The sequence below is a fragment of the Myotis nattereri genome (assembly GCF_964212035.1).
Source record: "Myotis nattereri genome assembly, chromosome: 14".
Lineage (NCBI taxonomy): Eukaryota > Metazoa > Chordata > Mammalia > Chiroptera > Vespertilionidae > Myotis > Myotis nattereri.
In genome coordinates, this window is record NC_138089.1 from 37,661,367 (window position 1) to 37,793,491 (window position 132,125).

A 132,125-nucleotide genomic window follows, 5' to 3' on the forward strand; every position below is an offset into this window, starting at 1 on the left:
GCTCCAGTGAAAATTTGCAAGGACGGAACGACACCATTGGCGGCTAGAGATGGATGCAAAGATCAGATGTCTGAGGGCTTGTATGCCCTACGAATGCTTTTGAGTTTGTCCTATTGGATTCAGGAAGCTACGGATGTTTGGAAACAACGCAGAAGGGCATTCGAGGTAGAGGCACTGCAATAGACAGGGCGGTGTGCTCCTCAGATCTGTGCCCCCCTCAATGAAGGACTTATTGACCCAGCTGCCAGGAGCACTGTTGATAGACAGCCTTCAGCTGGGCCCATTCAGCTGGAGAGCTGCCTTACCCAAGAACAAGTCTTCCCAGGGCAGCCCACTTCCAACAGCCAGGAGGCAGGGGATGCAGACCCAGCCATCTTGGCCCATCCAGGGCCACTTTAACAAGCCCTTTTCGTTCCAAAGCTCCCTGTGGGGTTGGCCAAAGCTGTCTTTAGGGTTGTCCTGCGACACAATTCAACTTTTCTTTCAGTCCACTCCTGCTTCCTCCCAGACCGAAGGCCAGACCGAAGGCCTAACCACCACCCAGGAGACAGAGGGGTTAGCAGGGGGAGGGAAGCATCTGAGACAGATAGTACAGTCAAGCTCGTTTACAATCAGACAGGAAATTCCTTTCTTCTGTCTCAGCGCATCCTCCTCCTTCTCCTCTAGTGACAGCTCATGTTTTGGAACCACCGGAGTAGAGCAAAAGGAGCCCTAGAGTTGAGATCAAAAGGAGTTCAAGTCCAGTTTCTCTAATGCTCTGGGTCAAGCCACTTCACTTCTCTGAGAACTGGAAGAGCAATGGGAAAAACTGGGAAGAACAAGGCCATCATCCAAGATTTAGGGGGAGTAGGCAAATACATAAGACAAGGTGGGACAGTGCTTTATGAGCTGTGTTACAGGGGTGGGGGTGAATGCTATCTAAGAACAACAGGTAACAGTTTCTGCCCCTTGGTCAGACTGTCTGTGTGCCTGAGGATTTTTTAAGTCAACTTTCTGCCCGGGTCAGAGTTGAAAGGTTATACCGCCACCTCGTCTTTGCCTTTGTGTCCCCCACTCCTGGCCAAGGGAAGGGCAGGGTGGGTGGGAAAAAGAAGTGGAAAATAGATCACCGCTGAAATCATATACTGTCCTCAGGATAGATGAGCTTGGCCCCTATATGCCCAAGCAGCTGAGGTTATTCCTAAAAACAATATGCATACACACACCCACATGATAAGCAGCTCTGCCCATGGTGGAACATCTGCCATTTCATTCCCAGCATGAAAACACTTTAGCCAAAATTTGCTGCAATGTAGTGTGTTAAGGAAGAAAAACAAATAATATTCCAAGCATTAGAAAAAAACCTGGATTATATCACAATAATTACCTTCGGGAGAAAAGATTATAAGTGAGCGTTAGTTCTTCCATGTGCATTTCCACAAATTAATTTAAATTACAAACTTGCTGCCATGAATACATAGTTATTCTTTCTTGATCAAAGTAGCTATCATAAGATAAAATGAAAATTTTAATATTTCTTTGATTTTCTATAAATCTGCCTTCCCATCCTATCTGCAGTGTCCCTGGGCTTGAGAGGAGGAATAAAAAGAATCCTAGAAATAACTTTCATTATTCAACAGAAACTTTCCAGAGAGCAAACTCTACTCTGGGTCCCTGGGGGTAACCACCAGCTGCTTGAAATCTGTTAGAGACTGAATGTTTGTGTCCCACAAAATTCATAACTGGAAGCCCTAACCCCCAATGTAAATGAATTTGGAGATATGACCTTTAGGTTGTAATTAAGGTTAAATGAGGTCATAAGGATGGGGCCCTAATCCTATAGGATTAGTGTCTTTATAAGAAGAGACACCAGAGAACCCTCTCTGTGCTCACTCTCTCTCTCCCTCTCTATCTCCCTTCCTCCCTCCTCTTTCTCTCTCATTCTCACTCTCCCTTCCTTTCTTTTTTTCTCTCTCCACAGAGGAAAGGTTATATGAAGACATAACAAGAAGACAACTGTGTGTAAGCCAGGAAGAGAGTTCTCACCAGAAAGCAAGTCAGCTGGCACCTTGATCTTGGTTTCTCAGTCTCCAGAGCTGTGAGAAATAAATATCTGCTGTTTAAGCCCCCCAGCCTGTGGCATTTTGTTATGGCAACCCAAGCAGACTAATACATGATCCTCCAGAGGCCCCGTGCCAGGTACCTCAGTACCCAGCATCTCTAGAATTCCATGCAGTGCCTAGTTCTGCCCTGAAGCTGGGCCCAAGTTCAGAGGCCTGGAGAATTGAGCTATGAGCCATATTGAAAAATGTTTCATTCAGGGTGAACCTAGACCCTTCATATTTGCATTGACAATGCCAGTCTTAATTGTTAAGTCACCAAGTTTAAAAGGGCAAGAGTCATTGTAATTAATAACAAAGGATCAGTCCCATGGCAAAGTCACTTCTGTTTCCTCTCCAACAAGTGCTATGTCACAAAGAAAACACATACACCACTGAAATAGAACAGAGAACCCAGAAATCGACCTAAGCCATTATGCTCAATTAATATTTGACAAAGGAGGCACAAGCATACAATGGAATCAAGACTATCTCTTCAATAAATGGTGTTGGGAAAATTGGACAGATACATACAAAAAAATGAAACTAGACCACCAACTAATACCATACTCAAAATGGATAAAGGACTTAAACATAAGACAGGAAGCCATAAAAATCTTAGAAGAATCAATAGGCAGCAAATTATCAGACACATGTCATAGCAATATCTTTACCAATACAGCTCCTAGGGTAATGGAAACCAAGGAGAAAATAAACAAATTGGACTACATCAAAATAAAAGCTTCTGCACAGCTAAAGAAACCATCAACAAAACAACAAGAAAGTCCACTGCGTGAAAGAACATATTTGCCAATGTTATATCCAATAAGGGCCGAATCTCCAAAACTTATAGGGAACTCATACATCTTAACAAAAGAAAGATAAACAATCCAATCAAAAAATGGGCAAAGGACCTAAATAAACACTTTTTAAATGAGAACATACAGAAGGCCGAGAGAGATATGAAAACATGCTCAAAGTCACTAACCATCCGAGAGATGCAAATCAAAACAACAATGAGATACCATCTCACACCTGTCAGAATGGCTATCATCAACAAATTAACAAATGACAAGTGCTGGCGAGTATGTGGAGAAAAAGGAACCCTCATGCACTGCTGGTTGGAATGCAGACTGGTGCAGCCACTGTGGGAAGCAGTATGGAGTTTCCTCAAAAAATTAAAAATGGAACTCCCATTTGACCCAGGGATCCCACTTTTAGAAATATATCCCAAGAAATTAGAAACACCAATCAGAAAGAACATATGCACCCCTATGTTCATAGCAGCACAATTTACCATAGCTAAGATTTAGAAACAGCCTAAGTGCTCATCAGCAGAAGAGTGGATTAAAAAACTGTGGTACATCTATATGATGGAATACTATGCTGCTATAAAAAAGAAGGAACTTTTATCATTTGCAACAGCATAAATGGACCTATAGAGCATTATGCTAAGTGCAATAGCCAGTCGGAGGAAGATAAATATCACATGATCTCACTCATTTGTGGAATATAATGAACAACATAAACTGATGAATAAAAATAGATGTAGAGACAAAGAAGCATTGAATAGACTATAAAATTTCAGAGGGAAGGCAGGGGGCTGGGGCAGGGGGGCAGAGGTAAGAGATCAACCAAAGGACTTGTATGCATGCATATAAGCATAACTAAAGGACACAGACACTAGGGGAGTGAGGGCATGTGCTGGGGGGCGGGGAAGGGGGTGTGTGGCTGGGGAGAGGTCAATGGGGGAAAAAGGAGACATATGTAATACTATATGTAATATTTTAAACAATAAAGAATTTAAAAAATAAATACAAATAAAATGTACTACAAAGCTAAAAAAAAAAAAAAGAAAGAAAGAATAGCACAGATTGCAGTGAGCAGGCATCACACGTCGTGTCACACCAAATGATTTCATCGAGATTGCCTTTATTTTCACACTAGTCGGGATGAAATTTCACATTAGGTGTGTTTTTCCAAACCTCTGCTTTGACTAATACTTCCAGGTTTTCACGTGGTAAAAAAGAAATCAAGTTTCAACTCACTTCCAAATTAGTTTTTACTGACTGCATACATTGATTTCTCTTTTGCTGCATAGCCAAAAAAAATTAATGTTATGCCAAGTTCAGATTTCTTTACCATTCAGTTCTACATCATTTAAATAACTTTCAGGAACGTTTCAGCTACTTTTTGTAACTACTAGCATGCAGTCCTCCTCAAATCGCAAATCATTTTTCCCAAGTCCTCCGCTGGCAGGAAAAAGTTCAGTGGGTTAATAATGGACCTGAGATTGCAGAGAGGGCTTCGTCACTTAGGAGCTGCAGCACTGGCTCAGGAAGGCAATCTCGATTTCATCCGCGATTAAAACAGAGGCAACAGTGATGAGGCTCTGCCTGAGTCTACAGCGGTGTCGGGACACACCAAACCTCACATTCTTCCTGGGTTTCGAACCGGTTGGCGTTGCCCCCACAGCCGCCATACCAGAACTGCTGGCAAGCCCGCTTGTCCTTGTTATAGTACCATTTCAGGATGTAATCCTGGCACTCGCCTTCCACTGGATCCATCAAACAGGGACCTGCCACAAAACAAATGCAGGGGGTTAAATTTCCTGTATGAGCATGACAGGAAGGGAGCGATGGTTTGGTGTCACAGGCCTGAAAATGAATCCTAGCCTCACGATCTACTGGCTGTGTAGCCTTGAGCAAGGAACAATCTTTCTGAGCCTCAATTTCCTAGACCATATAAACAATATTTTTTTAAATAAAAACTTCTTCACAAGTTTTGTTGTAAGGTGTCACATAACATATGTGAAAGGTGTAATACAATTTCAGCTATTATTTTGCACAGTACCTAACACATGTCAGATACATCCGACAATGCATAAATGAGTGAGTGGATGAATGAATAAATAAATCTTTCTGAAACTGAGAATTTCTTACTTGTTTATTATACTTATTTCCCTCTTTATTCAAACCATCTCAACTGCTTCCCACTCTCAAAGCCTTCTAATAGCCTAAGCAAATACAGTTTATTTATTATTTATTGTATCTTGACACTTACCCAAGAAGCTAATATTAAAAGAAAAACATGATGTTCCTGGAAAATGAAGAAACCGTTGGGAATCAACAAGTGACAACCGAGCAAAATCTGGGATACAGTGGATTCTAAATCAGACATTAATTTTTCCAAGTATTTTCGTTTCAGGTTAGCTCCACAGCACAGAATAGTGGTATCCTCCAGTTTCCCTGGGCCTTCCAATGGCTCTTGAATAAGGGAGATATCTTGCTTCAGAAAGCAAGAGTTAAAATTTGTGGTCTGTTCCTGGGAAGCTGCCTACGCACCCCCATTAGTGTAATCAGCACGGACTAGTTCTCTTGAAGGAGTGACCAGATGCGCGGGACCCAAGGGGATGAGATGCACTCTTAGTGGGGGTAACGAATGATCCTGCGCCTTGAACAGGCACATTGGAATTGGCCAGCTGCATGGCTCTGACTTGGGGCGGAAGGACGGGGGAGAAAACAAGCAGCGAGGGCCCAGAAGGAGCCAGAACAAATGCTTCTCCAAAAATATTATCGGAGTCAACAGAAAAACAGTCCAGTGGTGAACTTTTGACTGTACTCTCTGGGTCCAACAGATAGATTTAGGGCTCCGCAGTTAGCGGACACTAATTTCTACCATTACAAACTGATTCCGAACTGACAGGCCAAGGACTTGTTTAAATAGATCCTTACTTTTCCCTGGATGGGTGGCTCAGTTCATTAGAATGTCAAGCCATACACCAGGTCTCAGGTTCGATTCCTGGTTAGGGCACACAACTAGGTTGTGGGTTTGATCCCAGTCGGAGGGCACATGGGAGGTAACCGATCGATGTTTCTCTTCTCTCTCTCTCTCTCTCTCTCTCTCTCTCTCTCTCTCTCTCTCTCAGTAAATAAATAAATAAATAAATAAATAAATAAATAAATAAATAAATCTATCATTACTTTTCCTAGTGACACTTTGTGGCTTTTGGCTTTAGAAGCCCCACCCTTGCATTTACTGGCTAGACAACCAGGGGCTGCTTCTCCTAGATGATTTCTCTAGAGCAGCGCTCTACAATGACCCTCTACAATGAGGGGAATATTCTATGTCTGCACTAATACAGTACTCACTGCTTGTGTGGCTATTGGGTATTTGAAATATGGCTGTTGCATCCAAGGAACTGAATTTTCAGTTTCATTTAATTTCAAATAATTCTCTATTTAAATAGCTCACATAGCTAGTCATTGGTCAGCACAGCTATAGGAAAGTCAGTCCTCAATGCTTTAAACTACTTATCCCCAAGGTATTCTGTGCAACCTAAGGGAGCCTCAGAGTCTTAAGTTTTCTTTCATCAGTATACTATGGCATTGGGGGGCAAACAAGTTTTCTCCGGAGCAATTATTGCTATGCCCCAATTTTACATTTGCATTGTTTTTACCAAGTGTGTTAACTTTTGCCTTTCTTAGAAGAATTCTGCAGCAGCGATCAGTTTTACTCAAACAAGTCCATGAATCCAGGAATGAAGAAAAGGGGAAGAGAAAGGAGGGCACTGGATAGGTGTGAGGAACAGCTACGATGACACTGCAATACGCCCGGGCTGGTTCTCTCTACTGATACATATGTCTCATGATGTAGCCCTTCTTGGAGGAGAAAGTCAAAAAATAGATCTGTGTGCTTTGGAGATAGCACTGAAACTGAAAATTATACCGAGATCAGCCTGGCTTCTATGACAATTCTTTACAAGTGCGTGCAATGAAAGGTTGCAGGTACCATGGAAGAATTTAGCTTAAGATACAGGTGCACAAAGGAGGCCATGGAAATTTAAGACTACATGCGGGCCAGAAAGGACTCTAAGTAGTAGTGAAACTTGACCTGAGTATTAAAAGATGACTACATGTAACTCAGGCAGATACTGTGAAGAGGCCGCAAATGGACAGATGAGCATGAGCAAAGGCATGGAGACCCTGACTAAAGAACAGAGGATCGGGGCTACTGCAAATAGTGCAAAAAGTATATGTAGGGAAGTGGCAACCAGTAGGCCTCAGAGGACAATGCAAGATCTAAGACACAGAGGCCTGTGTGCCTTATCCAGGCATCTGAACACTATCTTATAAACCAGGGGAACGTCCAGCCCATGAAATCATTTGGTCTGGCCCTGCCCAGGCATTAGGGGTGAGATAATTAAATGTTTCACCGAATATAGCAGGCTGATACTTAAGTTGCTATGTTTGTGTGACCCATGAGTGATGTTATAAATATCCAAATGGCCCTTGGCAGAAAAAAGGTTCCCCACCCCCATAATATAAACCATTGGGAAATAAAGAAGACAAAAGACAGGATCAGATTTCCATTTTAGAAAACTTAATTTGGTGTTCAGACTGGAATAGGAAGGAGGACAAACTGGAAGAAATGAGACTCGTTAGACAGCATTGCAATTACACTCAAGAAATTAAAAGGGAAGATTGTGGGAAAGGGAATGGGTCTGAGAGATGCGGAGGAGGAAGTCACACGAAGATGTGGTCACCAGTTGGAGGCAGGAGGAGAGGAGAGGAGAAAATTAGTGATGTTTGGGTTTTAGCTTTCCATTTCTGGGTCAATGGAGGTTCATTCCAAAATAAGAATAAAGGTAAAAAAAGGTTTGAATAGGAAAGATGAGTCCCATTTGTTGAATTGAGTTTGTCTGAAATGACTGTGGGCATGTGCAATGGTGCCATCTGGAGGGCAGTTGGTTAACTAAGCTGGTCTGCAGCTCAGGAGAGAGTCAAAGATGGAAGGTATGGATTTGAAGTCATCAGATCAGTACAGAGGGGCGAGTGGAAGTCCTGGTGGGAAAGCTTGTCCCTGTAGGACGCATAGAGTCCTTGGAAGATTGAGAAAGGACCTGGGGGAAGGCATTGCAGGTTTACCATCAAATTCGTGACGCCCAAGCTTCAGGGCCCCTCATTTGCATCAAATATTCACTTTTGAATTAAATTTTAATAATTTTATATGCTTTTCTTAAAGAGGGCCCCTAAATTGTATAAATTTCAGGTTCCATGAAACCTGGTTCTCTCTGTGGGGCTACAGCTGGAAAGAGGAGCCCAGATGGACTTGTCAGAAGTAGAACAAGAGGAGAATATCTCTGGGGCCAAGAGAGGAGAGTGTTTGAAGAAGAAGGTTACAGCCAGCCATGGCCCCATCCCAAAGAGCCCAAGTCAAGAGCCCTTTGGGTTTTCTGTCAGTGGGAACAGCTGATGACAAGGGACAGCTCTTCTCTCTGACTGAAGGGCAGGAAAACACGGGAAGTTGCACCTGGCACTTTTCTTTCTTTTGAAAGCAAAAATATATGGGCATCAGATAGAGAAAGAGACATGCGGGAAGGAACTGGGAGAGGTGGTGAAGGTTCAGAGTAGCCTTGGAATGCAATGAGAGAGGGACTGGCCACAGCCAAGTTACAGAATGGGTAAGAAATTTGGGGGACCCTCAGGCCTTAGTTTTTGTCTGTGAATAGAATTGGATTGGATGACCTGTCTGCTGTCCTCCATCTCTTTCACCTTGACTTTGTAGGAAAGGCCCCCTTGGAGCAGTGGTTCGCACTCGTGGTTGCTCAGTGGAAGTGCTAGGCAGGACCCCCGCCCAGCGATTCAGGTTGAATTGATCTGGGGTGCGGTCTAGGCTTTAAGAATTTTTAGAGATTCCTATTTTACAGCCAAGACCAAAAATAACTGCCTTAGTGAAGTACCTGACAATATTGCATACTGAAAACAGAATGATCAACGGGATAATTTTTCACCTAAGGAGGTAAAATGTGTTGCTGGGAGTGACCACTCCTCTGTCCATTGGTTTTGTTACTTCCTTTGAACATCTGTTTACTTTGGAACCTAAGCGGTAGGACATATCAGCATCTTAATACCTACCTTGGCTTGCAGGCTTGTTATGTGGCAAACACATAAATCAATAAGTTTTATTCCTCAAAACAACCCTGTGGGATAGGTATTCACACAATCCCCACTTTACAGATCATAAAACTGAGCCACAGAGATGTGGCCACTTAGCTAGCAGCACCAGAGAGAGACCCATCTAGGCACATTCAAAACCTGGGCCATTATCTCATTTAATCTAGACTGACCACGCCACTCACTAGAAATTCTTCCAGCCATCTTTTCCCCTACATTTTAAAAACTTGAGAGTCAAATCCTCCCAAATCTCTTTCTAATGTGTCACTGTTTTGCTCACTTTGTTGAGCCCATGTAAGAGGTCACATGGTATCTGCATTGTTACCTGCTCTAATCCTAAATCGTCGCTAGTTGTTTTAGATGAACCCAAAGGTTCCTGAAACTTGGTTGGCACCTATGTGGCCACTCATAGATGAAGGAGGGTTCTATAAGCCAATGCATTTTCCTTCAAGGTCAGGAGCAAGTTTGCTGCTTCTGCAATAGATCATGGCTTCTTCACAATGACATACAGACATGTCATAGGGTGTGCTCCCATCAACCCCCCTGAAATAGCTTCTGTTCAGCTCCCCATTTACACTCAAGTGAAAGTTAGTCCTGGTATATGTTCTTAAACTAATTTCTTTAGCTGCATACATGAATTTGTGTATTTGGAAGGAAAGTATATAAAAGCCAAAATTTGCAAGCTAACACACACAGTACACAGGATTTTTTTTTTTTTAAGATAAAGATTTTTAAAAGTAAACCCAACCTAAGGAGTAAGGAATAGTTTGTTTGTTTGTTTTACCAGAAGTAGCGTCTGAATTTACTTCTCTTCCATTTTTCTTTTGTTTTGCAGACATTTCTTGTTCTTGTTCTTCAGTGGCATAGCCATTCTTTTCATAATTTTCAAGTGCTTCTTGCTGAGTTACAGATGTCATCGTTGCTGTTCTGTTCTCCTCCAGAAAAAAATCTGTTGCTTCAAGGGCTTCCAAATCATCAGCAAAGCCAGATATGCCACGCTGGCGCTCGGGCAGCCTACATACAAACAACCCATGTCAAACCGTGCAACCAGACCATGAGAACGGAGACGTTCATGTTCCAATTGATACTGCTGCGCTCAATAAAGCTTTGGGTTTGAGCATTTCCTAATGACTTTGTTATCACATTAGCTACCTTCTTAGGTTTGCAGAGGCATTTGGACAAAAGTAGCAACAATATGTTTAGCATTATTAACTTTACCTCTGGGACAATTAGAAGATGGGGATGGGGTGGAATGGAAAATTTTAATTTTTGCTTTTATACACTTATGTGTTCTTTCAATGTTTTATATTGGTCCTGTATTACTCTTAAGGAAAGAAAAGACACACCATACCAGGGTTGTCAAACACAGGAGCATCCTCGCTCCAGTAGCTTGGGTCAGGTCAAGGACTGACACTGCCTGTGACCTTTCTCTAGGGAGTTGTCTCCTGCAAGGGACAGAGCTATGGGACAACCTCAGCTCTAATCCTCAGCCTACCTCTTAATAAGTGACTGCCTCCGAGTGTCCCCTCGGCTGGGGCCCCCACATTCTTCAATGAGCTCTGGGGGTGGGTACTGGTTTGTTCCACCTAAAAATAAAATTTCAAAATAAAGTCAAGTCAAATAAAGCATAAAATAATATAAAACTTGAAAATAAACTAAACATAAAGTAAAATAAAGCATAAAAACAAAAATATTATCCATTAACACAAAAACTTAAAAGACAAAATAAAAATCAAATAAAGTATAAAGTATAGTCAAATATACAATAAAGCAAAATAAAAAGCAAAACAAAATAAAAATTAAATGAAACAAACATAAAAACAAAAATCTATTGACATAAAATAAAAAAGATGTAAAATAAATTCAAGCAAAGAATAACACAAATACAAAAATAAAATTTAAAGAAATGAAAACATAAAATGCACACTGTCATATGAACAATGTAAAATCACAACATAAAAGAAACCTAACATAATAAAACATAACATAATAAAAAAAATCAAAACATATAGTGCAACCTGACATAATGAAACATAAAAAATAAAAAAATGAAATTAAAACCGACTAGAAAAGTGATTCATTCAGCCTTCGTCTCCCTCAAAGAATCACTAAGCCATCAGCCATATATTGCAAATCTCTCTTCCATCTCCTACAATAATAAGAAATCAGAAATTCAGAGTGCTTCACTGACCTTTCTGGGGTTACACAGCTCCCTACTGGCAAAAGTAGGACTAGAACCTAGTCATTGATCTTTGTACCTCTCCAACTGAAGAGACACAAATGCTGTGTCAGCACTTCTAAGCTGTCCATCAGACTCCCTTTGATTCCTTCACTGAGGGACAGATGTCCCTCAAGGCTCCCAGCAGGAGATCACACTCTCTTATAAACTGAGAAATTCCTGTCTCCCAGCAAGAAGGCCTCACAGGACACATCGAGGCCCCCTGTACATGACCTGATTGAGATTAGCAGTGGTGGACAGAGCCCAAGACAAACTCCTGGAAATGTCACCAGATCAATACCCACCCCCAAATCCCAACCATCTCCATTATCATGCTAGGAATACAGCTTGGGTACTGGCTGCCCATGAGTTTGGTTCAACTAGTTTGGTTCTGATTGGAGGTGAGGACACTAAGACAGGAGATGGGGAGGAATTCCTGCCCAGGTGCACTGTCAGTGTGCCCCTCAACCTTCCCTGTTGGCTCCATCCACCCAACCGGAGCAAGTCCCAGAAAAATAAATGTCATATACTCTTGTTACTCAAAGCGTGGTCCACGGCCTACCAGCATCAGCATCATTTGGGAGCTTGTTAAAAATGCAGAATCCCAGCCCCAGCTCAGACCTACTGAATCAGAATCTACATTTGACAAGATTCCCCAGGAGATGCACGTGCATGTGAAAATCTGAGAAGCACTATTATGCACCACTGGATTCTGGGAAATAGTAATAGCAACAACTATGCCTTATAATTGTACAGCACTGGTGCTTTCGAACCTCCTCCATGCACATATTTGAATGCAGGCTTCACAGATCAGAAAGAGACTGTAATTTTCATTTTGGTAAACGAGAAAATCGAGAGGTGGGGGGGACACTTGAGGCCTCCCAACCACCAGCTGAGAGGTTCCAGGCAAAAAAAAAAAAAAACCAACATTAGGCTGGGCACCGTGTCAGGGCAATGGCAGCTCAGGGTTTTCAGGAAGTGGGGTGCTCCTCTAGGGTCTCCTCAGAGGTTGTGAGGCTGCATGCGCCTCAACAAGGCTGAAGGCTCAGTGGGCACCTGCTTGCCCAATGCCAGGCTGTGCAAGTAGTCCTCCCCACCCCAGCCCACCCAGGCATCCCCTGTGCTCAGAGATTGCTCACTTTGTAATAGGTTCAGGAAGGCCCATGTGAAGCGCCTGGCGTAGGCCACCTCTGGCTCTGAGATCCCCCGCAGGCGCAGCAGGTGCTGCTCAGAGGGGGCGCTGGCCACTCCAGCCAGCTCAGCCAGCTCCCGGGTTCCCACGCCAGGACCCACGGCCAGCACAAACAGAGTGATGCCCTTGCACTTGGCCTCCAGGGACAGAGTCCTCAGCTTCTCCCGGTCCCAGCTGCTAGTCTCACTGGCCACGATGGCGAAGAGAACCTGTGCCCTCCTGGGCAGCGGGGCTGCCAGGAGCACCTTCTCTAGTGTCCACTCTAGGGCATGGCCCAGGGCCGGGGCTCCCTGCAGGGGGTGGCCCATGGCCTCCCAGATGAGCCTCTGCATCTGTGCCCGGTGGCCAGAGGAGGTCAGGGGGAAAGCCTCCAGTACAGGGGGCTGTCCTGCTCCCGGCCGGAAGCCTGGAGTCGTGTGCGTCACCAGAGCCACGCGAGCCCCGTGGAGGGACACGTCTGGCTGCGCAGCCACCTCCAGGTTGTCGAGAGTGGTGTCCACTAGACGCAACGCAGCTTGGTATACATCGGCACTGACGCCGTGGGAGCTGTCCACCACGAAGGCCACGTCCACGTCCACCGCCAGGGGTTCGGGGGTGCCCGGCCTGCACTCTGGGGCTGGTCGGCACTTGTCTGGAAAGGAAGGGCAGGAGAGGCCAGAGTTACCATGCATCCCTTTCCTTTCCATGCAAACACACTTCCAGACTCTTGGTAAGAACAGGTGCTGCTAAATGCTATTTGTGTTGACAAGAGCCACAGATGGGCGCTGTACCTAAATTCCCATTTTTCAGAAGAATTGAGACAATGACTCCACATTTAATATTTTTAACTACTGGGCCATATGGCTTCTTCATTTTTAGGTTCATAGACATCTTCCTGGTTCAGTCCAGGTCCTACCTCTGACCTTGGGCAAATTACTCAGCCTTCCTACTGCCTCAGTTTCCGCATCTGTCAGATAGGGACAGTGATAATAATAATAGTACCTACCTTGTGAGGTTTAAATTTTTTAAATGATTCAATATACACGTAACTGCTCAGAACAATGCCTGATACAGGAAAAACTCAAGTTCAATAAATACCAGCTAAGTCTACACTTCTACAGGAGAGGAAACTGAAGTCCAGAGAGACAATATGTCAAATGAGATGATGGATGTGAAAGCAGTTTATCAGCTGTTACATACTCTGCCGATGGCAATGACTGCATTTGACTTGACCAAGCTCTCAGGACCACATCTCTCATGGCAGTGTTACATCTTAATGTGGATCAAGAAGAGGAAACAATTAAATCCCCTTCTGATTTCAGCGATAGGACTCTAGCCCTGGGTGACGTGGGGATGGATGAGAACCCTCCACACATAGGCGTGCATGGGTTTCAGCACAAAATTTTCTCTGGCACAGGCTAGTGTGACATGTGGGATAGAGTGATGGAGGCTGAAGATAGAGACATTGAATGACCTGCCAATATCCCACTGGTGGTCAATGGCAAATCCAGGCCTAAACCCAGGATTCTTGACTCTTAGTTCCATGGTCTGCCCTTCACACTAAGGTGCCACTAAAGAAGGAACACAGGCCAGCCATCTACAGGAACCTGGCAGGACAGGTGAGTAAGCAGAGCAGGCCAGGAGTAAGACAATAGGGAGGGGAAGGAGAGATGAGGCATTAGCAGGCACTTGCCCCATTTAAAGTGGATAGGCAGCCCTGACCGGTTTGGCTCAGTGGATAGAGCGTCAGCCTGTGGACTCAAGGGTCCCAGGTTCGATTCCGGTCAAAGGCATGTACCTTGGTTGTGGGCACATCCCCAATGGGGTGTGTGCAGGAGGCAGCTGATCAATGTTTCTCTCTCATCGATTTTTCTAACTATCCCGCTCCCTTCCTCTCTGTAAAACATTAATAAAATATATTTTAAAAAAAATAAAGTGGATAGGCACAACTCAGCTCTGGCTGACTGTGGCCACATGGGAACCCAACATCTGTGACTCTCCAGACTATTCTGACTTCCTAAGAAAAACTGTTAATCCAGAATTACCAGGAAATTCCCAGATTCTAAAATTCTGCACATACCAAGAAAATAGACATCTGCAGAACAGATCTGGCCTGTGGCCACCAACTAATTCATCCTATTCTCTGCACATCAGTCCGATCAGAAATGCTGCCATGCTTACCATAGCAGAGGACGCAGCGGGCCAAGCGCTCCACGTCCTGCTGGCTCTTAGTCTCCCAGATGAATAGGTGAAATCTGTTGGTTCCATCCATCTAATCCGAACACACACACAAGTTTGTCATTTACTGAATTAAGTTTAGGCCATGTTTTTTTCCAATTCAGATGAGAAAAATATTAATATGGTATTTTTAAAATAATATAATTATAATTTAAATAATGTATTTATACATTTTTAAATAATATTATATATATGAATATATATTAATATAGGCATATATAGACATTATATTCATATATATATATTGGCATTACCTATTACAATTATTAATAGTCATTTAATTCTCTGGTTCTAACCTGGAGGTTGGACTGTCATTGTTGTGGATACAAGAGCTGTGGGGTCTTCAGGCTCCTGATGTGTATAACCTCAATTAGTGTAATGTTGTGTTGGAATGAGGGTCAGGGAGTTGAGGGTTTGATCATTTATAAATTCCATAAATCTTTAGTGATTGTCCACAGTCTGCAGGATGCAGTGTGGTGAGAGCTATAAACACGAACAGCACCTCCTTTTAAGGAGGTGGTTATGTAAGTCATATACCATTAGATTGGAAAGAGGCAGTTACCTAAGCAAGGCCTTTCCAGAGTATTCCTGGTATTCAGAGTTGAGACATATCAAAGCCAGAAGGCAGGAATGAGGAGGAATCAGGGAAGGTTTTGCAGGGATGGCAAATCTGTTTATCTCCTTCACTTAACCTTTCCAGTTAGGATTAGTCAATAACTGATATCGAGGTTTCAAAGTAAAATATTAAATAATAGCAACAATAAATCCAGCAAGGTCCATGTGACAAGTGGTTAGATAATTAGCAAACCCACTCCCTCTTCTTCCTAGGGCCACAGCTCCACTACATTTCCCACCCTCCCCTGCAGTTCAGTGGGACCATAGGATCGGGGTCTAACCAATGGCATGTAGGTGAAAGTGACGTATGCCATTTCTAGTGCATGCACTATCCCCCACTGCTCCCGTGGGCCTCATGTAGAAGATCCAGAAGAAGGCTTTGAGGCCAATGGGTATGATGAGGGCCTCTGATAAGGGCCTCTGATGAGGAGCCCAGGTCCTAAAATGGCTGAAGCAACACCCCCCAACCGCCCCTCACACATATCCAGAGTCCTGCGTGCACTTGTGCTAGATGGCAAAAATAATACTTGATCGTATTAAGCCACTGAGCCTTAGGCATGAATCGTTTCACAGTCAACCTGCCCTAATACGGACTTTTTGCAGAATTTTCACCTCATGATGAAATTAAAAATGCTTTCAGATTGTTTCTCTCAGGAATTGAGGTGTGGTTTGTAAAGAGGTGGCTATCTAGGCCTAGTCATGTCCAATCTCTGTCTACTGTCTGTCAAATCATATAGGAGAGGGCCCCACTGAAGGTCAGTTTCTCCTCCTTCATCCTTGTGGCCCAGACCAAGCAAGCTCGAGACCCTTGTCTGGTAGCAAGGTGCCAGGCATATGAAGATGTCGTGCTGACCCTCAGAAAGTCAGATAGGCAAGGCTGGCTTTGAAAAAGAACTTTCTGTAGCATATGCTCCACACAGCTCTTTACACTTTCTGTTTAGGGCTACAGCATATCCCAAACATTCGAGTGCAACCCTTGTGGGGAAAGAAATACAAAGAGTTGAACTTTTGTTTATGCTAATGTAACGCAAAAAAAGAAAGAAAACCCAAACATGGGAACTTTCCTAAGTCTCCTAAAAGGAAGGCGAGATGCATCCTCTCTTGTTCTTCACATGACAAAGGCAACCTAAATTATGCTTTTTCCTGACTTAGAAATTCAAACCAGCCAAGACTAATTAAACAGCTACTACATAAAAGTGTTAACAAGCCATATGAAGATTTAAAAAAAAAAAAAATGACACACAGCCATGCCTTCAGAGAGCTTAAGTGGAAAGATCGACAAACCATTTTCAAGAAAAGGGTCCAATAATATGTTTTAGGAACACAGAAAGGGGAGACTAATTTCAAGGGAAAAGGATAGAGAGACCCTGATGAACATAACAGCATCTGGCACTTCTGAAAGAATGAGTAGGATACTGACCAGGCAAAGAAGCAGGGAAAAGCATTATAGTATGGAGGAACAGCATATACAACGGTCCAGAGATAGGCAGGTTATCTATAGGATTCTTCTCAAGGCTCCCACGTCCCAGAGGTTAGAAAACACCCACCTCCAATGCACAGCCACACAGCACATCTGAAAGCACATCTGCCAGATGGAGGGGGCTAACATGAAGTCTGAGTGCAGAGTTGCCAACATTCAACATTCATTCAGATCTGCTCCACCAAACCAAATGGAACTAATTAATCACCAGAGGTTAGAGAAAACAGTGTAGGCACGCATATCACACATGGCTGGCTTTCCTGGAAATCACATGAGGCAATTTGGAAGGCTTCTGAAATCAGGATCCCCGGCAGGGCTCCAAGAGATATGAGAAGACTAGATAACCCTAGGAACATCGATTTTTACCCCAAGAGTTCTGGGGAAATGCTAAGTTAGGATACGTTATCTTCAAATCACAGGAAACACGGGTGAAGTGTGTTCAAAAAATGTAGAATTTATGTGAATTTTAAGGTAGTATGAAGAACTTCAAAACAAGTTCAAATAGTTCCCAAGTGTGTACAAAGGAGTGATTCATAAAAAAAAGTTTATGTGGCACAAATGGATTTTGTGTCCTGAACCCGGGTCCTAGTCTGTGATCTACTGGAATTGGCTATGTGACCTTGGACAAGCCTCTGCCCTCAGTTTCCTCAGCAAGAGATTTAGGATAGGACTCGGTGCTGCTACGTTTTCCTCCTGTTCCAACAATTACTGTTTCCTGTACGTGTCTCAAGTTCACGACACTGTGTTACCTTACACTCTTGAGCAGCTAAGAGAATGCACTTGTGCATCTGTTTTTCTGTTTGTTGGAAAATGACCAAATTCAAATGAATTGGAATAGTTTAAAAGCTTGCATCTTTGTGAAAACTTTCCTGTCCGGCCGGCGTGTTTCAGTGGTTGAGCATCGACCTATGAACCAGGAGGCCACGGTTTGATTCCCGTCAGGGCACATGCTGGGTTGTGGACTCCATCTCCAGTGTGGGGCCTGCAGGAGGCAGCCTATCAATGATTCTCTCTCATCATTGATGTTTCTATCTCTCCCTCTCCCTCTCCCTTCCTCTCTGAAATCAATAAAAGTATATTTTTTAAAAAAACACAAAACTTTTCTTAGGAAGAATAGTTTTATGATCATGTTTAAATTTTTCCTGTTCCTGTAAAAATAAAATTGTGGGAACAAGTATTCAAAAACACAATGGAAGTCCATAGGGAAACTATGATTCAGTATAGATTCATTTGTATTTAGTTGTTATTCATTAACATTTAATTACTTGGGCTTTGAACTTGCCAGCATGGTCCTCGTCACTGATAAGGAAGTAGACAAGATAATTCCTGAGAAACTTCAGAGAGACAGTGTTAGGAGGGAATCCCAGAGTGAGGAGAGAAAACAGTCTCTAAATGTCTTCTGCAAACTCCCATCAGCACCAGAAAAGGAAATCTCAAAACTTAAGTACCTCAAATACAAACCAACTGATCTGCTCAAGGTTCAAAGCTTTACTAAAGTTTGAATCAGCACCTTTGGTAATTCTCTCAACCAACTTTATTCCTGAACAACAGGCCCAGTGCATCAATTCATGCACCGGTGGGATCCCTCGGCCTGGCCTGCAGGGATCGGGCTGAAGCCAGCTCTCCAACACCCCCTGAGGGGACCCTGATTGTGAGAGGGCACAGGCCAGGCCAAGGGACCCCACCAGTGCATGATCAGGGCTGGGAAGGGACCACAGGAGGGCTCCAGAGTATGTCCAGCCCCTCTAGCCCAGTCCCGATCAGGGCCAATAGGACCATCTTGCCCAGTCCTGATCAGCCAGACCCCAGCAGCAAACTAACTTACTGGAGCATCTGTCCCCTGGTGGTCAGTGCACATCATAGCGACTGGCTGAACGGTCGAATGGTCGGACACTTAGCATATTAGGCTTTTATTATATAGAATATCCAGTTGTGCTCTATAGGGGCAAGTTGTATGCTAAAGACAGGAGTATAAGGGGTTTGAGAAGATGAAGCACATGGATTTACATTAGCACCCTCTTTTATTTTAATAAACAGAAAGACATTTCCTGAAAGGATATAGGCAACCCTCGAACCTGAGCCCTCACCATTAAAAAACTCTCCATAGGCCCTGAGTTAGAGAGAACCACAGGGTCTCAGCTGTTGTATTCAGCTGCCAGAGGCCATGGGACAATGTTCATTCCTGGGAGTGAGTAAGGCGGTACTTTTGGCTTAGACAGAAAGGAGGAGAGGGATAGAAAGAAAGTGCTGGGGAGGAGAATTTGGCAGAGGAAGAGCTAACTGGACCCTAAGGAGGGAGAGTTAGAAAAAAATCTGGCATCCAGTTGAGGTAAGGGCTCAGGGAACAAGGAGGGAAAACTGAAAAAATGAGGGAAGGACACAGAAGAGAACAGTCATGTAACCTGAGACTGACCCTGGAGCTTCAGTCCAGTTTGGGCTCCTGACACTTGGCATGGTCCCACCAAGACTGCCATGAGGTCTTCCTGGACTCCCCAGCAAATATTAGGGGTCAGCATTGGATTGAGGTTGCTGGATAGCAGGGTGGGACCAGGGAACCAGACACATGGGAAAGCCAATGCCAGGACTATGTAGTTTAGAACAAGTCATTTCACCTCTGACCTTCCCTTACCTCCTCTGGAAATGTAGACTAGCATTATTAACTTGTAGGATGATTGAGATCATACCAACATTCCTCAAAATTTAACATTTATGCAAACCATCTGGGGATCTTAGTAAAAACACCGACGGGGCCTATTTGATTAGATTGGGGGTAGAGCTTGAGATTTGGCATTTCTCACACACCTGGGTGATGCTAGTGTGGCTGGTCCCAGGATGACATTTTGAGTGGTGAGGGGTTAAGATGGCAAGACATGAAAAGCATGTAGCATGGCAGTTGGAACTCCACAGGCACTCACCAAATAAAAGCTATCCAATTTAACAGTTCCTGGGCCAAGGTGCCCTCTTCAGGACCTTGAGAAGATGGTAATAATAACGGCTCACACTGAGTATGCACATAGAACGTGTCAGATGTCCCCGTAGTACTATCCTATCTAATAAAGAGCTAATATGCTAAATAGACCAAACAGCAGAATGACTGTCTGGACAAAGCCGAGGCTGTGAGGGCTGAGGTAGCCAGGGCTGTGAGGGCTAAGCCCCTTGCACGAATTTTGTGCATCGGGCCTCTAGTCTCTTACAATTCCCACAACAAACCTGTGAGCTTATCCCTATTTTATGGGTGAATAAATTGAGGTTCCAGTGCTAAGTAATATGTCCAAACAACTTCGGAGACAAAGCCCTAGTTTGAAGCTTCATTGCCTAATTTGCTCCTCAGTTGCTGATCCTGGCTTTAGGGGAGTAACAATCCAACAGAAAACAGCAGTCCCCAAGGCCTCAGCAAGGACCTGTCTGGACAACCCAGTATTTTCTTTAAAAAAAAAAAAAGAAAGAAAAGAAAAGAAAAAGAAAAAAATATGTATATATATCAACTTTTATGAATTCTGAAATTATACCAACATTTTTAAAAACCCCAGATTCTCTTTGGCCTTCATAGGGGAAAGCAAAAGTAGGTTTGCAGTTGTAATACAAATAAATAATACAATAACTAATAAATAATAATACAAGAATAAACTCTGTTGCCCTGAACACTGTGGCTCAGGTGATTGAGCATCATCAATGTGCACTGAAAGGCTGCTGGTTTGATTCCCCGTCTGGGCACAGGCCTGGGTTGGGAGCTCGATCCCTAGTAGGGCAGCAGTCGACAACCTTTTGGACCTCACGGACCACCAGTTGGTGACCACTGCAGTAGGGGATATGTAGGAGGCAACCAATTGATATGATGCTTTCATGTCAATTTTCTCTCTCTTGCTCTCACTCTCCCTTTCTCTCTAAAATCAATTTTTTTAAAAATATTTTTAAAAAAAAAGAATGATTGTGTGTACTCACAACTTAGATAAATCTACTTTTGCCCACCCCTGCATTTTCATCTTCTAAAGCTCATTTTACTTTTTATCTTCATGATAGTCAGAAATCCAAATCCATTCCTTAGGGTTTGTTTTTTTAAGAACAATACACAAATAGAAATAGGGCCAGTTCATAGATCTATCTCATAGTATTGCTGTAAAGATAAAATAAATTAATGCATGGAAAGAACTTTGAACGTCTAAACTCTCTTCCTATTTTTGACTTCTTAATTAAAACCTCATTGCTAATGGGAATTCCAAACCTTGAGCAAGTTAACGTCTCTTAGTTTCATCATCTAGAACATGAGCCCATATTAATAGTTATCTCACTGGGATTAAGTGAATCAATAAGTGGGAAGATCTTAGAACTGAGCCTGGCTCAATAAACATGAGCTATTTTCTTAGGTATTGTTTCAAGGGAACATATGCTATATTTTTTATACAGAAAAATTAAATTTGAAATCTGGCACACAAATTGCATTTTTCCTGTAATCCCCTGGTTTTTAACTTTTAAAAAATTGGGTGAATGAAGTCATGTTTTGAGACCCTTGGACACTTCTTGACAATGGGATTAGGCTAAATAGTCCAAATGCTGTAATACTGTTTTATCCAGGGCTGAGAGGACTCAATGGATGGTTTAAAGAATCTTTTCAATATACCCACAGCCTCCAAGCATGTTTAAATGCACTGAGACGTTAGGGCATCTGTTTATATAATTGTTTCAAATTGAATAACCATCATTTTGCCAGAAGCATCTGGGTGTTGTTCTCAAAAATAAAATAATATGGAGGTGAAAGACAAAGTCTCCACAGATAGTCAAGGAAAGCCCTAGGCAGATCATTCAGAAGAAAAGTCACAGGAAATTCACACTCTCCTAACTGGACTCCCCTACAAATAGAGCCCAGGATAGGGGAGGTTAATGTTGCAATATGCCCAGTTGTAAAGAAATGAAGATTTTTCTAAAAGGCCCTGAAAGGCGGTTCTCATTTTCACAGTTTATCTCCTTGCTAATATAACCAGAAATGAGGTCATTTATTACATTTGAGTTGGCAAGCACCATTTAACATCCTTTCTAAATTGTTAAATTTAAGGAACAGAGTGGTGTCCCAGCATCCTGGGGCAAGAATATGTCCAAGAAATGGAGAGGAGAGCAGATAGAAGTGACAGGAATGAGGCCCATGAATATGTAAGCAGGCAAGTTCTTCTCACAAGCCACTATATCCTGTTACTCGGAACCTAAAGCAACAAAGAGGGCAAGAACCTCTTGGGGAAGGATCATCTCTACATCAGATCCAAGTACTGTCTGCTCTCAGACAGCAGCACTGATGAGCATTTGAGGGATGTAACTTTACCCTACATATCACTCTCCAATCATTAGGGAAATGCCTTCCAGAAAATAGTTACACCTGGCAAGAAGCCTAGATAATGTCTAGTTGTGACCCTCTCCATTTTAGAGCTGAGCAAAATGAAACTCAGAAAGTTGAAGTGACTTTTCCAAAGTCACCTCATTATTGATGAAAGAGTCAAAGACAAAACCTACATCTCTAATGTAAACCATTATTTGTTTATACTCTGCCTTTATCACTCCTTTCAGGAGGTCATTGAGAGTTGCCTCCATCCCCACTAACCCATCCCTGTCCAGACATCCTGCTAGGCCAGCGGTTCTCAACCTGTGGGTCTCGACCCCTTTGGCGGTCGAATGACCCTTTCACAGGGGTCACCTAAGACCATCCTGCGTATCAGATATTTACATTACCATTCATAACAGTAGCAACATTACAGTTATGAAGTGGCAACGAAAATAATTTTATGGTTGGGCCACAACATGAGGAACTGTATTTAAAGGGCCAGAAGGTTGAGAACCACTGTGCTAGGCAAAAAGGACGTATCCTGAACAAGGAATGCACCCTCTGCATTTTAACTTTGTTTCTCAAAGCCCAAAATATTTGTCCATCCTTTCCATCAGTTTTCAAGCTGTCACAATTTTATCTATTGATTCTCAGAAGTATATTCACAGCTGTGTCAACAAAATCTCTCACCTACTGCTGCTATTGCACACTCAACCTCCAAAGAAAATGAAGTAGTCTAGCCCAGCCAAACTCATTAGCTATTAGGTCGAATGATATGACATTTCCATTTTTTCCAGTCAAAAACAATTGAATATTGGCAATGTCACATGGCTCAACCTGACACTCATAAGCCTCCGGGAGGCTCTTAAGTAGAGAATAGCAACTTAGATCCAAGACGGTGAGTGGAGTAGGTGGATGTTACACTCAGTTCCTCCCAGGACCAAACTGGAATTACAATTAAAATATAGAGCAATCAACCTGAATAACCAACTGACGACTAGCTGAAAATAAGTCTTATAAGCAAGGATTTACAGAAGAAGCCACAGTGAGACTGGTAGGAAGGGTATGTGAAAGGGCTGCCCGTCCTCCCCCACCCCCACCCCCCCACCCCCAGCCAGCAGCTGAGATTTCAGAGGGCTATAAAAACTGTGAAGGTTTGCCCTGAGAAGTGTAAGGTCTCATCCCCAAGTTAGACTCCCCAGCCAATAGCACATATATGGGGGTGTAAACATATAAAAACCCAACCAGCTCTTCACTTAAAATCGGTCCACATTATCTGCTTTCCTCTATGGATACGTATTTTCTAGACCCAAGTGAGAAAAGAAAATTATATCCTGTGGACCCCCACAAAACAACTTACAACCGTGGTTTAACGTAAGCTCTGAAGGCAGACATCAGTCTGCCACCAACCAGATACTTGACTTTCAATGACAGACTTAACGTCTCCAAGCCTCAGTTTTCTGAAAAGGAGATATACCATAAACCTAACGTACAGAGTTTGGGGAATAATTAAATAATTTATGAGGGACATAGCACGAAGTATGTGCTCAAGAATGGCCAGCCAGCACTAAAAGCAGAGTCCATAATGAATACACCCTCCATGCATGCACATCAATTTCTGGGAAATTCTTCCCTTGAACAGCTCTCACTCCTCCTGTGGTCCTTGATGGAGAGGTAAGGACCATGTACTAACTGACCCAGTTCCCCTGCCCCCCAAGGGGTTCCCCCACATACCACCAGGGCATCCGGAAGGTTGTGCTCCGCTGTGAAGGTGATGACTGCAGGGGTGATGTCGAGCGCACCGAGCTCCAGGGTGGCCGTGCTGACGGACTCCGCGTCAGAGGCCCAGCCCGCCTGGAAGAACACAGCCACTTTCCTCGTGAGAAGGCCCGAGCGCACACGTTTGAATCCATGCCTTGCCACAAACCTCATGGCGGCCCCAAGGTTCCTGCTGCCCGATGACCTTTCCCGGCGGATTTTCCTGACTGCCTGGAGGAGGGCGGGCTTCCCCCTGTAGTCCGAGAAGCGAATCAGGTAATCTATTTTGTCGTTGTATGAAACGATGGCCACTCGCGCACCCTTTGGGCAGTTACTCTCACTTATTTCCATCTTCATCAACAGAGATAATAAAATGTCTCTCATCCGCTCAAAATCCAAGTCGGAGATGTCATTTGACATGTCCAAGGCAAAGACCACTTCGGTCGGGAACACTGGGCACTTGGAAACACCTTGACACATGGAAACACGGATTTAAGATTTTCTGCAATGCCTCTAACAAGTGAAGATTTGAGTGAATAAGAAAAAAAAATATTATTTACCTGCTGAACACGCTGGAAGGGAAATTATTTTGGAGAGAAAAGAGGACATTGTCAGTTCACATGAGTAGTGGTATGTTTTCCATGTGAGTGCTTCTGCCTAGTGGTTAGACCATGGGCCCCGCAGGCTGAAGGGTCTCGGGTTCGATTCTGGTCAAGGTCATGTAGCTCAGGTTAAATGCTTGATCCCCAGCCCTGGTCGGGTGTGTGCAGGAGACAACCAATCAATTGGTCTCTTTCACATCGATGTTTCTCTCTCTTTGTCTTTCCTCCTCCCTCTCTTCCCCTCTCTCTAAAGATCAATGGAAAAAAATATCCTCAGGTGAAGATTAAAAACAACAACAAAAGAACAAAGCTTCTCTTTGCCTGCTTTGTGATAAGAAACACCAAGATGCAGTCGTGCAGGAGTGCAATCACCACTGCATTTCATGGGCTACCATACCATACAGTGGCATCATACTGAGATGATACGCATTTTGACCATTTCATTTCTAAGGCCACACTGAGGAAGATTAGTTATCCAAGTGGGGACTGAGCTAAATATATTTATTTATAGGAGCCTTTCATGATGGACAATGGTGCCTCCCAACCTCAGTCAAATCCACAGTGACTTATGTCCCCAATCCATGATTCATCCTCTTTTCACACCACTGGCTCCTTTTGAGCCTTTTTCAAACAACTTACGGCAGTTTTCTCGTATGACATCGACGAGTTCACAAGGCTGTTAGAAAGATGGAGAGAGAGAAAAAAGGAAAAAGCATTTAATTTGAAGTATATTCCTCCTCACCCTGGTGACTTAGAAATGTCATGTGGATATCATCAGTCCCTATCTGAAGCTTTTTAAGCTGCCACAGAAAACATGAAAATTGTTACAGCAATTAAAACCATCTAGCAGGTATATTTCTGGATCCCGTGGGTATTTTAAAGCACTTATAAAATATCTTACATACAGATAATGCCTATATTATTAGAGAGAGATAGATAAGAGGAATTCCTTTTTCTTTTTTTATCTGCCTCACAAAGCAAAGGACTCAAATCTGATTTTGAAAAAGTATAAACCCAGGAATCTCAGCACAGAAGGCAGGGAAATGCCTTCAATTTTTGGATCTCTATATTAGCAAATCCTGGCACACTTCTTTAGAATGACTGCCAAGACAGGTACTCTAACACCTCCCCTAGAATTGTGCTTCATTCCTTTGATCCCCTCCCCTCTGTCCTGTTCTTCCTCAGCCCCTTCACTTCCTGCTCCTCAGCTGTCCCCACTTCCTCCCTCCGCCCACCAATAGTATGTTTGGACTTGGAACATAAAAAAAAAATCATAACTTTTGAGATTGTTTCCAGGTGTTCCATGAGACACAAAGCCCAAGGCTGTGCTGTATGTTGGCTTATAAATACTTTATAAGCAATTTTTGAACTTCACAAAAAGGCATATTGCGTAGGGGCGTGGCCTCAGTCTTTCCTTTCATGACAACGGGTATTACTCAAAAACATCCAGATCCCCTCCAGGATTCAAAATATTATTCTACTCTTTTTATTTGATTTGGTAAAGTCTATAAACTTAAAGTACCAACAGAATTCATAAGAGGCAAAACTAAAGAATCTTTATAGATTTCTGTTTTGTCAAAGTGGAAAGCTCTGTGTTCTGAAAAGAATGCAGTTTAGAATTAAAATATTCACTTACCATCACTGCCAAGCCTCTGGGGCCCTTGATGCCCTGGAAAGAACAGAAACAGATTTAAGATGCAAAATTCTGAGGCCCAGTACATTTTTATCCTGAGTTGGCAAGAGGTTCTTATAAAGTTCACCAGGGTGAACTTCTGCCCTTCTTGGACCACTTCTGCCCTTCACTCCTGGCCCTGAAGTTCTGTCTGACCCCTTAAAAAAGGTCAGGGTGCCTAGGAGGTATATCCCAGATCTTGGAGTCAGGGAGACCCAGGTACATGATACATAACTTTTAGAAGATCAAGTCATTTTGAGACAAAGCCACAGTTTAGGATATAATTCAGAAAAAAAAAAAGGCCATTCAAGATTTCAGGGTCATTCATAACAGTTCTAAAGTAGAACCCAGTCCTCCCCTACCCTTTCTCCTCCAGCCACCCACCACCACCTTGCCTTTGCCTAAGAACTTAACAAATCTTCCCTGCACCCTTCAGAATGAGAGCTGCCTTATTTAGACTCTAAAGGGAGTAATAATGTGTGACCTTGAGCAGGTCACTGTAATCTCAACCTTTGTATTCATAGTCTCATCTGCATAATGGGCATGGGTGATCCTTCTAAGATATTTTTTAAAATATATTTTTATTGATTTCAGAGAGGAAGGGAGAGGGAAAGAGAGAAACATCAATGATGAGAGAGGATCATCAATCAGCTGCCTTCTGCACACCCCCTACTGGGGATCGAGCCAGCAACCCAAGCATGTACCCTTGACCAGAATCAAACCTAGGACCTTCCAGTCCATAGTCCAATGCTCTATCCACTGAGCCAAACCAGCTAGGGCTAAGATTTTTTTATTCTGTGACTTTGTTGTACCTTCACAGTAGTGAAACCACTAGGTTCAACCCATGGCTGACTCACTCTAGGATGAGCCATGGGGCAAAATGACAATAGCCCCAAGTCTTTCCTTTCATACCAAATGGCCTTCCATGGAATTAGAAAAATATTTGTGGGCTTGCAACATTGTCAGTTCAGTTAAGAGTACATAAATGTCTCTTATGTTAGGATTTCCTTCTAGTTTTGGCATAAATGTTGTTGCTCATCTTATTGACACTGATAAACTCATTCTCCAGTGAGTATTATTATGGGTTTATGTATTATGACAGATTCATACATCTCCAGTCACTCTAATATCTTCCCCATCTTCCAAGTGAAACATTTATGTTGAATCAATATACTCTGTAAGGACTTGAAGCAAATGTAAAGCAAATTTGGCCCATTCCCTAATAGATGCTCTTGTGTGTCCCAAATGTTCATTTCTTTTTAGAGATGCCTCTTAGCAAATCTTTATTCATTTTTACACAAGGTTGACAAGAAGAGAAAGAGAAGAGTCCATGTTACCCGTGGTCCTGGAGGGCCTTGGTCACCTGGAGTTCCAACAAATCCTGGAAAGCCAGCATTACCCTAAAAATGATCAACCACAGGAATAAGCTTCCCACCTTGAATATAACTCTTATTACAGTCATCACTTTGAGATATCAAGTTGTCATTATACCGAAGGTACAATGAGTCTACTATAGACCCATTAGTTTATGCACTGTGATCAGTAGAGTGAGACACAGAAACCAGAAAGAGAAGGGATCTCTATGGGAACCATCTAAATCCACCCCCTCATCCCCCCCCCCCCACACACACACACACATACCTAATTCCAATCAACATGTATACATATTTCCAAGCAGCCTTAAAGAATGTCGTATTCAGTTGAGCCTCCAGATCACATAATTAAAAGATGCATCAAGTATGCATTGAAGGTGTGGCATCAAGAGAAAGAAAAAGCTCTTCTACCCCCTTCTGGTCTTCAATGTATGAGAAAAGGTGTATGCTAATCATGGATTCGCTGCTTATTTTACAGGTATTTGAACTGACATAGCATTACTTGCATGTAATTGATGTTTTATCTTTTCAGATTAGAAATCAGAGAGTTAGGTTTAGCTGAGCAGGGCAATATTAGCCAGTAGCAAGCCAAGTTAAACATAGATCAAATTTTTCTTTATGTCCTTGCCAGTGTATAAAAATACCAATTATTGAGTTCCTAAAAATATATACATCCTCTTTCCTCTTTTCTTCCACTGAACACTGATCCATGTCCTCTTCCCACATCAGACATTGCTCTCTAATGTCTACCAGCTAAACACAACCAAGGTCTTAGGTATCCACAGGGGTACTCTTTCCAAAAAGAGCTGCTAGTGATTGGGGCTCTTCAAGCTTGAATCTTCAGTCCCTGAAGGAATAGATTTTTAATGGTAGACTCTATAAAGCACAGTGAAAATACAACTCAAAGTCCACCAAGATGGCAGCCACATTCGTGAGAGTGTAGTTCTAAAAAAGCTAAGAGAAGGCTAAGGTTTGGAAGAATCTCAAAGAAACAGCAACATTTTCTCTGCAGCTAAAACAATACCATTCCCAAAGGATATCTAGACGTGCCTCCAAACTTATTTTTTAAAGGTTGATATTGCATAACTGAAACGCCAACTTGGATTTTTCTGTTATGGTTGGGGAGCTGCATTTGCATTCAGAAGGTAAACAAGAGTGGGATCCAGGGGGGAGTGAGCCCAAGGAGGGTGTGCAATGTGCCTGCTTGAGGATGACCTGGGTTTCCTTCTAAGAAGCCCAATAAACCAATGGAAATATGCTCCTCTGAGTAGAGTGTCATGATATAGGCCTTTCTAGATCTTGGGAAATTCCTTTGATTCTTACCCTCTTCCCTCTGATTCCCTTTGCCCCCTTCTCTCCTCGATGGCCTGGGTCACCATCTTCTCCCTTGATAGAATCAAAAGAAAAACCTTGAGTGTAAATAAAAATAAGCACAAACAAATGGCACATGCTGCATACCAGCTGCCAGGCCCGGGAAGCTATCTTCTTACTTGTGTGCCAGGATAGCCAGGAAATCCAGGTTCACCCTAGGGTCCGAAATGAGAAACGGTCTTGTTTAAAGTCATGTTGCTATATCTTTCTTTGGCATTCTTTGGGGGGGGGGGGGAGGGGAGAAATAATAACTTTTTGAGGGAAAAGACCCAAACAGGAACCAGAAAAAACAACTATATCAAACATTATCTTGAGCTAATCTCAAGTGGCCATGTTTTATTCCTACAATTCATTGTGAAACGACTCGCACATGATTTTTACAAATCCCTCACCTTCCTTGATACATGTGTAATAAAACTGCCTTCTTAAGCATTTTAACCTATCAGTTTAAGTAACCAGAGGCCCCATCCCGTGGAAAACGAGGGAAGGAGCATCAGATTGGCTGCTGGGAAGCAGATCCTCATTGTCAGATCAAAGGCACACCACAAAGCAATTATTCATTCAACAAACATTTATTTAGCACTTACTGTGTGCCAGGCACTTCCTTACGCACTGGGAATTCAGCATTGAACAGAACAAACACCACTGCTATCATGGAACTTACCCACAAGTGAGGAAGAGAGGTATAATACATCAGGAAGAGATAAATGCTATTCCAGAAAGGCGATTAAGGGACAAAGAATGACATGGGTAAATGGGGGGAACAGGGATACTATTTTATATAAGGTGGTCAGACAAAGCCTTTCAGTAAAGATGGCATTAGGGCAAATACCAGCATAAATTGAGGAAGCAAGCCAAGCAAATATCTGGGAGAAGAGCATTTCAGGCAGAGGGAAGAACATTTAAAAAAAAAACCACAACAACAACCCTGACACAAGCCCAGCCAGTGTGGCTCAGTGATTGAGCATCAGCCCATGAACCAAGAGGTCCCTGGTTTGATTTCTGGTCAGGGCACATGCCCGGGTTCTGGCCTCAATCCCCAGTAAGGGGCGTGTAAGAGGCAGCCAATGGATATCTTTCTCTCATGGATGTTTCTCTCTATATATCCTTCTCCCTTCCTCTCTCTCTAAGAATCAATAAAAAAACGTATTTTTTAAAAACCCTGAGGTAAGAGTGTGCCATGCTTGAGGAACACTGAAGCAGGATGGGTTTGGGGTGAGGGATCAGGAGGAAATGAGGTCAGAGAGTTCACAGAGGGGCTAGATTGTGTAGTTTTGTAGGGAACAGTGGGATTAACTCTGAATGATATCAGGAGCCACAGCTTGACTTTAAGTAACGGAGTGGCATGATCTGACTATGTGTTTTAAAGGAGGCTCTGGCTGTTGCATGAAGAACTAACTAGGTGAGGCAAGGGTGGGAGCAGAGAGGCCAGTTAGGCGCCTACTGCAGTAATCCAGGTGGGAAATCATGCTGGCTTGGCCCAGAGGGTGGCAGTGGTTGGGATGCAAAGTGATGAAATGCTGGATGTATTTTGAAAGTAGACTCACCATTATTTGTTGATGGTTTAATGGTAGGGGGTTAGAGAAAGACACTTAGTAAAGATACTGCAAGTGTCTGTCTTGAGTAACTAGCAGGACAGAGTCTCCCCTCCTGAGACAGGGAAGGTTGGAGGAGGAGCAGGCTGTCAGCGAAATCAGTTTTGACTCCCTGGATGTTTGATGATATTAAAGGATTATGGTTGATTCTTAGATGTGGTTATTATCTTTTTAAAGAATATTTCAGAAATGCAACTTGAAATATTTATGTATGAAATATATGATATCTGGGATTTGCTTCTAAAAAATGGTGAGATGATAAGTGGGTGGGAGTAGAAATAAAACAAAGCAAAATTGGAGAAGGGCATTGCATTGTTTGAGCTAAGTGTTGGATCCATGGGGGGAGGCATTAGTATATGTCTTTCCACTTGTATATATGTTTGAATATTTTCATACTAAAAGGTTCACAAACAAAAGAAGAAGAGAAATGTTGCTTTGGGACATGCCACTTTTAAGGTGCCTATTAGATAGACAAGTGGAAACATTTGGAGTTTGTTTAGGAGATTGATCCAAGGTGAAGAAATAAACTGGAGATCACAGATTAGATGGCACTTGATGCCATGGGACTGGATAAACTCACCTAAGGAGTGAGTAAAGGGGAGAAAAATGTAAGGAGATTCAATAGTTAGAGCTCAAGAACATTTTCAGAAGATCCGGCAAAGGAGACTGAGAAAGAACAGCCAGTGAAAACCAGGAAAGTGGGTGTTCTGGCAGATGAGACGGGAAAGGTTTCAAGAACAAGCCCAGGATCATCTTTGTCAAGTGCTGCTGAGACATGGAGTATGATGAGGGCAGAGAACTGGCCACTGGACTTAGCACCATGGATTTAACCTCAACTAAAGCATGAAGTTGGGTGGGGAAAGTCAAGGGTTGAAGACTCAATTGTCATTAGCGAACCAGAGGAAAGAAAGCGGAGCTTCTAACCCCAGCACTGCTGACATTTGGGACCTAAGGGTTCTTTGTTGTGAGGAGCTGTCCTGTGGATTGTATATAGGATGAAAAATAGTATCTCTGGTCTCTACTTACGATAGTAACCCTTCCCCCAGTTTTGACAACCAAAATACCTTCAGACATTGCCAGATGACCCCTGGAGGGTAAAATCAGCTGTAGTGGAACCATGGGTATAGACCTACTCCTTCAAAGAGTTGCCAGAGAGAAATGGGGCTAAGAAAGTATATATTTAAATCAGGGGTTTGGTTTGGGAGTTTTTTACATAAGAGATATTTCCGCCTCTGTTTATGCTGGGAATGATCTATGGAAAGGAGCAGGTATGATACAGATCGCTCAGAGAAGAGGAGCGTGAACAGACAAGGAAAATGTAGCCTGCTGGCCAAGCAGCAGTAAGGACCGCTTAAAGTGAGACCATCATGACTTGCCAGGAAAAACTCATGCAAATGTGGAGTGAATCTGTGTGTTCCACAATGTTACGTGTATCACCATAAGCAGAGACTAGCATTTGTGCTCAGCTCAGAGGTGGTATGTGGCTCAAAATATGCACGTTTGAATTCTACCCAAATTCCCTGCTATGCAAACTCTCCCCTGGAGAAGAAAGACTTAATTTGCCAGGACGGGGCTCCAAAGAACTAGTCTCTACGCTCAGCTCGGTCTCTAACCAGCTATGTGACCACAGGCAAGTTACTGCACTCCCCTGAGTCTCAATTTTCTTATCTGTAAATTAACAAGGCTAAAGGAGATGATCCCTGAGGTCCCACACTGTTCATCGTTCCACAGATCTATACTAACGGATCACTGTGTTTGAGGCATTTTCCTGCTCAATAAAATGGCAGTGGTGCTATCCAGCAGCCACAAGGGAAACAAGAGAGTTTTAGACAAGCCAGCCCAGAATCCTGACATTGTTAAGTAGCTGAGCATCGCTGAACATCCCAGTGACTTATTTCGTGCAGCCGTAATTATAACTTGCAAGCTAAAGAACCAAGAATAACTGGGGCTAATGACATGTGATTTACTTAACAAGATTCGTGTGACTTCCATGCTTCAAAACCTCTGTCTGTAACTCATTTCACTACATGTTAAAATACCAGCTTCTTATGGGAGTAGAAATATGTAAATATACTTATTGAGCACCTATTCTGTGCCAGCCTCTGTTCCAGGAATACAAAAAGGGGGAAGATGCAGTTCTGCTATCAGGTTCACAGACTGGGAGGTAGACAAATAGGCAGGAACAAATTACATGGAAAGGGGCTACTGTAGAAATATGTGCTCTGGGAACACAGAATATAGGACAACAAATTCTGTCTTCCATAGAAGTTGATATCTGAGTTGGTTTTAGAAAAATGAGTAAAAATTGGCCAAAGGAGGGAGATGGGGAAGGACATCCCCAAACAGAGGCAAGAGTGCGTGCAAAGGTAAGGAGCTTGGAAAGAACCTGGCATGCCCAGAGCTGGGGTAGGAATACCTGGTGTGGGTAGAAAGAAGATGAGGTGAGGAGTTTGATTTTTAAATAAGGGAGTGACAAAACCAGCTTTTCTTTTTTAAGGAGGAAACTCTGGCAGCCACAACATGTCGTAAACAATACGTAGAAACCATTCCTGTCATGCCACTTGAGTAATAACTCTTATTCTAGTAAAATAAAAGCTATAGTCTTTAGTTCAAAATACTCTGTAAGGTAACTCTCACCTTTGTTCCTTTTCTTCCCGGATGTCCATATCCATCGGGACCAAATAGACCCTAAGAAAATGACACAAGATGATGTAGAGTCACCCAGATCAACACTTGGTTGATAATATTATCTGCACCCTTGGAAAAATCAGCAGTGCAAGGAGGTGGGGAAGGCAGAAGGGGCTTGATGGAGGTTTATCCCAGCCTCATGGGATATACACTAGACTACCATCCAAGGATAAGGATGGAATAGGGTTTAAAGTTTTTAAAGACCATTATATAAATAAATGTGTTGTATTTTCTTTCATTTTTAACCCCCTCTTCAGCAAGATGATACCATGGGTGTAAGAAGCCCAATCACGATACAAAGTCCTCCTGGAGCAAACTTGCTTTCCTTGTAGGATAAAGGAACAATGGGAGAAGTTCCAGAATTGGTAAATCTCTAGGGATAAAGACAGACTTTGGGGGGAAAGATTTGGATAGAAGCCATGTAGTTTAGTGAATATGTTTATACACTGAAAACCCAGACAGGCCTGAATTTTTATTCCATTTCCAACACTGGTTGCATGAGTAGCCTTAGGCAAGTTACTCAACCTCTTCAAGCTTCAGTTTCCTTATATGTTAAATGGGGATAATAATATAATCTATCTAGTATGGTTGGGAGATTGAGTGAGATCGTGCATGGAAAATCCTTAGCATGATGCCAGGCACAGAGCAAGTACTTGGTAAGTGGTCCTTATTCTACTGCTGATGGCGGCGGTAATAGTGATGATGGTGGCCAGGGAGTAGTAATGGTTGTGATGGTTATGATGGTGGCAGTGATATTGGTCAGGGTAATGGTGGTGGTGGTGGTAGAGGTGACGGTGGTAGAGGTAGGGCTGATGATAATAATTATAAAAATGTTGATAATACTATAGAATCTTAGCATCTTTACATATAGACAGCGAGCTTTCTATAATGAAGAGTGAATGCAGAAACGTTCCGGCACCTTGTACTGAATAGACAAATACTGCACCTGAATCAAATACATTAACTGAGAAGAACAATTTTTTATTTTAAGCCATTCTTATAGCTAAGAAGGAAAGTTTGAAATCTTATTAAAATAAGATAAAGAAGGTTGCCAAAAATGAATGGCAACGAGGAAAGAATGCGGATGAGGTTCATTTGCTGTTACTCCATGCAGAGCGTTCAGCATCTGTAACCCCAGAACTTAAACCATGTATTTTGGAGATATCCAACACCTCCCAACATCCCTGAAATGACACCTTCAAGAAAGACATTGCTTCCCAGCTTTGTTTGCCCCCCAGCAAAGGTCAATAGAAACAAGCTTTGCTATTATTTTAAATCAGAATGTTTTAATAAAGTCTAACAGTGTTAACTTCATCATCTGAACTGAGTGTAGATGCAAAACAATATTTGCCTTACATTTCACTTGACAGTAATCTTGTTCTGTGTTTTTTTTTCCTTGCCTCATTTAAGTTTAAGCTTCTGAGACCTGCTTTTATTTTCTCTCCTTGCCAACAAATGCAATTGTAGTGCTGGGTGTAAAACAGACACAGGTCCTTCCTACTGTTGATGAGAGAAATCTCAGAAATATGAGTTTCAGGAAAGACACGTTGCTCTCATAAAGCCCATTCCAATAAGACGCTGAATTGAAAATAGTCATAAAATAACTAACGATCGTACATTCAGTGCAATGACTAAGGTGAAAATGCATAGCCCTGTCTTTGGAAGTGTTATCTGTTGAAGTAAACCTTTTACGGTCTTTGGTCTTCAAAGATTATGTCTATGCTCTGGATAATCAAATTCATGTCCTTAAAAGTTTGCACCTCTCCATGGGTGCATGGAACAGAATAACAGATCTCAGTGGGGAAGGGGGTGGAGAGAACATGTAATGTATGCATATATACATAACCAATGGACACAGACAATAGTGGGGGGAAGGCCAGGGTTGGGGCAGGAGTTGGATGGAGGGGGGCAAAAAGATGGAAAATGGGGGAACTTCTGTAAGACTGATAATAAAAATATAATTTTTTACATCTTTACTTTTGAAAGTATTCCATATGTCTCCTTTTTCCCCCCAATGATCCCTTCTAGCCCACCCTGCCCCCACCAGGCCTTCACCATCCTATTGTCTGTATCCATGGGTTATACTTTGGTTGATCTCTTCCCACCTATATACCCACCCCTGCCTTTCCTCTGAAATTTGACAGTCTAAGTTTATACCTCTGACTGGCTGTCTTATTTGTTTCCCTGAAAGAAAAAAAAAAGTTTCATTGAGCATCTCTGTATTTCTAAATGGCTCAAATGTTTGTAACATCCTTGTCAAACATAAGTGGCTAACTGGCGCTTTCCTCTTCAATAACATGTGAAAAGACATAATAAACCCCAAGACATCTTTGGATTCTTTACATATATGAAAAATTTAAGAGGCTTTGACTCTAGATTCACACCAGCTCTGGTGGTGATGTTATATTTGTTACCCCAAACATTCATGATGAATATTAGAATTTTATGTGAAATACAAACAAATAAGAAATAAGAAATTCAATCAAGAGTCCAAAACAGAGAAACTGGACTTACAGGTTGTCCTCTTGGTCCTTGCTGACCCCGTGGGCCTCTTTCTCCTGCATCACCATGCTCTCCCTTATATAAAGAAGGACAAAGATGGCATTAATTTTCTCCTATGAGTTTGTACAATTTTATATAGTTTTCCTAAGAAACATTACAGTCACACTTTTTAAGTCCCACTGGCATCATCCTACAGTTTAAGGTAAATATCTTCCTCTAGACTTTCGTAAAATATTTTAAAACTAAAAATATAATTAAAAATTTGGTATTATTCAAAATTTGCGATGTTGCTTAGGAGGGAGAAACTAAGATGGCGGCATAGATAAACACCGGGAAATAGTCGCCCCACACAACAATTGAAAATTAGCCCAAAGGACGGAGCAAACATCGTCCAAAACAACAGGAAGGCTGGCTGAGTGTAATTTCTACAACTAGAAGAAAAGAAAAGCACGCTGAGAGCCAGAGGAGCTGCGGAGGCTGAGTGCAGAGGTACGCGGCGGCTCGCGCGCGCGGAAAGGGGGTGGCACCTGAGGACGCGGCTGTCTTTTTGAATCACAAGCTCCCGACTGCTCTGATCTCCGGCTCCGGGAAGTCTCTGGGGACCCAGGTCTCATACGGGGAGAGGCTGCTCTCTCAGGCGGCAGCGGGCGAACTTGGGGGCAGATTTCCCTCGGAGGTGCTTGCAGCCATTGCCGGGACACTGAGACACGCGACTCCGGGCGCGGAGAATCAGCCATAGCTTCTTTCCCCGCCCTTTTGACTCCCTGAGACCCCGCCCCACCCGGGCTGCGGCAGAGGCTTTTGCATGTGAATGCCCCAGAACTTTGCAACCTGATAATTACCTAACTGCAGCCGGGCCAGCCAGACCCGGAACTTCCAAGAGAAGGCCCAAGGCCCCGCAGCGGCTTGCATTGCTTCACAGCTGAGCCTCTTCGTAGTTCCTGCTGTGTGGCCTCAGGCAGGGGCTGAATTAGCACCTCCTTAGATCCAGGAGCCACTGTACCCAGTGGTCAGAGGGGGTCCATTCTCCCACTTCAGACACAGCTGCTTCCCACAGCCAATTGGCCTGGAGGTCAATTCCTCCCAGTGATCCTACAACAAGCGAGGCACCAAGAGTGCACCAAGAGTGTCCACCCCAGGTAACTGGGGAGGCTGAGCCACTGGGCCCTACAGGACACCTGGCGCGCAGGCCACTCTATCAACACAGGGAAGCAGCCAAAATGCGGAGACAAAGAAACAGGTCACAATTGGCAGAAACGGAGGAGGCCAGACGACTGGATATAGAGTTCAAGGCCACGTTTATAAGGTTTGTCAAGAATTTTATGGAAACCGCCGATAAATTTAATGAATCCCTCAAGGAGTATGGGGAGACCATGGAGGTCATGAAAAAGGACCAATTAGAAATTATGCATACACTGACTGAAATAAAGAATACTTTACAGAGCTCCAACAGCAGACAAGAGGATCCCAAGAATCAAGTCAAAGATTTGAAATGCAAAGAAACAAAAAATACCCAACCGAAAAAGAAAAAAGAAAAGAGATTCAAAAAATATGAAGATAGTGTAAGGAACCTCTGGGACAACTTCAAGCGTACCAACATCAGAATTATAGGGGTACCAGAAGGAGAGAGAGGGCAAGATATTGAAAACCTTTTTGAAGAAATAATGACAGAAAACTTCCCCCACCTGGTGAAAGAAATGGACTTACAAGTCCAGGAAGCGCAGAGAACCCCAAACAAAAGGAATCCAAAGAGGACCACACCAAGACACATCATAATTAAAATGCCAAGAGCAAAAGATAAAGAGAGAATCTTAAAAGCAGCAAGAGAAAGACAGTCAGTTACCTACAAGGGAGTACCCATCCGACTGTCAGCTGATTTCTCAACAGAAACCATGCAGGCCAGAAGAGAGTGGCAAGAAATATTCAAAGAGATGAATAGCAAGAACCTGCAACCAAGATTACTTTATCCAGCAAAGCTATCATTCAGAATGGAAGGTCAGATAAAGAGCTTCACGGATAAGAAAAAGCTAAAGGAGTTCATCACCACCAAACCAGCATTATATGAAATGCTGAAAGGTATTCTTTAAGAAGAGGAAGAAGAAAAAGGAACTCTTACCATTTGCCACAGCATGGATGGAACTAGAGAGCGGATAAATACCACAAGATCTCACTTATTTGTGGAATATAATGAACAACATAAACTGATGAACAAGGACTGATCCAGAGACAGAGAGGCATTGATTGGACTGTCGGGCCTTGGAGGGAAGGTAGGGGAGGGTGGGGGCAAGGGGGAAAGATCAACCAAAGGACTTATATGCAAGCATATAGGCCTAACCAATGGACACAGACAACGGGGGGGTGAGGGGGTGAGCGGGGAGAGGGGGGGTAGAGGGTACACATATGTAATATCTTAATCAATAAAAAATATTAAAAAAAAAAAAAAGAAAATTTGCAAAACCAGGTATGCAGCCCCAGTTACAGAATTTTATACTGCTATGGCTTTTTCTAGGTGTGAATGTGTGAATCTGCATTTATGGTGAATGCATATACTTATCTACCCATTGATATGTCCTTGTCTACTGATCCAAGGGACCATCTATTCATCTTTCTCTGTGTCTGTCTATATGTCTTTCCTTCTCTGTATCCATCTATCCAACTAAAAGGTACTGGACAGTCACTATCATCACCAACCACATCAGAAACACATGCTGGAAATGATCACATAAGGAGAGATTCATATAGGAAAACCCTAGTTGTAATCCAGAAAGAATATATTCTCTAACATTTACCTTCATTCCTCTTGGTCCAGCTTTTCCTTTTGAACCATTTGGCCCTGGAGGTCCAGGATTCCCCTGTAACAAGACCATGACCAAAGTCACCTAAAGGGCCACAAAGTTAACTATCTGACTCTCTTGTTGTTATTGAAATGGTTTGGAAGCGGTAATATGCTCATGAATATCTTTAATGCAATTAATTTTATCCTCCAACATAGACAATGCATAATATACACATTTTACCTCAGTTGGGGGATGGGATGGGGAAGTGAGATGTTCTGTGCAAGAGGCCATGTCTACCACATACCAAGAATTGAAGGAACTACCTGGCTATTTGAGGGGAAAACACCATTTGATTAAGAGGTCAGGAAGACAAATGCCGGGACTTTTACCCTTCCCAAATAGAAAATATTATCAAATGAAAATGAAAATAATGCAATCAGTTATGGGGCTGGAATTTTCCCAACCAAGAAAGAGAATGAGGACAAAACTAGGGCTTAGGCCCTCCTGGATCTGCTCTCTTAAATCTCTGGATACTCTTATCCCTGGCATAAATCAGGCTGCTCAGGTTTAAGGTATCTCAAAAGCTTCCTTCCTTAGGCAGCCACTCCATTCATCTGCCCCAATCTGGTCTGACCCTTCTATGAAACACCGGGATATTGTATGGGTTGTAGAACAGGTACTACGAGACATAAGTTAGAGGCCAGTTCAGCCTCTTACCACCCAGATGACAAGTGATTTAATCCCTTTGAGCCTCAGTTTCCTCATCTATAAAATTGGGATAGTAATGCTTCTTTATATGCTTTTGAGGAGTAAATTAGACACTCATTCCCCTTTGATACTGTTTTTGTTGTTGTTGTTGCACCATAGGCAAGTACGAACTGAGGTTACACACCCCTGAGGTTCAAACCCAATCTCATTGATCACTATATTCCCACTATATACTTAGAGTAGAAGGGGGCATATACCTGATGAGCAATGTCTACTTCATCAAATTAGCTCATTTCTAGACATTTCTGATGCCCACAGATCCCAGAAAGAAACAGTGTGGCTTTATGTTATTTGTCTAGGAACACTCAGGTGTATGAACTGAGCAGCTGTGGTGCAACTTTTTGTTTTCCAAACCTACCCGAGTACCCGGTAAGCCCTTTGGTCCAAAAGCTCCTGGTGGTGCTTGCCTTCCTCTTGGCCCCTAGTCCAAAGATAAAATTAAAATTCAACCAATTTTTACAGAGCTACATCATTTTTTCCCATGTAACCACAAAACCATCTTGGATGCTGATGGAAGCACAAATTAAGGTGTCCTGGCCCATCACTATCTCATTTATTACATTTTATCAAGCAGCACTTGTACTCTGGAGCACCCCCCGGTACACTTACTCCAAACTAATTCCAACTGAAGCAAAGAACTCACATCTGTATTTTTAACCATCTCTCCAGTTGAATCTGATGAGTACTAAAGTTTGAGAACATGGTTTTTATATTTCAATTCACCCAACTAATTTTAAATCTTAAAGGGGAATAAGAAAAACTGTAAGGGTAGTGATCTCCTTCGAAAACTCAACCTTTTCCTTATATACCCATAAGGGCCAAACAAGAAATTGCATTCTGACTTTACCAAGAACCAAAAGTACACGTAAGTGACTTAATCTCACTGGGCACATTGCTGGAGAGTTGCTCGTTTCCTCCCCAATCTATTTTACTTTACTGATTTCTGACACTTTAATTTTTTCCAGCTTTTCTGAGAAATGCTTTCCTATTAGAAGCATTGATCATGGCTTCTATCCTCCTGCGTGAAGTATCGAATCACCTCTGTGGGTATTGAATCATACCCACATGCCAGTGGGAAGGAAGAATTAAGGAGAGGTTTTATCGATTACCCGGCTCATGGTTCGCCACACAACCTGCTCCCCTTGCACTCAGCAGTATAATACAGTGACTATAAAGGAGAAGGCCAGGAAGCAACAGTAGCAGGAGGCCCACATTTGAAATGAGCCAGTGATCCAAAAAAAAAAGGCAAAAATACATCTCTCAGTTGTTTCTCCCACTGTTCAGACACTATTTTCTATCAAATACAATCTGTAATTACACATTGATTACCCACTTCTTCCTTTAGTATCTTTGTCAAGTGGAAAAATGGCAGAAACCTTCTCAAATTATCTTCTGACACTCGTAGGATCTTTTAAAGTTAATGAGAATGATTCAATGTGCTAGTAAAATTTGATGTGTTTAAGTTCTTCCATTTGAGGATACTTTGAAACAATTTGATCTTTAAAAAGAAAGATGTAGAGGGTATTCCCGAAGTGTTTACAGAATGAGGAATTTGGGTTAAATTTAGAAGACTCCAAAAAAACTGATGAAAAGTTTAAATTTATAGTTATCACAGAATAGTTCACCAAAAAACCCTCATGGACTGAACTTGAGGGCAAGATCCTTGCCTTAATGGTCTGAATGTCCCAGGCCTATTAGCAAAATGCCCTGTGTATAATATATACTTCATAAATATGTTGCTGATTTTTTTCTGCCACGATGAATACAAATTTAATGAATTAAATATGATTTGAGTAATCTGAACAGGCAGTAATTAAGAGGTGAGAGTTATATCTATACTTCCGGAGTCTGAATCCCATCTTCACCACTTATTAGCTGTGTGAGATTGGCCAATTTACCTAACTTCTCTGTCCCCCTCCAATTCTCCCCTGTAAAATGGGGATAATAAACCCCCATTGAAGGATTTATTGAGTTAACACAAGAGTGTAGAGCCATATCTAGGACATAAGCATTAGAAACAAGTTCACTGATACCACCTGTGAGCCTGGATACCCAGGTTCTCCTTGGTAACCGTCTTCACCAGATTCTCCACGCAGACCCTGTCAGAATGAATAAGACTTAGTGAGTTCCCAGGGCATCGTTACTGTTCCTATTGAAGGCAGCCTCCCCTGCAAGAAGTCACCTGAAAGTCACAAGAAAAAGACAATCTGTGCTCAGTCCTCTTAGGATGTGGAGTTGGAGGGAAACGGCGGGAGTTCTGCTTATGCTGGGAAAATGTAAGGCCAGATCCTTGCTCTTTCCCAGGCTTTGTGCATCTCCTTCCAATGACTCAGCTAGTGTTGGAAGCAAAAATGCTTTGTTTAAATTACTCACATTCCCATTTAACATAATAACTGGTTACTAAAAAGCCCATCCATTCCTTTTAAGGAATGTGGGCTAAATGCTGACTTGTGTGAAGGACCCTTATGCCATGTGAGGAAACTCAGAATGTTGAACACAACAATGAGAGTGACATTCTGGAACGAAAGCTCATAAAGCAAATAGAAAACTAGCAAAAAACTGGATTTAAAAACTTGAGCATTAACCTAGTTCTCTAGGCAAACGGTGAGCTGTTGAAATGATTCATCTGATAGCTGATTTAATTTCTCCTTCAAATTAATATTTTCAGCTCTACAGAGAAGATACATTTTCCAAGATTGAGGCTAATGCCCTCAATGTGAATTATTCTGCCTTTTTTCCCCTCATGTTGACTAGGCTATTGGTTGGTTATTCATAGATTTGCAAAGAGAAAAAATCTTCAACTCAGAATTAATCAATAGGTGGATCAATTACTTATGCTTCTGAAGTTTTTAAAACTATTCAGATAAATGAGAAGCACTTCTATTAATCATTACTATTTTATTACTCTACACTCAAGAGTTTATTTATAGACTTATAAATATGAACCAAGTTTTAAAAGGCATGTAGCAAGAAATTTTGAAACAGGTCATGAAATATTGCCTAATTTGCATGTTACATTAGTGACATTCATAATCCAACACTTCTAAAACAATGTGACTCTATATAGCAAAGCTCAGACTCTTTTATTATAATCCCATGCCTGTATATTTATATTAGGAAATCATTTCAGCAAAGCAAAAGCAAGAACAAAACAAAAAACCTAAAATCCAGTTTTTCTTTATATCACTGACATGATATATAACAAGACAGAAATCACCTGCTAGCCTAGTAAATCATTGTTCAGAGTAAGATATAATATATTAAAAAGAAAATAGAAAGATTTGGAAACATAGAAAAGCAGAATATAAAATAGTATGTACATTATAATACCCCCTTATTATTCATGCAAATAAAGGAAACACAAATATGAAAATAACTGCAGGAGTGTGGTAAGTTTTTACAACATTTAAAAAATTAATGATATTTTTAATTTTATCATACTTAACAAATTAAAGTTTTCCCTCATTGCCAAACTATAATCTTTTCCATAAATAAAATCTCGTTTAGAATTCCACTTTATTAGGCAACTTGCAAAAGCCAGAATGTCTAATTTCATAGTCAGTAATAAGCCATATTTTCCCAAAGCCCAGGGAATGTTGTAATTTAGAGTTCAATGCTTCTATAAGCTATGTTCTTCCAATAGTATTGGCTGATCTTAAGCAAGTTATAGTCTCAAAAACTTAAATGAGTCTACTTGACCAATGCTCCAATAATGGTTATCTAGCAAACTATTGACATGTTGAATAAACATATTAACCCTGGAGTTTCCAAGTATCTCTCTCTCTCTCTCTCTCTCTCTCTCTCTCTCTCTCTCTCTCTCTCTCTTTTTTAATCAAAGCTTCCATAGGAAAAAGAGCAAACAATATTCATAAAGATTATAATGTATTAAAGGGAGCAGCTTCTTATTAGAGACAGCAGTTCGCACACATTTTTCTCTACTTCCAAAGCGAGAGGTTGCTGTTCAAAAATGTCCCAAAAAGAAAACAGTACAGCAGCCCAGAGAGCGATCAGTCCTGATGAAAGCAGGAGGACAGACGGCCCAGGAAGAAGCAATCCAAGAAAAAAGAAACCTCCTGTGTTTGAATATATTGGGAGGTTGTCCGTTTTGTGAAAGAGCTTTATGATGAACTAGTAAAATGCTCATAGAGCACAAAGCAAGTGCGGGAGAAAGGGTGACTTGGGGAACACAAGTTATATCGCTGCAAATATTGACCTGGTCATTATATGAACAATGACTGAATTGATCAAAATTAGAGAAAATAAGTTTATTGCAAGGCTAGGTTGGGAGAAAGTGTATAAAGAAGGAGATAGACTGGTTAAGAAAAATCTTTATCCTCCACAGTAGGAAATCAAACAAAATAAAACAGAAACAGACTCATAGATATAGAGAACAAACTGATGGTTGCCAGAGGGATGGAGGGTAGGAAGATGGTGGAAAAGGTGATGTGGGATTTAAAAAAGAAAGAAAGGAAGAAAGAAAGAAAGAAAGAAAGAAAGAAAGAAAGAAAGAAAGAAAGAAAGAAAGAAAGAAAGAAAAGCCAATACTTAACTATCAGAGAAAAATGAAATAGCTCTTCCTACTGCACTGCTTAAAACTCAAGAAAATTGCCTTATAGAACTAATCTTGTATCAAGCAAGGTTTACCACATAAAAGTGGAGGCAAAACCCTTCAGTAGGTTCCATCAACAAGAAATTAGAGGTTCACAATACATTATAACCTAAAGGGCAGCCTGAACAAGAATCCGCCATACAATGAACACCCAATGTATTTATTTTACAACAAATTTATCATAATAGTACATTTATTTAAGTTCAGAGAACTAGAGAAAGGGGGTTAGAAAAACAAAATTTTCTTTACTCTTGAGTATAAAAAGCTTCAAGAGCTTAGAGAAGTCTTGGTCAGGGTCTAGCTATGAAAACACGATAAAATATATACCACAAATGAACCCATAGTAAGAGCCTGAAGGGGAACATATTCTGATTCAGGAACATACTGTGTAAATCAAGGTCTAAATTCCAGTCAACAAAGGGGAAAAAAATGAAAGAAAGAAATCAATCAATAGGAAAACATCCAAAACTGAAAACCAAGAAATAGCAAAGTAAACACATCATTTAGAAAAAAGAAGGCAATAATACTGGAAGAAAAAATCCAAAGATATGAAAGTGAGTGCTTCTGAAGATCTGGGAGTCAGCAACAAGGGGGAAGAATGGGCAGAGAAATGGTTTTCACTATAAGCTTGAGAGTGCAAGTTGACCTTAAAGTTAGCCACAGGCTTGGCTCTGATTTAAATTAAATAAAAAAGAAAGACATAAGAGATGGAGTGATGTAGAAAATCAAAAATAAGCAAGACCCAACTGAGTAGAGGATCCACTGTGCAGGGATTTAGGTAAACTACACATAGCATCATAAAAGAATTAAGTAATTCAAGAGTAGGAAATTCATGCCTCAAGCCATTAAATTTTCTCCAAAATATAGCTTAGTCTATTATAGTCTCTTTCTGTCTTTTTGGCAATAAAAACAATGAGATAAAATTATATTTCAAGACATTATTTATTTTGTAAGTGTTAAGATTTAACTAATAGCACAAAGGTTATCTAAGAATGTATTTCAAATCCTAAACATTGTTTAAAAGAAATAATGCTTTAGTTGGTGTCAATAAAACTTGTTTGGATTTTTGAGACTTGGGATTTCTCAATATCCATGCTTTTTAAACATTCTTGGTTTACAGACATATGAGTCCCATTACCTATGTCCTTACACTACAGACACGCATTATTCTCCTCTCTCTCTCTCTCTCTCTCTCTCTCTCTCTCTCTCTCTCTCTCTCTCTCCCTTACATTCACCCATTCCAGGCTCACAGGTGACATAAGTCAATTTCTGACTTCTCCATCCTTAAGTCATGAGAATACTAGAAAAAAAAATGCCAGCATAGTATGACAAGACTATGTTAGAGGTAAATCTACACAATAACCTTAACTCTTATTTCCAAGAGCATTCTGATCTTTGGTTTTGAATCCTGTCTCCACCAACTATTAGCTGTGTGGCCTCTGACATATTACTTTGCTAAACCTACATATTATTTCCTCTCTTATCCATAAAAAGTAAGCAATAATGCTTATAACTCCCAGGGCTTTAGAAAGGTTTACATGAGGTAATTTAAATAAAGGTCTAAAACAGTGACTGGTGCTAGATAAATGCTTAGTAAAATACAATTTCCACGGATATCCCCTCATCCCACCCTCAGATCACATCGTTTCCCCTTTGGAAATAGTAAAACTCAATCTTTTCCCTTGAGTTCGTGACTATAAGATCCCCTTATACATTCATAGGAAGTCTTCTTTAAATGGAAAAATCATTTCAGAGGTAAAAGCTATTCCCTAAGGTATTAGCTTCTTTTTTATCTAAATGAAATATTATAGCAAGCTAGAGAGGGAGCAGAGAGGAAGCATATAAACTTTCCTGTCTCCATAGAAAAGGTCCCCATGGAACTTTCCCAGAGATCCTCATGCAGCCTCAGACAGCCCAACCAGCACTCCCCTTGAGCTCAGGCAGAACTACTTAACATGCCATAGATATGGAACAAGAAGCAATTCTTCCAGAAAGCACTGACCTTCATTCCTGGCAGGCCTTGTCTTCCTCTTGACCCCTAAGAATAGAAGAGAAATGAAGACCTTAGAGAAGAAAAGAGTCAATTTTCACCCCAGCCACCTGCTCTCTCCCATGAGCAGTTATACCTACCTGAGGACCAACGTTTCCGGTTTCCCCCTGAGGCCCATCATAACCAGAACTTCCCTGAAAAGTAAAAGGTAAAGGGAAGATTAGTTTAGATATCTGTATACTTTTTCACTTATTCTCTAGACATGGGCTGTCCAATATGGAAGCCAGTAGCCGCATGTGGCTATTGCTTAAATTTAACTTAAATTTTAGTTCCTCAGTTGCACTAGGCACATTTCACGTGTTCAGTAACTCCAGGTGACTAGTGGCTACCATATTGGACAGCACAACTATATATATGATCTCAGAAAGTTCTACTGGTCAACACTCCTTTAGAATGCTGTCTTAATTCTGACGTTTTAAAATATTCATGTTGTAGGCATCTTTCCCCAAAGATTGTTCATTTGACAACTCCTCAGGGTCCACCATGTTGAGACAGTAGTCATACATATTCTCCAGCAAGCCATGCTTAATATTTGAAAAATACTAGCACTTCCCTTTCTACCTGCATCCTATAGGGTACAGAGTGGCAGACAGAAACAGAAGGTAGAAGGGAGTCTCTGCATAGGTGGAGTGATCAATATAGACAGATGATGATGGAGGGAGAGGTTACACACAGTTGCAATGAGGAAACTGTCCAGTGCTCTCAACCTCTTTAAGGTCAGCAGTGGGAAAATGTGTGGTGTCCAGAGAAAGAATGAGTTCATCTTTCAGGAAAAATGGAAACCATATGATCCCAAATAGGGATATCTTAGACTCTTATTCAGTGAAGTCGCATGCTAACTCAATAAGAATACATAAATTGGGAAGGAATGTGAAATGTAGAAACAAAAACATTTTGTGCAGAGTGTTCTTCCAACTGTCATTTATAATAAATTCTGAAATAATTTATACCGCAATGTGAAGGAAGTGTTAATTATGGTAGAAATGTTGACCAAAAAAATTATGGTAGAAATGATTATTGAAATAGCATGCAACAATTAAAATTATCTTTATCAAAAGTTTATAAAGCAGAAAATTGTGCTATAATGTTCTTTTCAAATATGCTAAATTCTGTGAAAGAATAATTTATATAAATATAAATATAAAGAAAGATAAAATGAGGATTCCTCATTTTCTTACATTACACTAGAACATTTTTAAATAAGCCCATGAGATCCTCATCTGACTTTCTCAGGGAGAGCAACTCTGCCATCAAAAAAGTTAGGAAAGATCAGAAAGAGATTATTTTCTTGGTAACTGGAACTATTGTTTGTTTTCTACATTTTATTTTTCTGTATCCCAAAATATCTGTTGTGTTATTTTGTAGATTTTTCGTATTTCCTACAACTTTTGAGATATCACACTATGTTAGTACATTTTGATAATATCATTATACTTAAAATCCTTTTTTTCTTAAAATATTAATGTTTATTGCATGTAATATTATTATATATAAGATCGTTTTTCTTGACTAATTGGTGTTTATTGCATGTAACATTATTATATTTAAAATCATTTTTCTTGAGATAAAAAAATACAATGGGAATTTTTAAAATTAAGTAATTCATATCATGGAGAAGGTTTTAGATATAGCACTCTCACAATTGGTCTAGATATAATAAAGGTTCTTTCTTAAAATGTTTACCATTTTCTCATTTCAATAGTAAACAGGTTTGTTGTTTGTTTGTTCGTTTGTTTGTTTTGCAGCCAACATAATGAAGGAATTATTTGGGCTGATGCAGGAACCATTGGATAAAAGAATTTGGGAAACAAAAAATGTATAGTCTCAGACTATTATTGTTCAGATTACTCAATCATTTGAAAGAGGGGGAAAGTATGTTCACAATAGATTAATCTGGTGAACACCATCATAATCGAGTGGCCAAATTAATGTATCAGTAATGGGACAGACTGACAGTGTCCCGCATCTCCCACCAAAAATGTTTAACCTGAATCTAGTCAGAAGGAAATGCTCAAACAAATCCTAATCGAGAGATGTTTAGCAAAATAACTGCTCCGGAATGTCAACGTCATGTAAACAAACAAATAACAACAGTTGTAATTAAAGGAGACAAGAGAGGCAAGACAACTACATCCTTAACTGGAACCCAGAACAACAATAAAAATAGCTATAGAGGGCACTATTGGTACAAGTGTGGAAGTCTGAATATGGTCTATAAAATGAAAATAACTTTGCATCAATATTAAATTTCTTGAGTGTGATGATTGATTGCATTGTGCCTAAATAGGAGAATGTCTTTGTTTTTGAAGAATATTTATTGAATATGTAAAAGCAAAATGTCATGACACTCCTCAAATGGCTCAGCAAAATATGTATATATAACAATTGGTGTTCATTTATTATACTTGCAACTACAACTTTTTCTATAGATTTAAATTTTTTCAAAATAAAAGTTGGGGTAAAAGTTATGCAGGCTCAGCATAGAATCTTTCAACAATTCATATAATAAGAAAAAGAAATGAATAATCTCTGGGTGTTTATCCCTCCAGGAAAATAGATACAGATATATTCAACCAATTAGGATTCTTGTTGAATACAGAGTTTTATAATCTGTTTTTTTTCCACTTAATATTACATCATGAATGTTTTACTTGTTATGAAATAGTCTTCTAAATTATTTTCATGGCTTAATAATATTCTATCATGTGTATTTGCCATTGTTTACATAAAATATCTCTTATCACTGGACATTTAAGCATTATAGTGATTAAAAATCACTACACTGATCATCTATGGAGCTGAATCTTTATATTGATTCATGATTAACTTCTGGATGAACTTCTAGAACTGGAAATACTGGATCAAAGTATTACCATAGACAGTCAGAGCACCAGGGAGTCTCCCCCACTGGCCAAGCTGGCAGCAGAGAGAGGTTCTTACACCCAGCATGTCAAAAGCTAGAAATATGAATGGATAGGGCCTGAGCCTGACAAAAGCTAGCAAGATAACTGGATAGAAAAAATGCCCTCCTCATCCTCTCCCTATAAGAACCTTGGGTTTGAGCAGGAAGAGGGATAATCTTTGAGACAAGGGTGATGCGATTGGTCTTTCAGACGTGAGTTCACCGTTCTCTCAGGTCCTGTGGCTCCTACATAAAACCTGTTTCCTTTTGCACCATAACCTGCCTCAGGAATTTGGCTTTCGTTGAGGCAGGCAGCCAAACCTCCATTTTTTGCTTGGTTATGAAAGGACATACACATCTTAAGCCCTGGAAGACATAGTTGGTGGCTATATAACACTCTCTCCCCTTTCTTCCTTGCTAAGAAAATCTCAGTTTTGTTTAGGGCAGTAACATGCCCAGCTCTGAGGGATGAATTATGACAGGTCTGAGCCAATCATGGCAATTTCCTTTGTCAGAGACTTGCTTTCTCTGGCTTTCTTAAAACAGGCAGGCACAGATGGGGAGCAAGGACCCAGTCAATGAACTAAATGAGCTAAAAAGAGAATATTGCTGGGAGTGCCCTGATGAAAGGAAAGCCCCTTTCCCTCTGGCATTGGATGTAAAGGTGAAGGTAAAATTCTTGGGCTGCCAAGGCCACGGGCCACCCTGAGGATGGCACTGTGGAAAGAAAGGGTCTGAGTCCCTGATGACAACACTGGGTTTTGATGGCATCGCTGAGCTCGTGTACCAAACCTGGAATCACTTTTCCCTGGGTGATCAAACATGCCTATTAGCTAAACACTGCCAGTCCGGTTTTCTGTCACTTGCATATTCAAAAACATAAAAAAAAAATCAGCAGTCCTAGCTGAGGTGTGTTACACCTAATTGCCTCCCAAAAAGGTTCTATTGTCAAGTCTTCTGATTGCCTCCCAAAAAGATTCTATTGTCAAGTCTTCTGCACCAGCTAGTATCCTTCTCCATGTTTACCAGTTTTTATTCTCCCCAGAAGTGCTAAAGCATGACTGTTTTTGTGGGGGGCTTTTGTTTTTATTATTCCTTCCCCAATACTAGATTTCTCAATTTGGTTTGAAAGACTGCTTCATCAGGGTACCTTCTCCATTGGACTCAAATAGTAGTGAAAGAGTGCCCCCTAGAGGGCTGTCTTCTAAATTCTTAGAGCACCCTTCTTTAAGTTCATGGGGGGGGGGGGGGAGAAACCATGGCAAACACAAACGCAAAATAACATGGCACTGCTTCAGAGAGTTATAATTTCTGTTTGCACGCACAATTCAGAGATCTGAAGTTCAAGGCTAACCCTTAGGACCTCTGAAAGCTGTGAGCATGGGGCTCCTCCCATGGCTATCTAGACTGAGTTCCTTCCCAGTTGTAAAACCATGAGCAAGTCACGGAATCAAAGCTCAATTGACCTTTCTTCTCATGACAACCGCTAATAGATGGAAACTTTGAAACGGCTTCTCTAATCAGACCACCTTGCAGTTGATGAAACGGAGGCCCAGATGATTTAAGGATTTCTGCTCTTCTCTTAGCTCCAGTCCCATAGCTGAATAGGTTATTAATATTGAGTGGATATTCCCAGGGCTCTCTAATCTCAACTCACCAAAGAAAACATTCTCCGTGAGGTTTGCCCAAAATAACTAATTAACAACAGAATGAGAAAATCTTGCAGCAAATCTGACAGTTTTCTCACATGGTAATAACCTTGTTACCAACTGGATTTCCTTCAGGACCTGGACCTATATAAAATGCATGTGAACTAGCCACAATCCAGGAAAGAGAACTGATGTCCTTAGGTTTTGTCAAAGGATACAAATTGGAGCTGAAAGCAAACAGAGGTTGCTCTGCAGTTGTAAACGTGCTGGTATGCAGACCTCATTCCTGGAAACTGGGAATGATGAGATGGGAGGTCTGAGACACTTGGGTTATTTTAGTCATTTTTCAGTCATGCATTTTAATGTCTGGCACATAAAAATCTAAAAATGGCTTCTGACAAGTTAGCGTCTGTCGAGTTAACGAGTCTTTATCCTTCGGTGATGTCTTCTGTCACAACGCTGCTAGTCTTTGGAACTAAACAAAGGGCCTATCTTTAAAAAAAGGCTAGTACTCAATTCATATCCATCAACACTGGCAGAGATGGAAAGCAAGCCAGCAGTGTAATGACCTTGAGCATCTTTTAAATCAAGACATCGTTATGAAAGTGGAGGATTTTAAAACTGGGAGGATCTCGGGGATCACTGAGTCCGATGCTTTCATTTTGGATATGAAGAAACCAAGGACAAAAGAAGTAAAGCGATATGTATTACTAGTGCAGTGGAAGATAAGATTTCTACACACACACACACACACACACACACACACACACACACCTATGAGACAAGGATGCAAGGACAAGGGTATCAGTGGGGACTAACATTCAGAGCTTCTGTCTCTGACAATGGAGTTCCACAGGTTTGCTCTCTGAGCTTTTCTGTTGATCCAACCAGAATGCCCAGTCTTCTGCACCAGCTAGTATCCTTTTCCATGGGTACCAGTCAGTATCCCCAAGCAAACAGAGACTTACCTGATGTCCACGCCTTCCTTTTTCTCCCTTAGGGCCATGGATATAACTATCAATTCCGGGATCCCCCTGAGAAAACAAAAGATTGCTTGCCTCAAATGGATAGGAAAGATGGGGAAAATATTACAGGAAGCATGATCTTTTATAAAAAGAAGAAAGACACCAACGTAGACTTTTTATTTTTATTTAAATTCCTTAATGTTTAAAGTATTACATGTAGTATTATATATGTTTCCTTTTTCCCCCATTGACCTCTCCCCGGCCGTTCCCACCCACACCCCCAGCACATGCTGTCACCATCCCACTGTCTGTGTCCATGGGTTATGCTTCTATGAATGCATACAAGTCCTCTGGTTGATCTCTTTCTTCCCTCTGAGGTTGGACAGTCTGTTCAAAGTAGACCCTTTTAATTATCTAGCCCTACTCAATAATCCCAAATATGCAATGCAATTAAAATTCCAAACTCTTTAAGAACCCAAAAAGTTCTATAAGATGGAACTCAAATCTCTCTCTTTTTTTCTTTTTTAACAATGCCAACATGGCCTGAATGATGACTCATTTGTGGATAATTAATTGTTCTCTGTCTTTGTGCTCGAGCAAACAGTTTACAAATCCTGGGATTAAAGCAGCAGAAATCCCTCAACCACCACTCACAGATTCTCCCCTTAACCCAGGCTCTCCACGCTCTCCAGGCTGGCCAGGCGGTCCTGTCAAGCCCTTAAATCACAAAGAAAAGAAAAAAAGTGTCACTTTTTAAGTCATCTATCACCTACAGGAAAGAAAAGGGGGAAATGAGAGTCAAATTAAAAGAGCAATTGAGTGCTTGAACTTGAAGGCATTCACTGCTGAAGAGGTGAGGCTGAGACACAGAAAAGAACATCCTTTTATCAGAAATCTGTGATGTGCTTGACACTAAGTGTGCATTAGCTCATTTAACCTTCACAGCTCACAAATTGAGGCTTAGGGAAGTGGAACCAGGTCTCCCTACTACCAAATCCCTCAATCTCTCCACTCCTCTGTGATGCTCCCACAAAGAAACACATGTAAGAAAAACAAGAAGGCCGCCCTGACCGGTTTGGCTCAGTGGATAGAGCGTCAGCCTGTGGACTGAAAGGTCCCAGGTTTGATTCCGGTCAAGGGCATGTACCTTGGTTACAGGCACATCACCAGTAGGAGGTGTGCAGGAGGCGGCTGATCGATGTTTCTCTCTCATCGATGTTTTGATTTTATAAAAAATCAATAAAATATATTTTTTAAAAAAGAAAAACAAGAAGGCTTTCTCCATCACAAACATGGGCAGCATTAGCAGAGCAAGATCTCGTGGGGAAAACAAAAAAAAGAAAACATGAGAAAAGAGAGGAAAATATTTCCAGAGCTCCTAACTGCTGTAGACAGGGGACCAGAGAGACAAAGCAACTTGCCTTAAGACTATGACATGATAAGCAAATTATTATGTCTCTTAAACCTGCCATTAGTGGTACCATATCTGTGTAGTAGTTCCCCCAGAGCTGCAGAACCTTCCTCAGATGTTGTTACACGCCTGGTTCTGGAGTGCATACACCACACCCTGAAAATAATGAAGTGGGACCCTTCTCTGGAAATCTGGCTCTCAGACACCTAAGGAATGGAATGCTCTCTGGGGTCCTATGAAAGCTACCTCATAATGACCTGAGACCCCTCCTTCCCTCTTTCCTGGCCTGATACAAGAAAAGGAAGTTAGTTAATTCTAGTAAATTCTTATTCTGCTGCTTAATTTCCTAGGTGGGCAGATTTCTTTGACTTCTCTAAGACAATTTTCTCACTTGTTAAACAGACCTACCTATCTTATAGGGTGGTTACAGAGATTAAATGGAATGATAAGTTAAAATGCCAAGTACAGAGCCATATGGTTCATATGGTTCCCATTATGATTTGTACAACTTCTAGTTCTTCCTTTTTCTGACCCAGACTCTGGCTTCCGGAGTGATCTTCCAAGCCTAGAAGAATTTAAACATTCTTCCCTGCCTAGAAACTTTTAATAGCATCTGATTATGCCGTAGCCAGAAAACAAAACCCCTAAACATGGCATGACATTAACTCCAGACATTCCTCCACTCTTTATGCTTTTTATCTCACCTTCCACTCCTGTTAAATTAGAATCCTTGTTTGTCCAAACCCACTCTGAGTTCTTCTAACACCAAGCCTTTCCTTTTTCTTCATCTGAAATACACTGGGTGTCTCTCTCACAAAGGTCTTGGGTTAAAAAAATGTCTTGAGCCTGGCTGGTGGCTCAGTGGTTAAGCATCGACTATAAACCAGAAGGCCACTGTTCGATTCCGGGTCAGGGCATATGCCTGGGGTTGCTGGCTTAATCCCTGATTGTGAAGGAGGCAGCCGATCAATGATTCTCTCTTATCATTGATGTTTCTCTCTCTCTCCCTCTCCCTTCCTCTCTGAAATTAATAAAAATATTTTTTTAAAAAAATCTTGATTTCCTGTGTGTCCTGGAATGCCAGAGTCCTCTCCACCCTTCAGCACCATTCTCAAATGCCACAGACCTAAGTATGGAAGGTTGGTCTCTTGTCCCCTTTCTCTCCCCCTAATCATCTGGTTGTTACTCATCCTTTAAATTTCATCCCATCTTTACTCCCTCCAAGAAGCCTTCCTGACTACACAGCCTGGATCAGTTCCCCCTGTCATTATCTCTCCTTCATGCATTTATCTCCCCAGTAATCTTACATCTATTTCTATGATTATTTCATTACCTATCTCTCCCCCATAGAGGCCAATTCTGAGATACAGAATGCTCCCCATTCTACAGTCATGCCTAAATTACAATAGATGCTCAAATCTTGATGATTGATTAGATGAAGAAACACCACTCTATTTTAGATTCCTCTCCAAGTCACTGTGCTCCTATTCATTCTCTATTTGCACTGTTCTTGCAGCCTTTATTTTAACCTGTCTTGCATTGTAGTTTCTCCTACAAAAATCTTATCTCCTGTACCAGTTAATAAGCTGTTTGTTGGTCGGAATCATGACTTACTTACCTCTGAACTCTAATTTGTGTCTAGCAAAATGCCCTACAGGTAGAAAACACTTAAAGTTTATTTAATTTCATTATATTCAATGAAAAATAAAGGCTTCCCAGTCTTGAAGAAAGTGTGGTGTCCTCCACCTTCTCCAAAATCAGATTGACAAACTGCAGGTTGGAAATTGAACCTCAATAAAGAGCCAGTTCTTGTGAGTTCCTATTTCATTTACCAGGAAATCAATCCACGCCTTTCAGTAAAGTCTGATTCCATGTGGGGTACCAAAAAACATAAGTAAATAAGTGTCATCCCCCTTATCCAATTCAATCAAGCAACAGAAGCTGCTTTTAGTACCATGCTGACGTGGATCCTTCAGGCTGTATTCTATAATTAATTAGCAATGTCTGCCATGGGCATTGGAAGGGAGAGTTTAGTACATACGCCTTCTCTTACATAGAAATACAAATATCAGCATGAGGCAGTGTACAGTCACTGTTAAGCAGATAGTATAAATAATGTATATTGGGAGAATATAGAGAAGGGGGAGATCTCTGACTAACATGGTCAATGAGGGCATCATGAGGAGGAATGGCAGGAGCTGGAAGTTGAAGAAAAAGTGGTCATCAGATAAGCACTGGGGATGGAGGCAGAGAAAAGATGTTGCAGGATGCCGTACCTAGCATGAGCCAAGACACAGAGGTGGGCTGCCTACGAAACTTCAGGGGACAATGAGTAGTATAATTTGACTGGGAAGGATTCCTCTCTTTTTATTATTTTTCAATTACAATTAACATATAATATTATCTTGGTTTTAGGTGTACAACATAATGATTACATATTTACGTAACTTACAAAGTGATCACCCTGACAAGTCTAGTGTCCACCTGACACTATAGAGTTGTTACAATATTATTGACTATATTCCCTACACTGTACTTTACATCTCTGCGACTATTTTATGACTGTCAATTTGTACTTCTTAATCCTAAGAAGGACATTTCTTTACCAAGATTATTTCTTTACCAAGACACTTCTTTACCAAGTGAAGAATGTTGTTGAAAGGCCTTGGATATAAGACCAAATCATTGGCAACAGGGAAACATAAAAGCTAGTGAGAGCGGGAATGACAATTACAGTTCTGACACCAAAAAAAAAAAAACACACAAAATTAAGTAACTTGGTTTACATTACTCATTTCACTAACAGCAGATTCAGGCCTTAAGTTATAGCTTCCAAATAGTCATTTAATACTTTATTGCCCTCTAGCTTCCTACCTAGTAGTTAAGCACTAGATGATTCTTTCCCAAAACTTAAAAATAAACTGTCAAGGTCAGTTTAACCAGTAGAAACTTGAGACAAAATATCCTCATACTTTACCCGATTTCCCCGATTTCCTTTTTCTCCAGATAATCCTGGGATTCCACGATTACCCTAAATAAATAAATATACAAAGAACCTTTGTTATATTGGTAACATCAGAAATGTTTTTCACATAGTTTCACATTCTAGCCAATGATAGAAAATTTATTTACCATTCTATTTCTGAATATGGGACAGACTGGAAGCCCTGAACAATCCTGACCCTTGGAAAAGCCATTTAAAATTACAGGAAACAAATTTTAAAATATTTTACATACATTAATGAGCCGATTTAGAAAAAGGAGAGGGAGAAAGAGAGAAATCCTTAGAGTTCAGAACGAAGAAAAAGCAGGAATCAACAGAAGTAATAGCCATTGGCTGTCGTAAGGACTTCTGATCACTGTGTGAGTGTGAAAACCACAAGCTGATCATTTTTTTAAAGTGGTCCTAGGAGGTGGTGCCACCAAAGACATGGCAGAAGCAAACCACCTTCAGCTCAGGCCTTAATAACTCCTCAGAGATAAATTAAAAATTCAATTAAAATCGAGTTTACATCAAAAGTCACAACATACATGTAAGAGACACCAGGATAGGGGAACCAGCAGAAACAACAGACAACAAAATCAGACTACAATGACTATAGGTATTGGACTCATCATATACAAAATATAAAATAAGTAGATTTAATAAATTAAATAAGTAAGAAAAGAATTTGTTTTTAAAAAAGAAAAGAAAACAAGCAACTATTTTTTTAAAAAAAAATAAGCAGATCTGAAAAAGAATCAAATAGAACTTTTTGAAGTGAAAATTTGAATAATTGAGATTAAAAATCTAATTGACAGGTGAAAAGGTATATTAAACAAAGTGACATTAAGGATTAGTGAATTAGAAACTAAAGAAATTATTCAGAATGTAGCACAGAAAGACAAAGAAATAGGAACTATGAAGGAGAGGTTAAGAGACACTGAGTATAGAATGAGAAAGTCTAACAAATTTTTAATTAGACTTCCATAAAGAGATAATAGAGAAAATTTAAAAGATAAAAATTTTTAAATGATTATTTGCTAAGGATTTTCTAGAAGGCACAAATGCTCAGATTCCAAAGTCTAATAAGTCCCAAGCAGATAAATAAAAAGAAACCCACACCTGCACATCATATTGAAACTGCAGGACACTAGGAACAAAGGGGAAATATTAAAGCAGCTTGATATATATATATAAATCTTTTTTAAGATTGCTGACCAAGGAACAATTAGTTTGATGGATAACGTCTTAAGAGCAATAACGAAAGACGGAGAAACACAAGCCAGAAATGATGAAAATACATTTCAAAGTGCTGGGGGGGAAAATGTTTACCCAAGAACTGTCCTTCAAGAAAAAAGAAAGATAAAATAAAGAGATTTGCAGAAAAAAACAAAGGAGTTTATGAACTTCATTAAAGGAAATTCTTTAAAAGTCCTACCGTAGACAAAAGAAACACGACCTTTTCATGTTCTTTTGAAGGCATCAATAATAGTAGTAAAATATGAGGGTTAAGCTAGATAAGCATTGACTAAATAACACAATAATTAAAGTGTCTAGTTAGTAGAATTTAACAAAAATATGGAAATAAAAAACTGGGCAATAACATGTAATATAGGAGGCAGCTAGTTAGAGCTATGTTTCTAAGATCCTTCTATTTTGAAGATAAGGGCAAATATATAAATTAACTTTAGACATTGTTTAGCATACATGTTAAAGGTTTCTAGACTGCCCAGACAGTGTGGCTCAGTGGATTGAGCATCGTCCTATGCATCAAGAGGTCGCTGGTTTGATTCCCAGTCAGGGCGCATGCCCGGGTTGTGGGCTCAATCCCCTATGTGGGGCATGCAGGAGGCAACCGATCAGTGATTCTCTCTCATCACTGATGTTTCTATCTCTCTCCCTCTTCCTTCCTCTCTCTCTAAAATCAATAAAAACACATTTTTTTTAAAAAAAAATTTCTAGCCCTGACCAGCTTGGCTCAGTGGATAGAGCGTCAGCCTGCGGGCTGAAGGGTCCTAGGTTCGATTCCAGCCAAGGGCATATACCTTGGTTGCGGGCAAATCCCCAGTAGCTGCCTCTCTCTCATTGATGTTTCTAACTCTCTATTCCTCCCCCTTCTTCTCTGTAAAAAATCAATAAAATATTTTTTTAAAGTTTTTTTCTAGACTAATTGTGAAATGTATGAATAGAGGATATAAATGTAACTTCATAGAGGGAGGAACATAGAATGAGAAACTTTCTGTACCTGTTCTCCATCCAAGCCATCAACACCTTCTTCACCAGGGTTGCCCTGTGGAGCAAAGGATGAGAAGGTTAGAGACGAGAGGACCAGGTGTACATGGTTATTGCTTTGATGTTCATTTCTATACTAATATTTTTTTTCAGTTAGAAGAATCTAGACCTTCCCAGTTTTTAAATACTGCATTCAATCATTATAAAGCAATGATTATTTTCTTTCTGAAATAGTCATTGGTGTTATATACTATTTTTTTCCTAGTAGTTTCAGGGGCCAAAGTAAAAGATAGAAGGAAAACAATTCAAATTGTGAATGGATTGAAGGACTTCCATTTAAACTTTTGTGCTGGACAAAGTAACTCTTTCAGAAGACTGAATGAAACATTTCCCATTGGTTATCTACATGTTAAAGATGGCCCTTTTGTCATTGACTTTTGTTAATTTAAAAATACCAGAAAATATGCCTGAATTAATCTGCACAATGGAAACCTGGATGATCTTACATTAAGAAGGAACTAAATGGGAGTGTATCCGTATGTGTGCATTTGGAGAGACTTACAATTAAGAAGGCCCTTGAGAAAAGAAACGAAAACCTGACCTAGATAAGAATAAAAACTGGCAATTGCATAGTGACATCTGATCAAGTATGCAATCACTTTCACATTATGGGCCCTTCAGTTTGCCAACTGTTTCAAAATGATAGTTAACATGTTTATTTTAAAATATCTTCTGAAAAAAATTCAGAGTTTTGCACGCAGGATACATTGCATTATACACGAGTGAAATATTTGATTTGCTCCTACTGTCCCCATGAGGAAATCAACTTTCAGGCTTTTTTTTTTTTAACCAAAGTACAGCCAAGTACGATCGGGGGTGGGGCCAGCCGGCCAACCTCCATGTGCCCTCCCCACAGCCAGCTGATAGGGGCGGGTTGGCCGGACCCCACCCATGCGGTCACCAGGCCTCTAGTTTCTTAATAAATGAATGAGAAAATGGATACTTTGCTTCTGAATCTGAGTGTAGAGTTATTCCCTTATTGTGCCAGTTCACTTCTTACTAGCCCTGTCGTAATGTCCCTCTTCCATTTGACACCCATCTTGACCAATCCCTCCAACCACACCTTGAATTCAGGACCAACTCTTTCAGATCATCATGTGATAAATATGGTGGCTCAATTATTATAGAGTTAGCAGGGCTTGAAGTGAAAATATATATAAACACACACACACACACACACACACACACATATCACTACCTTAAACCTGAAATATATGTCTTACAAATAGCCATTCATTAGCTTGGCTCTGAATAACATCTGACACATCCCCTCACCTAAAAGTTTTAAGCCCTACATCACTCAAGCAAAGGAAAAGCAACTGGACATATTAACTTAATGACTCAGTATTTTATTTCCCAAAGAAATTGCTCTCCAGTGTAAGAAGAGGGAAGAAAGTCACCTACCTTCTCTCCTGGAAATCCTCGTGCTCCCTAGAGTTAAAAAGAAATAAAAAGAATTGAGCTTGAATTTCATTTTTTAAAACACTGTTTCATTTAGGAAACTGTATGTTCCCTGGTTTCAAAAAAGTGCAATTATTAGATCAAAAGGAAGATTTCTTTTCCAGCGACTGGAATGGACATCACAGTGCTCTGATTACTGCCACTTTCTTGTGCTTGGGACTTGGAAGAAAATTGCACCTTACAACTCCTCACATAGTGGGGGTGAGCAGGCAACGGCAGTGACCTACTACTTACGATTACAACAATCGTTTTTCAAACAAAAATGACAATACACTGACTAACACACATGAGAGGGCTTCTAGGAACAACAGAACAAATTAACAGAAAGAGTAACTTGTTAAAAAACACAGAACATGGTCATTGTGGTCAGAAAAACTCTCTACAGGACTCTGGGATGGTAGAAACTTTTTTTCTGTCCTTATTACAGGAGATTCCCTAAACCTGGAAACTTAAGAGATATTGAATGCAGCCACTCACAAAGAGTGCCCCACCAATTACCCTTTAGCACTGAAAATTTCAGTGTTCGCAAGCCCACCTTCCAACGGCCTGTACTGTGACTCTTTGCCTGGGTTCTTTTCTGGTGCCAGAGCCCATATACACACTGAACGTAAGTGCGGGGCATGACCACCCTCCAGGAGCAGCCCTCACCTAACACCTGATAGGATTTGGTGTACGAATACCCCAGCACCCTCACCGCCTGAGTGGGATAACAACGTTCGGTGTTGGCTGCCAGCGTTCCTCAGCAGGATTAAGCTCTGTCTACCCTTGGTGGTAATCTAATCAACAGGCCACCTTCTCACCCTGTCTAGCTGCTCCACTGCCTGCTAGTGTTTACCAAGATCACCTCCCAGGAAACTATTTGCACTTGATTCCTTTTCTCAGGCTCAACTTCTGGGAAACCCTCCATCTCAAGAGAAGCCCTTGTGATACCCCTTGAGTGGGTATCCACAGTTCGAGGTCACACTTACCTTCAGTCCTCTCATACCCGGGCATCCTTCCTCACCTCGGGGTCCAGGAAAACCTTGGGGCCCTCGTGCTCCCTGTGAAATGAAGTTGCACGTGGAGACAGTCAAGCACCCAACTACTTCAAACCAGCAATAATGGCCATAAGAATGACTAAAATACGACACAGTCCTTACAATTACTCCTACATCCTCAGAGACCTGACTGGTCACCAGCGAGGCAATTGGAATGTTCATCCATCAACAATCCACATCGGTAACCCCAAATCATACAAATTCAAATTATCTATAATTTTGATTAATTCAGTCAAGCCACATGGGCAAAACGTCAGTCTTCAAACAAAACAGAGGTGTGTCTGAACATTTCCTCCAGGCAGCTAAAACTAGGTGGTTTCCTTGTAGTCCCATGAAGAATAAACCACTATTTCACTCTTTGTCTTCTGGGTGAAATCCTGCCCATTCCTAAGGTATGGATCACTTGTCGCCTCCTCTTCTAAGAAGCCTTTTCTCTTATGTTGTGTGTTACTGTTTTTGTGTTATATTCCTTCCTGCCATGTTGTGAGCTTCTTGGTGACAGGGACAATGTTTCATGTATTTATCTCTAGGTTTCCAACCCTAAGCACATTGTCGAACTGTGTCAGGCACACAGTAGACATCCAATCAGGATTTGAAGAATTACTTCCTGAATTTTAGTCATGACTATAACCTTTGATCTAGGTATTAGATAGGAAGGAAATGGTAGATGCCATGCCTTTTGCCAAACTGATCAAATATAAGTTAGAAAGTATTGCATACCCCATGAGCTTGCGTCAGACTATACTTACAAACATGGCTACATCATTAATAGTAATGGATTACCTGCAATTTATTCGGGATCAACAACTACTATTATATGTATGAATATTAGACATAGGCCACATTTTCAGTTATCACAAATTCACTCATTAAAACAACGAAATGACCATACTTCCTCATCAAATACCTTGAGACTATATAGATGCACAATTTGTCCACCTGACATTTGTTATGATACCTGGTTATCTTTACATAGATATTTTAAATCCACTTTATTTTTTAAACCCACTTTTAAATAGCATAGATGAGAAAAACTTTCATAACTCAAGTGCAATTGTTACTAATATTGACCCATTTTACCATATTCTGTCACAGAAAAAAATGAGATTTAGTGCTCACATGTGCCCCTTCTTCACCAGGATGACCAGGTAATCCACCAGGCCCCTTCTCTCCCTGAGAGGAAAAGAAATCAAAATAAATAACTCTTCATTTCTCAAATCTACATGAAATAAAAAGTGTTACTAGTAGATAACCTTGTCTCACTGAGTTGACATTTTATCGAGAATCTACTAAATGTTGAACACAATGTGCAGAGACACAGAGAAACAAGTGTTCCTGGTGGATTTCACAGTGAAAACTTGCATACCTACTTGTCTTAATTTTTGGCACATCAACCTATTTTTGTTTTTCTAAAACACCTTTTTAAGCCATTCTATTGTGAAAATCCAAAACAAAACTAGTTTCTAGTTAAATGTGTAAGAAAAACTGTTATCCTTAAAGAGGGCTTTGACCTTGTTTTACAAAACACCAGTAAGCAAAGGTGTTACCAACCAAATTACTTATTTCTGTGGGACTCAGCCATTTAGACTCTCTTATTATTTTTAACTTCTTCTTAGAGGCCTAAAAACACAAACCATTTATTCTCAAGAGAGTTCGGCTTGCCATTTTATAGCCAGACTTGTTTATTTAGTCTGAAAAGTGGTAATAAGTCTATTTGTGATCAACAAAGACATGACAGTCAACACAACCAACCACTGAATTTTATCAAACAGAAGGAGCAGAGAAGTCAAAAATTCAAAGCACTCTCATCTTTGACCTCTGAGGCATAGTCCTTAAGTTGCATTAAAAAAAAATGTCAAGAGGTTCCCAAGCTTGATTTCCTCATTCTCCAGTCTGATGTTTCACAACAACCTGAGGAGGGAAATAATCTAGTGCTAAGGCGTCACTGCGATTTATTTTTCAAAAGATAATTGCACACTTTTATAGTATTCTGAATTGAGATTGATCCCCAAGGTCATTAAGAGCTCATTCCAACAACCTCATGGAAAGCCTTAGAAAGAGAGTGTGTAAAAAGACGGACAAAACCAAGGGGTTTGATTCAACCTTACATGTGGGTTTGTGACCTTACCCAATCATGAAGCGATAGTCCCTGTGAGAACAGAACCTTGTGTCCCTGGATGCCTGAGGGCCATTTCTAAGGAGATATTCTCCCTCAAAAGTGTGTAGTAAACTTCTTATTACTTAACTCAGAGGAAGATGCAAATTAACCACTAGCAAACCAGTGATGGCACCCTTCCTCACAGTTTAATGCCGTAGCCTAGGAGGTCAGATAGGAGGGAAAGGGGCATTGACGCCTGTAAAGAAAGCAGGTGATGGGCAAGTGAAAATTTTGGAGACAAGCAGAAACTTCTCAAAAATTTTGGAGACAAGCAGTGAGAGAATCTATAAAAGTATTTGTCACATAAATGTAAGGAGGCAGCAGAATAGAGTGGGAAGAATGTGAGTCAGGCAGACGGGGACTTACATTAGAAAATCCCTCTTCATAACTGAGACATTGGGAAACTGATGTTCCCTCTCTGAGCCTCAATTTCAAACCCACTAAGTAACATTTACCTCCAACGTTTATTAAGAGGGTAGAATTAGTAAAACTGTATTAAAGACATAACACGGAGCCTGGTATGTAGTCATCTACGTACAGTCATCTACCTGAAATGACATCTCCCCCCTCCCCACCCCCCCGGCCTCCACACCCAGCAAATTCTCACCTTCCTCCCAGGGCTCCCACCGTCACCTCTGGGCCCATCTTCTCCAAAACACTTTGCATACGTATTGCAGCATGTTCTTTCTAAAATTGTGTCCTGAAAGACAGAACCCGTATCACACATGATTTTTTTAAATCTATTAACCTACATCACATTACACACTAAAGAGAAAAGTTCCCTCAGGGTTCGTAAAACCCTGTGGATGGTATTTTTAAAAAATACTTACAAGTTGCTTCAGTAAGATGCGCGGGAGGGATGGCAGTGTGATGCTCAGAGGTTGATTATAAGCGAATCCTCTGCCAAATTCTAGCTCCTGAAGCTCTTCCAACTTATGTACACCTTCCAGGCCAATAACGAGGAGTCCAGAGAATCCTTCGAGATACCGGCAGGTGGGCGACTTACTTGCATGTCTTTTGAATGGTCTGCCTCTGTCTTGGCCCCAGATATTCATCCACCACCCCACCCTTCCCAGTTTTGTTAAAATCAAAACTAACTCATGGCATTCCTCCTCGAAGAATTGGTCTGATACTTTCAATCTCACCAGCTGGAAGTTAAGCAGTTAGGTGGCACCACAAGGACTCTCATCATTCCCTTCGGGTCCCTACTTTTTATTTCAGAGGGTTCCCACTTATAATTGTGTTAGGTTACATCCTTTTAAACCCATTCCTGATGTAGATTTGTGGTTTACTCTTAGAAACTGTGGTGTCATGGGAACTATTCACAAATATTCTGGTTCCTCTACTTAAGGGCACATGATATGATTTTATTTCTTTGGGAAAGTTATCAACTCTCATTGAGCTTCAGTTCCTTACCTGTGAAAATATCATCTATCTCTTGAAAATTAGAATCTTCCATATGGCTTGCTCTGACCAACTAAATGTGTACAGAGGTGACATATGTCGCTCGCTGGGAGAAATGTTAAGCATAGGGAGCAATTTCCCTCATTTCCTTTTTCCTGCCACAGGAATAAACCCTACCTTCAGCCTGGGTACTTGAGTGAAGAGCATGCCATGTATATGAGTGGGCGTGAGGCATCAAATGAATACATTCTTGCTACTGCAAGCCACTGAGATCTGGAAGTTGCTTGGTATTGCAGCATAACCTGGCCTATTCTACTGAATCGGTCACTAACACGTCATCTGGATTTGTCCACATAACAGAGAACACATGAACAAGGACACTTCGAATCTGGCTAGAAATCACTGTTTCTAGAATTTCAGACCAAATATTAGTGTTAATATTTTGAACAGTAAATTCACACACACATCAGCTTTTGGCTATTGCGAAAATAAATAAATAAATAAATAAATAAATAAATAAATAAAGCAAGCTGCTTCACAATCTTGCGGCTAAAAGTTGTCACACATACTCTTCATCATTCCTGAAAATACATTCCTGGAAATGGAATTGCTGCTTCAGCACATAGACCACGTTTGCAGTCTTTTGTCACAGACTCCCAAATCTCTGCCAGAAAAGTTACAACAATTTAAACTTCCCGTAGCGATCCATTTGGTAAAGTTAGCTGGAAGCAAATTATCATAAAACATATTCCAACGCGTTGTTAACCAAGGGAAAACATCCTCCCCAGAACACGATGAACCTACTACCGAGAAGGGAGAAGGACAAAGGGAGCTTGAACAAGTCATGCTGCTGGCTGTGCACCCTGAGCTGCTTCGGGCCTTTACATAGCACAGGCTGGGGATGGCCAGAGTAACCAGGCGCAGCTGTACAGAAGGCACTGCCCCAGGACACGCAACGGAGGGAGCTGGTGGGCGCTGAAATGCAGCCAGCGCACCACTCACCAAGCCAGGAGCCCGGGCACAGGATGGCACCCACCCAGAGCACTGGGCATCTTTTTCTAATTTCACAAAGATGCCACACCAACCAGGAGCAGCCCTTGGAGATGGAGAAGGAGAAAGAATTAGGCAGCAAACAAGGAAGCAGGGCAGTGGAAAGAGCGAGGCCCAGATTTAAGCTGATTCCAGAGTTCAGGGAAAAGAGACATATAGACCCCTATAAAAGCCTAAAGGAGCTAACAGCACCCACTCACCATGGAGTAGGAGTTGCACCTTCACCCCTCTCCCGACCCTCAAAAGCAGATCCTGGCTGGGAACCAGTCAGTCCTGGCTAAGAGAGGCCCTGGGTCAGTGACGGGGATGTGGGCCACAGGGTCTCTCAGCTCTGCATAGTCTCCCGATTCATACGAAGAGGGAGACTGGGTGTCAGCCTCGTGGGCCCTGAGCTCCTGTCACCTGGGTTAACAGCCTGTAGGCTTAACAGAGTCCAGTGCCATCTGGAAATCTGGGTATCTCAGCCCCTGTGAGAGGAATGAGGTCCATGCAGGGCAACCCCGTGCACTTACCTTTGCCTCGGAGAAGCGCAGATGTTTTCTTCAGTCTCTCTAAATCATCATCCAGTCCATCTGTGAACACTAACAGGACCTGTTGTTTGGGGGCAGGGGTGAGGGCAGGACGGGAGAAGTTGGGAGGGAAAGGAAAGCGGGGAGGGAATGAAGAAGATGGATGCTATAAGTTGCACATTTTTTTTAATGCAAGGATAAGTTTAGCTTTTCTGGTTGTATCCAGCCTTTCGCCCTCTTCCCTTTTACCTATTCATTATTCATTTTATTACGCATTCATTTTTACTTCAACTTCCCACCCCCCAGTTCCCTATCCCCCGCAAAAAATAATAATTTAGACCAGCTTAACGTGTTCACTTAAAAATACCTTCCAAAAATTATCTTACAATACTCACCTTTATCAATGTAAAAATACCAAAAGTATTATTGCATTTTATACAATTAAAATGTGTTATCTTTACTCACAGAAAATTTTAATTTTAAAAAGTAAATTACACTACTCAAGAAATTCATTGGATGCATGACTGAAGGGAAAAAAAATCAATGTTTGGGGTTTTTTTCAATCCTCACTTGAGGATATTTTTTCCATTGATTTTTAAAGAGAGTGAAAGGAAGGGGCAGGGGAGAGATAGAGAAAGAGAAACATCGATGTGAGAGAGACACATCGGTTGGTTGTCTCCCACACACACCCCAACTGGGCCCAGGACAAACTATAACCCAGATACCTGCCCTTGACCAGGAATCAAACCCAAAACCCTTTGGTGAGGGGGCCAATGCTCTACCACTGAGCCACACCAGTCCGGGCAAATAATGTAACTTTTAAAACTTGAAGATGTCATTTTTTTTTAATTTAAATTCTTTATTGTTTAAAGTATTATGTAAGTCTCCTTTTTCCCCCATTGAAGATGTCGTTTCTTAATAAATGTCACACGAGATCTTGCAATCTCTGTGGACCTTTGTGCTTGTAAAGTTTTGGGACAGTAAGACGGGACGAGGTGGGCTGCACTAGAGAGCTATCAGCTATCACTACAGACAGCTCCAGGTGCTGAGGGGAAAACTGATGGGCCCTACTCTACATGGCAATCAGTGACCATAAGGAGCTCATAGTCATTGGAATGGAACATTCCTTGGATCACTAAACTGTGGACATCTTGAGGGCAGGGACTTTATCCTTTCATCCCTGCTGGCATTATTCAACATAGAGCCTCTTGGGCTTAGTAAACACTTGTTGATTGAACGAAAGTACATTTCTTGTTGGTCTTTACTGGGTAGGACTATGGTTTTCTTCTCTGTAGGATCTCCAGTGAAGCACAGTTTACTTGGCCTCAGTCACAAAAGCCTTATCCCCCTGACCCTGCCTGATGGTTCCATAACATGAGTTCTCAGCATTTATTACCTTCACTTTAGCAAAAGAGAGGTGGATCGCATTATCTCCCAGGGACTGCAAAAAATCCACATCCATGCGGTTGCTCTTGGCAGCCTGATGAACCAAGAACTTCTGAATGATTTCATCACTATACTTCTCAAAGCCTGAGTCGAAGATAAGCTGGCCATTTGAGCCAGGAACCAAGTAGCGAAACATTGTGTTGATCTGACTACAGCTGATGTTAGGAAGCAGGGCCAACTGTTGCATCAGCTCTGGCAGTAACCCTTGAAGCTTCTTCTGATCTTGCCTCATGGGAGTGGAGATATCAATTGCTACAGACAAATCTAGGTTGCATTCTTTGAAAATGAAGGAGAAAAAAATCAAATTAGTCACCTATAAATGCATGACCAGGCCCAACCAAAACTGCCCTGAAAAGAAGAACCCCAGACTACCCATAGAAATATAAGTTAAATAATGGTTATTGTTTAATTTAGGGGATGGTTTGTTACACAGCAAAAGCTAACAGATACAACATATACTGTTTCATACCTCTGTGCCTCTGCAAATCCTATTCCCTCTACCTTGCCAGGAGCCGGTCCATCCGTGCTGTTTCAAGGGACCTGGCATATATGGCATACTGTTCTTAATATGTTTGCTCACCTTCTTGGCACTATGTGTTTTAACCTAGGTCTCTGAGAAAGGTTGTTTCCCCAGGTAGGGATTTTCCCCTGAAGTTAGGGAGGGAATAAAACCTCTTAACTAAGTGCCAGGCGGGTAATTAATCACTTTAACTACGAACAATCATGCTTAAACTACAAAATCTTTACTCCCTGGAATGGAGATAAGAAACGCCCTAACCTTTGGAATAGAGATTGATAGGATTGGAATCAACTGGTATAAATACAGATGTAACAAGACAGAACTTAGAAGACAGAACCTACACACAGAACCTAGACACAGAACCTAGACAGAACCTAGAGACAGAAGAACTTCACTGGAGAGAACATGGCAAAAGATCCTGGACAGAAACTGGCCACAGAACCTAGAGACAGAACCTAGCGAGAGAACCTGGCTGAAGAACCTAGAGACAGAACCTGGCTACAGAACCTGGACAGAACCTGGCTGGAGAACCTAGTGAGGGAACATGGCTACAGAACCTGGCTGAAGAACCTGGAGAACCTGGCTGGAGAACCTAGCAAGAGAACATGGACACAGAACCTGGCTGGAGATCCTGAACAGAACTTCACTGGAGATCCAGACCAGAACTTGGCTGGAGATCCTGGCTAGAGATCCTGGCTAGGCTGCTGATCAACTGAACGCTGTCTCTGTGTCATTCCTTCTTCGCCGACTCCGTCCACACCTTTGGGGACCCCTGGACCTGCTCGGGCAGGACCCCAGCACTATCTGAAATGTTCTTTCCCATCCCCTCAACCCCAGTCTGGTTAACTCATACATATCTTTCAAGTAGCAGTTTAAGGAACCCCTAAAGCTCTTTCTCACTCATGTCCCCAGTTCCTCAGGGTGTATTATCAAATCCCTATGATTTACTGTACTTAATCTTCTCTACCACCAAACAAGGATTCCTTGATAGTAGGACTATGTCATCTTACTTTCCAGGACCTAATACAGATAGATGCTCATTAAATATTTGACAAGTGAATGAGGAAGAAAATATAAATGAGCCTTGTGTCTCTTTCAGCATAAGCTATACTATTTCCTTTTCCCCTGGAAGTTTTCTTCTTCATTCACCACCCATGCACAGACCTTGTTTCAGGGGAGGATATTAGAAAAGATCAGGACTGACAATCTCTCCCAATTTCCCGTTACTTCTGCCTGAAAACTTTTAAGCCCTCCTGGAAAGGTGTGGCGAGAATGTGAAGGTCTATGGACCTTTCAGGCTATACCCACCCACTCACAGGTAAACAAGACCATGCACAAAATTCTACGGAAGAGACAAAAGTTGATGGTCACAGATGTATCTGGATTAGAATCTGAATAAATTACTTAAAATGTAACTTACTGGCCATAAGGCCCACTATTATTAATTACTTCTGGACAACAAACATAACTTGGGACTGTCCAGGGCACACCAGGACATGTGGACATTTTCTCCTTAGACCAGCACATATTGGAGTATTTGGCTCAGAATCAATGAAAACAAAACTTCACATTTGGGGAGGGGAGGACACAATTATGAGGAAAATAAATATTGGATCCATCACCAGCAAAAAGGGCTATAAACAGTGGCTTAAAGTTTCTCAGGGACCTGAGATCCAGGAGTGAGCCATGAGTTTTCTATCACCTAAATACCATACTTCCAGCTAGCTAGCCAAATATGTTTCTGGAGTTGCCAAGATAGAAACTGTCTTCCTCCCTTCCTTTCATATAAAACATCTTGGTTTTATTTTTATGTATTTTTAATCCTCACCAAAGGTATGCTTATTGATTTTAGAGAGAATGGAAGGGAAGGAGGGAGGGTGGGAGGGAGGGAGGGAGGGAGGGAGGGAGGGAGAGAGAGAGAGAGAGAGAGAGAAACACAGATATTAGAAACATCAATCGGTTGTCTACCAGAGGTGCCTCAACAGGGAATCAAACCAGCAACCTAGATATGTGGGGAGTCAAACCCACAATGCTGTATGGAACAACACACCAACCAACTGAGCCACTCGCCCAGGGCTTGTTTTGATTTTTAAATCTCTAATTGAAATTCACCAGAAAGAGTTTCCACAGATGTTAATCCTATTTCTATATCAAATCTGACTTCACAAAAAAGGAAGTTCCTTTTTGTGGTATGGTATATTATTCCAATATTTCTAATTTACATTTCCCCAGGGACATTTTCAGCTGGCATGAGTCTGTAATGCAAGGAGTATTTTCTTTCCCTGTCAATGGAAAGGGTATTAACTTTGCCAAATAACCGCTAAGGTCTTTATGATTCAGCGTTATGATTCTAGAATTCTAGATTAATTAGGTTTCAGCTATTATTAAAATATCTAGCTAATTTTATCAAAAAAGTCAAAAGACGAAGCTGAAGATAAATATAAATCCTAATTTACTGCATTGTACAAAATGGACTGAAAAGAGAAGATGGAATCCTATATCTATTTTTCTCTCCCAGATAATACCCAGGTGCATATAAACACAAAAAAATGGACTTTAATTTCTGAAAAATCTGAACTGCTTAATGTAGAACATCTCATAACCCATCCTTATTTAAAACATGTTATACATGCACTCTTCTCAATTGATTTCTGAGTTCACCAAGGATACTGCAAAGTAGTGATATTCTTTAGACAATAAAAACAAAAATATTAATTTAATACTCTAGAAAATTGGCTCCAGCTTTTGACACCAACTGTTGGGAAGTCAAATCCTGCCTCCATTATTTCCCATCTATTTCTTAACCTCTCTTGTTTTTCTCATGATGATTCTGGAAACTGGGTATCAGAACAAATAACATATGTTTCAAATAGGGTCGATGTAGCAATATTGGACTTATGGGTTCCATTATATATTCTTCTATGTGATTCCATACTACACTATACTTCCCCATACCACACTATACATTACTATGCCATATTACTCCATTACATGACATTCTATGCTATTCTGTGTATGCTACTATTGTTAGAGTAGGTAGCAAGATATTAATAAAGGTTTTTATTAATATCTTGCTACCTACTCTAACAATAGTTAGAGAGGAGCAAATGGAATTAGACATTATTAAGTATAATCAACTAGGGAGCATAAGCCTATTTAACCAGGAAGCTACAGCTTTACACTCTCTAACCTAGGGGAGAGCAGCACTGCCCTGCCAAGGGGATTAACAGCCCTCCCTCTCCCCATGCAGGGAGCAGCCTGCCCTCTGGTACCAGACTGTCTGATTGTTGCAGGGGGTAGGGGATGGGAGAAGAGCAGGGGGAGATAAGCACATGCACAGAAGAGGTCAAAATGGCCCAGGCGGAGGTGCTTCTATGAGGCATGTGCAATAGGAGCTAAGATGGCGATCACAGAGGCCTCTCAGTCTGGAAATTAACAGATTGGTTAGGAGGTGAACCCATCAGAAACCCATGAAAGCTTGGGAAATGGATTGGTTAGTTTGAAAGGAGCTCCTGATCCTTCCCAAACCCAAAATAATATAATCCCAGCTAACAAAGCTCGCTCGCTCTCCCTCTCCCTCTCCCTTCCCGTTCCCTCTCCCTCTCCCTCTCCCTCTCCCTTCCCGTTCCCTCTCCCTTTCCCTCCCTCCCTTCCTCCCTTCCTCCTTTCCTCCCAGTAACACACACTTGCCCTGTTTATTCAAGCATCGTCTCTGTAGCAATCAAGTGCGTCTACCAGCCACCTGGGCAGACCACACAGGCCATTGTTTTGGCCTCGGTGAAGACAAGACTGGACTTTTTCCATAACGTGATGGAGGAGATAGGACACTGGAAACCCAGGGGCTGCCTTCTATTTCCACCCGAATAAATCTTACCATGCCACAACCTCCTGTGCATGTGTCTGTGGAATTCTCTCCTTGTAATTTCTGCCAGCAGCACTATCATGACCCTCACAATGACGGTTTAGTCAATGACAGACCACATATACATCTGTGGTCCCAGAGAATTGTAATGGAGCCGAAAATTCCTATTGCATAGTGATGTTGCAGCCATGATAAGGTCATAGCGCAATGTATTACTGTTTTGTGCTGGTCTCAGTCTATGGATAGTAATGCAATCGCTAGAAATTCCTGGGGGTACTTACCTGGGCCTCAATCATCTTCCCACAGACATCTCCTATTTCTAAACCAATTTTATAACTGGACCAACACTTTGGTTCTTATTACCCTTCAGCAAGTTGCCCTTCAGCAATAACTATTGGGAGGCTTTAAAGAAAAGAAGAGTTTATTACTTAGAGGCCCTGGGATGTGCAAGGCACACCAGAGGGAACACAGCAAGATCACAGGTAGAGAGGGAGAGAGAGAATGCAGATGTCTGGGGTTCTGCTTTTATTGGGACCAAGGGTGAGGGAGGAGGGGCTACGGTTTTGCAGCTCATTCTTTATAGGCTAATTTATTTTTATTTTTAAAAATATATTTATATTGCCAAAACCGGTTTGGCTCAGTGGATAGAGCGTCGGCCTGCGGACTGAAAGGTCCCAGGTTCGATTCCGGTCAAGGGCATGTACCTGGGTTGCGGGCACATCCCCAGTAGGAGATGTGCAGGAGGCAGCTGATCGATGTTTCTCTCTCATCGATGTTTCTAACTCTCTATCTCTCTCCCTTTCTCTCTGTAAAAAATCAATAAAATATATTTTAAAATATATATATATATATATATATATATATATATATATATATATATTGATTTCAGAGAGGAAGGGAAAGGGAGAGAGATAGAAACATCAATGATGAGAGAGATTCATTGATTGGCTGCCTCCTGCATGCCCCACACTGGGGACTGAGCAAGACGGGCAAGGCTGCCCTCTTATGTTTTAAATTAACTTATAAACTGTGGTGTCATTTTTGATTTGTAGGACAGTTATTTTTAAAAACTGACATCCCACCTGGCCGGCTTGGCTCAGTGGTTGAGTGTCAACCTATGAACCAGGAGGTTATGGTTCAATTCCAGGGCTCGGTCCCCAGTGTGGGGCGTGCAGGAGGCAGCCAATCAATGATTCTCTCTCATCATTAATGTTTCTCTCTCTCTCCCTCTCTCTTCCTCTCTGAAATCAATAAAAATATATTTAAAAAATAAGAGGGTGAATTTAAAGCACAAGAAAAGAAAAAAAAAGTAGCTTAAATGGTCAGTTATAAAAGTCAACCAAGATCTCTAAAACAAAGGAACCTCAGTTGGGAGGTGGGGGGAATGGTTCTTTATCTAGAGAGGCAAGCAATGTGTTTATTCCAGATAGCATTTGAAGCAGATGCCTCTTGAAATGGATGCCTTGGCAGTGGAAGCTTAAATCAGGCACTTGCATTACAAAAAGAAAAGCCAACGGTCAGAGCTTACCCTAAAATTACTCACTTGTTTGTGGTGAGACTGGTGTAAAATTACTCACTTGTTTGTGGTGAGACCTGTGCTACCAGTCCTATAAAAGTATAGTACCTACATTAGAAGGATATACCATCTAGGGTACTTGCACTCGATGATGTCCACAGAACCATGACATCACTTAAGGATGCTTTTCTCAGAAGCTATCCTCATTGTACAAGTGGGTAGTTGCAGAATAGTCATGGGGATGGAAAGTACAGCATAGGGAATATAGTCAATAATGTTCTAATAACTATGTATGGTGTCAGATGGGTATGAGATTTATCAGGACAATCACTTAGTAGGTTATATAATGTCTAATCACTGGGGTATACACCTGAAACTGATATAATAATGTATGTCAACTGCCAGGAGCCAGTCCATCCTTGCTGTTTCAAGGGACCTGGCATATATGGCATACTGTTCTTAAAATGTTTTGCTCACCTTCTTGGCACTATGTGTTTTAACCAAGGTCTCCTCTCTGAGAAAGGTTGTTTCCCCAGGTAGGGATTTTCCCCTGAAGTTAGGGAGGGAATAAAATCCCTTAACTAAGTGCCAGGCGGGTAATTAATCACTTTAACTACGAATAATCATGCTTAAGCTACATAATCTTTACTCCCTGGAATGGAGATAAGAAACGCCCTAACCTTTGTAATAGAGATTGATAGGATTTGAATCAACTGGTATAAATACAGATGTAAGAAGACAGAACCGAGAGAGACAGAACCTAGGCACAGAACCTACACAGAACGTTCTCTAGAGACAGAAGAACTACATGGCTACAGAACCTGGCTGGAGAACCTGGAGAACCTGGAGAACCTGGCTGGAGAACCTAGCAAGACAACATGGACACAGAACCTGGCTGGAGATCCTAAGCAGAACCTCTCTGGAGATCCAGACCAGAACTTAGCTGGAGATCCTGGCTAGAGATCCTGGCTAGGCTGCTGATCAACTGAACGCTATCTCCGTGTCATTCCTTCTTCGCCGACTCCGTCCACACCTTTGGGGACCCCTGGACCCGCTGGGGTTGGACCCCGGCATATGGCGCCCGAACAGGGACCCCTAGGTAAGCGCCCCACACTCGGGACGGATAGGACTCCACCGTAGGAAGAGGGTGGATAGTCTTTGCCCCACAATCGGGATGGATCAGACTCCACCATAGGAAGAGGGTGGATAGTCTTCACCGACTCCGTCCACACCTTTGGGAACTCCTGGAACAGGATTCCCCTAGGTAAGCCCCTCCCCCCCCCATTGAGAACCCCACACTCGGGACGGATAGGACTCCACCAGGGTACTGCAGACCCCCCTACAGAGGATAAGTAGGGTAAGAAGGTGGATAGTACAGAACTCAGATTGAGAAGATGTGCCATACTGAGTCCAAAGAAAGAAGACTCTGTATTGATTCTTAGATTGAGAAGATGTGCCATACTGAGTCTAAAGAAATAAGACTCTGTATTGATCTTTTAACACATATGCTTGCTAGCAGAGGAATTAAGGTTACTCCCAGTCAGATGGAACATTTTATACAAGAAATATGTCCATGCTTTTCTGAGGAAGGAAAGGTGCCGGAAAGGTAAATGTAGAGGCATGGGAGAAGGTAGGCCCAAGGAGCCTTATCCTTAACCCCACTGCAGCCTTTCCACCCCAGGAAAGTGAAGGATTGGCAAGCTCTCCCTGAGGTGATAGATCAGGATTCAGGTAATAGCGGAAAGCGCCAATCCTACTCTTAAAATGGATACAAGAGAGCATTTCAGGTTTTTCTTTTAATGCCTGCTTTTAAAAAATAAAAAAGGGGGAATTTGCCGGGAGCCAGTCCATCCTTGCTGTTTCAAGGGACCTGGCATATATGGCATACTGTTCTTAAAATGTTTTGCTCACCTTCTTGGCACTATGTGTTTTAACCAAGGTCTCCTCTCTGAGAAAGGTTGTTTCCCCAGGTAGGGATTTTCCCCTGAAGTTAGGGAGGGAATAAAATCCCTTAACTAAGTGCCAGGCAGGTAATTAATCACTTTAACTACGAATAATCATGCTTAAGCTACATAATCTTTACTCCCTGGAATGGAGATAAGAAACGCCCTAACCTTTGTAATAGAGATTGATAGGATTGGAATCAACTGGTATAAATACAGTTGAAACAAGACAACAGCACACAGAACTTAGGAGAGAGAGAGAGAGAGAGAGAGAGAGAGAGAGAGAGAGAGAGAGAGAGAGAGAAGAGAGACAGAACTCAGGAGACAGAAGGGAGATAGAACCTAGGCACAGAACCTACACAGAACGTTCTCTAGGGACAGAAGAACTTCGCTGGAGAGAACATGGCAAAAGATCCTGGACAGAAACTGGCCTCAGAACCTAGAGACAAAAGATCCTGGACTGAACCTGACTACAGAAATTGGCAAGAGAACCTGACTAGAACCTGGTGACTGAACCTGGCTGGAGAACCTGGACAGAACCTGGCTGGAGAACCTAGTGAGGGAACTTGGCTACAGAACCTGGCAATAGAACCAGGCAAGAGAACCCAACCATGCTGATCAACTGAACGCTGCCTCCGTGTCCTTCCTTCTTCGCCGACTCCGTCCACACCTTTGGGGACCCCTGGACCCGCTGGGGTTGGACCCCGGCAGTCAACTACATTTGAAAAATATAAAATGATTTTTTTAAAAGGTACCCTCATTAAGTGACACATGGCTGTATGTTATACTATATAATGCTCTTGTATATTATACTATGCTTCTTTATGCCATATGATACTAGCCTCCTGCTCAAAGTATGATTTGAGAACCTGAAAGATCAGCATCACCTGGGAGCTTGTTAGTAATACATAATCTCATCCCAAACTACTGAATCATAGTCTGCATTTTAATAAGATCTCCAGCTGATTCAAACGCATGTTCAAGTTTGAGAGGCCCTGTTATGCTCTACTCTACCACATATACCAAAAGGCAATACAGAACAGTATTTAGTACACGAACTCTAGAACCACACTTCCTCGAGTTCAAATCTTAGCTTTGCCATTTACTTGGGCCAAATAACCTGATTTTTCTGTGTCTTGGTTTCCTCATCTGTAAAATGTATCTAGGATGTCAGTATCTATTCAACAGCGTTATGTGAAGATTTAGTGTTTTAATATATGGGAGTCCTTGGAATAGCACCTGGCACAAAAATAAAGCGCCATCTAAAGGTTAGCTATCCTGATTACAATGTGGTTTGCTGTAGACTCTCACTCCCCGTGGGAGGGAGGTACAGTCATCCATGAAGACATTCTCTGGGTCAGTCACCCACTAAAAGCCAAGTCTTGAGATAAGATCAGAAAGACAGACTCAGACTGTTGGGAAGAGGAACCCTTGTCTCTGGACCTTGCTGTTTTGATAAAAGCTTGAGGAGATAAAACGGGATTGAGAATGACCTCAACCCCATGGAAGCAGATTAGCAACAGAGTAGAGAGACCCCTGTACAGAGCCACATAGAAAAGAGTGTGTTCTATTTCAATATGAACAACTAACTGATAGTATTCTCTGCTTCTATTTCCCTTTCGATATGCCCAAATCATCAGTAAGCTGTATGTACGTGTTCCAGTCTGGTTTCATCTATCTACAAGGAATATGGGGAAGAGGTGTGAGGACTTTCTAGAGAGACAGTTTTGAGAACGTTCAGGCCTTTGGAGACCAGAGGGCAGGAAGCCAGGGGATGATTTAAAAAAAAAAAAAATCCCCAGGGGAAGGTGAACCACAGCGTTAGGAGTTCGGTCCTCTTGTTCTCCCCACAGGGTGATCTTCCCTGCCTCCCCCAGCTAGAAGGATCAGTTTTACTTTATTACGAGAGCCAACAGGGTCCCTGACACCTATGATGGGTTCATAGATCAAATAACAAACCCTCTGTCACTCACCTTCTGGAATGCAGACCTGATAAAAAATTTCCTTCTCCAGATTCTGCAGGGACTCAAAATTTTCTCCATGGTACACTTTGCTAGGGTCATTAGTCATCTCCAAAAGCTGAGAGCGTCTGGCTTCCCCCACTCCAATGGCAAAAATAATTATGTTTTTGTCCCTGATGGCCTTGGCTGGTATGGCTACATTGTCCTGGGAGACCCCATCAGTGATCACAATCAAATACTGATGAACACCGGGTCTCCCTCCTCTTGAACTGTCAAAAAAAATCAGCGTGAAATTCAAGGCTTTCCCAGTGCGGGTGCCATCGTTCATCTGCTGAACCTCTGAGATGGCTCTGTTAATGTCCATCTTCAAGGAGTATTGGTTGAGCCTGAATTCTTCTTGGGGGGTTGAGCTGAACTGCAAAAGACCGATCTGAATTTCATCAGCCCCGATATTAGATAGATTCACCATCCTCTTCATGAATCCCTTCATCTTTTCAAAGTCTTTTGGGGAGATGGATTCGGAACCATCTATCAGAAAGATAATGTCAGCTTTCTTGTTCTTACAGGCTGGAGGGGGAAAGGAGCAGAACAGAACATTCACTCAGAGACTGAAACCAATTAATTACCCGTCCTCAGAGACCATCTGAGGTGGCATATGTACAACATGAAAATATTTTTAAAGGGGGTGAAAGAGGAAGTCAATGAAATAAATTTTCTATGAAACATAAAAATATTTTAAAGGGGGTAAAAGAGGAAGTCAACAAAATAAATTTTCTATGATCTAGCACAGACCAGTCTTAAAATAGACACAGCTGTACGATAAAAACATAAAATTTGACCGTCCTGGTTCATTCTAGGTCATGGTCACTCTGTGTCTAATACTCCCTAATGGACCAGTGAATCCACACTTCAAGAATGAAGCCTATTCACATAGACCTGACACATATATTTAGAGAGAGAGACTAAAGAAAAAAGTCTTACTCTCTGAGGAGCAGATGTCTTGTACCACTTCTTGTTGGATGGCCTTCAGTGAATCAAACTCATGCACGAAAAACATCTTGTCTTTCGCTATCTCCTTAAGCTCAATGGTGTTAGCGTCTCGGACCCCAATCGCATAAATGATGACTTTGTCTCTCCTCAATGCCTCTGCCGCCTCAGCCACTGGGTCCGCGGACTGACCGTCAGTGATGACTATGAGATACCAAGGCACGTCTCGGCGAGCAGTGTCTGCAAAGACCTGAGCCATGACACTCAAGGCCTGACCTGTCATGGTGCCGCCTCCCCACTGCTGGATGCCATCGATGGCTGCCTTCAGTCTGGCCACACTGGGGTACTGGCTGAGGATAAACTGACTGTTAATTCCATCTGAGTACTGAACGACTCCAAACCGTACTCTGTCGGGCCCGATATGGAACATCTTTATCACCTCATTCATGAACACCTTCATTTCAAGAAAATCATCTGGTTTGATGCTGCCAGACCCATCAATAAGGAAGTAAATATCTGCCTTCTGGACGTGCACACAGCCTAGGCAAGAAGAAGAAGAAGCAACCATTAGAACAGGGGTGAGATGGCATGTCATCCCCAGCAGAACTGAGCCCCAGGTGCCTACAGCGGTAACCTGCTCACTAACTCAGCCGGGATTGGCTGCCTCCCCTTCCCCTCTCTCATCTCCACTCCCCTACCAGTGTGCTTCCCCTTCTGGTGCAAGCCACTTGCAACCAGATCCTTTTCCCAGAGTCTGTTTCTGGTGAACCCCACTTGACATTTCTCAAATGGGGAAGTTGAGAACAGGCTAAAAGTAAAATATCAGAGCATATTTGAAGCTGTGAATTGTCTCAGTTATTCAATATTCCTGCTTCCCATCCAAGTCACACTTTTTAAATATATGGACACTTTCTGGAATGTAATGTCATGTAATTACTTCAAATGAATTTAAAACTTTCTGGTTTAGATCCTGTCTCCACCACTTACCAGCAGGTTTACCACTTTGCATGTCAATTCCCTAACCTGTCGAACAAGAATCTTAACACCTGCTCGGTGAGTTTATTGTGAGGATTAACTACGATTATGGAAACATAGCTGAGCTGAGTATTAAAAAGTCATGGTTAAGATCACCCAGGGCTTTATTTCTGTCACCTAGCAGATGCCTCATAAAGAATGAGATGTAATTTTCTCCTCACTCCTTTCAGTAAGGGTGACCCAGCTTTGTGTTATTAATGTCTGGATTCCCTTGACCCAGGGAAGAATCAATAGCCTTTTCAAGTTTTCTGGCTGAAAGGGAAGTGGTCTGAGGCAGGAGTTGGGCTCCGCCGCTCATGCCTTCATTTGGGAGGACCCTGGCCCAGCCAATATGAGACATACTTACACTAAAAACAAAACAAAAAATTCTTGTTTATCTGAATGAACTTCAAATTTAACTGGGCATCCCCACCTAGAGGGGCAGGCATTGGAAGGGGGCGTGACTTAGAAGGGTGTGGAGAGGAGGGGTCTGCCCCTACCATGTTTGCCAAATGCTTGGAGAATGAAAATTATGAAAAAAGAAGGCAGACACTCAGACCCTGCTGGAACCCAGCCCCCACTGGTGACAGGTAGATAGCTAGCCCGAGTCTGAGAAAAGCGCCACTGTGCAGGAAGGGGCATCTTTAGAGCCAGCCCCCTGCGGCAGTGGCTCACAGAGGCTTCACTGCAGCCCAAGGCCGTAAGAGCCCTGAATACTGCCTGGCACTACACATTCTTGTGAATCTTGGCAGAGGGAGATTTGGGAGGGGTGAGGGGGGAGAAATATTTCTTACAGTCTGGCTGCTACTAAGCATCCACATCTATGACATACACGAAGTGCTGAGCAGAGTGGCTGACACATAACAGATGAGCAATAAATGGTAGATATTAGGAACATTATGATCAGCCAGAACACAATTCTGGTAAAAATGTCCCAACTTCTATTTACCTCTAAGTTACCCCCAATCCTCAGCTCCTCTAAAATTGAGCTGATTTTCCTGATTCTCTTTAGCTGCTGTGCAGTCTGGGAAATAAATCAACCCTCAAGTCTTTATACTTTTTGTACAACAGAAGGAGAGAGAGGGAGACTTCTCTCCTTCCCTATGGAATAGAGGCAAGGGATGCACAAGGAAGTGAAATTCATAGTTAATGATTTTGTTCCTTATTCCCAGGACAGAGAAAGGGACTAAATATACAGGCCAAAGGAAAAGATGGGAACTTATTTATTTTAAATCTCTAGACCTTAGTACAAGTAATCAAAAAAATTACAAGATCACTTAGTAATTGCTTAAAAAAAAAAAAAAAACAGCTCAGTCATTTTCCCCTGAAGATATCATCACAACGTTGCATTTTTAAGTTAATTATCTACATTTCAAGTTATCTTCTTTCCATAATTCTGATTGGAAGCTAAGAAATACGACCATGGGTGGACAAAAATAGACAAGTAGACAGACAGACACAACAATATTTATAGCAGCCAGTAAGTAGCAAATTTAGGATTTAAAATTCAGGCAACTTGCCTAGCCAGTGTTGCTCAGTGGTTGAGCATCAACCCATGAACCAGAAGGTCACAGTTCGATTCCCCATCAGGGTACATGCCCCCGTTGCGAGCTCGATCCCCAGTGGAGGACATACAGGAGGCAGCCGATCAATGGTTCTCTCTCATTATTGATGCTATCTCTCTCTCCCTTTCCCTTCCTCTCTGAAATCAATTAATTTTTTTTTTTAATTCAGGCAATTTGACCCCAAGGTGCACATACTTCACTGCTATATTTTTTCTGGTGGTTGTTTTTTTTAACCGCATATACAATAGGAGGTCTCCTAACTAACCTCCTCCTAAGTGGCTCCCCAGATAATTGACATTCTCCCTTCCCTCTGCAACACGTAAGCAATAGTCCCACATGCTCTGAGTGCCTTCCGCCTGGAAGCTCCCAGTTGAACACTACACAGTTCTGCTTTGCTTAGTGGAAGAATAAGCCTACTAAGAGCAATGTGGGTTTGTCCCTGCCCTGTTTATGGCAGTTTTGTTATTATAATTACACAACAAATCAAGTATTGTGCAATCAGTAGAATATGAGTGTGAATAAAAGGTTTATTGCAACTATGAAAACCAGGTTTACTGCTTAGAAAGCCAATAAAGGCCAGTTGTTATCAAAGAAATTGTTGATATACTAGATAGCACCATAAAAGATTGGATTTCTGAGATCATAAAAATCAATAAGTATTTCTGTGCTCTGATTGCTTCAAAGATAGCTAAGTTATCTTCCCACTTTAAAGAAAATGGAAACTATAGAAAATACACTATTGGGTGATTGATGAAGAAATATTCAGAATTCCAATCAGTAGGGTTCATATTCAAAGAAGCGATGGCCCTACACGAAAGCTTGGAAAATTGATTTTCTTTTCTTTTTTAACTTATAAGTTTTAGATTTCAAAAATGTCTGTATCCTTTTATAAATAATTTCCAGCTTTATGTGACTTAAGATTTGGTCAATCCATACTCAATTCCCTATGGCTTCCACTGTAAATATACATATAGTTTCATCTAACTGTTAAAATGGATGAAGGGTAAGATAGAAAGAGGGAGGGATGTTCACTATTTACTTCACATTCTTCTGCACTGTTAGGAATGAAGATGGAATCATTTTAACTTTATAAGTTTTGTGTTTCAGTATTTTAATAAATTGACTCCAAAATCTTTTCTTGAATGGGGTGAGGGGTTGGGGTGAGGGATAGGAGAGGAAATGAGTGGATGCATAAAGCAAGCAGAGTATATATATGTATGTGTGTGTGTATATATATATATATATGTGTGTGTGTGTGTGTGTGTGTGTGTGTGTGTGTGTATACATATTTATTTATTTGGAGCCCAGCCCGTGATTCAAAATCATGCGGCACTGCCCACCCACCTGCAGCCCTGCCTTGACACCCAAACCTGCCCACGCAGAGCTCCAGTGCACGTCAAACCCCGCCCTCAGTCACCTCTGGCTGGTCCCGCCTTCTCTGGGCACCTCCCCACTTCCACCCTGTCTCCAGAGCAATGCCCCAGCTAATATGATAATGATCTGGTCATTACCCGTTACGGCATATCAACCATTAGCATATTAGCTCTTTATTAGTATAGATAAAATTTGGAAAAGGTTCTCCTACCTTCTTGCACGGCATAGCCCATCCCAGTAACGGAAACTCTTCCGCCCACCGTCTGAGGGCAGAGCTTGTTTTTAATCTTGCTTCCCACAATGGAGAGTTGCAAAAAGGATTCCAGAGGGATGGCGTGCTTCCAAGGGGGATATGATGCTATCTTCTCCAGGTCCTCACTCTTGGAGGCAAGCTGGGTGCCCACGGCATAGACGGTAACCCCCACCCTGCGCAGGAGAGAAGCCGGTCTGGACACATTGTCTTGGGAGAAGCCTTCCGTGATGACCACAGCTATCTGCTGCACACCTTGCTTGGACCGGCTGCCCTTCTCCGGAATGAAAACCTCATTCCTTAGGAAATCCAAAGCAGCACCAGTCTTGGTCCTTCCTCTCTGTCCCCGGGTGGTTAATTTGTCCAAATGTTCCAAGATTTTGGCTGGAGTCTGAAATGTATCCAGTGAAAACTCAAGTCGTGGCTTCTCACCGTAAAAGACCAAGCCAATTCTCACATCGGGAAAAACGCTTAGAGAGCGGACAGTGGTCTTTAAGAAATTGACAACTTGTTGGAAATTAGATTGCCGATCCCTGCTAAATTCCTCAATGAGGAATACTACGTCAGCAGGGATAGCAGTGGGACATGCTATAAACAAAAACACAAACAAAAAGAAGGGTTTTAGGCACGAGAACAGAATAAGAAAGACAGCATTCATTTTGTATATAAAAGTCATGCTATATTTTATATACCATCATATTTATATACTTATTTTTATATACTGTAATATGTAGTATTAAAATCATAATAATATGTATTATTCTAACTTATACTGATACATTTTAGAATTTAGTGGAAGGCTTTATGACCATCATTTGGTCATAAACATTATGACCAACACAGAACATTACAGGGTTCATACCTATCCCCAAATTTTTCACATGAAAGAGTATTCACAATATTTGCAAATTTCGTAAATATCTCTGTATCTACAAGAAAGTGCTTTAAGGTCATGTTTTGATTCATTGAGTCCATTAGAAGCATCTGAGTCTTGCTTGGCTAGTTTTTTCATCATTTTTCGAGTTTCAGAAAACCCTGGGTCAAATTCTCTCTTATAGGCCTGAAACCTCCTGGATTTAATAACTTTGTCTCTGTCCTGGTAAAAGATGGAAATAGTAAATTGTGACTGTTAACAGATACAGCTTCCTCTATAAATTTCATGTTATTTCAACATGAAATACCCCAAGTTCCCATCAAAAATCTTTGTCCAAAAATTGGGCTTAATGGCTATTTTATTTTGCTATAAAAGAATCTTCCCTTTAATCTGCCTTAAATGGGGTATCGGCGTTAGGATTGCATTAAACTCCCTTCTAAGAGAAGTCCAAACCTCTTTCACAATTTAAGGCAGGGCTTACTGTAAAAATAAATAAATAAATAAACAACAACGATTTAAAAAAAAAAAAAAAAAAACAACCAACACTGTGTCCACATACCAAAAAGGCGCAAATATGCTTGGATGTCAGAAAAAATAAAAATCCCCCTAGCAGAGAGCTAAAACCATATACACAGGAGGCTGAAACCAGTGTGTAGACAGCTGCATATGATGAAACAAAATTGGGAGAAGAGCTTGTAGGGTCAACAGAATAATCTTTTGATTATCTTTGGTTTCTTGGTATCCTAAAATGTCCCCTTTGGTCCTTTTTCACAAAGAACCAAAAATCAATCCTAGATTTTAAAAAAGGATGTTGCCCCCAATTTCGCCAAATCTAAAACAGCTTCTGAGGAAACCCAAGCATCTCTGACTCATCCCGTCCTTCACCTGCTGGTCCCAAGTGCTATTAGTCTCCTTTCAGGTTGTCATGAGGATGAGTTCCCTTTCCTCATTATCAGAGCCACCACTGGCCAGACCCAGGCTCCCTCTCTATTTGGACAGATGATGGCTCAGCCTTAAAGTCCTTCTGAGTAAGAGGTGTCATGTGGAATTCAGCCTGCACACTAAAGGATTCCTTAAAGACCATTTTAGTCCTGTCATTTGTCCTGCTTAAAAGCCTACTGCTACTTTCCAGTGCCTTTGGGACCCCATAATCAGGGTCCATCCTACCTAATCTAATCTCATCCCTAGCTCCCTCTAAATCCCCCCATCCCAATTGGCTCCATTTTCTTCACCTTCTTCCGCCTTCATCCAGCCCATTCCCACTTCCACACCCTTATTCATGGTCTTCCCTCACCAAGAGTACCCTCCTCCCTTCTCCTTGTACATTAAAATCACACCCATTATTGAGGGACCAACACAATCCCTCCAGGTTCTCCACCACACCCTCCTTTGCTCTATTCCTACTTCATAGAGTGTCCATAGGTACTTGTCAGTTCTTTATTAGCTCTATTTGGATTTTCCTCTTCTCGTCTCACATATGTTTGTCTTTTCTGCCTATAAAACTCCAAGGACCCTCAAGTTCTAGATGTTGAGAGGTCTAGGCCAACCGTGGGCAAACTACGGCCCGCGGGCCGGATCCGGCCTGTTCGGCTGTTCTATCCAGCCCGCGGAGCCGAAAGAGTGGAGGGTTCTCTTGCTCTCCCCTCCGCTCCTTCACCAGCAGCAGTGTTAACATGTATTAGTTCACACAAACACTCCATCCATGCTTTTGTTCTGGCCCTCCGGTCCAGATTAAGAACCTATTGTGGCCCTCGAGTCAAAACGTTTGCCCACCCCTGGTCTAGGCAGAGCTATGATAATTCAGAGAAAGTGGGGATTGATTGCTTCTAGTAGTAGGGATACACTAGAAGCCACACCAAGCTTTTAGTTGTGGGGGTGCTCCACAAAGAAGGTAACTGAAGAACTGAAAGATGATGTATTCAGGCTGATGGTACAGTGTATTCAGGGCAGAGACAGAGGTGAGAAAACATGAGACATATACAGCAAATGGCGGGTAGTTCAGCTTGGCTAGTGGTTAGAATGTATAAAAGATAAGTCTCAGTGGTCCTCAACCAACAGTGGTACCCATTCCCAGACAACATTTGGAAATATATAGTGGTATTTGGGATTGTCATAAGATTCAGGGGTGCTACTGGCAGGAACCAGGGATGTTAAACCTCTAACAAGCCTGGCCAGTGTTGCCCAGTGGTTGTGCCTCGACCTATGAACCAGGAGGATGCGGTTCAATTTCCAGTCAGGGTACATGCCTGATTGCAGGCTCTATCCCCAGTGTGGGGCTTGCAGCGGGCAGCTAATCAATGATTCTTTCTCATCATTGATGTTTCTATCTCTCTCTCCCTCTCCTGTGCTCTCTCTGGAACCAATAAAAACATATTTTTTAAAACAAATAAAACCTCTAGCAATGCAAAGGACAGTCCTACATTATGAATTGTCCCACCCAAAATGCCTATAGCATCTCCCTTAAGCATTTTGAATGCCAACCTAAGGAAGGACTGTATTTAATCTCTGGTGAGAAGCCTGAATGCTCCTTCTGGAAAAGGTATATGGTAACCTGGGTTATAGTACAGAAATATTTACTCCCTACATCTCATGTCCATGGTGGAAATATACTTTTTCTCTCCATGGATGATGACATGGCCATGTGACTTATTTTGGCCAATGGAATGTTAGCAGATGATGAAGCCGAGGTCTCAAAAGTGCTTATACAATTGCATTTTCTCTCTTGAACCTTTAAAGTTATCATGGGAAGAAGATGCCTAGAGTAGCCTCATGATCGCGGGAGGAAGATGGGAGAAAGCTATGGAGCAGAGTCAAATGGAGACCAGCCAACCCTCATTCCCAAATCCCAAATCTGTGAATAAGCCACGGCAAGATGAGCAAAGCCATTTAATTGAACTCAAAGACCTGACCCCTGGCAGATCTGTGAAAATAAATAATTCTTTTCAGTCACTGCCTTTTTGGATGACTTGTTATGCAGCATCATTTTGACTACAGTTAACTAATGCCAGGTTTGTGCCTGATGCCGCTCCAAGCCCTCTCCTCTTTCCCATCTACCAGTGCCTGTTTCCCGGTGCTGAGGAATCCAGAGTATCCCCCATCTCTGCCCTTTCCCCCAGACTTTCCTGTTATGCTGACACTTCCCAGTAGCTCACATACCTAGAGACCAAACCTTACCTACTGCAGTGTCCTTCTCGGCCTCTGTGACTCTAGTGTCCTTCTCGGCCTCTGTCCTGACCTCGGACCGCCCAATCCCTTGGATCACCATATTCACGTCTTCTATCACCTGTCTGACTCCATCTTGACTTTGCATCTCATAGACAAGGGGTGGGGTCCCCATCCCCTCCAGTTCTCTTCTGTCAAAGTCCTGTACGCCCACAGACATGACTTTCACACCTTTCTCCCTCAGTGTCTGTGCGGCGTCCCAGACCTCATCCTCCGATTTGCCTGAGGTAATGACCACTGCATACTGGGGGACGCCCTGGAGAAAGCGGCTCCCCGCTGCCTCCTGGAAGAAGGTCTGATGGAGGTATCGCAGAGCTTTGCCTGTCCTCCTGGAGCCTCCCCGGACGACAAAGTGTTCATGGATGTGAGCAGTTACCTCATCCTGGCTCTGGTAGGTATTGAGCAAAAACTCAGTGTGGCCTTGACTACCATACTGAGCCAGCCCAATCTGGTACTTGTTCCTGCCGACATCTAGCATTTTAATCACTTTGGAGATGAAATTGCGCATCCACTGGAAACTGGCCTGTGAAGTGTTCTGTGAGGTGTCGGCAAGAAAGACCACATCTGCATAGGCCTGGGTGAATTCTGGAAAAGGAGAGAGAAAGGGGGAGGGAAAGGGAAAGACACCGAAGAGAAAGTCAATCAAATCAAGATATCATGGAAATGGAATACAAGGGTGATTTTGTGAGGGAGGGGTACGTAAGAGGAAGAAGTACTCTATATATGTAACACTGTACATATTATACTTCCACCTCCTCCACGTGAGACTGCCTCGAGGCCCTCTCCCTCTTATACTCCTGCTGCCTGTGTTGTCTGCTCCATTAGATTAAAGTATCTTTCAATGATTCTTTTTCCACCAATGGAGGAGACAAGGGAAGTTAACATATACTGAGCAGTTACTTAGTGCCAGAGATTTTTATGTACTCTATCTGATTTAATCCTCATAAACCATCCTGCTGATAGTTTATGTTGTTCAGATGAGAAAACTAAAGTGAAGTTTAACTGCTTGTCCATGCTCACATAACTAGAAAGTAGCAAAGACTGTATTAAAAAAAAACAAAAAAAAACATGCCTTTTGGCCTGGCCAGTGTGGCTCAGTGGTTGGGCATCAACCCATGCACCAATAAGTCCCTAGTTTGATTCCAGGTCAGGGCACATGCCCAGGTTTCGGTTGTGGGCTTGAACTCCGGTGGGGAACATGCAGGAAGCAGCCGATCGATTCTCTCTCTCTCTCTCTCTCTCTCTCTCTCTCTCTCTCTCTCTCTTTCTCTCTAAACATCAATTTTAAAAGAAAACATTTTTTAAAAAAATTTTTAAACATATCTTCTGGACTTCCAAATCCATGCTATGTCCTCTTATCAACATGGCAGGGTGTTCTTCACTACACATGAGAACTTCATTCATCCTTCACTCCCCAGCTCAGATGTTCATGCAGGAAATGTCCTCAGGTTCTCCAGGGATGGCGGACAGCTCCTACACTGTGCTCAGTGTATCGCAGCTCGTGTTGTACTTAGGCATCCTGATTGAAATGTTGGGTTTGACACAGCTTCTTACCTTTATTTGTACCCTCCGCTGCTGAGCACAGCGACTGAAGAATGCCTCCCGAGACATCCTGCAGGATGTTGAAGTTTTCCGTGTTAAAGAGGAACTTCTCAAATGGCTCACTGGCCATTTTTTGCAACTCCTGGACATCCTGCACGTTGATGCCTACCACATACACAACAACACCGTCTTCTTTCAACCTGTCAGCTGCCTCCTGGACTTCGTCATTGGACTCCCCGTCTGTCACCAGGATAACTATCTGAGGAACCGTGTCCTTGGCCCGGCTGCCAGCTGCTTCAGTCAGATAGTTGGTCCTGATAAACTCCAGGGCGGCCCCTGTGTTGGTGGCTCCTGTCCGGTAGGGCAGATTCTGGATATGCTCCAGGACCACACTCTTCAGAGGGTACTGGTTCAGCCGAAAGGCTGGGTAGATGTTGTCATTATACTGAGCGAGGCCCACTCGGACCTGGTCACTGCTGATGTCAAGTCCCAAGACGACAGAGTGAAGGAAGTTCTTTACTTTCTCGAAGTTCTGGGGTCCGATGCTGGTTGAGCTGTCTACTAGAAAGACAATATCCGCCAGGAACGCGTCTCTGCAAGCTGCAAAGAGAGGACAGAAGGGATAGGGTCTGTGGACCTTCACTCGAAATGCTTAGAACTCATGGAGCCAAATGGGATACAGAAAGGGAGAGCAATGCCAAGCCACCTGTGCTCAGTGGTCCTCAGACACCCCACATGATGCTGTGCTCAGAAGAGCAACAACATCCCCTGTGCCTTTCCTTCCCTCCACTCCGTCATCTTCTGGGGCTTCTGGCACGCTCTGCTGATGCCTCCGACCTTAAAATCCACTTGGACAATCCTTAACTCTCATTAAGAGGAAAAACGCTTCTATAAATGTAGCAGCATGCTGAGAAGGGGGCTGTACTCTCTCCAGTGGGAATAAATTCCATTTCTAGGAATTTGCTGGCACCAACAGGTCAGAAAGCTGGAATGTATCCAAGGTTCTAGGATACATTTCATTGTCGCTCTACCACTTAGCAGCCCTGTGGCCTGTTATCACTCACCTCTATGGCCCTCAATTCTCTCTCTACAGCACTGAAATATTTCCACCAGCCCTCACAATCTCATGGGATTGTTTTGAGGATGAAATAAGATAACCTACTGTAGCAGATAAGATCAGTGTTCTGCCCGGGTCCTTTCAGATCCCTTTTTACTATTTCTATACCCTGCCCTTTGAAGGACCTTTCAGCTACGGGAGTGGCTTTGCCTACAAAGTCTAGCTCCTTGCCTTGGGTCAAGACAAGCCTGAGTTCTCCTGTAGGATCAGGCTAAAACTACTCTCTGTGGAACTTTTGCCTAAGATCATACCCTTCCTTTCTTTCCTCTACTTCTCTGTCCTACATCCTTACCCACCTGCTTTGGGAGCTCTTCCATAACAAATAATGTGCATCTGAGTCCTTGCCTGAGGCTCTGTTCCCTATGAACACAATCTCAGACACCTTTCTATTGAAATGGATCTGCTCTGAAAGACTTGGGATCAAGTCCTAGTTCTGCCATCAGTTATGTTACCTCGGCTTCAGTTTCCCCACATGAAATAAATGCAAATAACACTAACTGCCTTATGTAACTATGTAAAAACAAATACTAATTGCCCTGTGTAGCTAACCAAAAATAAATGCATTATGTATCTATGTACCAGTCAGATGGGCAATGCAAACAAGTTTTGAAAACTATATAGTGCCAAGCAAACTAGTTATTACTGTGTATGTAATACCTCTTCATACACCTGGAATTACTATGCAAAAGTAAGATATACAACGTGGCTGTACAGGAGCAATATTACTACCACCCACCTGTGGCATCAAATGGTTTAAAAGTTTTAGCACTTCTTCCAATTCACCCACCCTTTCTAAAAATATCAAAAATAAAGAATAAGTAATGAAGGCTCTATCCTCTTGTGGATTTTGATAGAACCCACGAGCCATCTTCTCATTCTCTGTTCAAATTCTGTGCTTTCTTATAGAGTTTAGCAATTAATTTATAAAGAATGTTTACCAGTTCATGCCCTGTCAGCACCAGTAGAAATTCAAAGTTGATGACAAGTATATCACCACAGGTAATGACTCTAATGCATATGGGCATCTCTGATGGGCTAAGCACTATGATAAGCACTTTACCTGCATAACTTTAATTATTTCAACAACTCTCTGAGGCAGATACTACCACCCTAGAAAGAAAATTTATAGATTCAGAGAGATAAATAACATGTTCAAGATGACACATTTAGAAAGTGGAGAATCGGGGTTGGAACCCGTATCTTTCTTTCCCCTAAATTCATTCTCTTAACCAGTACATTACAACACACTCACAGCAAAACAAGCCAGCTTCCTGGCAGTGAACTAAGCCAGCCTCCTTGGGAGGGAGAGGGGGGGGGCCTATGCCCCTCTCCCTCCTCTGCCCCCCATCCAGGCACTATGGGTAAATTAACCTAGGAATAACAACACCATAGAAACAAATATTTCTTTCATCAAAAATGGACTTATACTACATGTCTATATAGAGCCAGCATAAAGCCCACAGAATGTAAAAAAAAAAAAAAAAAAAAGGAATTGATAAGTTTAAGGATTGGAGAAGAGCATAGAGTGAAGATGGTTTAGCAAAATTTTAATATTAAAATCAAATATGCACAAATATGGAAAATCAGGACAGTGCACGGGATGAATAAGAGATAAAGCCTTGAGTTCCGTGACTTAGAGATCAGAAATAAGAAGGGAAAGGCCTTTGTACCTGGAGAGACGCGGTCAGCAGGTTGAGCTGCCTTTACCAGAGTGTCACAGAGATCCTTCAGCAGCTTGGGGGTGAGGCCGCCCAGAGCGGAGAAGTTGGGGAGGACAGAGGCAAACTTCTCCGCGGGACTGCTGGCAATCTCCCTGAGCGCGGCCACAGGGACCCCTCTGCCGCCGATGGCGTAGAGCAGGATGCCCGCCCCCCTGAAAGCCTCCACCGGCTCCCGCACAGGGTCCGCGGAGGGGCGGCTGCTGAGCACCACGGCGACCTGAGGCACGCCCTCCCTTGCCCGGCTCCCGGCGACTTCCTGGAAGTGGTGATCTAGAAGGAACTGCAGGGCCAGGCCCAGCTTGGTGCCCCCAGGGCGCCCAGGTTTTAATTGGAACTTCCGAATGTGTCTCAACACCTCGCTTTTGTGGTGGTACGTGGAGAGCAGGAACTCGGAATGGGGCGCATCGCTGTACTGGGCCAGCCCCACGCGGATGGTCTCTCTGCTGACATTGAAGCCATTCACCATGGTGTTCAAGAAGTTCCGCACGTGGCGGGTATTTTGGGGGTTGATGCTTGCGTCTACTAGAAACACGACATCTCCCACAGAGGCCTGGCTGCAGACTGGCCAAGAGAGTCAAGTTAAGAAAACAAACATTACCAAAGTGGCAGCTACTGGCTGTACATGCATCTCTCCCAAGTTACTGCCTTTACAACCCACGGATCAGCCTGCACGGCTCTTTGGTGATAACCAATATGCATGCGGCCTGAGCGCATGATCATCTTTGCTTTCTCATGGCCATCATCTACCCTGTTCACCTGCCACCCTCCGTTCCATTCTAACAGACATTGGGCCCTGCAATTAGATCCTTAACCATGGCCTTCCATTCATCCCATAAACTTAATATAGGAAAACAGGGAAATAAAAGTTGTAAACAAATGGGACTACATCAAACCACGTAGTTTTTGCACAGCACCAGAAACCATCAACAAAATGAAAAGACAGCCTGCTGAATGGGATAAGATAGTCACCAATGATACATCTAATAAGGGGTTAATATCCAATAATATATAAGGAACTCATACAACTTAACACCAAGAAACAAGCATTCCAATTGAAAAATGGGCAAAGGACCTGAATAGACACTTCTCTAAAGAGGACATACAGATGGCCAATAGACGTATGAAAAGGTGTTCAGGGTCACCAGTCAACAGGGAAATGCAAATTAAACACATGATGAAATATCACCTCACAACTGTCAGAATGGCTACTGTCAATAAATCAACAAGCAACAACTTTCGGTGGGATTGTAAATTGGTGCCATCCCAGTATGCCAGTTTCTTAAAAACTTAAAAATAGAACTGCTGTTAAGACCAGCAATTCCACTTCTGGGTATTTATCCAGAGAAATCTAAAATACTAATTCAAAAAAGTATATGCACACCTATGCTCATTGCAGCATTATTTTTAAAAGCATGGACAAATGAATAAAGAAGATGTGGTACATATACTCAATGGACTCTTACTCAGCCATAAAAAATATGAAATCTTACCATTTGCAACATGGATGGACCTAGAGGGTAGTATGCTAAGTCAGACCAAAAAAGACAAATACCATATAATTTCACTTATGTATGGAGTTAAAAAAATAAATAAATAAATAAATAAATAAATAAACTCATACATACAGAGGAGAAACTGATGACTGCCAGATGGAAGGGGGGTTGAGGAGGGGGAAACTTTCCATGCTCCCACTTCCCCCTGGCAACTTTCTTTTTCTTCTTTCTTTCATCCTTTTTGTCTTTTATTTCTGGTAAATTCCCATAGAATCGTGGGTTTTTTATCTTAGTTTGTAACATAACATTCATTAGTGTACTTATTTAATTAATGGCAATCTCACCAACTAGACTGAGCTCCATGGGAACAGATACCATATCTTTTGTTTGTCTAGCATAGAGAAGTCACCCAAAAAATACTTGAAGAAGGGAATATTTGGGCAAATGAAAGGGAGTGAGAGAAAGAGGAGAGGAGAAGACATACTGAACATTAATGAAACCAACTAAGGAATTGGAAAATTTTAGAGCTGGAAATATTTCCATGAGACCATGCAGTGCAATACTGTAGCCACTGGGCACATGTGCCTATTGAGCACTTGAAATGTAGCTAGTACAACTAAGAAAGAAAATTTTAAATTTTATTATCAACTTTTAATTTATTTTCATTTAAATAGTCATGTGTCTAGCAGGCACTGAACGGAACAGTGCAAGTATAGAATAATGAATCCAATTTATCCACCTCACAGATAAGGAAAATAAGACCTAGAAAGGCACCATTTGCAACGGTATGGATGGAACTGGAGAGCATTATGCTAAGTGAAATAAGCCAGTCAATGAAGGAAAAATACCACATGATCTCACTCATTTATGGATAGTAAAGACCATTATAAACTGATGAACAAAAATAGATACAGAGGCAGAGCTGCCTCAAACAGATTGTCAAACTGCAGCGGGAAAGCTGGGCAGGGTTGGGGGGCAGGAGGGAGGGGGTAAGAGATCAACCGAAGGACTTGTATGCATGCATATAAGCATAACCAATGGACATAAGACACTGGGGGGTAGGGGAGGCCAGAGGATTGTCAAGGGCGGGGGGGGGGGGTTAGGACACATATGTAATACCCTTTGTAATACTTTAAGCAATAAAAAAAATAATAAATAATAATAAAAAAAAGACCTAGAAAGGCAAAGGAACCCATGAAAATCCATTCAAAGAGACAGCATTGGAAAGCCTGGACTGCCATAAGGAAGATTAAATTAAAAGTCCAGCCGAAACCGGTTTGGTTCAGTGGATAGAGCGTCGGCCTGCGGACTGAGGGGTCCCAGGTTCTATTCCGGTCAAGGGCATGTACCTGGGTTGCAGGCACATCCCCAGTGGGAGATGTGCAGGAGGCGGCTGATCGATGTTTCTCTCCCATCGATGTTTCTAACTCTCTATCTCTCTCCCTTCCTCTCTGTAAAAAATCAATAAAATATATTTAAAAAAAAAAAAGTCCACATTACAGAAAGGCAAAGACCACATGAGAGTTTAGACAGAGGAGGGCTGGGAAGGTTGCTGAACTCAGAAACTTTAAATTTATTTATTACTTCTAGAGTCTGAATACCACCGCCTCTTGGAATTTTGCCTAATCCTGGTCATACAGCCAAGGGAAATCATGACTATTGAGAAGGCAGGTGTCATTTGAGAAGGTATTTGAAACAGGAAAAGACTGACTCACAGTTTCTGTTCACAAGTGAGGGGAGTCAGAGCTGAAGGGGAAATTTAGAGAGCCTTGTGTCCTTTTTCCAACAAATAACAGTCTGCGTAATTATACATGAATATTTAAAACTCAATATTGTCTCAGTGGGGCTTCAGACTACTGAAGCATTCTTCTCTTGATGAGACTTTCATCTTGAGAAGTCCCAACAATCTGTTAAAATGACTGCAAAAAAATTCAGAGGTGTCCCTGGTATTTGGTGAAGTTCTCCATCTTGTGATGACAATTACCCCTGAGAATAGCTCTGCCAAAGGAGACAAAGCAAAATACAGAATCAATAGACTAGGCTCATGTTTATAAAAGCTTTTCAGAGCCTAGTAATTCATTCAAAAGTATAGTATTTTTAATATCTATTATTTTGTCATTTAAAATTAAGCTCTGAAGAAAAAAGGGGGAGGGGGGACATTGTTCATTAAAAGTTTCCAGATTCTAAGTTCCTTTTTTTTTTCTTTTTTTTAAAATATATTTTATTGATTTTTTACAGAGAGGATGGGAGATAGAGAGTTAGAAACATCGATGAGAGAGAAACATCGATCAGCTGCCTCCTGCACATCTCCTACTGGGGATGTGCCCGCAACCCAGGTACATGCCCTTGACCGGAATCGAACCTGGGACCTTTCAGTCCACAGGGCGACGCTCTATCCACTGAGCCAAACTGGTTTTGGCTCTAAGTTCTTTTTAAAGAACCAATTCCCTTTTATTAATTATGAAGGTCCTGAAATATTTTCTTTTAAGATTGTCACTACCACTGCGTTCCTGGCAAGGTCATCGTGTTGGTTTAAGAATCTGCTGTATTACCAATTCTCTGTGAGTTGATGAAGCCAAAGCTAGCTGCAAGAAAGATGGTCACCCAGAACATCTTCCAAGTCTCCATTCTAGATATTTCCTAGAGAGAAAAAGAAACCTCATAATTAACATTGTCTTCATACACTTAAAATGGATGCATCATATTGTATGTTAATTATGTCAATAAAGTTGATTTTCTTTTTTTTAATTTTTTTATTTTTTAAGTTGATTTTTTTTAAAGCCCAACTGTCTATCCCTAGATGAAAGCTTTATAAAAATAAAGAAGGACATTTACACAGTGGAATACTACTCAGCCATTTAAAAAGAAAAAAAAAAGGAAATCTTACCTTTTGCAACAGCATGGATGGACCTGGAGATTATTATGCTAAGTGAAATAAGCCAGTCAGAAAAAGATAAATACCATATGATCTCACTTATATGTGGACTCTAATGAACAAAATAAACTGACGAACAAAATAGGTCCAGAGGAATGGGAACATGGAACAGTCTGACAGCTGTCAGAGGGGAGGGGGCTGCAGGACCAAATGAAAGAAGGTGAATATATAGTCGGTGGAGGTGGGCAAGAAGGGGGTGGGGATGGGGATGGAAAGAGCCTCTGCTTGGAGTGATGGGTGCATGATGAAGTGTGCAGATGATGTTTTATTGATTTGTATACTTGAAAACTGTATGAGTTTGCAAACCAATGTCGCCCCACTAAATTCAATTAAAAGAATAGACAAAAATATAAAAATTAAGGAAATATTGTCACACTGTTTCTTGCTGACCCAACTCAGGAAGAATCTTGTAAACATTGAGTGTATACCTCAGACTTACTTCCCTGCTAAAAGTTGTCCAGATATGACTATAAAAGGAGAAAGCATATAGGGCCTGAGTAGAACTTGTTTCCCACAGTGAATTTATTTGCTAGAACATAAACATTTCTGGATGATTTTGCTGGTATTTTTATACAAGCACTGGATGACCTGATAAACATTTGTGGCATGAAGAAATATTCAAATCTCTCAGGAGCACATCTGCCTGATAAAATCAGGCTAGCCTCAAAATACTTCACATGTTCCCAGAAGGAGCAGAACATCAGACTTCCCTCTCCTAAACTTGGAGCCAGTTCCAAAGGCCCCATGGAAACTATCCACTCCCAATTCCATGTCTATTTTTTTGATTCTAAGAAAGTCTATGGTTTACAAATGAGAACAACATGGCAATTGAATGAGCTGTTCCAACTAGAATAGGGAACACCTCATCTTTATCTTCGTAGCCAGGCAACCCCACAGCCATCCTCAGCACAGTGCAGAAACAAAAGTAAGTAATCTTGGCCTTAACTGCTTTGGCTCAGAGGATAGAGCGTTGGCCTGCGGACTGAGGGGTCCCAGGTTCGATTCCAGTGAAGGGCATGTACCTTGGTTGCAGGCACATCCCCAGTAGGGAATGCGCAGGAGGCAGCAGATCGATGGTTCTCTCTCATCGATGTTTCTAATTCTCTATCCCTCTCCCTTCCTCTCTGTAAAAACATCAATGAAATACATATATTTTTAAAAAGTAAGTAATCTTGGAGATAGACTGCCCAGGTTTCTGTCCGAGACCCACTACTTAATCGTTACTCTGGAGCAAGTTGCTTTGCATCTGTGTCTCAGTTTTCCCATTTGTAAAATGAGGGCAATAATAGCATCTACCTCAGAATCTTGTCATCGGGATTAAGTGAGTTCGTTATTGGAAAACACTTTACTCCTGCCTGTGTTTGTTTTAAATAGAAAACATCTTCTTGAAAACCCACTATGTAAAATTTTTTTAAAAAAGTATTCCCCTTAATTTGAAACCCAGAATCTAAGAAATAGAGGAGCACTGATATTTTGCATTGCATATTAACAAAGTACTTTGTTTTGTGTGTTTTGGGTCATATTTTTATTTAATTCGTGTGGTTTTCACTTTTAATTGATTGCTGTTTGTAAACTACTATGCTAATATCTCCATGTTCCTCATCTCGAACCTGGGAATGGCCAGCAGAGCAAATCTTACTCTGCTTATTTCATTGATGGAAATGAAGAAATCAGATCCCAAAAGGTAAGTAACATACCAGAGCTACATAGCCATGCACTGTCAGGTGCTGTCCCAGGTAACCTGACTATAGGTCCAGGGTGCATGCCTGGACCTCAAAACATCTGCTTCAAACTCTTCAATGGAAATCTGTTAAGTCCAGACTGTCATTAACTTCCCTGTGTCCACTTCATGTAAAATGAAGACCTGTGAGCAATTTACCCTGGGGTAAGAGTATGAGCTCAAGACCTAAGTTCCTTTATCCACCAACTAGGTCTTCAAAGAGCAGTTTTATGTCTAAAACACTGTAGTTGGTGCTCCAGAGAATGGAATTACAAACTCTGTGTTTACAGAACTGAACAACCTACTTGGGGAAAGAAATTTTACATACCAGAAATGATAAGAAATTCAGTAAACTTTAAGGATCATTCTTTAAACTTATCAAAGAATTTAAGCAAGAATTTCAGTATCTAAATCACTCTTAAATCTTGGGCCTTTTAAGCAGAATATTGTATGAAAATGATATCATGATGCTCAGAAATAGCAGCCACCCACCCAACATTTGAGATCCTCTTTTCAGAATGTGTACGTGTAGTCACCCTGCTTCCCTGAAGACACATTTCTACTGTGCAGGCTTAATTTACTCCTTAAGGGTGACTCACAGATACACATCTATTTTTTTCCATGCCAACAGAAAATACCGGGAGAAGTCACGACTTCAGAGGGAGCCCACAGGCCTTGATTCTGTTTCAGCTTGACCATTTATTTGTTCCACGTGGATTTCAGCAAGCCAGTTCACCTCTCAAGGTTTATGTGATGATTCAGAGAGCTTGATGCTGATTTGAGACACCTACTCTATCATCCACTATATTACAATCATTCCCCAAGGAATTGGTCCAGTGATTTTCCAAAACATATGTGATATAATTGGATTTCTCTGTCCCTCAGTTTCTACATCAACTTCCCATTAATGCCTCCTCAAGGAGGCATATAAGTAATTTGAGCAAAGATACTTTAAGATTATAAATATCCTATTCCCCAATGAATTTTCATCTAAATTCAAGTAAATGGCCCCAGCTGGTTTTGCTCAGTGGACAGTGTCTACAGACTGATGGGTCCCAGGTTGGATTCCAGTCAAGGGCACATGGCCAGGTTGCAGGCTCTATCCCCAGTAGGAAGTGCGCAAAAGGCAGCAAATCAATGATTCTCTCTCATCATTGATGTTTCTATCTCTCTCTCCCTCTTCCTTTCTCTATGAAATCAATAAAAATATAAATAAATAAATAAATAAATAAATAAATAAATAAATGCAAATAAATGGATGCATGAATCTTAAAGAACAGACAGTTCTAATGGATTAAGGACAGTATGGGAGGAAAGAGCTTGAGAGTTTGACAGTGCCAGAAAGAATCATCCAAAATAAAATCATACATTTTGATTATGACTATTACTACAATAAAAAGCTATCCGTCAACCTTCTTTGAGTACTCACTGTCTTTAATATAATTTATTTAATTTTAAGTTTATGTAATATAATTTTAAACTGTCTGTATTTAACAACTGGTTTGCAGAGTTACTGTCAGCTTTCACAGGCCAGTAAACGGGCTCCACACACCACTGTATACTTCAACTGTTTTAAATCTTGGGTTAATAAAGTTAGATGAAATAAAAAATTAAAGTATCTACATTTTAATATTTCATTATGAACTAGTTATTAGTATAATGCAATACATCATAAAAAATGAAAAGTCTTTTTAGTTAGTTGTAAATAAAGCACCAGAGCTGTTTATGGAAATCTAGTGGGAAAGTCAAACGTTTATAAACATTTTACAGCTGTTCATATGTGAGTGCTATATCAACAAAGAGAAAAAGGTCTGTATGTTAAGGACTTACTATCTATATTATATATACTATTCCATGAAGATGTTTATATTGAATTTAAGCTGCTAAAGGGGGTTTGCAGTTGAACATGCAGGGCCCATTGTGGAGGCAAAAAACAAAGCCATTAAATGAAGTGCAATTAGATAGAGATAGCATCAGATAACAATTCTTTCTGGAAATAATTCTCATAGGTTTGGGGCAGAGAAAGACTTCTCTCAAAGTTTGCTGTTTAAACAGTTAACTCGTTAGGACAATTTATTTTTTAAGATTCATTTGTTCAATTAAAATAATTACTTTGTACCCACCATAGTAATAATTGATTCAGGAAAGAGTCATTAAGTGATGCTAAAACAGTATTTTAACACAATCTCAAAGTATCCCCTCACCAATAACTTATAAAGAGAACAAAAAAGTGTCTGCAATGGACAAACATGGTGGACACGACTTAACCAAGTGACCAAAATTAATATCCTATATAATAAAGAGGTAATATGCAAATTAACCCTCACACCCTCATAAGATGGCTGCCTATGACCAGGCCAGCAGGGGGGCTAGTGAGGGACGACCAAACGACTGAACAACAGGCTGCGTGGGGCGACTAGGCCGGCAGGGGGGTTAGTGAGCGATGACCAGGCCAGCAGGGGGACAGTTGGGGGCAACCAGGCCAGCAGGGAGGGAGGGGGCAGTTAGGGGCAACTAGTCCGGCAGAGGAGCGTAGTAGGGGGCAACCAGGCTGGCAGGGGGGCACTTGAGGGGGCGACCAGGCTGGCAGGGGGTGCAGTTGGGGACAACCAGGCTGGCAGGGGGTACTTGAGGGTGATTAGGCTGGCAGGGGAACAATGAGGGGAAACTTGGGGGGGGGGAATTGTGGGTGACCAGACTGGCGGGGGGGAAGGGCAGTTAAGGGCAACCAGGCTGGGAGAGGGGGCAGTTGGGGGCGACCAGGCTGGCAGGGGTGGCAGTAAGGGGTGACCAGGCCGGTGGGGGGTGGGGGCAGTTAGGACCGACCAGGCCAGCAGGGAAGGGGCAGTTGGGGGTGACCTGGACAGCAGTGGGGGGCAGTTAGGGGCAATCAGGCTGGCATGTAGAGGCAGTGAGGGGTGATCAGGCCAGCAGGGGGGGCAGTTAGGGGTGACCAGGCAGGCAGGCAGGTGAGTGATTAGGAACCAGCAGTCCAGGATTGTGAGAGGGATGTCCGACTGCCAGTTTGAGCAGTCGGACATCCCCCGAGGGGTCCTGGACTGGAGAGGGTGCAGGCTGGGCTGAGGGGGACCCCCCCCCTGCATAAATTCCATGCACTGGGCCTCTAGTCTATATATTAAAAAGGCTAATATGCAGAGTATCCCCTCAGGAGTTCAACTGGGAGACTGGGAGTTCAATCGCTCGCTATGACATGTGCTGACCACCAGGGGGTGGCACAGAATGAAGGAAGGCCCCAGCAGGCAGCTGGAAGGCCCTGATGTCCAGCCAGGCCTAGGGACCCTACCCATGCACAAACTTTGTGCACCAGGCCTCTAGTCAACAATAATAGGATAAACCAACATCGAGTACCTCCTGATGTTATTACACATGAGAAAACTCAACATCACTTACTTACTAGTATATGGTAGCCCTCCTCAAGATCCATGACCTAAATCAATAATGAGGAAACCATCATATAAATGAAAAAAACTTGGAGACAGTCTTAAAAAGCAACTGGCATGTGCCTCTCAAAAATAGTATTATCATGAAAGACAAAGAAGAGCTGAAGAACAAACTGAGATGAAAACAGTCTAAAGAGATACTAAAGCTGCCCTGGCTGGTGTTGGCCAATGGTTAGAGCATAGGACCAAAGGGTCTCAGGTTCAATTTCTGATCAAGGGAACACACCTAGGTTACCAATTCACTTCGTGGCCTGGGTCTGGGCATGTGCAGTAGGCAACCAGTCTATGTGGCTCTCTTACCTCTCTCTCTCTCTCTCTTTCTCTCTCTCTATCTATCTCTATCTCTCTTCCTCCCTCCCTCCCTCCATCCCATCCCCTTTTTCCCTTCCACTATCTCTGAAAAAGCAATGGAAAAAATATCCCCAGGTGAGAATTAACCAAAAAATCAATTTAATTTAAATTTTTTAAAAAAGAGATATGACAGCTAAAGGCAATATATGATCTTGGATTGCAAAAAAAAAATTGCTATAAAGGACATTAAGTGAGACAATAGGTAAAATTTTAATGTGGACTGAATATTACATAATAATTCTATTTCAATGTCAAATTTCCTGATTTTGATTATTGTGTTGTAGTCATATAAGAAAATGTCCTGTTATTAAGAAATACACACAATATATTATGGAGCAAAGGGTCTTAAGATCAGGAATTTACTCTCAAATATTCAGTAGATTATAATAATTCTGGGGGGAATGGGGGCATGAGATACTCTTACAACGTTTTCATTGATTTGCCACCACCCCAGCATTTCATGAGTTGGTCTTGCTAGGGTAATGGGAATAAGTCCCCTGTCTTTCTGTGGCATTTCATTCAGGAAGGATACCTACCATCAGATCAGGCCTCTCTCCAAAGGCCCTGAATGAGAAGGTGGGACAGAAGAGGGGACCTGGGCAAAGTTTCTCAGTCTTCAACCATAAACCACCTTAACTCCATTTAATTAAATTAGCAGTGCTTTATATACCAGCCTCCTTCAGCATTTCTGTTCTCTCTCTGTGGACCCCTTAACCATAAAAGTAAAGATTCCATCTCTAATGTTCTATGATGGTGGTTCTCAAGCTTGATCATTGCGTCAGAATCACCTAGAGGACCAGTTAAAAACCATCTTCCTGGACCCCACTTCCAGAGTTCCTGTACAGTAGGTCTGGGATGGGGCATGAGAATCTGCATGCTGAGCTGGTCCCAGGGACCACACTTTGAAAACCATTCTTCCATGCATTTAGTATGCAATGGTATCTGCCCAGGCAGATGTCTGCTCCACTGATCTTCAACAGCAACTCTGGCTCCCCATAGAGAAAATCAAAGGTCTATTATTAACTCAGTGGAGAAAAGAAAGAGATGATCAATTCAAAAACCTCCTCTTTATGATTAAATGACCGAGAGATAAGCAGAAGTTGCAATATATTTGGATGAAAGGCCCAATGCAAATATGCAAAATTAATTTAACACATATTTTATTTAATTTCTAATTATACTTTACTTTGAAATCTGAAGCTATGTTCTCTATCTATCTATCTCTCTATCTCATATTTTAAGCACCGTAGATTTGGCTTTCCTACAAGACAGACTTACAGCGTACCACATCTGGGCAACAGGAAACTCCAGGAGGCAAACAATTGGGGGACATAAACAGATTTTTTTTTGTATACAACACGTTAAAAACCACACAGCATGTCTGACAGTTAAAACAAACTAAAGGTTAGCCTTAACCTTTTGCATAAATATTAACATTTGCTTTCTGTGCCCATTCACAAATCTTATGACTGCTTGGATCATATATATACAACTTTTTGCAAAATATTTGAGGGAGGCTGTGTCAAACATTTCAATGACAATTAATGTGTCATTAGGCTCCAAAAGAAAAGTATAACAAGATGCAGAGTCTTGGAGCATTCCTCCAGGGAGGGGTAAAGATGACAATGCCACAGTTCAGCAAAGCAGTGAGTGAGTGCTGATGGTATGATACGCCCATCAGCTATGGTAATTACAAGATCCACACACAGTTCATTTGTGAGGTGCTTAAAATTTTGAAACCGAACAAAACCTCAGCTGTTGGGCATTTTTTTTAACTATTCTAGGCCCTCTTCATATCCTGATTCATCTAGTTTCCTGTAACTCCTGGTTCATACATCAGTGATGTCATTTGCCATATTGCATTGTCATTGCCTGCCGAATTGTTTATCTCCCTCACTGGGCCGTGAACACACAGAAGGTGAAGACTTGGTCTGAGAAATCATTGTAGTGCTGGCTACATTGGAGCCAACTAATGAACATTTTCTTTTATGAACATTAGATACATGGGTGAGCAAACAGCTGAATGATTTAATCCAATAAAAATTATTTACTCAGACTCAACTTATGTGTGGCTTATAAACTCCACCACCCCAGCATTTCATGAGTTGGGTCTTGCCAGGGAATTGGGAATAACTACCCTGTCTTTCTGAAACATTTCATTGGGGAAGGATGCCTACCTTCCACTAGCAGATCAGTGCATCTCTCCAAAGGCCATGGGTAGGTCAGGGCATTCTGTCACTCCTTACTTCCTGCCACCAGGAAACATAGAAGGAGCAGGTCGAGATAGTGAATAAGGGCAAGATGGCCCTCTGCATGATCTAGTCTGGTGTCACACACATGGTCTTTTATTTCTATGTCCTTTAAGAAGGTTGCCCCAGACACTGGAGAGAGAGTGTAGTGTGGAACAGTAAAATTTGCACAGAAGCTGACTGTGAATTTTCTGGTTCAAGTGTCGCCCCTGCCACATCCTTATTATGTGACTTCTTGGAAGTCTCTTAAACTCTCTAAGCCTCAGCTCTGGCAGCATGAAATAGAGGCAATGAGACCTTGCCATCACCACTTGGCAGGATGGCATGAGCTAATGGGGGAGGAAGGACTTTGTAAAAAGCTACAAAACATGAGAGGTTACCATTACTTCTGTCAAGTGATAATCTATGGAACAAAGTCCCCAAAATTCCATCCTTTCTCATTGACAGAACCAAGCTTCAGCAGTTTTTATTCCAAGAGAAATGCTTCGCTTGAATCAAAGGGCTGAGATGACATTTTTGCTTCCTTATGTCTAGGCTATAACCACGCTGTGATGAAAGCGAGATTTTGGGTTGTAACAGAAATTTCATAGCAGTGAGAGAAGACTCCCTAAATCAAAGGACTAGGGTACCTGGTGTGACACCAAGCTGGTGGCAGTGTGGTCACTTGGATGAGACATGCTCTTTGAAGCTAGCTGCCTATGTTCTTTGAGCTGAATCTTTTTTTTTTTTAATGTATTTTATTGATTTTTTTACAGAGAAGAAGGAAGAGGGATAGAGAGCCAGAAACATCGATGAGAGAGATCGATCAGTTGCCTCCTGCATGCCCCCCAGTGGGGGTGTGCCTTCAACCAAGGTACACGCCCCTGACCGGAATCGAACCCGGGACCCCTGAGTCCACAGGCCGACGCTCTATCCACTGAGCCAAACCATTTTGGCTTGAACTGAATCTTTTACTTTGGTCTCCAGGACTTCAGCTTAAAATAACAAAGTGCCATTGAACTATTCTCTGCATCATTTTTTTATCTTAAATAGTGCATAAGAAATTTATAAAAAATATATTTAAAAAGTACCCATTAAATGCATCAACTGGCCCTGAGAAAGATAGATATTCCTTTATAGATTGTAAGATGCATTGATTAGGCTAACTTTCTGAAGGTTATAAAATTATAAGATAGTGTATTTTTGCCAGATTCACTTAGATTTTGCAGATTCACCATATGTCACTTATTCCTTCCTTCTATCTAAAAGGATGAACTCCACTCCTTGGCCCCAACACATGTGCACATGTGCACACACACCCACACATACACACACACCTGGCAGGCTCCTTTGAAAACCCAGCTCAGATGTTACCTCCCGAACCCAAGCCTGATGGCAAATTGCTTCCTGTTCTGTTCTTTCTCTGAACCTTGTGCACTTATTTCAATGAATAACCAGTCTTTCTTAAGACTGTGTCTTCATCCCTTATATATGCTCAGCACCTAGAACAGTTCCCTTCTTTGCTCTTTAAAAAAAAAAAAAAAAAAAAACTCCCTCCTTTCATTTCTCTCAATTCATGTCAAGTGCAACCTTTGCATAGCACAACCCAAATCCATAAACTCCTCTCTCACATACACCTCCTACATTTTTAACCTGCCAGGAAATCCTGTTGGTTCTCCATTAAAGCTGTGTATCCAGAAACTGATCCTCTCCCACAACCTGTATTGAGCCACCATCTCCTCTATTGCTTCTAACCTTTCTCCCTTAAGTCTAGTCTCAATATATATTCAGGGAAATCCTTTTAAAACCTAAGTCACCTCTGCTTAGAGCCTTTTAGTGACTCCCTGCTTTGCTCAGAGTAAAAAGACAAAGATTACAAGGCCCTGTATGATCTGGCCCACAGCGTCTCTCTGACTCATCTCTCACTCATACTCATTAAACTCTGATCACGTTGGCCTACTGGATGTTCTTCAAGTAGCCAGTTACAGTCCCTGTTAGGGTCTTTGCATATGCTGTTTCCTCTGCCTCTAACACTCTTTCCCACATATCCCCATATATGCATGGTTAATTCCCTCACCTCCCTCAAGTCTTTGCCTCAATATCATCTTCACGGTTAATCCACCCTAGCCATTCTACTTAAAATTCTACCCACCCTTGTTCTCCCAGTACACCCAACCCCCCTTACTCTGCTCTGCTTTTCCTCTTTTCTCATAGTTCTTATTGCCTCCTAACATGCTATAGAATATTCATCATGATTTTTATTATCTGTTGTTACAATCCCACCATTAGCTAGAAGCACTGAGAAATCTTTTTGTTTCCATGATGTATCCCCAGGGTATGGCACATAGTAGGTGCTCGACAAATATCTGTTGCTTAAATTCATTTGCTCAAAATGACTTCCACCTGGGCCAGTGTGGCTCAGTGGTTAAGAGTGTCAACCTGCACATACCGAAGGGTCATGGGTTCTATTCCCACTCAAGGGCATGTACCTGCATTGCAGGTTTGATCCCCGGTCCCAGTTGGGGCCATGCGAGAGGCAACCATTTTCTTTCTCTCTCTCTCTCTCTCTCTCTCTCTCTCTGTCTTTCTTTGCTCTCCCTCCCCCCTCTAAGAATCAATGAGAGGGGGAAGGGGGAATAAATGACTTCCTGTTCTTAAGATAGAATGTTCTATACAAAGATTTAGAGACACTCTTGGAAAGATTGGTGCCCTATGCCATTACTTTTTGGTAAATGAAGGACTCAAAGCCAATTGGGTTTACTTTTACATTTTAATTACAGTTATATTTTTATTCATCTGTATTAAAAATATAATCACAGCAACAGTATAAATCTAAACATTTGGCAAGTTTGTAGAATGGGTAAAACCAGATCATGGGCATAGTATTGGAAGGAGGTACTTGGTTTAAGGCAAGGGTGGGCAAACTTTTTGACTAGAGGGCCACAATGGATTCTTAAACTGGACCGGAGGGCCGGAACAAAAGCATGGATGGAGTGTTTGTGTGAACTAATATAAATTCAAAGTAAACATCATTACATAAAAGGGTACGGTCTTTTTTTTTTTTTTTTTTTAGTTTTATTCATTTCAAATGGGCCAGATCCGGCCCGCGGGCCGTAGTTTGCCCACGGCTGGTTTAAGGTCTCTGAGAAATCTCAGATGAAGCCCAGCTGTGACTGTAGCCCACGCCCAAGGGGGCAGGGAGAGATACGATCAGAAGGATGAATCTTCTAAAACTCACTGCCACAAAAATTCACTTGGAATCTAAGTCTTAGATAGTGAGTAGCTCAAACATAAGACACAAGATTAGAGTGGAATGTTTGAGCAAAACAATTTTCTGTATGATCTTCTTAAAGGAGTTAACATGTTTTCAGATTCAGAATATTTCAGGCCAAAACATCAGGGAGAAAACATCTATCATTTCACTTCCTAGTGACTCTGTACCACATCATATTTTTTGTTTCTGCAAAAATATAGACATGGCTTTAGTACTTTTATTCAGGGTCAAGATAAACACATCCCTTGATCTTTCAAAGCCCATTCCTATGAGTCAGAAACTACCAGTAGAACTATGTGATGGCAGACTACTTTCAAAAGCCTGTGGGTTACCCACTCAAGGACTGAAATTTTAAAAAGGACCCTTCTGTATTTGGTATTCCCTGAGCCCATTTCTTTATTTCTGAAGATCAATACAAAAAAGACAAAAAGGTGATAGATTTTTCTCCTATAGATCCTGTGGAATAATTTTCAGCCAAAATTTTTTCCCTTTCACCCCACTGAAGTCATCCTTAATAGTCATCACCATCCCTATCTTTGTTCAGTGAATTTAAGTGTAGAAATATCAGCCCCAGTTATTCAGAAATTACATACAAAAATCTAAAACTGATCAATTTCATCTTAACTTTTCTTGCAGATCTTTACAAAATAATCATTTCCTTGAGTCTAGCAAATTATGCGCATGCTGAAGTATTTAGGGAGAAGTGTACTGATGTATATAATTTACTTTAAAATGCATAAAATAATAAGATGGATTAAAGTGAATAGAGGGGTAGATATGTGAAAACAATTATATTAAAATGTTAACGGTGAATCTAAGTGTTGAGTGTTCTCTGAATTCTTTAAATTTTGTTGTATTCTTTAAATTTTTTCATTAAAAATGGAAATAATCATTTAACTTAATTATTAAAATTATGTCTGGTTGTCAAATGGAAAGGAAAATAATGGTAGTCAAATTGTATGAATCCTGGCAAACTAAAGGGATGAAAACTTTTATTTCTGACTCATAATTGCCCCTATTGGCCCTGAGAATGCTGTAAGAGGGAGAGTCATTTTTAGCTAAGTTTTATCTCTCTACCAAGTCTGTTGACTCATTAAATCTCTAGTGCAGCGGTTCTCAACCTGTGGGCCGCAACCCCTTTGCGGGTCGAACGACCCTTTCACAGGGGTTGCCTAAGACCATCAGAAAACACATATATAATTACATATTGTTTTTGTGATTAATCACTATGCTTTAATTATGTTCAATTTGTAACAATGAAATTGGGGGTCACCACAACATGAGGAACTGTATTAAAGGGTCACAGCATTAGGAAGGTTGAGAACCACTGCTCTAGTGTTTTCTTCTTCCTTAGACCTCCCGTTCTAACACTAATGTTCATTCTTAAAGTCTCCCAACGATTTGCATCAGTGAAATAATTCATGTGACATGTGTGAGTCCCCTAAGTCAGTTTCCCCTTTCCACACAGAAGATAAATTCTGGAAGCAATCTCATGATATCTTACATCTTCCTGCTCAATAAAAGTCCAGAGAATTGCAGGTCTCTTTTTGTCCTAGTTTTAGAGCTTCCTCTTCCTCTGTATATCTAACATAGTCTTTGGGTTTGCTTGTTTTCTCTGCGTCTTTCTCCCTGTCTCAACGGTTCTCCATCTCTTTGCTATTCAACGTCTTTCTTTCGGTCTTTATCTCTTTCTCCTCTACCTGTCTATATCAGTGATGGCAAACCTTTTGAGCTCGGTGTGTCAGCATTTTGAAAAACCCTAACTTAACTCTGGTGCCGTGTCACATATAAAAATTTGTTGATATTTGCAACCATAGTAAAGCAAAGACTTATATTTTTGATATTTATTTTATATATTTAAATGCCACTTAACAAAGAAAAATCAACCAAAAAAATGAGTTTGCGTGTCACCTCTGACACACGTGTCATAGGTTCGCCATCACTGGTCTATATGTGTCTGTCTCTATCTCTGCCTAGAAATGAAAAATAACAGTGTAGTTGCAAAAATAAATGGAAACAAACTAGAGTTCCCAAATAAAAGCTATCCCTGGGAGAAGGCATTTCTTCCTACCTGGAAAACCCTTGCAAGCTGGTCCTTTCAATTTCTCCTTCTTGTCTTCATCCCTTAAGAAGCTGTTCCAGCCTAGAGTACAGGAAGGCTCAAGGATACACATCAGCTTTTCCTGTGTTTAATACTCTCCCAGGGGGAAGTGGGCGGGGGGCGGGGGGGCGGGGGGGCCGAGGGGAGGGGCAAGGACTGTGTTTATGGTGAGTAACACATTGCTTGTGCTTAGGCATGCTTTGTTGCCATTAAATAAAAATGGTCCTTCACTCTGTGAACACTGACCTTGAAAATGAACTAAAAAACTTACCAGGGAGAGCATTCTCAAAATAATAATAATAATAATAATTTAAACTAGCCTTTTTCAAATTTAATTAAGATTTCCTAGAATTAAAGTTGACCCTAACTATCCCTACTTTAATAATTTATTCTCCACCTAACGTCTCTAGACTATAAGCTCATTGAGAGCAGGGACTGGGTACCATTCGGCTTCGTGTCACTCATATCTCCTGGGTATCCCCTAGCAAAGAGTCTTGCACATATTAGGTCTCAAAACATCATGTATAATGGATGTTTGGATGGATGCGTAGAGGGACGGATGGAGGGAAGGATAAATTAATACACTGAACAATGCCAGACACTCCTTACACTGATAACCTTTACCAGGCAGAGGAGAGCTCAAGTGTCTGTATCCTCCTTGGATGCTCTAAACTAGCTCCCACCAACCAGGTTCGGGATCAGGATGGAGTCAAAGGAAATATATAAGTAATTACATATGCGAATATAGGAGTTAGGGTAAGAGTTAAGCTGCTATAACAAGAGACCTCACAATAATATGGCTTAAAGAACAATTTAGTCCAAGTGCGATATTCCCAGTCAGCAAGAGGCTTTCCTCACACAGTCATTCAGGGACCCAGGATAATGTTCAATGTGTCATCTGAGGTTTCCGCAAGTACCACCAGGGTAGCCAGTGGGAAGGAAGAAGGAGCTAAACCTAGAGACTTTCTCCTCAATCAGCAAAGCAGAAGTTGCTCACATTCCTTCCACCACATTCCATTGGTCAGATCTTAGTCACACCCAGCAGCAGGGAAGACTTAAGATTTGATTTCCACGCAGGCAGCCATGTGCCCAGCTCAACTCTATTATCATAGAAGGAGGAGAAGGGGGATAGAAGGGGAGGAGGGGGTGGTCAGTTACCATCTCCACCACATTCTGTATACAATGTCTCAAAATCTGAAGGCCCGTTCTTGGGATGGAGTGTTGTTTAGTTTCTGTCCTGAGTGTTTGAGAAAATGGAGTCACATAAAGTTTCCTGAAATAAGCTGCCATTAGAAAGACAGTATGTCACTAGCAAAGTTAAATTCAAGCTTCTCTGTGTTTTTCCGAGATTAACTTGGGCATAAAACCTAGAGACCATCCTACATAGAGGATAACTTCCGAAATGATAGGTTACTTCGCTCTTTATCAATTGTCCCTTCATTATTCACGATGTGGGGATAACAGCAGAGTTTTGTTCTACTCAGAAATAGTCACTTCACATAGAGCTGAGGCAGCAAGTGCTCACCAAATGTTCTGATTCCCTCGGGGAAATAATCAAGTTATCACATGTAAAATTACTCAGCAACAAGTGTTCAGCTCAGATATTTAGTGCCAACCAGTGCTTTCAGTCTTCTATTCCCTCCTTCTGCTCAGAAAGCCAAGTTCTCCCTGTGACTCACCCACTCAACAGCCTCCCCCTCCTCTAGCCTCCCTGTCATTCCCCAACGCAGTCGCTTAGAACCTAAGATGTCTTTAGGCCAGCGGTTCTCAACCTGTGGGTTGCGACCCCTTTGGGGGTCGAACGACCCTTTCACAGGGGTCGCCTGAGACCATCGGAAAACACATCTATAATTACATATTGTTTTGTGATTAATCACTATGCTTTAATTATGTTCAATTTGTAACAATGAAATTGGGGGTCACCACAACATGAGGAACTGTATTAAAGGGTCACGGCATTAGGAAAGTTGAGAACCACTGCTTTAGGCTCATGGTGTTGAACTCTAACACTGACCCTAGGTAGGTAGTAAGGTCCTTATTTCTCCTGTTACCTCAGAGCATTCACCACTTCCCTCTATTCTGGGTCTTCTCCTTGACCTTCAAGCCATCTTCCCACTCCTCCTTGTGCGCTATTCCCCTACAGAGGAGACGTTTGCTATCTTAATTTGGGTTCCCTAAAAAGCAGAACCTCAGACAAGGATTTGGGTGTAGGCGATATGTTCAGAAAGCAATCCAGGGAAGCAAGAGAGGAAATATAGAAAGTAAGACCTAAAGGAATGAAAACCAAAAAGTGTGCCTTAGTGAGTGTGTTACCTCTGCAGGCCACTGGGGTTCAAGCCCACCAGGTACCCTCAGAGAAACGAATAATGACCCTCAAAAACGTCCTATTGGAAGACATTTGGGATTTGGACACCAGATGCCACTCCTCAGTGAGTGAGGATTGCCCCTAAAGGAAAAGAAGGATTAAATCCTCGACACTTCCAGGCTGCCCTGTGAGCAACCTTAGCAATGAGAAAGCCTCATGAGGAGAAGCTCAACCCTGTGGTGGGAGGCTGTGCGCATGCTCAGGAACTACACACCGGCGGCGGGTGAGCTCAGAGCTGTGCTGGGCAGATCTTCCAAATGCAAACTCCTCACCTTAAAACCTCAGATTCTTCCTTTCGCTGATTATTCTTGCCATGAGTGGGACCAAATTCCTCAGATCAGAGCTTACAGTTCCTTCCTCTTTGCTTTCGCAAACGTTTATGCCAAAATCCACTATGGCCCTTATCCTGGAGTTCTGGGTTTGTCTCCTTCCATGATAATTCCCTCACTAAATTGTGAGCTGCTCCAGGATAGAAATTGTATCTCCTTTGCACATAGTAGAAGCTCAACAAATATTTTCAGGGTGAATAAATGGCATATAATTGCCACCGTGACATACCTAAACTCCCAAAGACCTTTTCCAACTTATCCTTGTAACTGCCATAGCATTTCCACCTTAATTCACTCCGTGATGCTTGACTACGAAAGTCATGTTCTTATTTCAAGAGGCCTTAATCAAGAGTATATATATACAGGGTAGTTTACAGTTGTTCCTATGGAAAATAATACAATAATTCATTTTTTAAAAAACCAAGAATAAACTGTACACCGGCTTTTGCCCCACCATGTATGATGAGTGGAGGGGAAAGAATTTCTCCTGCAAAACTGGGGTAGAGGGGAGGGGAATATTTTTGTTAATTAATGGAAGAACATGAGAAAACGTGTTCTCTAAAAACACAGACTGTCAAAAAACTTCGCTGTTTGCAACCACATTTCGTGAGAATGAACACCTCATTCTTGCCTGAAGGATCTAAGTCATTTTAACAGAAAAACAGCCTCAATCTGCAACATAGGTGCAGAGCTTCAGATAAGGATTTTACACACAACATTCCACATTTATCCACACTTTTTAGTTTCCAAGGAAACTGGATCCTGAGCTTTCTCATCTCAGCCCAGGCCTAATGTTGACTCCTTCCTACACAGCCTTGCTTTGCTTTGAGCAAGCACAGCACTGCTTTGTTGAAATTTTACCAAAACCCCACCCATTCCCCCAATACTATATACCAAGTTTGTGTCTTCCTTTGTCTGGTGAGGCGCCCCATCCTCCCTCTGGTGTGTGGTCCCCTGCTCAGTACATGAACCCAACTTTATTGGATGGCAAATGTGCCCTATGTGGTCTTTATCACCTCTAGCCTATCTGTTTGCCGCACAGATTAAATTATCAAGGTTGCTAGTCACGGCCATGAAAAGCACTTAGAGAGACACTGAGCAGGTAAACCTCAGTCAGGAGATGAGTCACAATTTTTTAAAAAGACCTAGGGGCTTTGGGGGTATAGTGGACTTTTGAGAAGGACACAAGTTTATGTCATCGACCTGAACCTAGCGTAGAAGGGGAAAGGGGAGCAACCATGACATGGTGAAACAGTCACTTCCTTTTTGCCTACCTGGAATGGTAGCCACCCTCCTAATGGGAAAATTCCATTTCCCCCTCAGCTCCAGTGGGAGGGAGCTGCAGGCCCCACACCATGATTGATCCAAGAGTCAGCATGTGACCCAAGCCTGGCCAATCAAAATCTTCCCTTGGATTTTTCCCCCTACCATCTCTGGTTATGAAGTTATGAAGCTTTAAAGATACAATGTTGAATTTGCCTGTTGCTATGGTTTCCGCTTTGTAAAACCTTCCTGCCAGATCCCAAAACACAGAGGAAAGAAGAGATGAAATCCTGAGGATAGTCAAATACCTGCCCTTCGTGTGTGTGTGTGTGTGTGTGTGTGTGTGTGTGTGTGTGTGTGTGTAAATCAGTACATTACCTTATTTGCTTAAGCTAACTCAGTTTGAACTTTGGTCACTTGTAACTCAGGATCATCACTATGACTTTTGAGAAGACACAATTTAAAACTTTTTCCAGGGTCCTATAGTCTACTTTCGTACTTGAGCCTGCACTTCTTTTTGTCAGACAATGAACACCATATAATTCAACATCTTTCCTATTTTCTTTTGCTACCAGGAACCCTAGAGCCAAATACAACATCCAGCTACAATGTTTATATATTCAGAGAATTTAGCCCTAGAGGATCTTATGGATCATCTTGTCAAACCTCATTTTATCAACAAAACTTGAGGTTCATCCCTAGCCAGTCTGGCTCAGTGGATAGAGCAAGGGTCCTCAAACTTTTTAGACAGGGGGCCAGTTCACTGTCCATCAGACTGTTGGAGGGCCGGACTATAGTTTAAAAAAAAACTATGAACAAATTCCTATGCACACTGCACATATCTTATTTCGAAGTAAAAAAACAAAACGGGAACAAACACAATATTTGTATTTGCATGTGGTCCGCGGGCCATAGTTTGAGGACCCCTGGGATAGAGTGTCAGCATGGAGACTGCAGGGTCCCGGGTTTGATTACAGTCAAGGGCACATGCCCAGGTTTGGGGCTCAGTCCCCAGTAGGAGGCGTGCAAGAGGCAGATAGATGATCAATGATTCTCTCTCATCATTGATTTTCTATATCTCTCTCCCTTTCCCTTTCTCTCTGAAATCAATAAATACTTTTAAAAAAAACTTGAGGTTCAAAAAGGCCACATCGTTCTTTTATTTGAAAACTGCCTCAAATAAGAGTGTCTCCATTTTCATCTTCACTGACGATGAAGATGGCAGAAAATGAAAAGATGATCCCAGGAAAGCAGGGATGAACAGGAGCATAGATAATGGGATTTAACCAAGGAATTAATACTATTCAGACCCTGCAAAAGTCCTAAAGTTTACACAAAAGATGGAGTTCACAGTACTTTCTGAAAAGGAAAGAATTATTGAGGAACTAGGTATGAGAAATTTGAGGCTGGCAAGAGAAGACTTGGTGCTAAACTCGGGAATTCCTAAATCATGGCTATAGTTATAGTGCTTTTAAAAATTGAAGACATTTCCTTATACCTAATGGAATGAATTAGGCAATCCCAGCCACAAATTTGTTACTCAATGTATTCCATCAGATCTGTATAAAAACCAGGCTGTGGCAGAATCTCAGACATAAGCCACCCCTCACATGCCCTTGTTAGGTCAGATACAGTAAGAGGGGAAATGATGCAATAAATGTAATACTATGTCCGTAAGAGTATCTTTGTGGAGAATTTGGGAGATTAGATGCTAGCAGCCATGAAGAAGAAGGATAATTGTCAACTCCATGAGCCAATATGAGACACCATCAGAAGAATGTGTGCTCATCAGTGGACAAACTAGCTTCCATTGGTAATAGCCTCACCTCGTTCTAAAATTTGTATTGAACTGAAAGCAAGTCTTGCTCCCCATCCCCCATAAACACGGAGACATAAAGGACTTCCTCATTTTGGCTCAGAGAGGAAGGCATCAAAGATTTTAAACTACCCTCCTCCATCCTCATACCCAAGCTGGATCCTTGAAGAGATGAAGAGACCCGGTTATCACCAGCGGAGGCTGGCTGAGTACTCACAGTGGGAGCGGCACTTTGCTGTGTTCTTGGAATCCAAGGCTAATCCGCAAAGTTAAGCTCTTTGGAGAGACAAGATTTCTGCATCCATGACAGAAAGCAGACGAGAAGAGATTGAGAAACCAAACATAAACAAAAAAATAGTTAACCTTTGTACAGTCAAAGCCTGGGCTTTACGCTCATCCACAGGATAGCATCATTTTCAGAAACTGTACCCGGAATATTCAGTAATTCTGCCACACAGCTTCCACAGGCTGCTGGAAAACAGGTCTAAAACTACAGTGGAAGAAAGAATTTGCTTTGTGTAGTTATCTGCTGAAATCACATACTCAACATTTACTTGGCTAGAACTTGTGCTAGGAGGAATAACATTACTTCCTCCAAAAAAGATGTTTGATTTGCATACAATGACAAGTTAGTTACAACAAGGTCAAGAGTTCCTAGTCAGGGGATCAATGATCCCATGGTTGGCCATTACTTCCACCTCCAGGGACAAATTCAGTTTACAACTTTAAGTGATAAACACTGCTCTTCATAATAAATATTCTAACAAATGTAGATCCTTATAACACAAACTAATGGTCTCAAAATGACTTGTGGGTGATCTTTTCAGATTTATATTAAGTAAACTTTCAGCTATTACAGGAAAACTGCCTCTCTGCCTTTCTAGAAAACTTAGCTCGAAAATCAACGTTATGATGACAAGATATGGGTTAAAAATCAGTTAAACCCCAGCGTTTTGTTGTTTTGTTTTCTTTTCTTTTTTGCAACTGGTGTATAAATATTTTCTCATCTCCCTAATCTACGTAAAGCAGTGCTTTGCCTTCTCAACAGCATTTGGGTTGACAACTTGCTATTCTGTCACACTTACTGCTATGAAATTATTAAAATTAATTTTAATCAAGGTTGAGTCAAAGCTATTGTGGCTTATCATTTAATTCCTATACCAGCCAGAGACAGCACAGTGAATTTTTCCATATGCTGGATGGGATGTGGCTGGGAAATTCTTTAAAACACTTTCCCACAGTATGGCATGCGGGTTTTAGTTTTCAACTATGTCTTAGAAGTGGATTGCCCTGTGCTGAATGGTCAAGAAGCATTTAATCAAAAGGCCATGCACCAGAGATGGCTAAGGCCAATGCTTCAGCTAACTTTATCTCCAACCAACATCAGGAGTTTTGTTAATTAGCACAATGACCATTTATGGAAATAGAGCTTTTTGGTGAAACCTGTGATGTTTTAAATACGCGGATTTGCCAAAAATACTAGAGACACTCTTATCTTTTTACAACCAGGGTCTAAGAATTTTAAAAGCCTCCTGCACTTTGGGAATGTCTCTTGAGGCTTGATTTTCAAAGGTTCTATGTCCAACTGCTAATCTAGTAGGATTCTTGGCCCCCTCACTCACCTCGGTGGTGAGGCAAGCTCGCCCCTAAACATTGCCACAATGGCCTCTTGAGAGCCTTTCCTTTTTATTTTAAATAGTGTTTGACATATTTACTCTTTTTTTATTTTAGTTTGTTGATTTTACAGAGAGGAAGAGAAAGGGATAGAGTTAGAAACATCGATGAGAGAGAAACATTTATCACCTGCCTCCTGCACACTCCCTACTGGGGGTTGAGCCTGCAATCAAGGTATATGCCCTTGACCAGAATCAAACCCGGGACCCTTCAGTCCATGGGCCAACACTCTATCCACTGAACCAACCAGTTAGGGCAAGGTGCTATCAAAGACAAAGAAGTAGCCTTTCTTGATCTTGCCACATAGGTGGCCTGTAAACTAATTCTAACCCTAACCCTACCCTGCCTGTTTGTGCCTGCTTAAATATAAATGTCTAGCTGGATAAATTCTGTTTTAAATTTGCTATCTTCTAACATAATAGCAAAGACCTATATCTAGACTTAATAGCTCTCACTTCTAACTGATGGACACTACAGATATTAACCAAAAACTAAAATAAAATAAAAACAAAGAGCCTAGTAACTATGAAAAACCACATCAATTTAGGTCAGGGTGTAATATTGAGACATCTCCCTCTATTTTATTGATTCATTTGTTTCTCCTTAGTTATAACAGGAATTCAAATAGCTTCTGTAAGAAGACACGTCAAATAACAAGCACAGAACAAAAGAGAAAGACCAAGTGACATAAAGACAGGAAAAGAGAAAAATTAAACAGAAACGTGCTGGCTGAGGAAAGGAGGAGCAATTGAGTGTAGATCTTAGCTTTGAACTCCTCTTAGGGCAAGAAGTATGAGTGGTCCAAAATGGTGCCTTAAAACAACCCTGGTCTCCCCCAGGGTGCCACACACAAACAGACCACTTGACAACCTTGTCACCTTTATGACCTTCATCCTGCACTGCTCACCTTAACTGGTCTAGAGCCCGCTCTCTCTCTGTCTGCAGCTGGGGCACATCCCCGAGGTTTGCTCCTAATGAATTTAACTCTTATCCCTTTGACTGGCTTCCCATTTACTGCCTCAGCTTACTCCTCAGACCTAAAAATGCTCAGTGTGCTTTGTAAAAGCATCATTTGAAGGGAATCATAGTTCTCCTATGAAGAGATAATAAGCACATTCAAAGTTTTATTCAACTCATTAATGCGGGAACTAGCAGAGAGACAAAGCCAGTTCCATGAGGAAATGAGAAATGTGGTTTATAAGGTCAGTGGAAAAGGACATGCTGAAATAAGGGTGCTAAGTCAGATTCAGTGCTGAGTAATGTCCTACAGGGGAGAAGAAAAAAAAAAAAAAGCCCCTTACAGGGGTTCTCAACCTGTGGGTCGCGACCCCTTTGGCGGTCGAACAACCCTTTCACAGGGGTCGCCTAAAACCATCCTGCATATCAGATATTTACATTACGATTCATAACAGTAGCAACATTACAGTTATGAAGTAGCAACGAAAATAATTTTATGGTTGGGTCACAACATGAGGAACTGTATTTAAAGGGCCAGAAGGTCCAGAACCACTGGTTTAACACAACTTAATCTCTCACTTTTCAGAGCTGTAAACAAATGGAATCTAATTGTGAATGGCAGGTCAAACAAAGTTATATTCCCAGAGGCTCAGATGACCCGGGGGCAGGCTTATTAGAAAATGCTCTAGCAGGTTATTAAAATGATAGGCAATCATCTTTTTACGTTACTCTCAAATTTCAGATAATTTTCCTAAACACTTTCTTTCCTCCTAATCAGTGCCCTGACTTTCCCTCTAACTGCACTTGTATGAATAAACCTCAAAAACAACTCCCCCCACATCTTACCCTCCACCCACACACATCATTGCTACCCCGTGCAGCTGGGGCATATCTACGAGGTTTGCTCTGACTGTTCTGATGGGCCTTATATATTTTCTAACTTCTCTGGTCAACAGTAGGATGCCAGTTCATGGGTGAAGCAAAAATTTTCCTGACCATGCAGACCAAAGGATGCTAAACGTTAGTACTCCAAAAATCCTCTGGGGAATTCTGATTCCATAAACGTGGAGTGGGGTTCAAGTGTTTTAAACAATCATCTTCAAGTGATTCTTGCCTTTCCCTAAGTTCTCCCACCTCGGCTTCCTTACACTCGTGATTCATTTCACATGGGAATTTGCAATAGGATAAGTGATTTATCAACATATAACTACATGCCAACAGTCTGTCCTTCCCCACCTCCCACCCTGGTAGGAGGGATCAGCACTACGATACCTTTGACCCCTCCAATCAAAATCCTTTGTCTCATCACAACTGAGGATCCAGCTGGGTGTTCACAGGAAGAGGTGACAGCAGCCATTACTTGAGCGGAGAGGGCAGGCAGAAATGTCCTGAGACTGTTGTCGGCGGTGGGAACAGCACCAGGTGTCTGGCGGATGGGGTCAGACCGAACCTGGGTTCAGCAACCTCGGTACTTGGGTTCTGGCTAGAAAAGAATTCAGAGCCAAGACCCAAACTGTAAGAGAACGTGTATTTGGTAAATCACAGAGGTAGAAGTAATTCCTGGTAGAAATGGGCTTGGAAAACAAGTAAAGGAAGGGCCCTTGGAGCGTGGGAGTGAGGAAGCTAAAGGTACCCTGCATGGGGCAGGGAGATGGGGGCCAAGGCAAAGGCACTTACGTGCTCACTGGAAGAGGGTGCGCCAGGTCCTCATCCTAAGGGTTTTAAGGGAGGAGATTTTAGGGGAGGTCCCAGGGAAAGATCTTAATAGAATATTCAGCAGTTTCCCAGGTGTGTCCTTTCAGGTTGTGGCCTCCACTGATTGATTCGCCGGGGCCAGGGAAGGGCGTCATTATTCAATGCAGCTGGTCCTGATGTCAGCCGTGGCTGGTTTTGTGGCTTATCTGGGCCTGGAGCTGAAATATAACTGAGGCCTAGATGTTATCGCTGGGAGGGAAAGGTCAGGGGGTCCAAACCTCAAGACCAGTGTTATGCTAGAGGAGGAAAAGTCACCCTGGGGGCCAGGTACACCCTACAAATGTCGTTGCTAGGCACCTGAGGCTTTCCATGCTGGTGACCTTATGTATCTGGCCCATCATCCTTGCTCTGCTCATGTCTGTAGAGCTGCCTACCACAGACTATACCCTTGATTGGTGTTTGGGGTCTCCACACTGGACAGAGCCTGAGCCCTGAGTGCCCACTGAGCCGCCATAGATGGGGGCCTGTAGGGGGATGGGGTTTTGATGAGAGTAAATCTTGATACACAAAACAGCCCTGTGCTTCTCTTGTTTGCCGTGAGCCAGCAGGAGGAACCAGCCCTGAGGGTGGCCACCAATATGGAACCAGGAAGCCACATGTGGGCGCACATTGGACTCCCAACCCCCTCCTTTCTCCAAGCTGAGGATTCTTATTTGCTCTTGTGGAGAAGAGAAGAGAACCTCAATAATGTCTGTAGTTGAATTTCCTACTAAGGATTTTTGGAAGAGGTCCTCCAATTGAGAGAAAAAAGTACAGAGAGGAAATTTAGTGTAGTCATTGAGAGAAGGGACTCTGGGGCCAGACAGTTCCGGGTTTAAATTCAGGCCATGCCTCTTATTAGCTGTGTGATGTTGGGCCAATTACTTAATCTATCTGTATCTCAGTTACTTCATCTCTAAAATGGAAATAGAGAATATGAAGTCTCGATTTCATATGGTCGCTGAGAAGTTTAGTAGCTCAAGTTGGTTAGAGTATCGTCTGCATATGCCAAGCCTGTGGGTTCAATCTCCAGTCTGGGCACATACAAGAATCAATCAATCAATGCATAAATAAATGGAACAACAAATTGATATTTCTCTCTCTCCCTAAAAATATTTTTTTAATTTTTAAAGAAAGTTAACAGACAAAGCATTAGACCTGTGCCTGGCACATAGTAAGTGTGACATAGGTGGTTTCTAGTAATAATCTAAAGCTCAAATGCTGTGGACTAAAAGTCACACCTGACCCATGACAGGCACACTGATGACTCTGTCCTCAAGAGCAATGTTACCCACGGCAAAAGCATTTCCCTTCTGACTGTCCCTTTGTTCTTCAGCAGAAAGTGGAATTCTTAAGATTAAAGCTTGTTTCTATAAAGCTGCTGTGGGGTTGCGGGTGGAGGGGAGTGGGGGGTAGGGGTTTGGTGTAGGTAGAGAGGTTTGAACCAAGTATGCAGAAATTTGACTTAAGAACTGCGGAATGAAATACTAGTATAAATATATATATCATTCCTCTCGATATACAGCTGTTTTGTTTTACCTATTTCACAAATTATCTGTGCAGATTAATTTATTTTTTAACCTTTTCCATTGCAAAAATAAATACATGTTCCAGGGTATGAGTAGAAAATTTTAAAATATACATAAGACTAAAGGGAAAAAGAAACATCACCCATAACCATAACCCACCACCCAGGAATAACCTCAAGGGTCCCTTTCAAGAAGGAGAGTGTACCTCGCCTTGCTCTTTGACGGCTGTTTCCCCTCTTAGTTTGTTGGGAGTGGTGTGGGATGAGCAGGATGCCTCTGAGAGAAAGAAAACGCTCCCGTCCAGTGAGCAAAGATGAAGCCACGTGTTGACCACATACCACCAGCAGCTGAGCTCATCTCTCTGGCCTGCATGGGGCAAGCCATGGGCAGGGTTTTCTTAGCAGGTCTTTTTTGAATCCAAAAAATAAAAGCTGAATTTCAGCAGATCTTAGCCTCTGGCCCCAGCTTCTGAACACAAATGCTAGAGATATCCATCCCTGTGTAAAGATCATTCAAAAGATGGAATGAATGAGCTCTCAGCCAGAGGAAAGAAAAGATTCAGTTTCCCCATCTATCTGATCGCAGCTTGGACCAGAATTCAGGCTGCTGAGCACATTTAAAGCACAAGGACCCTGATCCAGCCACCCTCCTGGCTAAGGGGTGCACCCCGGGGCTTCACGGTCCCTGAGCACTTTCTTTTATCCTAATCTGGCACGAGGAAGGTCTCTTAGTTAAAGCAGAGCCTTCAACCCAGTGACTTTGTTCAGCAAATGAACAAAGAATCTTCTCTCTCATTTCCTAGAGACCAAGGATTCTCAAACTTGAGTGGGCATCATCAGAATTGCCTATTAAAGCACAGGCCTTCAGAGTCAGAAGGTAGAGCCAGGTGATTTACATTCCTAACAAGTTCCTATGTGAGGCTGATTCTTTGGATCCAGGGGCTGCTCTTCCAGAATATCATGTCTACAGCGGGGAGAGCAGAGATAAGATAAGAGTGATGTGGAGAAAAACAGAGCAGGGCAATGGTATGGTGTGGGGAAGGGTTACTATTTCCAGAGGGGTCAGAGAAGATTTCTCTGATAAGGTAGCATTTGAGGAAAGACCTGAAGGAAATAAATGAGCAAGTCAGGTTTCTGAAGGGAGAGAGTCCAAGGCAAGTAACCACAAGTGCAAAGGCCCTGGGGCAGGAGCACACCTTGGGAGCTCAGGGCTGTTGCTAGGCAAGAAGACACCTTGGTGTCAATCATGCCAGGAGCACAGCATGGTAAGTGCAGCCTATGCTGGATTTCAGCTCTCTCTGCCCCCTTAGCTGGAGAGCACAATCCATCCAACAGATTGTAGTGGCCCCGGGAGGGCTCAAGAACTAGCAAAAAGGTCTAAGTGACTGGAGCCCAGGGAGTGAGGTGAAGAGTAATAGATGGCGGTAAATATGGAGGGTCTTGTAAGTTATAGTAAGGACTCTGGCTTTTATCCTGGATCAAATGGAAGCTATTGGAGGGCTCTGAGCAGGCAAGGGTCATGATGCAACTTCGACTCACTCTACCTACAAGGTGAAAACATACTGATGGAGGGAAAAGGTGGAAGCAGGGCAACCACTGAGGAGGCTATGACTATTCACTTTCTAGAAGTATTATTGCAGGGAGTGGCTTCCAGTAATGAGCCTGGCGGTGCCGAGCCCTGAGGGACATTCAGCCTCACAGGGCAGCAGTTGTAAGAAAGCCTTCTGCATCCTATCTCAGCTGAGTACTGTGTATCACTGTTATGCATGTGTCCTACGTTATATTATTGAGCGGATCAAGAATCCATGAGCTGAGTATCATCAATGCAGATAAAGAACCTGAGACTCAGAGGGTGTGAAATATCTTTTCCAAATTCTCACACCAAGCTCTCTCAGCCCCCAAAGAAAGGCTCATGCGTCCTTGTACTGCCTCCTAAATAGTAGCTAAAGTGTTGCCGTTAAATAATGAATACCTTTTTAAAATTTAGGTTAGGCCCTAGCTGGTTTGGTTCAATGGATAGAGCGTCAGCCTGTAGACTGAAGCCTCCCAGGTTCAATTCCCAGTCAGGGCACATGCCTGGGTTGCGGGCTCGATCCCCAGTAGGGGCTGTGCAGGAAGCAGCCAATGAATGATTCTCTCTCATCATTAATGTTTCTGTCTCTCTCCCCCTCTCCCTTCCTCTCTAAAAATCAATAAAATATATTTAAAAAATAAAATTTAGGTTAGTGCTGACTCAAGATCGTCCCTATAATAACGTCATTCTTACCCGTTTTCTCCCACGCTATCTTGGGCTGGAGAGGACTGGAGTTGAGCCAGTGAGCCAGACACTACATCTACTTCTGGTAAAACTCTGGAGCCCTCATCAGCAAGGGTTACTGGGGAGGCTGAAGATAAAGTTCAAGATCCAATGTGGAAAAATGTCCGTGTTACTATTGCTGCCTAACAAATGGCCCCCATGCTTCAGTGCTTACTAGTAAAGCAACCATTTTATTTGGCTCACAATTCTGTGCGTCAGGAATTCAGGAAGGGCTTGGCTGGCAGTCTTCCCTCTTGGGGTCTCGGATACCGTGGCAGTCACGTGTCAGCTGGGGCTGTGGTCATCTGAGGGTTCCACTGTCCTGGGCGTCCAAGGTGCCTCCCTCCCTCGCATGGTCAACAGTTAGTCCTTTCTGTGACTGGGAATTCAGCTGGGCTGTCTGTGGATCAGAGTGCCTGCACGTGGCCTCTCCAACCTGGTGGCCTCAGGGTGGCGGGGCTCCTCTCAGAGTGGTTGCTTTCCATTGCGTGAGCGTCCAGGAGAACCACGTGGAAGCTGCATGGCCTTTTATGACATAGCCCAGTGGTTCTCAACCTTCCTAAGGCGGCGACCCTTTCATACAGTTCCCATGTTGTGGTGACCCCCAACCATCAAATTATTTTCGTCGCTACTTCATAACTGTAATTTTTCTACTGTTATGAATCGTAATATAAATATCTGATATGATATATGTGTTTTCCGATGGTCGCGACCCACAGGTTGAGAACCGCTGAATAGCCTAATATGCCATCACTTCTGCCACAACTACTCGTCAAAGCAGTCACAGCCCACCCAGATTCACAGGGAGGGGACATAGGCCACCCCCGCCCCCACCTCTCAATGGGAGGGGCATGAAAGAATTTATAGATTTGTAAAACTTCCCCACAGATGTCATCTGGCAGTGTTCGAAAAACACCTGCCTACCTCACGTCCTTCGCTGGTGGGAAGATAAACTGGCATAAGCCCCACAGAAACTAATTTGAAAATATTTATCAAAATTATAAATGCATGTAGTCTTCGACTCAGCAACTCCACTGCTGGGAATTTATCTTACAAACGTGGCAACTCAAACCATTACAAGTCATCGCCAGTATTTTAGGAGTGTGAAAGGTGCGGGGCCAGAATTTCCACTAAAAAAAAAAAAAAAAAGATGGGGAATTTTCTCCATTTAAGGACACCACAAAATTATTAAGTATATTAGATAATCCTATCATTATTTGGCCTTCAATGTGCCCAGCGTGCTACCTGCTTTACATCCATTATTTCTAATCCATGTACAACTCTCTAAGGTTAATTATTTCTATTTCTCTGGAGGTTTGGAGTGATGTGACTTGCCCAAGGCCACACAGCTGGGTAAGCAGGGGACCTAAAATTCCAATCCAGTTCTGCCCGACTCCACATCCTGATCTCCAGCTCACGGAAACATAACTCAGTCCTTAACGTTATGTGCTTTTATTTGAGAATCTCTAGTCTCTCTGCATTTTCAAACCACTGCACAATATACTAGTAAGAGAATATTTCATTACAAGTTGTTTCCTGTCAGAAGTAACACGTAAAGATGATTCCACACAATTCTTTGAAGGAGAAAGACTATGAGATTAATGTTTGTGCTGAACATCTCCTTAGAGATGGAAATTGTTCTTGCAGTGTGTAAGTAGAACAAGTGTCGGTTTGCATATCTTGTTATGAAATTCATGGAAATTGAATCTCAGCACAATTTCCCCTCATCTCTACTCTAGCCTACATTGTGCAAGGACAGCTGGATGATTTTCGGAAGAATAGAGGTTAATACAGATCAGTAATCACCTTTTATTGTCCAAAATTCGGAGTAGACATAGATAATAAGCAAAAATTTTGCCTCAGTAAATTAGCCAACATCCTTACCACCCCCTGATTCCTCACATACATCATTAAGAGGGAGCCATCCTCCATGGCTGGTGTGACTCAGTTGGATGGAGCATCCCCCCTACACCAAACAGGTTGCAGGTTTGATTCCTGGTCAGGGCATGTACCTAGGTTGTGGGTTCGATCCCTAGTCAGGGTGCGTAGGGAAGGCAACCGATCTCTCTCTCTCTCTCTCTCTCTCTCTCTCTCTCTCTATTTCTCTCTCTCTTTCTCAAAACAAACAGCCAGGCCACAGTGGCTCAGTGGTTGAGCATCGACTTATGAACCAGGAGGTCACGGTTCGATGTTGCAGGTTCAAGGCAGCCAATCAATGATTCTCATCATTGATGTTTCTCTCCCCCGCCCCCTTCCTCTCTGAAATCAATAAAAATAAATTTAAAAAAAGAAAACATATGAAGCATCACTCTTTCCCAACTTTTTTTCTTTCTGCTTCACTGAGTCCAATCCCTGACAGGTCTGCATAAACCAAATCCACTCCCTTCCTCATGGTTTTTGTGTGCTATTTCTTTCCATTTATGTCCTCTTCACTCTCCTCCACCTTTCCTGATTCTACCCATCCTTCTGGAGATCCATCTCCTCCAAGAACTTCCTGTAGTGCTGAAGGCCTGGGGAGGGAGTGGAGGGGGGCTGGAGGAAGTCAATGGGAGGAAAGGGGGACATATGTAATACTTTCAACAATAAAGAATTATTTTTTTAAAAAAAGAACCTTCCTGTAGAACCCCAGCTCACATGCCTCTCCCTTCCCCAATGCCCTATGTTATTTAGGACATTCGAGATCCAACTTAACACTCGGCTTGCTATGATCTTGTAAACTCTCTAATCCAGTGGCCCACAAACATCGGTGTGCATAGGAGTCACCTGGAAGGTTTTGAACTGATTGCTGAGCTTCATTCCCAGGGTTTTAAATTCAGGGATAGAGCCCCCAGATTTGCATTTCTAACAAGTTTACAGGTGGTACTGCTGTGCTGCTGGTCTGTGGACTACAGCATGAGGACAACTGGTGTAGAAGAAAGAGCGCGGTGCTTGCTAGCTCTTTGAACCTGGGCAAGTTACCTGACTTTCTGTGCCTCGGGTTCTTCGTCTGCAGTAAATTTGCTTCAAAGGACTCTTGTAAATGTTAGGTCAGAGAGAGCCCAGGATCGGATACATGCAGACATGTGACGAGATAATGGACTCCCCCTGGCATTTCTAACAGATCAGCATGCCAGACACAGATACTGGCTTCTCCACGACCCCCACACAGATACTGACTCCTTCCTGAATACCTTGCTGATCCCCTGCAGCTGAAACTTCCTCAGCTGAATACCTCAGCTCATGTCCCAGCCCCTCACCCAACTGCAGTATAAAAAAAGCGCCCCCCTCCTTGTTGGCGTGAATCCATGTGCCCTGTCCTTGGGGGCACATGGGTCTCCCGGAGAACGCAGAATAAACTTTCCTTCCTTCCTTCCTTTTCTGATCAACTCTCTTTATTTCCTTTGCCGCCTCCTGAGCCACCTAACCTAACAGTAAAGAACTAAAATAATGTACTTCAAATGTTTAGTATATTTAAAGATCCAGAGACACAGAAGCATCCATCAGACTGTCAAACCTCAGAGGAAGGCAGGGGAGGGAGGGGGGAAGGGGGAGAGATCAACCAAAGTACTTGTATGCATGCATATAAGCATAACCAATGGACACAGACACCAGGGGGGTGAGGGCATGATTGGGGGGGGGGGGCGGGCAATGGGGGAATAAGGACACACATGTAATACCTTAATCAATAAAGAAAATAAATTTTTTAAAAAATAATAAATAAAAGAATGGAGAAAATAATAATGATTTTTTTAAAAAAAATGTTTAGTACAGTTCCTGGAGTATAGTAAGAGCTCAAGATATGGTAGGCATTATGGGGGTAGTAGAGGAGGGGGAGACAAAACTTCCCGGGGTTAACTCAAGGGGAAGGACTTCCACACGTGCTCAGGCTTCACCAAGCTTTTATTGATCTGGGATGCACCCATAGCTTAGCCCTTAGGCAGGCGACCCCTGGCAACGGGCAGACTAGCCCATCAGCAAGGATTTACATAGTAATAAGTAGGGAAGTTGCTTCAGCTACCACCGTCTGGACAAACAGAGGTGGCGCCTAGCTCCAACCTTTGCTAGGGCTTCAAAGGCACCCAGCCTTCAGAGGGGTTCTCTGTCTACGCTTATCAGATAGCGAAGGCAATAAACAGTTTCCCACATTTTCCAACTGCTTGGTCTGTAGAAATATTATTTTTACTTTATTATAAATTATAGCAATTGTGACCAAAAGCAAAATATCGTTTTTTAAATTTTTTATTTATTTGAGAGAGAGAGGGAGGAAGAAAGAGAGAGAGAGATGCCAATTTGTTGTTGTGCTTATTTATGCATTGATTGGTTGATTCTTGTATGTGCCCTGACCAGGAATCAAACCCACAACTTTGGCATGGATGATGCTCTTAACCGACTGAGCTACTCTGCCAGGGCCAAGAAGCAAAATATCTCATAGTTTATCCCAAATTGTATTACCTTGGTTCTTCAGTAGGAAAAAGAAACCAAAAAGAAAACAAAGTTGAATCTTAAGAAATTCTTAGGGAATGATTTCTAATTACAAAACCAGTTCTGACTACTTTTGTTGGCAAGGCTATCTGAAAAGAGTGCCGAGTGTGCGGGAGCCTGGACTGGGGGGGGGGGGGGGGGGGGGAGGGGGTGACTCCTTTGCAGCCTAACCCAACCAGGGGAAAGGGACACGGGTGAGTTGGCGTCCAGCTGGGTCAGCCCCGGTGACCCCTGACTTCCCGCATGAAGGGAACTACAGACCCTCCATCCTCTGGTTCCACAGAACCAGTGCCTGGCCGACACACTGGCTACAGTCTCAGGCCTGGACTTTTCCCGGAACCTTCTGAGAACCAGGACATAGAGCATGGAGCCAACAGAGCAGAGCCAGGAAGTCCATTATGTATGTCCTCCAAAACCCTCCCCCCACTGTTCCCCTGCCAGTTCCAGACCAAGGTCTCACACCTCTTTAAACTCAGCACCTCATATGCAGGGGTGCGTAGGGGAGGCAACCGTTTCTTGGAACATGGTAGGTGCTCAAGAAATGCTGAGTTGCTTAATTAAGACATTAAACAAGGTAAGTATTGAAAGGTGTTTTTATCTGTTATGACACTGGTGCAACATATGATGTTTCTCCATGGTAAGGTGTAGAAACAATTTTAATCATGAGAAATCGGTGGGCAACAAATTTGTGTGGTGGTGGGTGGTGTTTTCCCCCACACCTGTATCAGTCAGGGCTTGATCAGAAAAGCAGAACCACTAGGAAGAATCTAAATGATAAAGGCTTCATTGAAGAGATTTGAACTGACACAATCGTGAGAGCTGGTTAAACAGTTTATGTAGAGCTGTTGTTTCCACATCTAGTGTTGGGCACTGAGTCAGCAGGGCTGGTTGGCAGAAGTCAAGAGACCTGTGAAGTGAGAGAGCAGGACAGGCTGGGATGTTCGAGGAAAGCACAGGATGGATGGGACCATGTCAGTATCTCATCGCCTCCCATCTGGTGATGCGGGTGACCTGCACCTGCAGGCGAGGGCACCCTTTGCCACAAAAATAAATACACGCCTCACCCAGAATTTGGAGAAGCCATAGAGGAGATTGGGCAGAAGCAGAAGAGTTGTGGGCCCATTGCTGCCCCACACCAAACAGATAAGCCAGCAATGAGCTGCCACAGTGACCAGTGCCCCACTGGAACCTTCCCAGCCTTAAGACAACATCGTTACTGATGCACTTCTGTCTTCCAAGTTTCACACAAAGGGTCTCATGAGGCCCACGCTAGACAAAAACTGTGCAGGGGAGGAAACTCTGGGAAATGTGGTTCCAACTTAGAAGAGTCGGAACTACAAGTCCACCAGGACCAGGGTAGCTAAAACTCACTAGCTGTGCAGCCTGAAATCAGTTCGCCTGAGGGTAAGCTGCCCTGCTCCAGCTCAGAGAGGGTCTAAGCCAGCCGTGGGCAAACTATAGACCGTGGGCCGGATCCGGCCCGTTTGAAATGAATAAAACTAAAAAAAAAAAAAAAAGACCATACCCTTTTATGTAATGATGTTTACTTTGAATTTATATTAGTTCACACAAACACTCCATCCATGCTTTTGTTCCGGCCCTCCTGTCCAGTTTAAGAACCCATTGTGGCCCTCGAGTCAAAAAGTTTGCCCACCCCTGGTAAGCATAAGAATCAGGTGGACAAGCTGCCAATCAACCTACTAAGGAGAAGAGGAGCAAATTCCAAGCTGCAACCTTGTACATTTTTGCACATATAATTCATTTCAGTGGGTGTGGGTGCCAATTAGACAAGCAAGACGACTCAGGATAGGTACCTGATGAGCTAACCCAGCAGAGCAAGACAAGGGATATAATCTAGCGTCAGAAATTAGACGGCATACAATCCCCTGGTGTGTGGGTAAAAATGCAGATTCCCCGGTGCCCTGGTTTGGGGGAAATTCCAGGAATCTGTGTTTCAACAGGCACCTAAAGAGATTCTCATACCTTGGTTCACACTTCTCTAGAGGTCTAGCAAGTCAACTTGCAAAGTCCCAAATCTACCCTGTTTGCAAAAGCCAGTGACAGTAGGTTATTTTAATGGAGGGAACATCTTATAGGAAGGCAGCAGTGGGGAATCAAAATCTGCTATTTATTTTAGCATGATGTTCTAAAGATTATTTTAGAATTCTATTTTTTGAGGGTTCATAAATGTTACTTACTCTATTAATATAAAACTTGATGGTTGCCAAATTACACCCTCCACCCTGACTTGTCTAACAGCCCACACCTCTGCCACCTCAAAGCAGCGGAGGGTTTGGAACGCCACCTAGTGGTCACGATGAGCACTTGCTAAGTGCAAAGCAAGACGTCCCTCGTACTTGTGGACGTCAGAATGTGGCAACTGAACCCTGGAAACTGCTAATGGTTTAAATTTGGTTTTTCAGTTGAATAGAACTGGAGAATTTTCTGAGTCCTCCCTTGACTGCTTTGTAGAATAGAAAGAACGTGGACTTTGAAATGTGGCAGGCTTGGTTTAAATCTCCGCTCCACCGCCGAAAAGCAATGCCTGAATTTGTGCCTCACCTCACCTCTTAGCTTGCCAGCTTCAGCTGCAGAGTGAGGGCAGCGTGCCTCGGCTTCGCTGAGCATCTCTCGGTGTCTGCCCCGAGGCTTCTGGAGGCAAGGGGATGCTTAGGACAACTGTGGGAATCTATGTCATTCACACAGACAAACACACCCCTGCAGTAACCCTAGCCACAGGGATCCAGAGCCCATAACAAATTTTTCACTTTCTCAGGCAGACAATTCTGAGGAACAGTCTACCTACCCAGTTCCTCAGAAGATTCTAGAGAAAGTACTAGCAAGGCCCCATTGCCCAAAGTGATGACCGATTCAAGAAAATCCACCTTGCCCTAACCGGTTTGGCTCAGTGGATAGAGCGTCGGCCTGTGGACTGAAAGGTCCCAGGTTCGATTCCGGTCAAGGGCATCATGTACTTTGGTTGCAGACACATCCCCAGTAGGGGGTGTGCAGGAGGTAGCTGATCGATGTTTCTCTCTCACTGATGTTTCTAACTCTCTATCCCTCTCCCCTCCTCTCTGTAAAAAATCAACAAACTATATTTTTTAAAAAAAAAAAATCCACGTTGTATTAGTTTTTTCTCCTTTCATTCATGTCCCCTGAGAACATGTGCTAAAATAAACTACCTGTGCACAGCCCCTGCCTCATGCTCTGCTTCCTCAGGGATCTCAGGCTAACGTGTAGCCTGAGGCAATTCATTTATTCTCTGTGGGCCTTAGAGTTCTAGGCCGCGGTATGAGATTATTGCAATCTGCAATATCCTCACAGAGATGCTGTGAAAATTAAATGAAATCCTGTATAAGAAGCACTTTCGCAGTGCCTGATCCATAGCAGAATTTCACAGTCTCATAGGTGCTGTGGAATCTCGTTGTTTGATTTGCCTTTCCCTAGTGAGATGCCATGTGGATGGTCTTCTCACATGCTTCTTTGTCATTCGCATCTCTTCTTCAGTGAGGTGTCTGTTCAGATCTTTTGTCCGCTTTTTAACTGGGTGGTTCATTTTCCTATCTTTGAGTTTTAAGAGCTCTTTGTATATTTTGGATAACAGCCCTTTCGCAGATATGCCTCTTGCAAAAATTTATCCTGGTCTGTGGCTTGTCTTCTCATTCTCTTTAGATGAACGGAGTTTTATCCCTAATGTTAGTAATAAACTATAAAAACAATAAATAAACTATAAAAATTTACAACTCAGTTTCTTCTTTCATCCAACAAATCCTTTAGTACTCCTCTGTGGCAAGCCTTTACCAGGCACTGGGAAAATAATGACAAATAAGATTGCAGGCCTTTCTGTCAAAAAAAACTTCCTGAGTAGTGGGGGCAGACTGAGGCCAAGAGGAAATTACAATGTAAGATAAGCAGTTTCATAACTAGAGAGGGGGAGGAGAGCCTGATCCATTCAGAGACGGGGGGGGGGGGGGGGGGGTGTTCAGGGAAGGCTTCCTGAAGGAGATAGCCTACATTAAAAGAAGCTGGCCAGGTGCCATTGAGAAGAGGTGGTAACAAGCATTTCGGCAGCAGGGACAGCATGGATAAAGTTCTAGAGGTGACAGAATACATGGCTTCACAGGATTGGCCACAGCGGTAACACAGTGTGCAAGGGGCAGTGGGGGTGTGGAGTTAGACAAACAGGCTGCGGTCAGATCACAGAAGGAGTGTACACCACACTAAGGGGTTGGGTCTCAGGTTTTCTACATACATGCGGGTCCCTGGAAACATTCTTTTTCCTGAGAAGATCGCCTTGGGACAAAGCCAGCCGAACCAGATCAATGCTTCCTAAAGGGAGAAAATGCGTTATTAGCATAAAGTTTGCTGGAAGATTTTCCCACCAAGAATGTAAAGAGAGAGCGTGAGGTTTGAAGGACTGCAGTGCCACTTCCCACATATCTCTCTTGGTGATGCGTGTTGACAGCCTCATACATGGGCAGGCATGTGTGTAAGTTCCTGTATCTGTCTAATGCTTCTTAACAACCTTCTTCCTCCCCACACCCCAAGCAGAGAAAGCCAGACCCTCGGTCACTGTGGCCTCCTAGATAAATATCCTGGCTTATAATTTCTCATCTTATTGTCATAGTATGAGGGAAGCAATGCTGCTAAGACAAAGCCCAACCAGCATTTCCAAGAATGAACCACCTACCAAGGCGATCCTGTGTGCCACTGGCCACCCAAGTGGTCACAGCGATGTCTCTCCTTTGAATCCACCATGTTTAATCCAGTACAGGACTTGCAGTACACATTCGATAAATGTGTTATGTAGACTGAGCTTAGCACACTAGTAAATGATGTCCAAGTCAGCAGGACTGTATAGTATACTTAAATGTGTGAGTGTTTATAGGTTAACAGAAAACCTCTGTCATTTTAACTTTTTCCACCTGCTTAGAAAGTATTTGCTCAAAGGAACACATTTTTAAAAATACTCTCCTAAATCTTTCCCTGTACCGTTTTCTTCTTTAGATAAATAGGCCAAGATAAAGAGAAAGTAGAAGAGGAGAAACTGAAAAATACAAAGAACTTGAGCTTTCCTGGGACTCCCCTAATGCCAAAATATATGCTTTTTTTTTTTCTTTCGTAAAGTGACTCTTTAGCACTAAGCGAGCACAAAATCAATTCTCTACAAGGTGAGATATGTCATCCTTTCCTGGAATGAAGCCTCTGAAATGGTTTTTTAGAAACTAGTTTACTGGAAGATTTCAGCCACCATAAAAAGGAAAAAGAAAAACCAAATATGTTGGTCTTGAAATTTATGAGCCTTGCTCGCCTGTAAGAATTAATGATAATAATAACTTTGGTACATTTGGTTTTGCAAAGATAGCTGCAGCAATATCTCCACCCACATGCTCTTCTACCGTGTCACTCCCCTATCAAGGGGTGGCATCAATGCCCCCCCTTTTAATATATTTGTATTGGTTTCAGAGAAGAAGAGAGAGAGATAGAAATAGTAATGATGAGAGAGACTCATTGATCAGCTGCCTCCTACATGCCCCACACTGGGATCGAACTCAAAACCCAGGCATGTTGC

The 132,125-nt window shown here is 42.1% G+C and overlaps 1 protein-coding gene across 1 annotated transcript; it reads right to left on the reverse strand.

Annotated features, from left to right (window-relative positions):
- Positions 1-3,954: 3,954 nt before the first annotated feature.
- On the reverse strand, positions 3,955-94,685 carry LOC308529427 (collagen alpha-4(VI) chain-like; the record flags this gene model as incomplete). Its single annotated transcript, XM_081105525.1, has 36 exons — positions 3,955-4,656; positions 9,819-10,048; positions 10,530-10,620; positions 12,392-13,075; positions 14,605-14,695; positions 23,799-24,292; positions 25,167-25,224; positions 26,061-26,093; positions 27,434-27,496; positions 28,793-28,855; positions 28,960-28,995; positions 33,073-33,123; positions 35,638-35,700; positions 38,415-38,477; positions 39,529-39,591; positions 41,207-41,269; positions 45,782-45,817; positions 45,910-45,963; positions 51,349-51,414; positions 52,000-52,062; positions 55,734-55,787; positions 57,985-58,029; positions 59,436-59,462; positions 60,461-60,532; positions 61,649-61,702; positions 63,295-63,387; positions 63,518-63,663; positions 65,654-65,732; positions 67,047-67,372; positions 76,911-77,465; positions 77,880-78,425; positions 82,050-82,676; positions 86,137-86,769; positions 87,739-88,326; positions 90,514-91,125; positions 94,610-94,685. 36 exons carry the CDS (start codon positions 94,683-94,685, stop codon positions 4,481-4,483), a joined length of 7,074 nt encoding a protein of 2,357 aa, XP_080961651.1. The 3' UTR covers positions 3,955-4,480.
- Positions 94,686-132,125: the final 37,440 nt, after the last annotated feature.